The sequence below is a fragment of the Anomaloglossus baeobatrachus genome, chromosome 2, assembly GCF_048569485.1.
Source record: "Anomaloglossus baeobatrachus isolate aAnoBae1 chromosome 2, aAnoBae1.hap1, whole genome shotgun sequence".
In the NCBI taxonomy this organism is placed as follows: domain Eukaryota; kingdom Metazoa; phylum Chordata; class Amphibia; order Anura; family Aromobatidae; genus Anomaloglossus; species Anomaloglossus baeobatrachus.
The window spans coordinates 701,524,707-701,668,885 of record NC_134354.1 but is presented as its reverse complement, the minus strand read 5'-3'; the positions used below and the strand labels follow the sequence as shown (position 1 = coordinate 701,668,885).

At 48.2% G+C, this 144,179-nt stretch overlaps 1 protein-coding gene across 2 annotated transcripts; it reads left to right on the top strand.

Annotated features, from left to right (window-relative positions):
• The first annotated feature begins 55,620 nt into the window (after window positions 1–55,620).
• On the top strand, window positions 55,621–128,408 carry RCBTB1 (RCC1 and BTB domain containing protein 1). Of its 2 annotated transcripts, XM_075334561.1 has the most exons (12): window positions 55,621–55,755; window positions 59,241–59,408; window positions 74,092–74,242; window positions 77,372–77,532; window positions 78,904–79,062; window positions 80,658–80,765; window positions 90,716–90,855; window positions 91,390–91,580; window positions 96,765–96,891; window positions 109,071–109,222; window positions 109,886–110,016; window positions 126,942–128,408. In XM_075334561.1, exons 2-12 carry the CDS (start codon window positions 59,283–59,285, stop codon window positions 127,080–127,082), a joined length of 1,587 nt encoding a protein of 528 aa, XP_075190676.1. In that variant the 5' UTR covers window positions 55,621–55,755; window positions 59,241–59,282; the 3' UTR covers window positions 127,083–128,408. The 2 variants fall into 2 exon arrangements, with proteins under 2 accessions (XP_075190676.1, XP_075190677.1); XM_075334562.1 differs by lacking the exon at window positions 80,658–80,765.
• Window positions 128,409–144,179: the final 15,771 nt, after the last annotated feature.

Sequence of the window (144,179 nt, the reverse complement as noted above, 5' to 3'; positions counted from 1 at the left end):
TCCCAGAAGGAGGGCTGGTAGAGGGAGGGAAGAAGTGTCAGTGCAGTTGAGAAGTTGAAGTTCAGCAGTGACAGTGAGAGGTCACGCTGTGGAGCAGGGCTCCTGTACCCGTCCCAGGTGCCAGACGTTGGCCTGGCCAGAAGGAGCTGGAACCCTGGTCGCAGGGAGTATTGACAGGGAGCACGGTGCTACTGCAGAGAGCGGGCCGGCAGCCTTGTGCTACAACCGGGCAGGGACCAGGGAACGATGGGGAAAGCGGACCCTAGGCTGGGAAGTAGCTTCACGCAGCCCAGTAATTCACCTAACGGGAAAGGAATCTTCAGGAACCGGTCCCCACCCGCTCCAGAATCGGGGCACTAGCGCAATGAGGGGGATAGGACTTCACACAACCGTACAGAAAATCCCAAGCGTGAACCCTGAGATCAAGCTCACCCTGCTAGTGTACCGCCCTGAGAGGCACCCGGCCGCTTCCTCCGCTTGCTCGGGCCGAGCCGCTCGAGGTCCGGGCTCGGGTTGTTGGTGGCACGAGCGCCTCCGGACCGGGGGCCACGTCACTCTTGTTAACGGTGAGACGGTGGGGGGAGTGGTGTGGTGATCGTGTAACGGGTCGTGACGCCACCCACGGGTCGTGGTGACGGGAGGCGCACCACCGCTGCGGCTGAAGTGATGGCGGGCTTGTCCGGGATCGGTGTTGCGGCTACAGCCGAGATGTTAGCCCCTCCGTGGGTAGGGGCGGTGTGTCCCGGGGCCCGGTGGGGGACTGAGAGGGTTTGACGCTGTTGTCGGGGGGCAGGGCGCCGTGCCGCGGTGTAGCGAGTCGTGCCCGGATGGCACTGGTGTACTCCCGATTAATTCACACTGAGTCACTGGTAAACCAAAGTTCGGGTTGGGTCGGTTCCCGTGGCCAGCTGCTGATGTCCCCCTGCGGGGTTGATGGTGGCCCCTTTTCGTGTGCACCTCTAGATGTTGTGTTTCGGCTCCCCCTGCCTGAGCAGTGGTAGCCCGCTCCCCGGCGTTGAGCTGCCGGAGGAGCCCTCTGTTGCCCACAGGCGCTGGCCCGTCGGGTGTTTGGCCCTTGTCGGTGGCGCTCACCCAGTCTCGGTGGGCTTTTGCCTTCTTTCGGGACTTTGGTTGTGGATGAACCCATGAGGTCCGGCCAGCAATCAGTCAATTTGCCTATACTCAGTGGCTTCTAAGCTAGGGCGGGGTCTGAGTACCCCCCTTTTGGTGCTCCGGTACACGTTTGACTCTCCGGTTCGGGACCGGCGGGCTCCAACCCAGACCCGGTCCGTACGGTTCCGCCGGTTGCTGTACCGGTACTCCTGCAGACGGCCACCACCGTCTGCCTGCCTGACGTTTTCCAAGGGGCCCAGGCTCCTACCCGGGTCCCTGACAGCTGCTCCACTACCACTCACTGTCAACTCAAAAACTCTTCTTTTTGAACTTCCTGCCCCAGGACAGTAGTCTCCTCGGTGGGCGTGTCTTTCCGCCCACCTGGTGTGCTCTACTCGCCCTGAGGGAGGCATCAGGTCTCCCTTTCGGGTGACATGTGTGTGACCTCACCGGGGGTGGGGGTGTGTGTGTATGTGGCTGATGTAAGTACCTGTGACCCCTGGGGTCCAGGGCGTCACACTAGACACGCAGATAAGCAGGACCTGAAACACTTCAAGTGTAAGGGATCCACACATAGGACACACAGTGCCAAGGGACAAGGCTTCAGGTCAACAGGCAACACCAAAAGGACATGGACCCAGCGTGCCCGTCCAAGGACCACAGAGTGCTCAAGAGTTTGGTTTACCTGGTGTCAGCGTCAGTGACTTTGGACTGTGTGAGTACATGTTACCCCCCTTGCACCCGACTGGTTCCCCACGCCATCTATCACCGGACCCTGGGACACCACTCCCCTGCCCATGGAGGGGTTAACAACTTCAGCTGCCACACACCAGCATCCCCAGGCTCCTCAATACCGGCAGCGGTGGTCACCCAGATGGAGGGCTGGTAGAGGGAGGGCAGAAGTGTCAGTGCAGTTGAGAAGTTGAAGTTCAGCAGTGACAGTGAGAGGTCACGCTGTGGAGCAGGGCTCCTGTACCCGTCCCAGGTGCCAGACGTTGGCCTGGCCAGAAGGAGCTGGAACCCTGGTCGCAGGGAAGAGTGACAGGGAGCACGGTGCCACTGCAGAGAGCGGGCCGGCAGCCTTGTGCTACAACCGGGCAGGGACCAGGGCACGACAGGGAAAGCAGACCCTAGGCTGGGAAGTAGCTTCACACAGCCCAGTAATTCACCTGACGGGAATGGAATCTTCAGGAACCGTTCTCCACCCGCTCCAGAATCGGAGTACTAGCGCAACGAGGGGGATAGGACTTCCCACAACCGTCCAGAAAATCCCAAGCGTGAACCCTGAGAGCAAGCTCACCCTGCTAGCCACGCAGGTGAGCGGGACCCAAAATGCTTCAAGTGTAAGGGATCCACACATAGGACACACAGTGCCAAGAGACAAAGCTTCAGGTCAACAGACAACACCAAGAGGACACGGACCCAGCGTGCCCGTCCAAGGACCACAGAGTTCTCAAGAGTTTGGTTTACCTGGTGTCAGCGTCAGTGACTTTGGACTGTGTGAGTACACGTTACCCCCTTTTCACCTGACCGGTTCCCCACGCCATCCATCTCCGGACCCCGGGACACCACTCCCCTGCCCACGGAGGGGTTAACAACTTCAGCTGCCACACACCAGCGTCCCCAGGCTCCTCAAAACCGGCAGCGGTGGTCCCTCACGTTACCACACACCGTGGGGGGCGTCACGAACATTATCCCTAAACCACCAACAATCCCCCCCTTTATTTCCGAGGGTGAGCGCAACGCCGCCTCGGATCCGGAGACCCCTCGAGCCACTGCGGATCCGGGTCCGAGCAGCGCGACGGCTGTCGCGGGGGCGGCACACTTATACATTATTCTCTAATTTGATCACCAGTATATATCCTGGGGATACAGTGGGAGTTTTACATGTACACATATTGTGTGTTGCTTTACTTGTTTTAAGTTGTAACGTTGATCCGTATCTACTCCAAAGTCCATGATGTAATTTCATGTACATGTCATGTACTAGCAGTTCCTGTTTTTCTATATTATTATTATTACCTTCTTAAAGAAAATTGTCATGTACAATTAAAGCTTCCTACATCCTACTATAAAAAGGTGTGGATAAAACACAGCTGTGCACCACTCCCTCCCCGCACGTGACACAATCACTCTGAAGGAATTCCTGCAATATCAGTCCACTGACACAGCATACTATAGCCGGTCAGGAATGCTTAGAATAAGTTTACAAAGAGTGATGCTTCTTTATGTACACTACCCCTTCCCAACATATTGATTATCTGTTTTCTCCTCTGCTTCTTCCAAGAGCCATCATTTTTTTATTTCCGCATCTAAGCAGCCATATGAGGGCTTGTTTTTTAAGGGACGAGATACAGTTTTGAATGACACCATTCTTATTACCATTCAAAATAGCAAACTCCAAGTACAGTGTAATTACACAAAAATATGCAATTACGCAATTTTTTTGAGTTTTGTTTTTACAACATTCATTGCGCAGTAAAATTGACCTGGAAATATGATGTTCAAGGTCAATAAAATTACAGCAATAACAAATGTGAGGAAATTTATATAAAAATTAATTTTCATTTGCGTCACCATTTTCCAAGACCTGTAACGTTTTCATTTTTAAGTCTATTAACCCCTTAGTGACGGAGCTAATTTTCACCTTAATGACCAGACCAAATTTTGCAATTCTGACCAGTGTCACTTCATGAGGTTATAACTCTGGAACGCTTCAACGGATCCTGTTGATTTTGAGATTGTTTTTTCGTCACATATTGGACTTCATGATAGTACCAAATTTAGGACAATATTTTTTGCGTTTATTTATGAAAAAAATTGAATTTTGGCAAAAATTTTGAAAATTTTGCAATTTTCAACTTTTGAATTTTTATACCGTTAAACCAGAGATTTCTGTGACACAAAATAGTTAATAAATAACATTTCCCACATGTCTACTTTACATAAGCACAATTTTGGAAACAAAATTTTTTTTTGTTAGGAAGTTAGAAGAGTTCAAAGTTTATCAACGATTTCTCATTTTTACATCAAAATTTACAAAACTATTTTTTTAGGGACCACATCATATTTGAAGTGACTTCGATAGGCCTAGATGACAGAAAATACCCAAAAGTGACACCATTCTAAAAACTGCACCCCCGAAAGTACTCAAAACCACATTCAAGAAGTTTATTAACCCTTCAGGTGCTTCACATGAACAAAAGCAATGTGGAATGAAAAAAAGCAAAAATTTAATTTTACCTAAAAATGTTGCTCTAACCCAAATTTATTCACTTTTAGAAGAAATAACACAACAAAATAGACCACAAAACTTGTTCCCCACTTTGTTATGAACGCACTGATACCCCACATGTGGTCAGAAACCTCTGTTTGGACAAATGGGAGGGCTCGGAACAGAAGGAGCAATATTTGAATTTGGGAAAGCAAATTTGGCTGAAATAGATTGCGGGCACCATGTTGCATTTACAGGTCCGCTAAGGTACCTAAACAGAAGAAACCCCTCACAAGTGATGCCATTTTAGAAACTAGACCCCTCAAGGCTTCTATCTAGGGGTATAGTGAGCATTTTGGATCCACAGGTACTTCACAGATTTTGTTAACGTTACGTTGTCATATTGAAAATTTTAATAATTTTCTCAAAAATGTTGCTTTAGCATCAATTTTCTCACTTTTTCAAGAGGTAATTCCAAAAATTTGGCCTCAATGTTTGTTACCCACTTTTTTATGAGCGCGGTGATACTTCACTTGTGGTCTGAAACCTTTGTTTGGACAAATGGTAGGGCTTGGAACGGAAGGAACAATATTTGAGTTTTGGAAAGGAAATTTGGCTGAAAAAGATTGCGGGCACCATGTCGCATTTGGAGGTCCCCTAAGGTACCTAAACAGCAGAGACCCCACAAAAGTGACCCCATTTTGGAAACTAGGCCCCTCAAGGAATTTATCTAGATGTTTGGTGAGTACCCTGAACCCCCAGGTGCTTCACAGAATTTTATAACGTTGAGCCATGAAAATAAAAAAATAAAATTTTACCACAAAATTGTTATTTCAACCAGGTAGCTTTTTTTTTCACAAGGGTAACAGGAAAAAAATCACCATGAAATTTATTGTGCAATTTCTCCTGAGTTTGGCGATACCTTATATGTGGTGGAAATCAACTGTTTGGGCGCATGACAGGGCTCGGAAGGGAAGGAGCGTCATTTGACTGCAAAATTGGCTGGAATCAATAGCGGACGCTATGTTGCATTAGGAGAGCCCCTGAGGTGTCTATACAGTGAAGCTCCCCAACATGTGGCCCCATTTTGGAAAATAGACCCCTGAAGGAATTTATCTAGCTGTTTGGTGAGTACCCTGAACCCTCAGGTGCTTCACAGAAGTTTATAATGTTGAGCTGTGAAAATAAAAAAATACATTTTTACCACAAAATTGTTACTTCAACCAGGTAGCTTTTTTTTTTTACAAGTGTAAAAGGAAAAAATTCAGCATAAGATTTATTGTGCAATTTCTCCTCAGTATGCTGATACCTTATGTGTGATGAAAATCAACTGTTTGGGTGCACAGCAGGGCTCGGAAGGGAAGGAGCGCCATATGACTGCACAATTGGCTGGAATCATTAGCGGACGCTATGTTGCATTTGGAAAGCCCCTAAGGTGCCTAAACAGTGGAGGTCCCCCACAAGTGACCCCATTCTGGAAACAAGACACCTCAAGGCTTTTATCTAGGTGTATATTGAGCAGTTTGAATCCAAGAGTACTTCACAGAATTTGATAAGCTTAGGTTGCCATATTGAAAATTTTCATTTTTTTCACAAAAATGTTGCTTTAGCATCATATTTCTTACTTTTTCAAGAGGCAACAACAAACCGTGGACCCCACAGATTGTTATCCAATGTCTTATGAGCACAGGGATACCCCACATGTGGCCAAAAACCTCTGTTTGGATAAATGGGAGGGCTTGGAATGGAAGGAGCACCATTTGAATGCTGGAAAAGTTGAAATAAATTGCGGGCACCATGTCACTTTAGCAGGGCCCCTTGGGTACCTATACAGCAGAAACCCCCCACAAGTGACCCCATTTTGGAAACTGGATTTTATTCAGGAGTATAGTAAGCATTTTGAATCCACAGGTACTTCACAAAAATGTTGCTGTAGCAACAAATTTCTCACTTTTAGGCTATGTGGCCATGATCCAGCGACACGGCGTCTAGTACACAGTGTCAGCCTTCCTGCAGAGATGTGAGTGTTGCCCACGGGAGAACGCAGCTGCCCATGCCCACGATTTGGGTTCAGGCTGCTGTGGAGCTCTATGCTACCTGCAGAGAACACTCTTGTCTCCACAGCATAAATTGACATGCTAAGGCTCGGGAAGCTGCACCACAGGTCGGTTTATGCTGCGGAGAAAAGAAGCACAGTGGGCATAGGATTTCTAAAAATCCTTCCACTGTGCTTCTACTGCACAATGCAACGTTATGGACGCAGGGAAAACACTCTGCGCCCAAAACGCTGCAAACCCCGATTGTGGGCACATAGCCTAAAATGCTACAATGGATGAATGGATAGATGTCAAACATAAATATAACGTCCCACCCCCCTGCATATTCTAAGCTGGCGCCCTTTAGTGCCTTTCATGTGGCACTAAAGGGTGCCTAGCATTGTATTTAGCCCCCCCAAAAAGTAATAATTAAAATAAACGACGTGGGGTCCCCCCTATTTTTGATAGCCAGCTAGGGTAAAGCAGACAGCTGTAGCATGCAAACCACAGCTGACAGCTTCACCTTGGCTGGTGATCAATTTGGAGGGCTCCCAAGGCGTTTTTTTAAAAAAAAAAAAAACAAAAAACAAACGTGGGGTCCCCCCCAAATTAGATCACCAGCCAAGGTGAAGCGGATAGCTGGGGTCTGGTATTCTCAGGGTGGGAAGAGCCATGGTTATTGGACTCTTCCCAGCCTAAAAATAGCAGGCCGCAGCCGCCCCAGAAGTGGCGCATCCATTAGATGCGCCAATCCTGGCGCTTCGCTCCAGCTCATCCCGCGCCCTGGTGCGGTGGCAAACGGGGTAATATACGGGGTTGATACCAGCTGTAATGTCACCTGGCATCAAGCCCTGGGGTTAGTGATGTCACGGCATCTAAACAGATACCCGACATCACTAACCCAGTCAGTAATAGAAAAAAATAAACACAAAAAAAAATTTATTTGAAAAAAAAACTCCCCGAAACATTCCTTTTTCACCAATTTATTGAAAATAAATACATTTCGGTCGCTTTAATCCATTTTGGAGGTCCCTCTGCGACTCTGGACCTTCTAGAATATGGGGGGCACGTTCAGGGAACGTATCCCCCATTTTCTGGAAGAGCAAGCTCTCCATGAGCAGTGTGGGTGCAGTAATCTGAGAATACTGCACTCACACTGCCCCGGTCCAACCTAGGGCAGAGTAACCTGCAGTAACCTCATTCCAGAATATGAGGGGCACGCTCACAGAACGTACCCCCCCATTTTCTAGAACAGCAGGCTCTCCATGTGAGGAGTGTGGCTGCAGATTACTGCACTCACTCTCCCCCGGTCCACAGCGCAGCAGTGAGGTCAGCGTCCCTGCTTACAAGGATCCAGCTGACAGCCGCTGTCTGCGCATGCGCCGCCAGCTTTCTAGGAGGCGGAGTGATTGCGGGGACGGAGCAGCAGCCAGGTAACGGGGCTGACCGGGGGCTGACCGGGGGACCTGGGGACGACTTTTCTGCCGCATGTGACGTGTCACATGCGGCAGAAAGAGCAGGATGAATGCGGCTGCGCTGTGCGCTGCGCGCCACAATCTTGCATGCTCCGGAGGGAGGAAGGGGGGCGGCTCTGGGGAACCGGAGGGGGCTCCGGTGGACCGGAGGAGGGGTCAGGGGGAGGACATTTCCCTGCGATCTGAAATGTTTGATCATTTCAGATCGGAGGGAAATGAATGCAGAGCCAGCGGCGGCTGCAGTTTTCTGTGCGCTTCGGCACCATTTTGACTGCTCCGGAGGGGGGGTAGGGGGGGTAGGGGTGGTGGGGGGACTCTCCGGTACTGGGGGCCTTGGGGTCACTAGAGGATTATATTTCTTTATCATCTGACATGTTTGATCATGTCAGATGAGAAAGAAATCAGCATTATTTGCCATTTTTTTTTTATGTGTACGTCGGTATACGGTGTATACCGGCGATCACATTATCGGGGTCCAAAAAAAACACCCCGATTCATAATCTTGGGGGTCTCAGCTAGCTGAAGGTAGCTGAAACCCCCGAGATTTTTCGTCACTGGGGGACGCTACAAGCTTTTTCCGGCCTGACATCTCAAGACGTCGGAACAGAATAAGTACCCTGTTTTTCCGACGTCTTGAGACGTTAGGCCGTCGCTATGGGGTTAAACCTTGTGAGGGCTTATTTTAGTGTGGTGAGCTGACGTTTCAGTTGATAATATTTTCGGGTAGATACCACATTTTGATCACTTCTTATTGCATTTTTTTTGTAGAGTTACAGAGAAGCAATTCTGGTGTTTAGATTTCTCTTTACACTGTTTACCAATTGGGTTAATTCATTTTATATTTTAATAAATCAGACTTGTCCAGATGTAGTGACACCAAAGAAGCTTATTTTTTAAAAATCTTATTTCTTTATTTGTATTGGAAATGGGGGGGATTCAGATTTGTATATATTGTAAGATGGCCACTGGTGAAATCCTGGAGGGGAGATATGTTTCACTGAGGTTGTCAGCTTCAGTGATGCAAAGCCAAGAATTTGCTCCAGCATCTTAGATGCTGGAAGGGTTAATTGGCCATGATAACGGCCGGGTTTGTGAATAGTTAAAGAGTTGGGTGGGACGGCTGTTCACATATCTCCATCCTAGGGTGTAGACCAGGAGGTAAAATGAAGGTCTGTTGATTCACTCAGTGTCTGTGTATGGAGGTGAGCAGTCCTCCAGAACTGTGTACACACGGAAGGAGCTAAACCTTTTTCTTAAGCAGACAGACCCCGTAGTTGCATGGACTGTTATTAGACTGTTAAGAGCTGTTTGTTTTCTTCAGGCTGGACCAGTTGTGTTATTTTGTTTTATTTTTTTTTGTCATAGTTTATGAAGTGTTAATAAACCAGTTTAAGATTTAAATGGAAACTTAAGCAACAAAATGAGCCAAATCCTTACAATTGGTGGAGAATGCAGGCAAGATTCCCAGTGCACACATGTAACTGCTGGAGACAAGCTGCATGTCCTGGGTGAAGGTGACTATGAGTCTGGAAGCACGGTTGGACCAAATGGAGGAGTTATTCAAGCAACTGGTACACGCTAATGTGACGCCCTGGTCTAGCCAGGTAGTCACAGACATAACACCACACACACACCCTTCCCTGGATAGTTACACCAGTCAACCAAAATCCTTGTTGCCTCCCTCCAGGGTCTGATGTTCACACCAGGTGGGGAGGAGCCAGGCGGTTGGCCCCACCCACCGAGAAGTTCACAGGCCTGGAGGCGGAAAAAAGCAGGAGATTGAGTTTGGAGTTGGAAGTGAAAGGACAGAAACTGCTAGTGTCTGGGTAGGAGCGCAGGCACTGTCAGCAACGTCGGCAGACGGTGGTGGCCGTCTGCAGGAGTTTGTGGATCTCTGCGGAACCGTAGGACCGGGGTCGGGCGGTGGCCCGCTGGTACTGAACCGGGGAGCGGAGTGAAGCTAAGCACAAAGGCAGGGCCATCGGACCCCGACTAGGCTTGGAGCCGCCGACAACGGTCAAATCCGAAAGTGACCAGAACCCCAGGGGTTTCCTAACACCCAAGACCCGACAGAAGGCAACAGTCCACACCGTGAGGATACACAGCCACCGCCACAGGCTAGAGATCCAAGGGCCAGCGCCTGCAGGCAAAACGGGCTCCTTCGGTACCTATACGCCGGGGAGCGGACTACCGTTGGGAAACCATCGGAGTCAACACATTCTACACAGGTGCAGGGAAAGGTGCAGGGACCCGTCCATCTAGCCGTTTGGTTTACCAGAGACTCTGTGTGACTTTAATCTGAATAGTGAGTACACCAGTGCCATCCGGCACCGCGCCGCGCTGCCCCTGCAACCCTGCACCCCAAGTATCCTGCCTCCCCGTATCGCCTCCGGGCCCCGGGATCACCAACCCCTACCCACGGAGGGGGAACCAACATCCTAGCTGCTCCCTGCCATCGCTCCCGGGATCCCCGTCATCAGCAGCGGTGGTGCCCATTATCACCACGACCCGTGGGTGTCGTCACGAACTATCTCCCCAAACAAACCACCCCCTTTTCACTCATGGGTGAGAAGCACTGCTCGAGTCCCCGGATCCGGCCCACCGCTCAAGCCACCGAGCAGCAGAAGCCCCGGACCCGAGCGTAGCAAGCGCGGCCCCTCCGCCCGCGACACTAATATATAGCAACAAGCTCATCTACAGCAGCAAGCCATGCAACAGCAAATGGGAATAAATAAATTGCTGATTCAACAGGTCCAGTAGCAGAGGCAGCAACAACAAGCCTAGCAGCAGCAACAGCAGGCGCTTCATTAGCAAGTGGATCTTCCAGCAGAGGCAGTCCATGGCAGGGCAACCACCGTACTCCCGAGTCTTAAGCGAAGACTCGTATGTCTGGAAGGCAGTAAGGAGAGCCATACAAAAAATGACCCCAGTGGATGATGTTGAAGCATTTTTGACTGTGTTTGAAAGGGTCGCATATCTAACTGGGAGCCACAAAAGGCTTATTATGATCTGGCCTTGCAGGATGCCAAAGAATATAATAAGTTAAAAACTGAAATAAGTGTTATTATATTGGGAAAGAAAAAAAAAAATTCTCTCATCGGGTGACAGAATTTTTTTTTTCTTTTTCTTTCTCATTGCATACTGGTGGAGGTTATCTCTCCCCCTTTTTTGGATCCTGAGGTTATTTTGGAGACAAGATATTGCCCTTTTTTGTTATTATATTGGGGGTAAAACAGGGTTTCAGAAGGTGTTTTCCCATTAGTGGATATCCCCTTCAAGGCCAGACAGCAGCTACTATGACCCTAATTTATCAAGACTGGGGTTGTTCATGCAGAGCTTGATTATGGGGTGTGCTTGAGTCAGAGATGCTGTATTCATTAAAGGGGGTTACCTGGTCTAAATTCACAAGTCTACAGTCACTCTGTGTCACTGAGGACGTATGAATCCTCACATCGCATGCACTGTGTTGTGTGAGGATTTGCTGGTTTCAGATCTGGGAACAGCAGTCACTTGTCTGCGATCATGCGATACGCATACTCCCTGCCAGAATTTAACTAGATGGGTGGGGCCTCGCGCAATACAAGTGTATTGAGTGAGGCTGCGTCCCTCTAGTCGAAATATGGCCATGAGTAGTTGACGCGCCCACTGAGGTCTGGGGGGTTACTCGTCACCGGGCTGGGGCAGGGGGTTGGGGTGTCACAGCGGCCAGGCCCGGTTCCGTGACCCCGGCGGTGTCAATAAAGGATGGAGGGGCTTTTAACAGAGGAGAATAGAGTTTGTAGTCGTGACGTCACCTGTGGTTTGCGGCTAACATAGGAGCCGCCACTGCGGGAGGTATCCTCTGGGGCAGATGGTAGTGCAGCTCAGTTGGTACAGCTCTCCACAGGCAGATCTCAGGCCCCATAGATGTTGGGAGTGGTAGTCTCCTGCTGCCGCGCAGCTAAGACGAGGCGTATGGTGCGGGAAGGATTGGACGACACAGGGGATGCAATCAAAGTTCTTTACTCACTGTAGTATCACCTCTTCTGGAGCGCCGGTCTCCGCTGTCATGGGCTCCAGACGATCCCGGATAGTTCAGAGGTCAGAGCTGGTGCTTCTTTCTGTGCGTCCTTCCTACTTGCACTGTGATGTATGAGTCCCTGCAGCTTGAAGCTAAGCTGGGACCATGGTCCTTCTATTGGCTCCGGTCCTGTCCCGTATGGCAGGCAGCGCGAGTCCGTTACTGGTGCCGCTCTTTTGTCACGACTCCTGGCTCTAGTATGCTGCTGTGCCCCGGGCACTTTGTGTGGGCTAGAAGACTTGAAATCCTCTGCCCAACAGATTCTGCATGTGGGACTTTCAGTACCCACACAGTCTAGGGCTCCGCACCCTGCTCTTTGCACTCGGTCCTTAGGGAGCTATGGCGCAGCTCTCTCCCCAGCGACCATCTTCCTCCATTTCCGTGCCTGTCTGTGTGTTTGTCGCCTTACTCCCCCTTTTATTATGCTCCACCCCCCCGGGTTGCTGTATTGGTGGGCAGGAGGTCCCATATCTCGCGATGGCCACCCTTAGCGCCCTACCCTAACCCAGTCCCAGTGGGAGGGTGACTAACTGTGTGTTGTGTGGATTGTGGTGTTTACCGGCAATGACTTCTTCCGTACCCGGCATGAATACTGCACCTCAGCCGAGGTGCAGTACCCTGTGGAGACTGAAGCCACACTGGCATATCACATACTCTCAGCCACAGGACTGCCATTCCCAGCTCTAAAATCAGAGAATCCTCACAGAGCACAGTGAACAGAGCGCAATGTGAGGATTCATATGTCTACAGTCACAGACAGAGACATAGAAGGACTGCAGACATATGGATTTACACTGGACAACGCCTTTAGGAGGCAAACGCCTCTTATAGAATCCTGGGATGTCTTACAAGTGCTGTGTGTGAACTGGAGTGAGATTTCTGGCATTACATATGATGCAGCTCATCGTGCATTAGGCAAAATGTGGCGTCTTACTCCTGTTCCAAGTCAACATCACCCCCTTTGGTTAATGTAGATGAAACCTGAGTGAAAATGACAAAAGTCACAATGTTTTTACACGATCTCCAGTTGTGCAATCATTTTGTGACTTATTTCTGATATTAAAACACTTTGATGGATTGGTACCTATGTGTATCTGTGCCGCCCCCGTTCCAGCAGCATGCCGCTGCTCAGGTCCGGACCTTCCGGTGGGTGGCTCGAGGGTCTCCGGACCCGGGGGATCCCACGGACACTCCAAATGAAAAGCGTCGGGGGGTGGTGGATGTATATGTATGGGCTGGGCCGTACTAGGTTCATGACGCCACCCACGGTATGTGGTGATATTGGACACCACCGCTGCAGTTACGGGGCACCAGGGGGAGATGTTGTGCAGCAAGTTGTTAACCCCTCCGTGAGCAGGGATGATGGCCCCGGGACCCGTTGGGGTTGGTGGTGCAGGGAGATGGGCGACCGCAGGGTACTGGTGTACTCACTATTAAGAAAACACACGAGTCTCTGGTAAACCAAGGTGATGGTGGTCGGTGCCCGCAGCAGGCTGCGTTCTCGTTCCCCCACCCGGTTGGTGGTCTCTGTCTTTCTCCTGCACCTTTTTTAGAACAGTGGACCGCCTGAGCTTGCAACTTCAGCAGTCCGCTCCCTGCTGGATGTGGCCTAATGAGCCCTTGCCCGCAGACGCTGGCCCGTGGGATCTCTGAGCCCTGGTGGTGGCCTGTTATCCCCCTCGGTGGGCTGTTGCCTTCAACCGGGACTTTGGGTGGGACAGGACCTCTAGAACTGGCCACAATCAGTTAATTAACCAGTTCCAGTCGCTTCTGGACCTAGCTTCAGGGTCTGAGCACCCTCCTGTGTGCTCCGGTTTCCGAGTCGGTTTCCCGGGTTGGTACCGGCAGGCCACTACCCTGTCCCGGTCCACCTCAGTTCCACCGAGCCGTCTTCCCGGCTCCTGCAGACGGAGACCGCCATCTGCCTCCTAGCCAAAGGCACCAGGGCTCCTACCCTGGTACCTGTCAGTTTTCCTTCAGGTCTCAGACACAGGCCTGACCTCCACTCTCCTTGAACTCTACAACTTATCTGAACTGAACTGTTACTTTCCCGCCCCGGGCTGTCTAAACTCCTTGGTGGGCATCTTCCAACCGCCTGGTTCCGCCCCCTGGTGTGTCTATCAAGCACTAAGGGGGGTGACTAGGGTTTTTAAGGTTGGCTGATGTCACCTGTGAGGGAAGGGTGTTGTGTGGGGCCCTATTTGTGACTACCTGGCCCAGCCAGGGCGTCACCTATCTATACTCTAATGTCTCCAAATATTGTTTCATTAAATTACATACAATTCAAGATTTCTTAAAATTGTATAAAACATATAAGCATACACACCCATACATACATTATACAGTATACATGTACACAGCACACATATGCTGGACAACAAATGCCCATTACAGAAACATCATACAGTCACACATCATACATGTACTTAGTACACACATGCTGTATAACAAATGCTCACACACACACCCAACAGATACCTCACATACAGATAACACACACTCTTCTGTGCTGTAGGGAGACTGATGACTACATGCGCAACTCCTCAGCTTCTCCAATTCACAGCAGCACTGTCCCAGCACTTTCCCACCCTCTCCTTCTCTGCCAGGACTGCTGACCGGTGCAGGAGGAGCTGTCACCATGTGGACTGGAGCTGCTTCTCCATCATTCCCTTGGAGCACACAAGTAGTGAGGCTGATCTTGCAGCTTGGTTGCTGGCTCTCCCTCCTTCCCTTCAGAGATGCGCCATGCAAGAGTACTAGAACAATGGCAAATCAGCTCTTCTATTAGTCTGATGTGATGGTATTCATTGGCCAGTACTCTTCTTCTGCATGTCACACCCCTTTGTTGAATTGCTGAACCCAAAGCAGAAAAGTGGCTACAAAAGTTATGATTTTATAAAAAGTGTCCCATTCCCCACCCAACCCAGCATGCAGTGGTACTATGAGCGGGGAACCCCTTATCCTGCTTACATAGGAACACTGCTGCAGGCAACTTATTGCCCATCCCTGTAGTCAGAAAGAGCTCAGCATAAGATGACTAAAGGTCCCGTCACACACAACGAGATCGCTAACGAGGTCGTTGTTGCGTCACTGTTCTGTGACGCAGTAACAATCTTGCCAGCGATCCCGTTATGTGTGACATCTACCAGCGCTCAGGCCCCTGCTGTGAGATCGCTAGTCGTTGCCGATGGGTCCGGACCATTTTCTTCAAAGGTGATGTCCTGCTGGGCAGGACACATCGCTGTGTTTGACACCTAACAATGACCTCCTATACAGGTCTCTCATCGGTATACAGGTCGCTCATCGTTTCTGCATCTTTGGTAAGGTCTGACTGTGTGACATCTCACCAGCGACCTCCCAGCGACTTACCAGCGATCCTTATCAGGTCACATCATTTTTGGGATCGTTGGTAAGTCGTTAAATGTGACGAGGGTTTAAGGGTGGCGACCATCATACTAGGTTTGGTGCACAAGACGGAGAATAAGGAGGCAGGCCAAGCGGCCCATTGGACCAGCAGCCCATTGGGAATCTGCCCAGTCAGATATGAGACATACAGGTATGATTTTTTTCAGCAGTCTATTACCTGTATGCCCATATTAATAGTTTAGGGCAAATGTGGTGACAAATTTCCTTTAAGAGGAAAAATAAAGTACATTCTTCAAAGTCCAAATATTAATCTAATCTTGGATGATTTTCTGTTTCAAGCCCTCAATCAGCTTGTATGGTTGTTGTACAGTCTATATGTTAGTAAAGAGGGCAATACCATTGCACCTTGGCTTTTTGTAACTCCCTTGTCAATTGTGAACTTTACCCGGACTAACAGACGTGATGTTTCTTCAAGGCTCGTCACCCTTAGTCACTCCCAAACACAAATGTATGAGTGATAAATATATTTGACACTTGAACATTCTCATAAGCACTTGAAGGACGTGAGTACATAGAATATATCTAGGGCATTAGATAATTCTGAAATACTCAACTGTACAGCACAAATAAAGAGTGTCATAGAGTTACATGCTACACCCTCACCAACAGAAAATACACACAGCTGTCAGCCTGTAGTCCTCCACCGTCATATACTTCTATAGCTCAAGATAGAGATAGATGGAATATTTAGTTTTAATATTTAGATATACTTTTTCCAGCACGCCCAATAACAATACTTCCAATAAAAATACTTCCATGCTCATTTAATGCATGAGAAACACTCTTATCTATTGGTTATTTCTGACATTGCTACTTATTCCTGGGCTGCAATGGATAAAGTGGAGACCTCTTTTGATATTCTTGAATAACCCCTTTATATTCCCAACATTGGTTGCACTATTATACGGAGAATTAAAAACACTAAATTTATACCTGATAATGTAAGAGGTCATCCTTCATTTAACTCATTAAAAACCTACGGTGTACAGTTTTGTCATAGGTGTCACAATTCCACCATTCACCATCACCATTCACCGTTCAGATCAATGCTTGATACATCCTCAAGTAAGCAAGCCAGTGGAAAACGCCTACGTTTGGGTGATTGTTAAGGTGGTCACTCAGACTTCCAGGTACCTTTTCACTCCTCTCATTAAGTATTGCTAAAAATGGAACTTCTTTTCCTGAACCAGTTGTTATCAGCATTGGCTTATATTGGCTGTGGATCTGCAGCCAAATTCATTGATTCAGGACTGGTTTTCAAATAAGCATTAGGAACAGTTAGGTTCGAAGGACCCATTAAACTCTTTGCCATTGACAGGACACCATTACTCCAGAATCTTCTTCAGCTGGTAACGGTGGAGTTCACACTTAGGCTATTTGCCCACAGGATAATGTACCCACGGATTTTGCCGCGGAAAACCTGCGGATTTATCTGATTTTCTAGATAAATCTGCAGGTTCTAGCAAGTACAGACACTCCCCATGTTATCCTATGGGATTTAGGGAGTGCTGTATCAATGGTGCAGTATGTGCGGCTGCGGAATATGCTGCGGATGTCCCGCAGCCACACGTAACTATCTGCGGAATTCCCGCTCCTCCACTATGGAGATACAGGGCGGGAATTTTGCACGAAATTGGCACTGTTTCCGCAGGTTTACCACAACAACTCCGCAGAAATATCGCAGCAATGGATAGCTGCGAAGTCCAGGGAGCAGCTGCGGTAAAACTGCATACAAACCTTCGGAAAAGTCCGCGTGTACGTTGTCCCGTGGGCACATTGCCTTAAGGCTGCTTTACACGCAGCGACATCGCTAGCAATGTCACTGGTGAAAGCACCCGCCCCCGTCGGTTGTGCGTCACGGGCAAATCGCTGACCGTGGTGCACAACATCGCTAGGACCCGTCACACGGACTTACCTGCCTAGTGACGTCGCTGTGGCCAGCGAACCACCTCCTTTCTAAGGGGGCGGTTCGTGCGCCGTCACAGCGACATCACACGGCAGCCGTCCAATAGAAGCGGAGGGGCGGAGAGCAGCCGAAAGAAAGTGACGCCCACCTCATTGCCGGAGGACGTAGGTAAGGTGTTGTTCCTCGTTCCTGGGGTGTCACACGTAGCGATGTGTGCTGCCTCAGGAACGACGAACAACCTGCGTACTGCAACACCAACGATATTTGGGATTAGAACGACGTGTCAACGATCAATGATTAGGTGACTAATTTTGATCGTTAGCGGTCGTTCGTACGTTTCACATGCAACGACATCGCTAACGAGGCCGGAAGTGCGTCACGAATTCCGTGACCCCAACGACATCTCGTTAGCGCTGTCGTTGCGTGTAAAGCGGCCTTTAGATTGGAATTTTTAACTCTGAGTCCATCTCCTGCTTTGTTTTGAATAATTTACCTGCAAGGTTGATACTTCTATGATTGCTTAATAATCCTGTTATCAATTGGTGTCAGAAGAATATTGTTAAGTGAATCACCAATTGTCATACGAAATTACTTAATTCTTAATTCTGTACAAATTTGCTTTGCTAGCCTGGAGGGTCTCCTGAAGTAACTGAAAGACTTCGAAGATGTGTTCTTGAAAAAAGAAGCAGAGATATTACCTCCCCATCATCCTTATGACTGTGCTATCAATTTTATTCCTAATGCTAAATGACTGAAAGCTCACCTGTACAATTTGTGAGGATCTTAATGTGCCGCCATGAAGGTACATGTAAATTAAAGTTTACAGAAGGGTCATATCTGTCCTTCCTCCTTGCCTGTAGCTGCTGGGATTTTCTTTGTTAAAAAGAAAGATGGAGGTCTTTGTCCTTGCTTCAATTTCCATGAATTAAACAAAATTACGGTTAAGAATAGTTACCCACTTCTATTCATTCCGGACCTTTTTAATTAGCTTCTTGGGGCTCAATGGTTTTCTAAACTAGACCTTAGAGGAGTTTATAATTTTATATGCATTCAGAACGGTGATGACAGGAAAATGGCACTTTTAACGTCTGAAGACCCTTTTGAAAATCTTGTCATGAATTTTTGGTTAACCAATGCACCAGCAATATTTCAAAAATTTAAAATGGCATCTTTTCCGATTGTATTAGAGGGTTCATTGATGATCTATTATTTTTTTTTGCCCAATCTGGATTCACACTATTAATATATCCACTTTGTTTTACAAAAGGTTAGAGACAATTCTTTGTTTACTAAATTAGAGAACGTACTTTTTCTGTTCAGGAAATTTTGTTTTAAGGGTTCATTGTATCAGCTGACAGGTTTAGGATGGATCCTGGAAAGGTGCAGGCCCTAATTGATTGGGTAACCTTATGACCTGAAAGTGTTACATTTTCTTTGATTCACGAATTGCTATAGAAAATTTATTAGAGGTTTTTCTCAGATTATTAAACCTCCTACTGATCTCACATGTAAGTAGATGGATCTTAAAGTTTGCTTGCTGGATGCGGTTGGGGCCTTTAATAAATTATAAGTGTTTCATGTCCACAACAGTTTTAATGCAATCCGATCTGCAGAAACCGTTCATTGAGGATGTGGATGCCTCTGAGGTCGGGGTGGGGACTGTATTATCCAAAACTCAGACTAACTTGTGGCCATAAAAAAACTGAGCTGTAACAAATGTTCAATAAACATGCAACATTACAAGCATGTGAATTGCAGCCTCAAGACTAGAAAAAAACCAAGGAGAAAAATTGTAGGAAAAATACCCTGACTATAAATAAATAAATTGCAAGTGCTTAATAACAGGGTACTTAGTATATACATTTTTGCAAAAAGGTAAGAAGCTGTCTCACCTCGTCACGGTGTACACATCTGAGACAGTCCCTAACCTACTAAAGTTAAAAACATATTCTGTACCTGACTTGTGTCATGTCCAAACTTCAATATGAATGGTAAAGTGGTCAGCTGGGTCCCAGATTAAATACACAGCAAAAAGTGAGAAGCAGGTAATTGTTCAGCCTCAGTATCAGGAGGGCTGCACCCCCAACTTGCATTAATTGATTAATTCATTAATTAATTTTTAATTGAGGAGTGCAATGGGGGCAGGTCTTTGTGGGTCAGGTCCTCGGCGTTTATTCCTCCTCCGGTGTCTTCCTCGCTTGCCCCCTTTTCTTTATTTGAATATCACGCTGTGCCATAATTGCTATTATTGGTGACGCGTGCGCATTGCCACAGTGATTCTGTTTTCATTAAAATGGCATTGAAGTCCACGCATGCGCATACCACGATCTTTGGTGCCATTTTATTGAAGAAACTGCGGTGAAGACTATGAGCGTCAGGGGCAGGTGTGCAGATATATATTAGAAAAAAAAATCTGCGCATACTTTTGGGTGTTTTTTTCTTTTCACTTACTGGGTCAGTAAAGGGGTGTCTGATAGACACCTCTCTATTACTAACATCAGGGCTTGATTCCAGCAGTGTTTTTGGGCAATTCACAGCTGACATGAACCGCATAAAACATTACCCCAACTGGCACCGCACCAGGGAAATTGGGAAGAGCCAAGGTGATGTACCAGAATTGGAGCATCTAATGCAGGGGTCAGGAACCTTTTTGGCTAAGAGAGCCGTAAACGCCACATATTTTGAAATATAATTCCGCGAGAGCCGTACAATATGTTTAAAGGGCCATTGACAGATCAATCGCTCCAATGTTCACTTAGTACAGCAAGGAATGCTCCTCCCTGCTGTATAAAGCCACAACTGGACTGAAACAATGGTAATTAGCAGTAAAAAAATCAAATAAATAACTTACATTGTGAACTTGCGATGCATGACATCAGTCCAGCAGTCTGGCTTCTTCTTTTTCCTGCGCATGACTGGAAGCTGGCATTCTTCCCACCTGATGTTGAGAGAATGCCAGCTTTGAGGCATTCGCAGAAGAAAGAAGCTGGAATATTGGACATGTCACACAACGCATTGTCAGTTATGTCAATTATCTATTTTATTATTTTACAGCGAATTATTGTTTAGGTCCAGCGGTGGCTTAGTGCAGCAGAGAGGAACACTCCTTTGTGTACTAAGTGACCGCTGGAGCAATTGTATCTGTCAGTGGCCCAGACACCCTGCTTCCCATACAGCCTGCACCCCCCATATCACACACACACACTGCTCCCCATACAGCCTGCACCCCCCATATCCCACACACACACTGCTCCCCATACAGCCTGCACCCCCCAGATCTCACACACTACACCCCCATATGTCACATACCCTGCTTCCCATACAGCCTGCACCCCCCATATCACACACACACACTGCTCCCCATACAGCCTGCACCCCCCATATCACACACACACACACTGCTCCCCATACAGCCTGCACCCCCCATATCCCACACACTACACCCCCATATGTCGCATACCCTGCTCCCCATACAGCCTGCACCCCCATATCACACACACTACACCCCCATATCTCACACACCCTGCTTCCCATACAGCGTACACCCCCATATCTCTCACACCCTGCTTCCCATACAGCCTGCACCCCCCATATCTCACACACACACACACACACACACACACACTGCTCCCCATACGGCCTGCACCCCCCATATCCCACACACACACACACACACTGCTTCCCATACAGCCTGCACCCCCCAGGTCTCACACACTACACCCCCATATGTCACATACCCTGCTTCCCATACAGCCTGCACCCCCCATATCACACACAATACACCCCCATATCTCACACACCCTGCTCACATATCTCACCCTGCCTGTACCCCAACTTACCCCTCTCAAACACTCTGCACCCCTTCACATGCTTCTGTCACAGTCTGCAGCTCTCATATGCCCCTCACCCTGCAGCCCCCCTCACCCTCATGTCCCCTCTTTTCTTATTACCAGTCATGTGTCCAAATCTCCTTCAGGATTCAGTTCTCTTGCTTTCTGCCCGGCATCCTGTGTCTCCTCCCACACAGTCACATGGGCGTGACATCATCGCAGGTCCTGCAGGATGGAGATTCCGTCTGCTGTGCAGGTCAGGAGCACTCCTGCAGCTCAGACATGGCTGGTGGCCTCTCCAGGTCAGGGGCCCCTCTACTGACACTGGGCTCCCCTGACTCACAGTTCGGCCACTACACAGCGGCACTACACATAGACGCAGAGCGGCGGCCGGGCCCCTATGTATACTAGTGCCGCTGTGTAGTGGCCGGCCTGTGAGTCAGGGGAGCCCAGTGTCAGTAGAGGGGCGGCTCACTTCTCGTTCCCCCGCTGATCCGGTCTCCTCGGCGCATCGTCCATTGCTGTCGCTCGCTGACCTCTCAGCAGGCGCGCAGTGATGACGTCACCGCGCTCGCTGCAGAGCTGTCAGAAGAACGCCGACAGTCACAGCGGGGAGAATGATAAGAGAGAGCGCCGCTCACTCTCTCATCATTGCTCTCAATTGTGCTGGCGCCGGCCCTGATCCTTCCCATAGACAGGTAGGAGCCCTGTCTGCGAGCCAGATACGGACATCAAAAGAGCCATATCTGGCTCGCGAGCCATAGGTTCCCGACCCCTGATCTAATGTTATGTGCCACTTTTGGGGTGGCTGCGGGCTGGTATTTTTAGAATGAATAACCATGGACTTTCCAAGCTTGATAATATCAGCTCAAAGTTGTCTGCTTTACCTTTGCTGGTTATCAAACATTGGGGGAACTCCATGTCGGTTTCTCATTTATATAATTAATCATAAAAAGTTGTTGAATAAGCTGCAAAGAGTGCAGATTTATTATAGGTCAGGTTTGTCTGTCTATATCTATATATATCTATATATATATATATATATATATATACAGTGCTGGCCAAAAGTATTGGCACCCCTGCAATTCTGTCAGATAATACTCAGTTTCTTCTTGAAAATGATTGCAATCACAAATTATTTGGTATTATTATCTTCATTTAATTTGTCTTCAATGAAAAATAAAAAATAATAATTTGTCATAAAGCCAAATTGGATATAATTCTACACCAAACATAAAAAAGGGGGTGGACAAAAGTATTGGCACTGTTTGAAAAATCATGTGATGCTTCTGTAATTTGTGTAATTAACAGCACCTGTAACTTACCTGTGGCACCTAACAGGTGTTGGCAATAACTAAATCACACTTGCAGCCTGTTGACATGGATTAAAGTTGACTCAACCTCTGTCCTGTGTCCTTGTGTGTACCACATGAGCATGGAGAAAAGAAAAGACCAAAGAACTGTCTGAGGACTTGAGAATCCAAATTGTGAGGAAGCATGAGCAATCTCAAGGCTACAAGTCCATTTCCAAAGACCTGAAAGTTCCTGTGTCTACGGTGTGCAGTGTCATCAAGAAGTTTAAAGCCCATGGCACTGTGGCTAACCTCCCTAGATGTGGAAGGAAAAGAAAAATTGACATGAGATTTCAACGCAAGATAGTTGGGATGGTGGATAAAGAACCTCGACTAACATAAAAACAAGTTCAAGCTGCCCTGCAGTCCGAGGGTACAACAGTGTCAACCCGTACTATCCGTCGGCGTCTCAATGAAAAGGGACTGTATGGTAGGATACCCAGGAAGACCCCGCATCTTACCCCGAAACATAAAAAAGCCAGGCTGGAGTTTGCCAAAACTTACATGAGAAAGCCTAAAATGTTTTGGAAGAATGTTCTCTGGTCAGATGAGACAAAAGTAGAGCTTTTTGGGAAAAGCCATCAACATGGAGTTTGCAGGAAAAAAAAAGAGGCATTCAAAGAAAAGAACACGGTCCCTACAGTCAAATATGGCGGAGGTTCCCTGATGTTTTGGGGTTGCTTTGCTGCCTCTGGCACTGGACTGCTTGACCGTGTGCATGGCATTATGAAGTCTGAAGACTACCAACAAATTTTCCAGCATAATGTAGGGCCCAGTGTGAGAAAGCTGGGTCTCCTTCAGAGGTCATGGGTCTTCCAGCAGGACAATGACCCAAAACACACTTCAAAAAGCACTAGAAAATGGTTTGATAGAAAGAATTGGAGACTACTAAAGTGGCCAGCAATGAGTCCAGACCTGAATCCCATAGAACACCTGTGGAGAGATCTCAAAATGGCAGTTTGGAGAAGGCACCCTTCAAATCTCAGGGACCTGGAGCAGTTTGCCAAAGAAGAATGGTCTAAAATTTCAGCAGAGCATTGTAAGAAACTCATTGATGGTTACTGGAAGCGGTTGTTCGCAGTTATTTTGGCTAAATGTTGTGCAACCAAGTATTAGGCTAAGGGTGCCAATATTTTTGTCTGGCCCATTTTTGGATTTTTGTGTGAAATGATCAATGATTTGATTTTTGTTTTATTCTCTTTTGGGTTTTTTCATTGCAAGCAAAATAAATTAAAATAATAATACCAAAGAATTTGTGATTGCAATAATTTTCAAGAAGAAACTGAGTATTATCTGACAGAATTGCAGGGGTGCCAATACTTTTGGCCAGCACTGTATATATATATATATATATATATATATATATATATATATATATATATATATGTATATATATATATATATATATATATATATATATGTATGTGTATATATATATATATATATATATATCTTTATTATCTATCTCTATATAAAAAAAACACAAGCAAAAAAACGCAGTAAATCCACAATTATTTTGTTACCTGCATTTTTATAGTGTTTTTGACAGTCAGCCATTGAAGTCAGAGGGGGAAAAAACACTTCAAAAACACAAAGAATTGCCATGCTGCAGATTATTTTCTGCACCAAATCGGAAGGAAAAAATACTCAACATGTGCACTGCACTTCAGGATTCTCACTGACTTTGCTGGCATCAGGATAACCCTTTAGGTTTTGTGAGAAATCTACACTCAAAAAATACGTAAAAAAGTGGCAAAAACCTGTCATCCACTCTAAAAAAAACCCCAGCTCAAATCCATCTTGCTCAGACAAGCTGGACAGTTAACTCACTTTCGTATCATGTGAAACAGTCTATTATGCCCTATGTAAAGAGAAAGGTGGAGGAAGAGGACCGAGCAGGAAGAAGAAACAGGCTGAGGGACACACAGAACCAGCTTGATTCACATCTAGACAAGCGCACTACAATACTTTGATCTGTCCTGCTCAGGGCAGATCAAAGTGCGCCTGCGCAAGACCTCAATACCGGCGAGTGTGCATGACGTAGGATGCGTCATGCACCCAGGCTTCAGAACAAGGAGGACAAGGATGGCCAAAAGAGGAGGCGCCGGTACCGGAGAACAGATACCCATTTGACCCATCTGCACCGCACTGCCCCTTAGGTGAGTATTATAAAGTGGGGTTTTTTACGTTCTACACAATGGTCTGGCCTCTTATATACAGCATGTTAGAATGCTGTCTATAAGAGCCCACTGGTGGTGGCCACAGCTTATAGTCACCAAATCTGGTCACAGGTTCCCTTTAAGAGCTACCCCTTGCAGAGGCATGAAATGGTCAGAATTTATGTTATTCTTCATGTACACACATAGGACAGTTTATTCTGAAAAGTTATTTGAACGGTTATTCTCTAAAAATATATTTGCACTGTCTGACAATGGATCACCATCTGAGGCTTTTCCTGGCCAACTTCACACTCCATGATATAAAGATCATGAGTAAATACTAGTGCCATGGCGCCATCTTTTGTCCGTATAACAAAACTGCAGCACTTCAAAAACAAGTCAACAGTCTTCACCAAGGAACAAGACCACCACTAGGAATTTCAGGGCCCCATACTGGCAACATTTTTGGGCCCCCTTGAGACTCCACCCAGGCTCCACCCCAGTTCTGCCTCCACCCCTCAAACCTTCCACACTCTCACCACCATTCTTGGAAAAATACATGTGTGTGTGTGTGCGTGTGCGTGTGTGTGTGTGTTCATGTATATATGTATGTATGTATGTATATATAAATGTACAAATACATATACACACACACACACACACACACACACACACAGTCATGGTCAAAAGTGTTAGCATCCTTGAAGTTGTTCTAGAAAATGAAGCATTTCCCTTAGAAAATTAATAATACACCCCCTACACCTCCTCTCACCATAATATAACCTCTACACCGCCCCTCTCCATAATATCTCTCCCACACTGCCCCTATGTATAATATTCCCCCACCACACACACTGCCCCTCAGTGTACCCCTACACGATGCCCTGTGTATAATATCCCCACATACAATGCCCCTCTGTATAATATTCCTCACACACTGCCCCATGTATAATATCCCCACACACACACTACCCCTCAGTAGAATATACCCACACAATTCCCCTGTGTATAATATTCACACACACTGTGCCTCTGCATAATATCCCCCCATACACTGCTCATCTATATAATATCCCCCCACACAATGCCTCTCTGCATAATATCCACACACACACTGCTCCTCTGTATAATATCCCCCCACACACACTGCTCCTCCGTATAATATCCCCACACACTGCTCTTCAGTAAAATATCCCACACACACACTGCTCCTCAGTATAATATCCCCCCACACACTGTTTCTCTGTATAATATCCCACACACACACAATGCCTCTCTGCATAATATCCCCACACACACTGCTCCTCTGTATAATATCCCCACACACACACTTCTCCGTATAATATCCCCACACACACTGCTCCTCCGTATAATATCCCCCCCACACACACACTGATCTTCAGTATAATATCTCCCCACACACAATGCTCCTCAGTATGATATCTCCCCACACACTGCTCCTTTGTATAACATCCTCCCCACACACTTATCCTCTGTATAATATTCTCCCCAAACACACTACTCCTCTGTATAATATCCCCACACACACACACACTGCTAATCTGTATAATATCCACACACATACACTGCTCCTCTGTAAATCCACACACACACACTACCCATCTGTATAATTTCCCACAAACACCGCTCCTCTGTGTAACATCCCCCACACACACTGCCCCTCTGTATAATATCTCCCACACTGCAACTCAGTATATCCTCACACACACAATGACCCTCTTTGTAATATCCCTCATGTACGCTGTCCCTTTGTACACTATCCCCACACAAGCTGCCCCTCTTTATATATATATTCTCACACACACTGCTCTTCTGTATATCGCCCCACACACTACCCCTCTGTATACTATCCCCCCACACACATTGCCTCTCTGTATAATATCCTCCTTGGATATATGTCCACATCCTGGTATATATGTCTGCATACTGGACCCTTCCTGGTATGTATGTCCCCATCCTGGTTTATTGTCTCCTTCCTAGCATAAATGTCCTCCTCCAGGTATATATGTCCCCATCCAGGGACCCTCCTAGTATATATGTCCCCATCCCAGTTTATTTGTCCTTATCTTGGTATATATGTCCCATCCTCGGCACCTCCTGGTATGTATGTATATCCCACTCCTGGGCACATTCTGGTTTCTGTCCCCTTCCTGGTATATATGTCCTCCTCATGGTATATATGTTCTCATCCTGGTTTATTTTGTCCCCTTCCTAGTATATATAGCCCCTACTGATGTATATATATCCCACTCCTGAGAACATTCTGGTATATATGCCCCCATACTGTTTTTTGTCTCCTTCCTGGTATATATCTCCTTCTTCTTGTATATAGTTCCCTTTCCTCGGCCTCTCCTCGTATATTTGTCAGTGGGTGCCCCCACCACCCGGGGCTGCAGTCAACAGGCGCCCCCACCACCTGGGGCTGCAGTCAGCGGGTGCCCCCATCACCCGGGGCTTTAGTTAGCTGGTGCACCCACCACACGGGGCTGCAGTCAGCTGGCGCACCCACCACCCAGGGCTGCAGTTAGCTGGCACACCTACCCCCCGGCGCTGCAATTAGCTGTCGCACCTACCCCCAGGGCTGCAGTCAGCTGGCCCACCCACAACTCGGGTCTGCAGTCAGAGGGCGCACCCACCACCCGGCGTAAGTCAGCGGGTGCACCCACCACCCGGGGCTGCAATCAGTTGGCGCACCCTGCACCCGGGGCTGCAGTCAGCTGGCGCACCCACCACCTGGGGTCACTCAGCGGGCACACCCTGCACCCGGGGCTGCAGTCAGCTGGCGCACCCACCACCCGGGGTCAGTCAGCGGGCATCCACCACCCGGGGCTGCACTCAGCGGGTGCCCCCCGCCACCCAGAGCTGGAACCAGTGGCCCCCACCACCGAAGGCTGGAGTCAGCGGGCGCCCCCACAACCCGGGGCTGGAGTCAGCGGGCACCCACCACCCGGGGCTGGAGTCAGTGGGCACCCACCATCCGGGGCTGCACTCAGCAGGTGCCCCCACCACTTGGGGCTGCAGCCAGCGGCCCCCCACCACCCTGGGCTGGAGTCAGCAGGTGCCCCCACCACCTGGGGCTGCACTCAGCGGGCACCCCCACCACCCAGGCTGGAGTCAGCAGGCGCCCCCACCACCCTGGGCTGCACTCAGCGGGTGCGCCACCACCCGGCTTGGACCCAGCGGCCCCCCACCACCCAGGGCTGGAGTTAGCGGTCCCCCACCACCTGGGGTTGGAGTCAGCGGGACCCCCACCACCCCCGGCGATCTTCAGCTGATAGAGCGCCTACCTCTCCCCACTAGATACCACATCTTTGCCAGCTCCGCGTTGCCCACAGCACTGTTATGAGGTGCAGAGTGATGATCTCATCACGCTGTGCCTCGGGATGATGCGCCACCTCCCTGCTCTGCTCCACTCACAGTGCCTCCTACCACATGGCTAATTTGCAAGCGATGCCCTAGAAGGGCTTCGCATGCACCTTAGTCATGTGCAGTAATGGCTGAAGCGACACCGCCGGGCCCCTCTGCTGCGGCTGTGACTGGGGCTCAGTGAAGATGGTGGACCTGGCTGGCCAGGGGCTACATAACGCTAATTAACCTGGGCCTGGCTGGGCCCCCCTCTCTTCAACGGGCCCAGTACACAAGTCACAGTAGTAATGCCCTGATGGTGGCCCTGCCAAGGAATATAGAATAAGTTTACTGCAATAGATGTTCAATGATTCCTCCAAGACATTTTTATCGATCTTTCGGTTATGGAATACATAACTCTTAATAAGAGAATTTATTTGCCCTCACTACGGAAAATCATTAATGGCTAAAATGTCTACATTTAAGCAAAGTGATACACAATAGCAAGGTTTCTAGATTACAAAAAGGGGATAATAGTTGACAAAAAAGTTGAGGGACAGGTAGGTAATGCTGTAAAATAAAATAAGCAATACTAACCTATAGCTCCTCCTCCCTTCCCTGACGGTCTTATTTACAGGGCTGCAGCGATGGCGTCTTACATGTGACCGCAGCAGCCAACTACTGGTCTCAACTGTCTTGTGCTATCAACCTCAACATTACCATTGAGCTCAGTCATTGGCTGCAGTGGTCAGATGGTATACAGAAAATGTAACTGCTACTGCCCTGCCGGCAATGACTGTCAGCATTGGAATAGCTTCCATGGGAACATATTGTTTGTTTGTTTGTTTTTTCTAACCATTTCCCGACATGATCCAGACAGGTCAGATGCCAGTTGTGTTATACAGTTGGCATCTGCCTGTAACAACAGAATTCAGAGCTAGTTCTGTCTGCTGCTGTTAATCTCTGGATGTAACATTAAAGTACAGCATATTTCCATCACAAACCACTTGCCCTGCCAGGCGATTGTAAATAAGTGGCACAGGGGGCGCTATAGTTGTGGTCAGGGTGCTGTGCGACCCCCAGGAACCTGCTACAGACAAATAACCAGACCCGTGAACGTTTGGGCTTCGTCCGCTTACTTGCCACTTCGGGGCAAATGCGCCTCCTCTTTCTTCTGCAGTTTTGGTACAAACAGGAGGTGGCACAGGCAGTTTCTCTTTTACTATTACTTTCAGTTTCGTTTCTCTTTCTCAGTTAAGAAATAATGAGTATAATAAAGAGTCTGAACTGGGTGCAAAAAACCTAAAAAATATCTACACTATATGGAGAGAAGGTATGCACACCAGTGACTATGTAAGGGGAATATATGAAAATATGAGGCAGGAAATAGATGGGAAGGAGGTGACGTGAGGTCAGCAGCACCGCGCTTGCGCAGAACGAAGGACGCCAAGGGGGAAAACGCGGTCCCGCGATTATGGGCGGTTGCTTGGTAATAAACATCACAGCACCGCCCATAATCTAAAGCCTGCGCACACGTCACCAGTGGTAACACTGGGCACAGTGCTCATCCACGAGAGATAGGCACTGGGCATGCGCAGGGACCTGTGGAGCACTGGGCGGCGTCCACAGCTATGGAAATCAGCGATGGGGGACGGCCTAAAGCGGCAGGAGGCAGACTAATGGCCATCAGGCAGCCCGCCCCCGTGTCACATTTACAGAATCTGAATACATAAAGGTACCACTTTATAAACTCTTTATTTTCGTCAGAAAGGGGGCACAATAATAACAGGGACCTTTCTAGAATGCAGCCCAGGAGCTGCAGAGGGGGAATCTTTTAGGTTTTGGGCGAAATTTCTGCTGACAGTTTCCCTTTAAGAAATAATGTCTGGAACACCAATTCTGAGTCTGAACTGGGTGCAAAAAACCTAAAAAAATCTACACTATATGGAGAGAATGCATGCACACCAGTGACTATGTAAGGGGATTATATGAAAAGCAGAAACTGTTGTTGTGTGAATACTGACATGAAAAATCCAATAGCTATATGTAAGAATGAAAATATGAAAATGGAACCTGCATTACTGCCATGAACATATGAATAAAGAGAAATTTAGCTATTGAATTGATCAATGCAATAGAGCCCCAACACTACGCCAAAGTATTTCTCTATGTTAGGGTCCCTAGCTAGTGTATGTCCTCTCATGCAGTTTCTCTTCCTGACAGTCTTGGTTCTCTCAGGCTGTACTCCGTTAAAAGTTGTCTATTCTCACTCCATCACACACTGATAGTTTCAGTCGCTCTAGTCCTGGTGCCTGATGGGTTCTGCAAATCTCCGTCGCCCAGCAGGCAGTTGAAAACTAACCTGCTCATAGGGGGATCAGTCCACCGACTACACCACGCACCCTGTCCCTTAGGCAGCCATCTCTTCACTCTCGAACCTCCCCTCTCTCCCAGGGACCTCGTTCCCCAGACTCCTCCGAGGGGTAAAACCCATATTTAATCCCTGGTGCACTTGCTGTGACAATGCAGCCAAGAAACCTGACTGTAGTGCCCCTGAGTGTCGGGTGCCACAGGGTACTACATCTAACCCCAGATTCCTGGAAGATCAGTGCCGGTAAACACCACAACACACACAAATCCACACCCTTTTCCTCAGACTGGGCAACAGGCTAGAGATGGAACTGATGGATGGCCATCTATTGGTTGGGACTCATCCAATTCACTAGTCAGAAACCTGGGAGGAGGAGGGGATAGTCAGTGGAGTGATGGGAGACGGACATCTTGTCAGACAGAATTCAGATGTGAAGTCGGTTAGACGTGAAGTCAGTAAAGGCTGCTTTACACACAACAATATCGCTAGCGATCTCGTTAGCGATGTGACACGCCCAGATCGTTGTTACAATTTGCCGAGATTGGTCATAGGTCGTTTTGTAGCGGTCACACGTACACATCTCACAAACGACGCTACATCGTTCAGAGATATATTGTTTGACCAAGGCGGTCGTGTGGATGTTGTTCGTCATTGGCAGGGTGTCAACAGTAGCAATATGTCTGCTGCGTTCCAAACGACAAACAATATTTTGAAACTGAACGACGTGTCAACGATCAACGATTTTCAACCTATTTGCGATAGTTCGGAGTCGCACATAGGTGTCACATGCTATGACGTCGCTAACGATGACGGAAGTGCGTCACGAAAACCGTGACCCCGACAACATATCGTCAGATAAATTGTAGCGTGTAAAGCGGCCTTAAGACGTCAAGTCAAAAGTCAGTACACAGACGGAGAATGTAAAGTGACTGACTGAGTAAAAAGGAGTACAGTTGCCAGGGAGAGTACGGTGCGAGTACTCACTGGATTGAGCACCGGCGGTGTACAGAGTCCTAGTTCAGGAGGACGCTACAAGCTCACCTGATAAAATCTGCCCGGGAGAGGACCATCCAGAACCTCACCGACGTTAGTGTCCGGGGCACAGCAGCAAAGAGGTAATCTGGGAACGGGGACAGGTGTCCGACCAAGAGAGGTTCAAGCTGCCTGCCATACAGAAAAAGACTGTGACACAGGAGGGGACCCCAAACGCTTCAGACCACGGGGACTTACCAACTACAGATGGGTGCATGGAAGTAAAGCTCAACAGATCACTACACCGGCACTGAAACAAAGGAAATACCGGATTGGTAGAGACCAGCAACTGCCGGGTTGCAGCCACTCCAAACCAGTGAGTAAATCACAAGTTAAACCGCAGCCCCTGTGTTGCCTGAATTCTTGTTACACGTCTGCATCAACAGACCACAAGCTGCATTATCCTCCCCTGGGGCCTGGCTCTACTTGTGGAGAGCCATACTATCCAAGCTGCTCAATACCACCAGCCCAAGCAGTGAGAGACTTTGCAGCGGCGACTTTACCCATATAGCTGCATACTGCAAGTGGCGTCACGAAAAACACTTTATTTTTCCATTGTACAAATCCCCTTTTTAAGCGACCCCCAGGGTCATGGAATCGGGCAACTGCCACCTGTGATATGTCCCAGTGAGTACAAGGCCCGGGACAGAGTACCCCAAAGCCCTGCGGTGCGTCACGACCATACTGCATTTCACCAGCACTACCATCTACCAACTTTTCATCCTGCTATCTGTGAACCCTCTGCTTCTAAACATTTCTTTTACAAGGCATATAGTATACATTACGTCCGATCCCATGCTATACCCTTTTCCGGCCAATTACAACTATTAGGAACATTGCTGTTGGTGTAATGCAATGCAAGGGATCGCCTGATCACAGCTTCAAGTCCCCTGAGGGGACTATTAAATCGATTAAAAAAAAAAAGTTTTAAAACATATTAACCCCTTCACGACCGGCTGATCTTGCACCTTCCCTTTTTTTTCGCCATTCTTCTACTGAGAGACGTAACTTTTTTATTTTTCAGTCAATATGGTCCTGTGACCCTGTACTACTATGACAACCACCGGAAGTCACGTGATCACGTCACGTGACTTCCGTTATTGGGTGGTAAGTAAACATTTACCGTGATCGCGATTATAATGGCGTTGTCACTTATTGACAGCATCAGTTAAAGGGTTAAACGGCACGGGTGGATAACAATTCCGCTCGTGCCTAGCAGGCACACGTCAGCTATACAAATCAGCTGAGAAGTGCACCAATCTTCCTCTGCTGCTGGAAACAACAGTGGGAGATTAACCCTATGACCGCTAGGACGTAATTTTACCGCCAGCGGTCATTAAGGGGTTAAAGAAATAAAAAACCCACAAAAGTTCAGATCACCCCCTTTGCCCATGAAAATAAAACAATTAAAAAAAACACACATTCAGAAATATCCGATCTATCAAAATATAAAATAAATGAATTTGATCAGTAAACATTGTAACGATAAAAAATCAAAATGCCAAAATTACGTTTATTGGTCGCTGCAACACTGTAATAAAATGCAATAAAAGGAGATCAAAACATTGCATCTAACCCAAAATTGGTATCTGCGTACTCCAGCTGACCTGGGGAATCATTTTGTCAGGTCTGTTTTTCCATATATTGAACATGGTAAATAAAAATCCCAAAAAACAGTGTGGAATTGTAATTTCACCCTACTTGGAATTTTTTTTCCGTTATCCAGTACAATCTGTAGCAGACAGTATGCTGTCATTCAAAAGCACAACTCGGCCCACAAAAAATGAAGCCCTCTTATGGCTAAAAAAAATATAACAGTTATGGCTCTTGAAAGAGGGGGGTGAAAAAACTAAGACGAAGAACGGAAAATCGTTCAAGGGAGAACAGGCTGTAACCATCATTTTAATTTTTATTTCATTAATCAAAAGTGCACATGAAAATAAGCAACTTATATATTATCAGACACATCTGCTTCTTTCTCTGACAGAATTGATCAGTCATTATCACAATTCTCAATTCTGAGGTAGTCTGTATTCAGTGATGACTTTCCCATTACTGAGATAGGAGATTGCAGTTGGTGCTCATGAGATTCTATGATGATGGGAGGAGGGAGGAGCTAGAGGCAGAGGCGGGAGCTCAAGGCAGAGGCCAAGGCATGAACTAGAGGCAGAATGAGGAGCTACAGGAAGAGGGAGGTGCTAGATGCAGAGCTCCACCCCCTCCTTCTTCTATCTACATAGAGTCTCATCATTAATAACTGCTATCTCCTATCTCAGTAATGGGAAAGTCTTCACTGAATAAAGATTAATTCTGGTAGAGAAAGAAACAAATTTGTCTTATAAGATATATTACAAGGTTGTTTATTTATGACAAAATGGGGCCATTACAAAATCTGAGAAGTCTATTCCAGAGATTCACCAGACCTCTGATCCTACATGGATATTGGGACAATAAAACTCTCACACCACTAATCAAAGCTAATTAAGGATTTACTTTCTAAGCTCAGTGTTTGTTTATTTAAATGTCTTTTATTATGCCATCCCTCTGCTCTGTTTGTGCATATAATATAATTGTGTTTCTTCAGATATTTTGTCATACCATGCCTGATGAAGGGACCTGAGATGTCTCGAAAGCTTGCTTTATAACATCACTTTATTTTATGTTAGTTAGCCATTAAAAGGTATCACAAGATTATAATTTTGTTCCTCTCACTGAGAACATTCAATAATTTTTCAAATGGCTAACACGGTACCAAAACCTTTTCACTTGTAACAATAAACACTAGTGACATGCATGCCTGGCCTCACACTGCCTGCACCATGTGTTACAGAGGATGCGGTATGTTATGAATCATGAGCTGTACCAAGCCTTCACCATACTTTTTTCTTTCCATCATTCTGGTAGAGTTTGATCTTGGTTTCATCTATCCAAAGAATGTTCTTCCAGTACTGGGTTGGGTTTTTAATTTTTTTTTTTAGCAAAGTCCAATCTAGCCTCGTTATTCTTGAGGCTTACGAGTGGCTTGCACCGTACAGTGAACCCTCTATATTTTCTTTCATGCCGTGTTCTCTTTATGGTAGATTTGGTGGATATTGATACGCCTACATCCTGGAGAGAGTTGTTCACTTAGTTGGATGTTGTGAAACGGTTTCTCTTCACCATGGTAATTATTCTGCGATCATCCACCACTGTCGTCTTCCATGGGCGTCCAGGTCTTTTTGCATTGTTGACGTCACCTGTGCTTACTTTCTGTCTCAGGATTGCACCAAACTGTAGATTTAGCCACCCCTAATATTGTAGCAATTTCTCAGATTTTTTTTTCTGTTTACGCAGATGAAGGATGGCTAGTTTCACCTGCATGGAGAGCTCCTCTGACGCATGTTTGCTTCTCAGCAGAAACTTCAAAATGTAAGCACCACACCTTGAATCAACTCCAGGCCTTTTATGTGCATAATTAAGAATGAAATAAAGGAATTGTCGACATCTGCCAATCAAACAGCCTTTGGCCGGTGTCACAAGCTACGATATATCGGGCGATATGTCGTCGGGGTCACGGATTCCGTGACGCACATCTGGCATCGTTAGACATATCGTAGCGTGTGACAGCTACGAACGACTGTGAACGAGCAAAAATACTCACCTTATCGTTGCTCGTTGACACATCGTTCATTTTCAAAGTGTCGGTCCTCCTTCTGTGATCCGGTTGTTCATCGTTCCCGAGGCAGCACACATCGCTTCGTGTGACACCCCGGGAATGATGAACTTCAGCTGACCTGCGGCCGCCGGCAATGCGGAAGGAAGGAGGTGGGCGGGATGTTACGTCCCGCTCATCTCCGCCCCTCCGCTTCTATTGGCCGGCCGGTGTGATGTTGCTGTGACGCCGAACATCCCTCCCCCTTCAGGAAGAGGATGTTCACCGCCCACAGAGAGGTCATCCGGGAGGTAAGTGCGTGTGACAGGGGGTTAACGACTTTGTGCGCCACGGGCAACTAATTGCCCGTGACGCACAAACGACGGGGGGCGGGTACGATCGCTCGTGCGATCGCACGATAGATCGTCCCGTGTGACGCCGGCCTTTGGGTCACTTGTCCAATTACTTTTGGGCCCTTTAAAACCATGGTGGCACATATATAGAGCTGAAACTCCTTGACCCTTCAGCAGATTTTAATGTGGATAGCCTCAAATGAAAGCTAAAAGTCAGGACTTTATGTCCATGTCCATTATATACCTATAACTTGAATATATTTCAGTAAACAGGTAAAAAAAAAAATTGTGTCAGTGTCCAAATATACATGGACCTAACTGTAGCTAATCAGGAGACCTACACTACATTTCTAATTTACGTTATTTGCTGATATTATTATTACACCTACAACATATTTGGTTAGGATCTTGGAGTTGGAAATACCCCTTTAAGTAAATATTTTTAAAACATTTGTCATAATAAACTTTTGTTCATTGACTCTTTGTAAAAGTAAACTACATCAATCATTGCACATAATATTTATATCTACATCCATGCTGCCTACTTCTTAGATACCTTACAACTATACCAAGATTTGTCACTTCAAATTGTTTTGTTTGTTTTTTTTTGCAACATTGGGATATATCCACAAAGGATGTACCGTATTTTTCAGACTATAAGACGCACCGGACCATAAGATGCACCCTGGTTTTAGAGGAGGAAAATAGGAAAATAACATTTTAAGCAAAAAATGTGGTCATGACACACTGTTATAGGGCGAGGATCTGCTGCTGACACAGGGTAACACTGTTATAGGGGTAATGTCCCCAAATTCTTTACTAAGGTACCCCATCCTGGTAATGATCCTTCTACCTTGTACAGTATATGTCCCTCATCCTGGTATAGCCCACATCCTGCTATATAGCGTCATCCTGGCATATGGCTGCATACTGCTATATACCCCATCCTGGCATATGGCCCCATCCTGCTATATAACCCATCCTAGCATATGGCCCCATCCTGCTATATACCCCCATCCTGCTATATACCTCCATCCTGCTATATACCCCCATCCTGCTCATATACTCTCATCCTGCTCATAATATACCCCCATCCTGCTCATAATATACCCCCATCCTGCTCAGAATATGCCCTCATCCTGCTATATACCCCCATCCTGGTATATGGCCTGCATCCTGTGGCACATAAAAAAATAAACGTTCATACTCACCTCACCTCACTCCCTGCAGCATCGCTCCTCCTCCCATCTGTGTTAGCAGCAGCGCCGCTGAGTGGAGCCGGTCACGATCCCTGCAGCATCGCGATGTCCTCCTGTCTGTGCCCGTGGCAGTTGCGTGTGGACACGTGCGCACAGCGATGACGTCATCGCTGTGCGCACCGCTAGTCTCCACACAGCTGCCGCCGGCACAGACAGGAGGACATTGCGGTGCTGCAGGGATCGTGGCCGGTGAGTGTACTGATTCACTGCCTCCTGCGCTGATGATGATGCGCGGGGGGCAGTGAATACAGCTGCACATGATCACTCCAGGCTGTAGTTGCCAGGGGTGATCACGCGGGGCGGCTGTTTATCTCTCGCCCATCATCCCGCCCACCTGTCAGCGCCAGCTTCAGCGCTGAGAGATGATGGGCAGGATGATGGCCGTGCATATTAAATGAGCGGGTCCACGTGGTCATGGCAGGCGCTGCTAGAGCCTGCTTGTGCCGCCGATGACCCGCTCCACCACAGCTCCCTCATTCCCCGCAGCCTACATTCAGACTATAACATTTGGGGGGAAAAAAGTGATTCTTTTAGTCCGAAAAATACAGTAATTGACCAGAAAATGTTGGTATTTTCCGACCAAAGTCCAGCTGGAAATTCACAAAAGTAATTTGGATTTTGGTGCTAATTTTAGAGATTTTTGCAGCTTTACCTGCCATATTAAAAAAGAAAAAAGAGAAAACAAACAAAAACATTATACGTTACTTATCTCCAGGCAATCATGTGTCACCCCTTCCCTGATCCCCTGTTTATCTCCTGGTAATATGTGAACACGTGATTGATCACTTTCCACCTGCTAATATCTACAATAGTTGTCTGGCACTGGGAGGGTCAGTTCTGATATAGCCCTGGTATGTGTAGAGCATGGGTCCCCAATTCCAGTCCTCAAGGGCCGCCAACAGTGCACGTTTTTAGGATTTCCTTAGTATTGCACATGTGATAATTTAATCACCTGCACAGTTGATGATTCCAACACCCATGCAATGCTAAGGAAATCCTGAAAACATGCACTGTTGGCGGCCCTCGAGGACTGGAGTTGGGGAACCCTGGTGTAGAGCTTGCTCCACATGCTGGGACCTGGGCTGGCCTTTATCCACAATTGCCTCTTTTGCAACATGGAAGCGGCTATATACAGGTTACAGGTATGTGTGCTCCATTATGGTTCTACTTTTAATTTTATCTAGGAGGCCGCATGGCACATGAAATATATAATATAGAGTAGGACCCCCGTATTGAGATTTGCATTGACGTTGGCAGGGGTGGCTCAAAGAATTGATCAATTATTTGCTAAAAAATTCTTTTTTTTATTGTAGTAAAGTTGGAATAAATCTATGAATATGCATTTGTTATATGATGCATGCCATTTTCAGATCATGTTGCCTCCTTTTTCTCTGTTATGGCTGTAGTTATTCTACCTTTTTCTGGTGGCTGACCACCACCATGCAATGCACGCCTGATCTTGGTTTGCAATGTATTCCTCCTGTTGGTAGCTGTTCACATTCATTGCCTCAACCTTTCCACAGGCATCACTAATTAAGCACCATACTTGGATCTGGTCTGCCTTTATCAATGGCTGCTGTCTGGCACTGGGAGGGTTAATTCTGATATAGTCCTGGTATGTGTAGAGCTTGCTCCACATGCTGGGACCTGGGCTGGCCTTTATCCACAATTGCCTCTTTTGCAACATGGAAGCGACTGTATACAGGTTACAGGTATGTGTGCTCCATTATGGTTCTGCTTTTAATTTTATCTAGGAGGCTGCATGGCACATGAAATACATAATATTGAGTAGGGCCCCCCTATTGAGATTTGCCGTGACGTTGGCAGGGGTGGCTCAAAGAATTGATCAATTATTTGCTAAAAATCTCATTTTTTTTTATTATAGTACAGTTGGAATAAATCTGTGACTTTGCACTTTTTATATGATGCATGCCAATTTCAGATTGTGCTGGCTCCTTTTTCAATGGTTGTGTGTTTAAAGAATGAACCATCATTGGAGCCAACTGAGTAAAGAGCGGAGGGGGATAAGGGGAGTGTCTTAGGATAGGAAAGTGATGTATAGTTTTTGGTTTTTTTTTAGTTTTACACTTTTATCTGCATGTGTGGATGTTAATGCAGATTCTCACTAAAATCTGTAATGCTAGTTAGTATCTGTTTGCAGATTTTGACTTCTCATTGAAGTTAATAGGAAATTATGCAACAAACCCTTGCTCTTTCTATGGTGAAAATAGCATTCTGAAGATTTTAAACTGTCAATTATTTGCACACCGCGGGGATATCATTTATTCAAATGGCATTCATTTTGCTGAACTGTACTCTGGGGCAGATTTTCCATCCACAAATCTGTAGCTTCTAACAATTTTGAATGCGTTTCCGGACGAAACAAGGTCAGAGCTTACAAATATTGAGCAATTTAGGATATTAGGCTCACAATACACATTAAAATAAAGTCAGTCGAGCCCTCCAATAATGGAGGAGAGAAAGATCCGGCCAATTGGATTTTGAGGCCGGGGCCACATGGGGATCTACTGCGATCCTGGCATGATACTCGGCTCACACTGGCATCACAGCCGGAGCAGTGTCATTGCTACTGAGGTCCAATCATGCGATCGGACCTCAGCTGCGGGGATCGGGCCGGCGCTGAGGAGGGGAGGGAGGGATTTATCTCCCTCTCTCCTCCGTTGCCGGCTATTGCCAGTCTCGCCCTGCACTCGCATTACACCGGTGTACTGCGAGTGCAGCGCGATGTTTCTCTCGCCCCATAGACTTCAATGGGTGCGAGAGAAACAAGGATCACATTACAATCGCAGCATGCACTGTTTTCTCTGTCCAAATAGGACTGAGAAAATAATGAAGAAACAACAAAAAGCCAGCACCAAATGTGCACTTCAGCACTAAACATTCCAAACTGTACTTATTATAAAAAATTTTGAGATTTTTGGCAAAAAATTGCAATTTCTTGAGCTGCCTCGCCACGTCACGGCAAATCTCATTTGAGGCAGTCCTACACTAAAATATTTTTATAAAATGTGCCATACGGCCTCACATATGAATAGTAGAACTGCTCTTAGCAGCACTCACCTGGTCTATTTCAATCCCGTACCCATGACTGAGTCATGGCTGTGGGCGGGACAGGTCCAAGCAAATGCTGCATGAAGTAAATAGCCTGTGGACAAGGCCTGATGACTTAATGTGAACAGTCACCAACCGCCAAAATCTAGACAGATGGAATACATCCCAAATTGGGGTGCATAGCAAGGTGGAGGTCAACCACCGACCAATTCAATGAAGAAAAAACAAAAAGCCAGCACCAAATGTGCACTTCAGCACTTTTTAGTGCTGGCTTTTTGTTTTTTCTTCATTGTAGGACTGCCTCAAATGAGATTTGCCGTGACGTGGCGAGGCAGCTCAAGAAATTGCAATTTTTTGCCAAAAATCTCAAAAATTTTTTATAATAAGTACAGTTTGGAATTGTTAGTGCTGAAGTGCACATTTAGTGCTGGCTTTTTGTTTTTTCTTCATTGTAGGACTGCCTCAAATTAGATTTGCCGTGACGTGGCGAGACAGCTCAAGAAATTGCAATTTTTTGCCAAAAATCTCAAAATTTTTTTATAATAAGTACAGTTTGGAATTGTTAGTGCTGAAGTGCACATTTAGTGCTGGCTTTTTGTTTTTTCTTCATTGAATTGGTCGGTGGTTGACCTCCACCTTGCTATGCACCCCAATTTGGGATGTATTCCATCTGTCTAGATTTTGGCGGTTGGTGACTGTTCACATTAAGTCATCAGGCCTTGTCCACAGGCTATTTACTTCATGCAGCATTTGCTTGGACCTGTCCCGCCCACAGCAATGACTCAGTCATGGGTACGGGATTGAAATAGACCAGGTGAGTGCTGCTAAGAGCAGTTCTACTATTCATATGTGAGGCCGTATGGCACATTTTATAAAAATATTTTAGTGTAGAACTGCCTCAAATGAGATTTGCCGTGACGTGGCGAGGCAGCTCAAGAAATTGCAATTTTTTGCCAAAAATCTCAAAAATTTTTTATAATAAGTACAGTTTGGAATTGTTAGTGCTGAAGTGCACATTTAGTGCTGGCATTTTGTTTTTTCTTCATTGAGAAAATAATGTCTCATGGGTGCTGGGACGTAGGCTAATATTGGTCCGAGTGGAATGTGATAAAACATCGCATTCCACTCTCTCCAATTTTCATGCCGTGTGGCTTAGGCCTCAATGGCTAAATATTTTGCTTTCTTGGAGATGAGCCACCAGCATTGAGCATAAAGTCATCATTCTACCAGCAATGGTTCCTTTATCATATACAATAACAATTTATATAATATAATGCTGATCACGTCTGTCACGGTAACTATGGGGACTAGTGCTCTTCTGGGACCCACTACGGTGTCACAGACAAATGTCGCCGATAGAGGGGAATAAGGACACACACCAGCAGCTCTAGCTACAAAGAAGGGAATTTTGTTTACTTACCGTAAATTCCTTTTCTTCTAGCTCCTATTGGGAGACCCAGACAATTGGGTGTATAGCTTCTGCCTCTGGAGGCCACACAAAGTAATTACACTTTAAAAAGTGTAACCCCTCCCCTCTGCTATACACCCTCCCGTGCATCACGGGCCCCTCAGTTTTGGTGCCAAAGCAGGAAGGAGGAACTTTATAAATTGGTCTAAGGTAAATTCAATCTGAAGGATGTTCGGAGAACTGAACCATTAACCAAAGAACAATTCAACATGAACAACATGTGTACACAAAAGAACAACAGCCCGAAGGGAACAGGGGCGGGTGCTGGGTCTCCCAATAGGAGCTAGAAGAAAAGGAATTTACGGTAAGTAAACAAAATTCCCTTCTTCTTTGTCGCTCCATTGGGAGACCCAGACAATTGGGATGTCCAAAAGCAATCCCTGGGTGGGTAACAGAATACCTCGATAAAAAGAGCCGGAAACCGGCCCCCTCTTACAGGTGGGCAATTGCCGCCTGAAGGACTCGCCTACCTAGGCTAGCCTCTGCCGAAGCATAGGCATGCACCTGATAGTGTTTTGTGAAGGTGTGCAGACTCGACCAGGTAGCCGCCTGACACACCTGCTGAGCCGTAGCCTGGTGCCGCAAAGCCCAGGACGCGCCTACGGCCCTGGTAGAATGGGCTTTAAGCCCTGAAGGAATCTGAAGCCCCGATGAACAGTAGGCTTCAAGAATCGGTTCCTTGATCCACCTAGCCAAGGTTGACTTGGAAGCCTGAGACCCCTTACGCTGGCCAGCGACAAGGACAAAGAGCGCATCCGAACGGCGCAGGGGCGCCGTGCGAGAAATGTAGATTCTGAGTGCTCTCACGAGGTCTAACAAGTGCAAATCCTTTTCACATTGGTGAACTGGATGAGGGCAAAAAGAAGGCAAGGAGATATCCTGATTGAGATGAAAAGGGGATACCACCTTGGGGAGAAATTCCGGGACCGGACGCAGGACCACCTTATCCTGGTGAAAGACCAGGAAGGGGACTTTGCATGACAGCGCTGCTAGCTCAGACACTCTCCTAAGTGAAGTGACTGCCACTAGGAAGGCCACTTTCTGTGAAAGGCGAGATAGAGAGATCTCCCGCATCGGCTCGAAAGGTGGCTTCTGGAGAGCTGTCAGCACCTTGTTAAGATCCCAGGGTTCTAGCGGATGCTTGTAAGGTGGGACTATGTGGCAAACTCCCTGCAGGAACGTGCGGACCTGCGAGAGTCTGGCTAGACGCTTTTGAAAAAACACTGAAAGCGCCGACACTTGTCCCTTGAGAGAGGCAAGAGACAAACCCTTGTCCAATCCTGATTGAAGAAAGGAAAGAAAAGTGGGCAATGCAAACGGCCAGGGAGCAAAACCCCTATCCGAGCACCAGGCTAAGAAGATCTTCCAAGTCCTGTGGTAGATCTTGGCGGACGTTGATTTCCTGGCCTGTCTCATGGTGGCAATGACATCTTGAGATAACCCTGATGACGCTAGGAGCCAAGACTCAATGGCCACACAGTCAGGTTGAGGGCCGCAGAATTCAGATGGAAAAATGGCCCTTGAGACAGCAAGTCTGGTCGGTCTGGGAGTGCCCACGGTTGCCCCACCGTGAGGTGCCACAGATCCGGGTACCACGACCTTCTCGGCCAGTCTGGAGCGACGAGGATGGCGCGCCTGCAGTCGGACCTGATCTTGCGTAACACTCTGGGCAGAAGTGCCAGAGGGGGAAATACATAGGGTAGTCGAAACTGCGACCAGTCCTGAACTAACGCATCTGCCGCCAGCGCCCTGTGATCCTGAGACCGTGCCATGAATGCCGGGACTTTGTTGTTGTGCCGAGACGCCATTAGATCGACGTCCGGCGTTCCCCAGTGGCAACAGATCTCTTGAAACACGTCCGGGTGAAGAGACCATTCCCCTGCGTCCATGCCCTGGCGACTGAGAAAGTCTGCTTCCCAGTTTTCTACGCCCGGGATGTGAACTGCGGAGATGGTGGAGGCTGTGGCTTCCGCCCACATCAGAATCCGCCGAACCTCTTGGAATGCTTGACGACTGCGTGTGCCGCCTTGGTGGTTGATGTATGCGACCGCCGTGGCGTTGTCTGATTGTATTCGGATCTGTCTGCCCTCCAGCCACCGCTGGAACGCCTGTAGGGCTAGATACACTGCCCTTATTTCCAGAACATTGATCTGCAGGGCGGACTCCGTCGGAGTCCAGGTTCCCTGAGCCCTGTGGTGGAGGAAGACCGCTCCCCACCCTGACAGGCTCGCGTCTGTCGTGACCACAGCCCAGGATGGGGGCAGGAAGGATTTTCCCTTCGACAAAGAAGTGGGAAGAAGCCACCACTGAAGGGAGGTTTTGGCTGCTCTTGACAGGGAAACGTTCCTGCCGAGGGACGTCGACCTCTTGTCCCATTTGCGGAGAATGTCCCACTGAAGTGGACGCAGATGAAACTGCGCAAAGGGAACTGCTTCCATTGCTGCCACCATCTTCCCTAGGAAGTGCATAAGGCGTCTCAAAGAGTGTGACTGGCCCCGAAGAAGAGATTGGACCCCTGTTTGTAGTGAACGCTGTTTGTCCAGCGGAAGCTTCACTATCGCTGACAGAGTATGAAACTCCATCCCGAGGTAAGTCAGGGATTGGGTCGGTGTCAATTTTGACTTTGGGAAATTGATGATCCACCCGAACCTCTGGAGAGTCTCCAGGGCAATGGTCAGGCTGTGCTGGCAAGCCACCCAGGAGGGTGCCTTGACTAGGAGATCGTCTAAGTAAGGGATCACCAAGTGGCCCTGAGAGTGTAGGACCGCCACCACTGTTGCCATGATCTTGGTGAAGACCCGTGGGGCTGTCACCAAGCCGAAAGGCAGTGCCACGAACTGAAGGTGTTCGTCCCCAATGGCGAAACGCAGGAAGCGTTGATGTTCGGGTGCGATCGGCACATGGAGATAAGCATCCTTGATGTCTATTGATGCTAGGAAGTCTCCTTGTGACATTGAGGCGATGACCGAGCGGAGAGATTCCATCCGAAACCTTCTGGTGATGACATGCTTGTTGAGCAGTTTGAGGTCTAGAACAGGACGGAAAGATCCGTCCTTTTTTGGCACCACGAACAAGTTGGAGTAGAAGCCGTGACCATGTTCCTGAGGGGGAACGGGAATCACCACTCCTTCTGCCTTCAGAGCATTCACCGCCTGAAAAAGTGCAGCGGCTCGCTCTGGGGGCGGAGATGTTGTGAAGAAACGAGTTGGAGGACGAGAGCTGAACTCTATCCTGTAACCGTGAGACAGAATGTCTCTCACCCATCGGTCTTGGACATGTGGCCACCAGGCGTCGCAAAAGCGGGAGAGCCTGCCACCGACCGAGGATGCGGTTTGGGGAGGCCGAGAGTCATGAAGAGGCCGCCTTGGTGGCGGTGCCTCCGGCGGTCTTTTTAGGCCGTGACTTAGACCGCCATGCAGAAGGGTTCCTCTGGCCCTTCCCCGACCTGTTTGACGTGGAGGAATGTGACTTGGCCGAAGGCCGAAAGGACTGAAACCTCGATTGAAACTTTCGGTGTTGAGGTTTGTTTTGTTTAGACTGGGGTAAGGACGAATCCTTTCCCTTGGATTGTTTAATAATTTCGTCCAATTGCTCGCCAAACAAACGGTCGCCAGAAAATGGCAAACCGGTTAAGAATTTCTTGGAGGCAGAGTCTGCCTTCCATTCACGTAGCCACATGGCTCTGCGGACTGCCACCGAATTGGCGGATGCTACCGCTGAACGGCTCACCGAGTCCAGGACGGCGTTCATGGCGTAGGACGAAAAAGCCGACGCCTGAGAAGTCAGAGACACAACCTGCGGAGTAGCGGTGCGTGTGACCGCAGAAATCTCAGACAGACAAGCTGAGATAGCTTGGAGCGCCCACACTGCCGCGAATGCCGGAGCAAAAGATGCTCCTATGGCTTCATAGATGGATTTCATCATGAGCCCTATCTGCCTGTCAGTGGCATCCTTGAGCGATGAGCCATCTGCCACTGAAACCACAGATCTGGCCGCCAGCCTAGAGACTGGAGGATCCACTTTTGGACACTGAGCCCAACCCTTCACTACTTCCGGGGGGAAGGGATAACGTGTGTCATTAAGGCGCTTAGTAAAGCGCTTGTCCGGGTATGCTCTGTGCTTCTGGACAGCATCCCTGAAATTAGAGTGATCGACAAAGGCACTCCGTGTACGTTTGGGAAACCGAAACTGGTGTTTCTCCTGCTGTGAAGCCGCCTCCTCTACAGTTGGAGTTGGAGGAGAAATTTCTAGCACCTGGTTGATGGACGCTATAAGGTCATTTACTATGGCGTCCCCTTCAGGTGTATCTAGATTGAGAGCACCGTCAGGGTCTGAGCCCTGAGCTGCGCCTTCCTCTTCATCCTCTAGAGAGTCCTCATGCTGAGACCCTGAGCAGCGTGATGAAGTGGAGGAAGGTCCCCAGCGAGCCTGCTTCACCGGTCTGGGACTGCGGTCCGAGTCGGAGTCCTCACCGTGGGACCTATGTGTCACCTCAGGAGCAGATTGCTGCGCCAACTGATGGTGACCTGGGGACGAAGAACGCACAGTTCCCTGCATCTGTGTTGTTGGTCTGGACTGCAAGGCTTCTAGTATCTTAGCAGACCATTTGTCCATAGATTGAGCCATGGACTGTGAAAGCGACTCAGACAGTTTGTCAGCCAAAACTGCAAACTCTGTCCCTGTCACCTGGACAGTGGGAACCGGTGTCTCTACCTGAGCCGGGGGTCCCACCAGTGCCTGAGGCTCCGGCTGAGTGAGTGTCACAGGGGCCGAGCATTGCACACAATGAGGGTAGGTGGACCTGCAGGTAGCATAGCCGCACATGAGGTACAGGTTGCAAAATAAGCCTGTGCCTTGGTACCCTTGCTCTTTGCGGACGACATGTTGTTGTCCTCCAAGAGATAAGTAAGGGATCACCGTGATCACTGAGGGATATATAAATAGCCTCAGGTTAACAGTACAGCCGAACCTGTATACACAAACGATATATATATATATACAGTTCGGCACTCTGGGGGGTCCAGCACCGGCAGACCGGTGTGGCTTACCAACCGCTCTGTGTGGCCACCAGATTCCCTGCCCCGGGTCTCCCTCAGCTGCAGCCAGAAGTTCTCCACCACAGAATGTGCTGAAAAAATGGCTGACGGCGTTCTCAGAGGAGGAGGGAGGCGTGGGCGTAGTCACAAAAGTGCGGGAATCTGGTGCCCCAGCGTGAGTAGTGAGGGGGGCGGAGGACAGCTCAGTGTACTCCAGCCCTCACTGTCGGTGTCATACTGACCGTCCCGCCCTTTTCCCTGACTGGCAGGCCTGGGGGCGGGAGAATACTATACTAGGCCGCAAAAGCCGGGGACTAAAGTTAAAACCGCGGCCGGCCGGCAGTGCACGGTCGGCGCGGTAGTCCCGGATCCATACCCACGCCGCAGTCGCTGCAGCGTCTGGGCCCAAGGTGCTTTATGCGCCGTCCCAACGGGGACACAGAGTACCTGTGGATGCAGGGCCATGTCCCTGACGATACTCCGTCTCCTGTCCGGCAGATTCCCCCAGGGGCTGCGGAGGGAGACCGGTCCCAGTGTCTGGATGACCGGATAGGATCACACTTCCCCAGAGCCCCTAAGGGATGGGGAAGGAAAGCGGCATGTGGCTCCTGCCTGTGTACCCGCAATGGGTACCTCAACCTTAACAACACCGCCGACCTGAGTGGGGTGAGAAGGGAGCATGCCGGGGGCCCCATAGGGGCCCTCTTTTCTTCCATCCGATAAAGTCAGCAGCTGCTGCTGACTAAAAACGTGGAGCTTGCGTGAATGTGTGCCTCCTTCAACACAAAGCAAAAAACAGAGGGGCCCGTGATGCACGGGACGGTGTATAGCAGAGGGGAGGGGTTACACTTTTTAAAGTGTAATTACTTTGTGTGGCCTCCAGAGGCAGAAGCTATACACCCAATTGTCTGGGTCTCCCAATGGAGCGACAAAGAAATTCCCCTTTATTTTCAATGAAATATTGGATTCTTATAGTGCAAATTTTGGGGCATAATAAAGAGATAATATGCAAAATATAAGCATCCTATTGGTTGTATTCAAAACATAAGAAATAAAATAAGCATTTCATTGGTTAAAATTTCAGTCTATTAATATTATTATTATTATTATTATTTATATAGCTCTATTGATTCCATAGGGCCCTGACCTAAACCCAACTGAGCATCTCTGGAGACACCTAAAAATGGCTGTCCACCAACGTTCACCCTCCAACCTGACAGAACTGGAGAGGATCCCCAGTCCAGGTGTGAAAAACTTGTTGCATCATGCCCAAGAAGCCCCATGGCTGTACTAGCAAAAAATGGTGCTTCTACACAATACTGAGCAAAGGGTCTGAATACTTATGACCATGTGATATTTCCATTTTTCTTGTTTAATTAATTTGTAAAAATTTCTACATTTCGGGGGGGGGGGGGGGGTGTTTCTGACAAGATGGGGTGCAGAGTGTACATTAATGAGGAAAAAAATGAACTTTTTTTAATTCACCAAAAGGCTGCAATGAAACAGAGAGTGAAATATTTAAAAGGATCTGAATACTTTCCGTACCCACTGTAGATCAAAAAAGATCCCACACACAAAGTCCCACGGGTTCAATAGCTAGTCAAAGTATAATGACACAAGTTAGTTTGGGCACAATGACAACTTGGCATTGTGCTTTTTTCACATTTAATAGAGATGTATGTCACATTTCTAAAAGTTTATTATAATATGTTCTCTGCAAATATTATTTTCTTCCATAAACAGAGATTGAATGTGCGTCCTGCCAGGTCTATGGGATCTGTTCCATTAAACGTGTGATCACTAGAGGAAACAGGATGTTGAAGCGCCGCATCCTGTATGTTCTGCACAGAAAACAATCACAATGAACATCTCCTGACATCCCTGACTTGTCTATAAAGTGTGGTGCACAAACATAGGATCAGGCAGAACCTACCAATAAAATACATAAAAATCTACAAACCCCACACAAAAGATGATAAAAGAGTACGTCAATGGCATTAACCCCTTCCCAACATGACAAGTTAACATTTTTGCCTCCCTTTCTTACGAAGAGCCATAATTTTTTTTTTTTTGTGTTGACGTAGCCATATGAAGGCTTATTTTTTTGTGGAATGAGTTGCATTTTAGAATGACACCATTCATTATATCATGTAATGTACAGGCAAACATAAAAATAAAAAAAAAAATTACATTGTGGCAAGACTGTAAAAAAAAAGCGGAATTCCACAGATTTTTGGGTTTTGTTTTTACAGTGTTCTTTCTATAGTAAAAATAACCTGGCAATAAGAATCTCAAGGTCAGCACAATTACAGTGATACCAAACAGACAGTTTTCATTTAAGTCGTGAAAAAATGTTGAGGAAATTCATAAAACAAAATTTTGTTTGTTCAACAGAATACAAGCCATCTTGTGCTTATAGAAACCATCTTGTCTTATAACTGAATGATGTAATAGGGCTCAGCTAACACTGATGGGTGCGAAGTTTCACATTTCTACACACACGGCTCTTATTGGTGCATAGTTATTTCTTTGTTTGGAATACTATATAAACTGGTCACATGATATACCGTATTTTTCGGACTATAAGGCCCCTTTCACACGTCAGTGATTCTGGGACGTTTGTGCTTTTTTTAAAACGTACCAGAATCACTGACATACGCAGACCCAATATAATGAATGGGTCTGCTCACATGTCAGTGATTTTTCACTGCACATGTCTCCATGCGGCGTACCCGCGTGTCCGTGATTGCCGCACGGAGACATGTCCATTTTTTTCTGGCATCACTGATGTTCCACGGACCACGCAGTGGTGTGGTCCGTGAAACACGTGCCAGAAAAAAACGTGCTTTTAAAGTAAAAATCATTTTACTCACCCGGCGTCCAGCGATGTCCTCTGCAGCCCATTCTCCCTGCTGCTTCTGAGCCGGCTCATTATTGTCGCGCATATTCATTATGCGCGACACAGCCGACCCGGAAGCAGCTGCTGCGGGGGTCACCGCCGGCCGGATACTGCACCGCGGGAGCGATCAGCACCAAGGACAGCGGGAACGGGCACAGATGAGTTGTTTTCTAAGTGCAATCACGGGCCACGGAGAACGGAGCCCGGATTGCACTTAGACAACCCACGTGTGGAGTGAATCATGGCACACGCAGGGACATGTGCGTGTTTTACACGCCAGTGAAAAACGTCACTGTTTTTCACTGACGTGTGAAACGGGCCTAAGACGCACTTTTTTCCCCCCCAAATGTTGGGGGAAAGTGTGGGGGGTGCGTCCTATAGTCTGAATGTAGGGCTGCAGGGAATGAGGGTGCTGCGGTGGAGCGGGTCATCGGGGGCACGAGCAGGCTGTAGCAGCCTTCCGTGACCATGTTGACCCGCTCATTTAATATGCACGCCCATCATCTCTCAGTGCTGAAGCCGGCGCTGACAGGTGGGCGGGATGATGGGCGGGGATGCGCGGATAGTAAATAGCCTACCCGCATGATCACCCCTAGCAACTACAGCCTGGAGTGATCATGTGCGGCTGTATTCACTGCCCCCCCGCGCATCATCATCAGCGTGGGGTGCAGTGAATCAGTATAACTCACCGGCCACGATCCCTGCAGCACTGCAATGTCCTCCTGTCTGCCGGCGGCGGCTGTGTGTGGAGACTAGCAGTGTGCACAGCAATGACGTCATCGCTGTGCGCACGTGTCCACACGCAGCCGCCGCCGGCACAGACAGGAGGACATCGCGATGCTGCAGGGAGGGTGGCCGGATGCACACTCCAGTGCTGCTGCCGGCACTGACGGGAGGAGGAGCGATGCTGCAGGGATCGTTGCCAGCTCCACACTCCAGCGCTGCTGCTGACACAGACGGAGGAGGAGCGATGCTGCAGGGAGTGAGGTAAGGTGATTATGAACATTTATTTTTTTTTATGTGCCACAGGATGCGGGCCGTATACCAGGATGGGGGTGTATAGCAAGATGGGGGCATATAGCAGGATGGAGGTATACTATGAGCAGGAGGGGGGGTATATGAGCAGGATGGGAGGTATATGAGCAGGATGGGGGTATATTATGAGCAGGATGGGGGTATATGAGCAGGATGGGGGTATATATCAGGATAGGGGCATATAGCAGGATGGGGCCATATGCCAGGATGGGGTATATAGCAGGATGCGGCCATATGCCAGTATATAGCAGGATGCGGCTATATGCCAGGATGACAGTATATAGCAGGATGGGGGCAAAACCAGGATGAGGGACATATACTGTATATACAAGGCAGGAGAATCCTTACCAGGCTGGGGGTACCTTAGTAGAGAATTTGGGGACATTACCCCCATAACAGTGTCAGCAGCAGATCCTCGCCCCATAACTGTGTGTCATAACCACATTTTTTGCTTAAAATTTTATTTTCCTATTTTCCTTCTCTAGAACCAGGGTGCGTCTTATAGTCCGAAAAATACGGTAATAAAAGCAGAAACCTTCAGTACACCACAAAGCGTGTGTGCTGCATTGATTTCCCAAGCGCTTGTAAAACAAATATTATTAATTTGGAGTTCCAATGGCATAGGCGTGTATTCCGCTCACACATGTGATACATACATACTGTGTACTATTTTAGACTCTAGTATATAAGAAGGACATACAGTTGAAACCAGAAGTTTACATACACTAGCTAAAAAGACACATATGCATGTTTTTCTCACTATCTGACAGAAAATCAGAATACACCTTTGCCGTTTTAGGTCAATTAGGAACCAAAATTATTCATAATGCGTGAATAATGAGAGAAAATATTTTAAGGCATTTTTATTACTTTTTGCAAAGTCAAAGGTTTACATAAACAGCTCTGGCAAAAATTAGGAGACCACCGCAAATTTTCAGTGTTTCTGATTTTTCTTGTTATAGGTATATTTTTGAGTGGAATGTAAATTGTTCTTTTATTCTAAAAACTACTGACAACGTCTCCGAATTTCCAATCAGTAAATTTTGGATTTATTTTCTGAAAATGAGAAATGGTCAAATTGACAAAAAAAATGTATTTCTTTCAGAACTCAAATAATGCAAAGAAAAGAAGTTCATAATCATTTAAAAACAACAATACTCATAATGTTTTAATTCAGGAAGAGTTCAGAAATCAATATACTGTGGAATAACCATGATATTTAATCACAGCTTTCATGCGTCTTGGCTGCTTTCCACCAGTCTGTCACACTGCGTTTGGGTGACCTTATGCCACTCCTGGTGCAAAAATGTAAGCAGTTCTTCTTTGTTTGATGGATTGTGACTATCCATCTTCCTCTTGATTACATTCCAGAGGTTTTCAATGGGGTTCAGCTCTGAACATTGGGCTTTTCATGACAGGGTTTTGATGTAGTGGTCCTTCATCCACACATTGATTGATCTAGCTGTGTGGCATGGCGCATTGTCCTGCTGGAAAAAAACAGTCCTCAGAGTTGGGGAACATTGCCTGTGCAGAAGGAAGCAACTGTTTTTCCAGTATAACATTGTATGCGACTTGATTCATATGTCCTTCGCTAAGTTTACTGTATTTCATTAGTATTTGGTACAATTGCTCTTAAACTATATGACTTGGGTTAAACGTTTTGGATATCCTTCCACAAGCTTCTCACAATATTTGGTAGGAATTAGGGCCAATTCCTCCTGAAAAAACTAGTGTAACTGAGCCATGTTTGTAGGTCGCCTCCCTTGCACCGACCTTTTCAGCTTTGCCCATAAATTTTCAATAGGATTGAGATCAGGGGTTTGTGATGGCCACTCCAAGACATTGACTTTGTTATCCTTAAAGTGAACCAGTCACCAGATTTTTCCCTTATGACCTGTGGCCACAACCAGTGAGCCCTTATATACAGCACTCCAGAATGCTGTATACAAGAGCCCAGGCTACTCTGCAGAACGTAAAAACACTTTTGATACTCACCAAGGGTGGGGGGGGGCAGTCCGGTCCGATGAGTGTCACCGATTTCCAGTCCAGCGCCTCCTCTCTGCTGCGATCGACTTCCTCCTTCAGAGCCCTCTGTGGATGACACGTCCTACGTCATTCACACAGCCTACCAATGCAGACTGGTGCAGGCGCACTGATCTGCCCAGCTGAGGGCAGATCACATTATTGTAGTACGCATGCTGTCTTTGACCTAACGTCGCAGCTGTGCATTACAGTACTTTCATCTGCCCTCAGCAGGAAAGATCAACGTAGGACGTCTCATGCACATGGGCCAGCGAAGGAGGACAGCCATTGCACCAGAAAGGAGGCACCAGACCTTAGAGCAGCGACACCCATCGGAAAGTGTTTTTTTTAGGTTCTGCTGAGCTCACTGGTGGTGGCTGAAGCTTATAGCCGCCAAATGTAGTGACAGGTTCCCTATAAGCCACTTAACGACCTAAGACATATGCATGTCCTAAGATCGCCTCCCAACGGTTAGGCTGCTTCCACACTTGCGTTGACCGGCATCCGTTGCTATCCGCTGCCTTGAGGCATTATGGTAACCGTTGCAGGAAACAGTTTTATTCCTCATAGACTTCTATTAGCTACGGATAGCAACGGATGGCCTTGCGTTGCATCCATCAGCCGACGCTGCATTGCATCTGCCTGGCGGATGGAACGCTGCATGTAACGTTTTTCTGTGCTCGGCGGAGTGTAAAAAAAACGCAACCTGCAGGATTCCGTCGGCATCCATTGTTTTTATGAATGCCTATGGTGACGGATTCCATTAGAATCTGTCATTTGACGGATCCCGTTAACGCATCTGTCTTTACACAACTGCGCATGCCCAGATGTGTAAAGTCAAGAAAAAAAAAATAAACTAATGCATTGCGTTATTTTGTACAAGCCGTAGCATCCGTTGTGCCACTATATGCAATGCATCCGTCACACAACGCGATGCAACGGATGCCGTTCAACGCAAGTGTGAAAGCAGCCTTACTGACGGCTACTGCAGCGAACCCCACATATTTGCTGATCTGATCAACAGACATGTGTGGCTAACAGGCGCAGGTGGCTCTTTGATCCACCCATGCCTGTTAACCCCTTAGATCGTGCTGTCAAATTCTGACAATGAGATCTAATGCCTCTAGTGGGGATCACGCCATTCCCCGTTATCAGCAGCGCCAGTGGGTTGGCATGGAAGTGTGGTGGTTAGATGAGGACCCCTTTCGCTGCCATGACGTTTTTCCTGTGACTGCCAGAACTCAAAGTAAAACAGCATTTCTTGTATGGGATGCTGACTCATGTCTCTGATCAGCGCAAGCGATCGGACAGTCCCTTGGAGGGGGTGGGGGGCGGGGTGGGGGACTAAAAATAAATTTAAAAAAAAAAAGTAAAAGAAAGTTTTAAAAAACTATAAAAACCCTAAAAGTTCAAATCACCCCCCTTTTGCCCCATTAAAAAATCCGCTTCCACTCTCAACATTTAACCCCTTAGGTCTCGCTGCCAAAGTCTGGCAGCGAGATCTATATGCGCACGGCCATGATTTTTACTTACTGCCGCCCCCACCGGAAGTCACGTGCGTGATCACGTGACTTTCGGTGGTTGCCATCGTAGCACAGGGTCATGTGATGACGCCTGCAGCTATGAAGTTTCACTTTCGTTTTCCCTCGGCCGAGAGCAGAGAGAAACAGGAAGTGACTGAATCTGCTGTTTACAGCTGTATAGCTGTGATCAGCAGATAGATAAGAGCGATCGGCTTGCTGATCGCTATAGCCCCCTAGGGGAACTAGTAAAATTAAAAAAAAAAAAGTTTTAAAAAAATAAAAAAAAAACCTAAAAGTTCAAATTACCCCCCTTTCCCTCCATTGAAAATTAAAGGGTTAAAAAATAAATAAATATACAGTTTTGGTATCGCCGCGTTCAGAAATGCCCGATCTATCAAAATATAAAATCAATTAATCTGATTGGTAAACGGCGTAGTGGCAAAAAAATTCCAAACGCCAAAATTACGTTTTTTGGTCGCCTCAAGTTTTACGCAAAATGCAATAATAGGCGATCAAAACATAGCATCTGCGCAAAAATGGTACCATTAGAAATGACAGCCCGAGACGCAAAAAATAAGCAGTCACTGAGCCATAGATACAGAAAAATGAGAACGCTACGTGTTTTGGAAAATGGCGCAAAACGTGCGCCACTTTTATTGGACAAGCTTGTGATTTTTTTTAACCCCTTAGATAAAAGTAAACCTATACATGTTTGGTGTCTACAAACTCGCACCGACCTCAGGCATCATACCCACACATCAGTTTTACCATATAGTGAACACCGTGAATAAAACATCCCAAAAACTATTGTGCCACCACACTTTTTTTTGCAGTTTTTCCACACTTGGAATTTTTTTTGCTGTTTTCCAGTACACCATATGGTAAAACTTATGGTTTAATTTAAAAGTACAACTCGTCCCGCAAAAAACAAGCCCTCATATGGCAAGATTGACGGAAAAATAAAAAAGTTACAGCTCTCGGAAGGGAAGCAAAAAACAAAACGGAAAGTGCCCCCGGGGCTGAAGGGGTTAAATTACGTACGCAGCCAAGAGTGGCATTATCAGAAAATAGGATACTTTTTTTTAGGCAGCAGCACGAGAGAGAGATGAGAAACTGAAAGGCCAAAGAAAAAAAAAAAAAAAAAAGTTAAAGACTATTTGTGAATTTACACGTCTGGGCACGGCCAGAAACAAAAAAAAAATCCGTTGCCTGATTCCTTCATTTGACGGAGGACAATGGATCCGGTGCCCATAGGCTTCCATGAAAGAAAAAAAAAAAAATATACGGACGGCGCCTTTTTTCACCGGTCCCAAAAAACATTCCTTTGAACGCTGCTTCCATCAGCGACAGACGATTTTTGCCAGATCTGTCGTACGATGGATGAAACATGAGGCCATGCATCGCAAGCCGGCGCTAATAGAAGTCTGAGGAAAAAGAAAAAAAAAACAAAAAAAAAAAACACGCATCAGGCACCGGATCAGTTTTTTTTCCCCAATTTGCCAGATTGTGCCTGATGGCAAAAAACTGATGTGTGAAAGAGACCTCATACCCGCTGGCCTACTCCCTGCTGTACCCGGGGTCCCACCTTCACAAGAGACCGTCAAGCAGAACTAGCATTTTTTACATCGCAGAAGCAGCAAGGTCTGTAAGGCCAGAATCCCTACCTACAGGCCTCTAATGCACTATCCCTACTCCACAGGCTTGTCCATGTCTATTTCCGCCCCACAACTCAGCATCACTTCTACTATGAAGCGGAAACAACTTCATACTGCTAAGTGGAACCATTCCACTAGCGCTCTCCTCCCCGCCAGAGAGCGGACACATGCACTATTGCACTTATATATCCGGAGGCGGGAACAGCGCTACCAATCAGAACCCTCCAGAGAACAAGAACCAATCATCTATCGTTATTTAATCTGCGTTGTTCTTGCCTCCTTTTTTTTCTCTCCAGTGATAAAGTCTTGACACCACGTGACATGGCTTTTGCCCCGCCCCGCCCGGTATTCGTTTGGCGACGTAACCTGCACCGACACCCGCCGCACTCCCGGCAGCCGGTCAGACGTGCGGTCTCCCCGGAGGTGAAGCTCGCACCGGAGCCGGCCTCCGAGCCGGACAAGGTATAAGCGCGTCTGCGTCCCCTGTATATGTGCAGTGTCAGCTGCTGCTGCGGGACAGCACACTAGCCGGGAATGCGGAGACTCGCACACTGCGGGTGTGTGGCGCTGTTCCTGGGTCGGTCCTGCTGTTACCCCTCCTCCTGTCAGTGTCAGTGCAGCGGTTCTCGTGGGGGAGGGGGCTTGAGGCTGGCGGGACTGTCAATGAGACGGGTCTGTAGGGTCATAATACACACAGTGGACTGGTGCCGCCCAGTTGACGATTTATACTTTTCCAGGAGGAAGAACTGAGTTTAAAGGGAACCACCCAGCAGGCTTTTGCCCTATAATCTAGAGGCAGCGCCATACCGGTGCTAGGAGGCTGATCACATGACCCCTTGGGCTGATAAGTCCGAGGCTTCTAAGTTGCAGAATAATCTTTGTTGAAACATCCGAAAATGTCACTTGTGCCATGTCTGAGCATCGGGCCGGGCTTTGTGGGTCGGGTCTCTAGTTCTGCTTCCTCCCCTCAATTTAAATGTCTCCCCTCTGTCGCTGCATTTTGTGCTATTGCCTGCGCATTACTAGTTTTCAAGTTTTTCTCCAACTTTTCAATAAAATGGCATTGGAATCAGCGCATGCATTTACTGCGATCTCCAGCGCCATCTTACTGGAGATGACGGAGCGGCGGCAGCACATTTTCCGATGTCTGGACAAAGATTATTCTGCAGTCAAGACTCGGATTTATCAACCAAAGGTAATCAGCCTCCTAGCACCGGTATGGCACTGCCTCTAATTATAAGGGAAAAACCTGCTGGTTCGTTCCCTTTCAATTAAAGATCCACCAGACTAGTTTCATGGTTAAAGCTCAGGTCTTCAGTAGAGTTGATTGAACCCGCCAAAAACCGGGACCGGCGGATCACTGCCAGATTTTAGAGTCCGATCCGCTCCAGAATCCGGTGCCCATATAAGTCAATGGGGACCAGAAGCCAGAGATTAAAAACGTTTGTGGAGGGAATAGGGGGTAGGAGCGAGCGCGGCATACTCAGTCTGTGTCATGGTGCTAAGCCCTTCCGAAGCTAACAATTCAATATTCACTACTTTGCCCGCCCACCGGAGCGTGTAATTGGTTGCAGTTAGACGCGCTCCCACCCTGAGTGGCAGTGTCAGTTGACTGCAACCAATCACAGGCAGGACGGTCGGTGGGCGGGGAATGCAGTGTATCACTCGCAAGTGTGACTGGCTTTTTTTTTTTTTTTATTCTATATTTAAATAAATTTTAAAAAAGTGTGGTTCCTCCTAATTTTCATCCCCAGCCACAATGTCGGCTGGGGCTGGTATTCTCAGCCTGCAGCCGCCCGGTATTGCCGCATCTATTAGATGTGACAATCCCGGTGCGTTACCGGCTCCTCCTGTTGGCCTGATGCAGTGCCAATCTGGGTAATAAGGGGTTAATAACAGCACACAGCTGCTACTAAGCCCTAGGTTTGTGATGGCACAGGCATCTGAGATACCTGTATCACACTAACCTGTAAATGAATGTAAATAAGCATAAACTCAAAGAAAACTCCTTTATTTGGAATAAAGTACAAAAACACACCCTCCTTCACCACTTTATGAACCCCCAACACCCTACAGCTCCGTCGTAATCCACACGAGGTCCCACAACGATACATCCAGCTCTGCTACATCTCACAGCTAGAAGCCATAGAGAAGACTGCCGGCTATAAGTGTAGCCTATTACTGAGCTGCGATGACTGCAGCAGACATTGTCACAGGCTGGGGGCGTGTCTGTCTGCATCCAATCACAGGCGGCAGGACAGCCGGTGGGCGGGGAAAGCAGTGCAAGTATTTGCAGGTCAGTATCGTGAACGTGCATGTGTTTCAGAAACGCATGCACGCTCCTGTCAGAAGTGCGTGGCTGTGCTGTGATGTCAGACTCACGGCAGTCCCTCGCAAGTGTGACTACGGCCTAAGAAAAATCGCACGCAGTTTTTTTTGTGTAAAAAAAATAATTTAAAAAACAGCCGTGCGGTTCCACCCCAATTTTTATCCCTAGTCATAACGCTGGCAGGGGGCTTGTATTCGCAGCCGCGCAGTATTGCCGCATCTATTAGATGAGACAATCCCGGCACGACACCGGCTCTTCTCGATTGCACTGGAGCAGGGGTAATAAGGGATAACTAGCAGCGCACAGCTGCTACTAAGCTCCAGGTTAGTGATGGCACAGGCGTCTGAGATACCTGCATTACCCTAACCTGTAAATGAAAGTTAATAAACACAGAGAAAAAAATCCTTTATTTGGAATAAAGTACGAAATGCACACCCTCCTTCACCTCTTTATTAACCCACAACACCCTGCAACTCTGGCGTAATCCACACGAGGTCCCATGATGACACATTCATCTCTGCTACATGTCACAGCTAACAGCCATAGAGAAGACTGCCAGCTCTGAGTGTAGCCTATAACTGAGCCGCGATGACTGTAGGCAGATACTGTCACAGGCTGAGGGCGCATCAGCTTGCAACCAATCACAGATGAGAGGATGGCCAGTGGGCGGGGAAAACACTGAAAGCTGTTGGTATGTGATGCACAGTACAGGAAGTGAATGCGCGACCTGGAAGCAGTGTGCCGCCATGACAGTCTCTGTAAAGCCGGGGCCACACTGGGACTAATGCGATCCTCGCATGACACTCGGCTCGCACTGGCAGCACAGCGGGAGCAGAGTGTCATGCGAGTGTCCCTGCGACTGAGGTCCAATCATGTGATCGGACCTCAGCTGCGGGGGACGGGCCAGTGCTAGTGAGGTGTGGGCTGGCATGGAGGAGAAGGATGGATTTATCTCCCTCTCTCCTCCGAAGTCTGCTATTGCCATTCTCGCACTGCACTTGCAGTACACCGGTGTACCACGAGTGCAGTGCAATCTTTCTCTCTCCCCATAGACTTGAATGGGTGCGAGAGAAAGTCTCGCATTTACAGTCGCAGCATGCTGCGATTGTTTTCTCGGTCCAATTGGGGCCGAGAAAATAATCGCTCGTGTGCTGACACATAGGCTAATATTGGTCCGAGTGGAATGCGATGTTTTATCACATTCCACTCTCTGATTTCCATGCCGTGTGGCATAGGCCTAAGTATGAAACGCACTTATTTTTTTTTTCTTTTGCTTTTACTTTAATTGCCGAATCCGGATCATGCACCTGGAATCCCACGCCCGGGTCCGGCACCCAGAGAGCGTTGGATCCGCTCAGCCCTAGTCACCAGGTTTCTAGTTGGAAATCTGGTAACTTCTATTACGGCTTCTATAAGTTGCAGTTTAAACAGGGTCTGACAGGGACCCTGACATATGGTATCAGGGTCTGCTAGTAGTGTCTGGATATGGAGCCGTTGCGCTTTGCAGTCAGTGCTGAAACGCCGCTCTACGTTCACTTCTATGGAAGATCTGAAAATGCTGCATGTTAGGCACCTAGCACAATACTTGGCTTTAATTGAAGTTTTCTTTGCTTTGTAGCTGTTCAGATTACCTATAACTGATGTGAAACACTATCAGACCATGGTGGATTTTGGGAAGTGGCCGTTATTCACTTTATTATCACCCCTGGAGGTGGCATCCATCCGACAAGCCTGTGTGTTTGGTACTTGTGCAAATGAAGTCATCTACACCACTGACAATGATGAAGTAAGTGTTTGGGGGAAGGGGGGGGGGTCAGGGTTTTTTTTTTTTTTTTCTTGTTTTTTGCTTTTACAAATTATGGCTGCTTTGCCTCTCGCCCTCTTTAAAGGTATTGTTCAGAATCTGTTCCTATGATGCAAATGTGAATGATGCGTCTACAGGCGGGCGCTGCATGGATGCTGCATACAGTTGCACTTCTCACTGCTTATTGTAATGGACTAATACACCCACTGGCTGGTACTGACTAGTAAACTACACAGCTGGCTGATCTGTGCCTGTTGCCTGGGTTTCTATGGACAGCTCCTTTTTAAGGGTACATGCACACGATCAGGACTCACAGCGTCCTGACTTGCGGGGTCGTGAGTCTTCTCCGCAGGAAACCGCAGCTGTCCGTGCCCACGATCAGTGTTTGTGGTGCTGCGGCCTCTCGCTTGTGTTCTCCCTATTGAGGGACACTTCCGATGCAGCAAACAATTGACATTCTGCGGTTCGGAAAGTCGCACCACAAGTCAGTGTATGATGCAAGAAAAACAAGCACAGTGGGCATGGTATTTTTAGAAATCCCATCCACTATGCTTGTACTGTACACCTAGGCACCGAGATATAGAACAAAAAATTCTAAAGAAAACCGATTTAGTCAAAAGGTATAACAAATTTTATTATTAAAATGACAGCCAACTGGCAGAGAACCTAAAAAACAGAGGCATCACATGTATAAATATTGAGAAGGTAGGGACAGGTATCCATGCACAGGTATTGAGATACTAGAACTGATGGTTGTATTAAAGCAAAAATTCAGATATACAATACCATAACAAATTGACACAGTTGTTCACAGTAATGTCTATGGTATATATAGTCACTAACCATTAGGTATCTATTTAATAAAAAAAGGGGGGATTGTGGAAACATATATTGCTAGCCATAGAGGGTGTCAGAAGCAAAACCATATGTATAGTTATCAGCATTCACATTAGTATGTGCAGTAATGATGGCTGTGGTATGCTTATGTAAATAAATGTTATGAAGGTGTACATACACACAGCTCAGAAAAATCATTAATATGGCCTGTTGTGCAAAGGTAACTGTGGCAAATATATATGAATCAACCTAAATAGAGACATGGTTATAAAGAAAAGGTTTTTTTACCTGGACACGAGAAGACCTGGGCTCACATGTGACGCCAACCCAGACACGCACGTTTCGGCGTCACCTTCGTCATGTGACGCCGTCACATGACGAAGGTGACGCCGAAACGTGCGTGTCTGGGTTGGCGTCACATGTGAGCCCAGGTCTTCTTGTGTCCAGGTAAAAAAACCTTTTCTTTATAACCATGTCTCTATTTAGGTTGATTCATATATATTTGCCACAGTTACCTTTGCACAACAGGCCATATTAATGATTTTTCTGAGCTGTGTGTATGTACACCTTCATAACATTTATTTACATAAGCATACCACAGCCATCATTACTGCACATACTAATGTGAATGCTGATAACTATACATATGGTTTTGCTTCTGACACCCTCTATGGCTAGCAATATATGTTTCCACAATCCCCCCTTTTTTTATTAAATAGATACCTAATGGTTAGTGACTATATATACCATAGACATTACTGTGAACAACTGTGTCAATTTGTTATGGTATTGTATATCTGAATTTTTGCTTTAATACAACCATCAGTTCTAGTATCTCAATACCTGTGCATGGATACCTGTCCCTACCTTCTCAATATTTATACATGTGATGCCTCTGTTTTTTAGGTTCTCTGCCAGTTGGCTGTCATTTTAATAATAAAATTTGTTATACCTTTTGACTAAATCGGTTTTCTTTAGAATTTTTTGTTCTATATCTCGGTGCCTAGTTATTGCTACCATAGGTCAGCTACATCCATAAGACCCACACACTATTCTTTTGAACATATACTAATTATTTTACACCATATACCTCTTAGTGTTGTGCATGGTCACATTTTTTTCTGTGATCAATTTCTGTTTGTACTGTACACCGCAGCATTAGACGCAGCTGAAGCATGCTGCTTCCAAAACGCTGTGAACACTGATCTTGGGCACGCACCCGAAGGCTATGCACCGACGGGAAAAAATGCCTGCGGATTTTCGGGATTTTCCAGACAAATCCGCAGGTATACCAAAGTACAGACACTCCCCATGCTATCCTTAGGACTTTAACCCATTCAGCCCCCGGGCACTTTCCGTTTTTGCGTTTTTGTTTTTTGCTCCCCTTCTTCCGAGAGGCGTAACTTTTTTATTTTTCCATCAATCTTGCCATATTGGGGCTTGTTTTTTGCGGGACGAGTTGTACTTTTAAATGAAACCATAAGTTTTACCATATAGTGTACTGGAAAATGGCAAAAAAATTCCAAGTGCGGAAAAATTGCAAAAAAAGTGGGATTGTACAATAGTTTTTGGGATATTTTATTCACCGTGTTCACTATATGGTAAAACTGATGTGTGGGTATGATGCCTCAGGTCGGTGCGAGTTTGTAGACACCAAACATGTATAGGTTTACTTGTATCTAAGGGGTTAAAAAAAATTCACAAGCTTGTCCAAAAAACGTGGCGCACGTTTTGCGCCATTTTCCAAAACCCGTAGCGTTCTCATTTTTCAGGATCTGAGGCTCAGTGATGGCTTATTTTTTGCGTCTCGACCTGACGTTCTTAACGGTACCATTTTTGCGCAGATGCTACGTTTTGATCGCCTGTTATTGCATTTTGCGCAAAATTTGCGGCGACCAAAAAACGTAATTTTGGCGTTTGGAATTTTTTTGCCGCTATGCCGTTTACTGATCAGATTCATTGATTTTATATTTTGATCGGGCATTTCTGAACGTGGCGATACCAAATATGTGTGTATTTTTTATTTTTTTAACCCTTTAATTTTCAATGGGGTGAAAGGGGGGTGATTTGAACTTTTAGGTTTTTTTATTTTTTTTTAATTTTTTAAAACTTTTTTTTTACTTTTTTTTTTTTTTTATTTTACTAGTCCCTCTAGGGGGCTATTGCGATCAGCAATCCGATCGCTTTGCACTATCTGCAGATTTCAGCTACAGAGCTGAGAACTGCAGATTTGCTGCTTCACTTTCAATGCCGGCTGTATTCCGGCATTGAGGAAGTGACTCATGTTAGCTACAGGCGTCATCACATGACCCTGTGCTACCATGGCAACCGGCGAAAGTCACGTGATCATGTCACGTGACTTCCGGTGGGGGCGGGGTAAGTCACTGTCATGGCGGCGCCCATATACATATCGCTGCCAAGACTTTGGCAGCGAAATGTAAGGGGTTAATGGCCGCGGGTGGAAGCGATTCCACCCGCGGCTAGCAGGCACACATCAGCTGTTGATAACAGCTGATATGTGCGCCGATCGCCGCCGCCTGCCGGCGGCAGGGGGCGGGGCTTACCGGCACACGATCCATGACGTCTCTAGTACGTCATGGGTCGTTAAGGGGTTAAGGAGTGTTGTATCAATGCTGCGGATTTTGCACCTGCAGGAAATGCTGCAGATTTCCCGCAGCCGCATGTAACTGCATGTCAATTATTCCTGCGGATTTTTCCGTGCTGATCTCTATACTTACCTTTCTTGATTGAAGACACCGGAGACTCTTCGTTCGGTGTAGAAGACTGTGACGAAGCCAGGAGCGGACTGGAAGAGGTGAGCGGGGCCTGCACGGGCTGCGGTCATGCGACAGCCGGAGCTCGTCCAGGCCCTGCCATCTTCTCCAGTATCCGGCTGGAAACCAAGTAGCTTTGCGATACAGGTAAGTATGAACTCACCGATCACTCCAGCACTTGTCTGCTCCACCCCCCCCCACCCCCCGTCACGGTCCCCTTGTGCTACCCTCTCCATACTGCTTCTTCACATTTTTTTTTTCTCATCACATACGGTCTCCTCACTGCCTTCGTACTCAGGCCCCCCCCACACTCCCCATACAGTATCCATATACATTTTTCCCCTCGCTCACCATACTGTGTCCGCACCCCATCCTACCCAGTTGCTCCTCATACCAGTCCTCAAATTTTCCCCCTCGCTCTTTATTTTATGTTCTCAAAATTTCTATCCATGGTTTGTTCCCCATACTATCAGTATACATTCCCCTTGCTCCCTGTATTGTTGTTCGCTTTCTGTGTTTTCGCTTTGTTTTCACTGCACTTTTGTGAAGAACCTGAAGGGTTAATACACTTCTTGAATGTGATTTTGAGGGGTGCAGATTTTAGAATGGTGACACTCTTGGGTAATTTAGTGTAGTTGTAAATGTTTTTGGATGAAATTTCCCTTTCCACTGAACTCCTCATTGAACGATCGATCAGAGCTACAGTGCTGATTTTTTCAAAACTGCATCTAGCCAGTAAGTGACCCAGAGCTAGAATCCTGCTCTCCGCCTCCATTTTATACTGCTCTCAGATTGAGAAACCTAAACCTGGTGACAGATTCCCTTTTAACTGGCTTATTAAGGTATAAGTGTTGCGGTATTTCTGCCTCTACAAATTTTTATTGCTATCTAGGTCTTCCAGAATGGCTTTACTAGGTTATCCACTTGCTATAAAAACAGCTCTAATTATACATGAAGTGTAGACAATACACTGTTAATTAGAGGGATTATATAACCTGGATGCAGGCTTGTAAAAATCTTTTACTGGTGGATTTTCTCACCTACCTTTCTGCAGTGATTAGGCCTTGGTACTTCTGGATGGTTTCTGCAGGGTTCCCTGCTTTGCAATCTATGAATTTGAATACAGAAGGGGGGAAAAAAAACCAAAATCTGCAATCTTACACCAACCAATGTACTTCATATTACACTCCAGCCCCTTTAAGTCTATTGTTGCTCAGTAACTGCAGAAATTGTACAGGTCATGTTCTCGGACTACATACGGTAACTTTCTTTTTCGCTCCTAATTGGGAGACCCAGACAGTGGGTGTATAGCTACTGCCTCTGGAGGCCGCACAAAGAACTACACTTAAAAGTGTAAGGCCCCTCCCCTTCTGGCTATACACCCTCCCGTAGGAGTACGGATTCCTCAGTTTTATTATTATTATTATTATTATTATTTATTTATAGAGCACCATTAATTCCATGGTGCTGTACATGAGAAGGGGGTTACATACAAAATACGTATACAAGTTACAGTAGACAGACTAGTACAGAGGGAAGAGGGCCCTACCCTTGCGGGCTTACATTCTATAGGATTATGGAGAGGAGACAATAGGTGGGGTGTAGGTCAGGCGGCAGCTCTGCACGGTGGTCGGGCGGCAGCTCCGCACGGTGGTCGGGCGGCAGCTCCGCACGGTGGTCGGGCGGCAGCTCCGCACGGTGGTCGGGCGGCAGCTCCGCACGGTGGTCGGGCGGCAGCTCCGCACGGTGGTCGGGCGGCAGCTCCGCACGGTGGTCGGGCGGCAGCTCCGCACGGTGGTCGGGCGGCAGCGAGTTCATTGTAGATTGTAGGCATTTCGGAACAGGTGCGTTTTCAGGTTCCGTTTGAAGTTTGCAAGGGTAGGGGATAGTCTGACGTGTTGAGGCAGCGAGTTCCAGGAGACTGGGGATGCTCGGGAGAAGTCTTGGAGTCGGTTGTGTGAGGAGCGAATGAGAGAGGAGGAGAGGAGGAGATCTTGGGAGGACCGGAGGTGACGTGTTGGAGTGTAGTGGGAGAGTAGTTCGGAGATGTACGGAGGGGAAAGATTATGCACAGCTTTGTAGGTCAGTGTTAGAAGTTTGAATTGGATACGGTGGAAGATTGGAAGCCAGTGGAGGGACATGCAGAGAGGAGAAGCGGGGTGGTATTGAGGAGAGAGGTGGATAAGTCGGGCAGCAGAGTTAAGGATGGACTGGAGAGGGGCAAGCGTGTTGGCAGGGAGGCCACAGAGGAGGATGTTACAGTAGTCGAGGCGGGAGATTATGAGGGCATGCACTAGCATTTTAGTTGATTGCAAATTGAGGAAAGGGCGGATTCTGGAAATATTTTTGAGTTGAAGACGGCAGGAGGTGGTGAGGGATTGGATGTGTGGTATGAAGGATAAGGCAGAGTCAAAGGTCACTCCGAGGCAGCGAACTTTGGGTACTGGCGAGAGCGTGGTGTTATTTATTGTAATAGATAGATCAGGTGGAGAGTGTAGGTGAGACGGAGGAAAGATGATTAGTTCAGTTTTGGCCACATTGAGCTTTAGGAAGCGAGAGGAGAAGAAGGAGGATATAGCAGATAGACATTTCGGGATTTTGGACAGCAGAGATGTGACATCTGGGCCAGAGAGGTAGATCTGGGTGTCGTCGGCATATAGGTGGTATTGGAAGCCATGGGACTTTATGAGTTGTCCCAGGCCAAATGTGTAGATAGAGAAAAGTAGGGGTCCTAGGACAGAGCCTTGAGGGACGCCAACAGAGAGATGGTGGGATGAAGAGGTTGTGTGGGAGTGGGAGACACTAAAAGTGCGATTTGAGAGGTATGAAGAGATCCAAGAGAGGGCAAGATCTCTGACACCAAGGGAAGAGAGGGTCTGTAATAGGAGGGAGTGGTCAACGGTATCGAAGGCTGAGGACAGGTCTAGGAGTAGGAGTATAGAGAAGTGCTTGTTCGCTTTGGCAGTAAGCAAGTCATTTGTGATTTTAGTCAGGGCAGTTTCGGTGGAGTGATGTGGACGGAAGCCGGACTGTAGGTTGTCAAAGAGAGCGTTAGAGGAGAGGTGGGAGGAAAGTTCAGCATGGACATGCTGTTCCAGGAGTTTTGAGGCAAGTGGGAGTAGTGATATGGGGCGGTAGCTGGTAGTAGAGGTTGGATCGAGGGAAGGTTTCTTTAGGATAGGTGTGACTGTTGCATGTTTAAAGGCAGAGGGGAAGGTTCCAGTCGTTAAAGATAGGTTGAAGAGATGGGTTAAAGCTGGAATAAGGATGGTGGTGAGGTTGGGAAGGAGGTGGGATGGCATGGGGTCAAGTGCGCAGGTGGTGAGGTGCGCTTTTGAGAGCAGACGTGCAAGCTCTCCTTCGGTGATGGTGGGGAGGAAGTTTATGGGGGAGGGGCAGTGGTCAGCTACATGAAGGGGTTGTGGTGGCTGAGCAGAGAAGACTTGCCTTATTAGGTCGATTTTTTCTTGGAAATAGGTGGCAAAGTCTTCTGCAGAAATGAGGGAGGTTGGAGGGGGCAGTGGTGGGCGAAGGAGGGAGTTGAAAGTGTTGAATAACTGTTTGGGGTTGTGTGTTAGAGAGGATATGAGGTTTCTGAAGTAATCGTGTTTAGTGGAGGTGAGGACTGAACGAAATGTGTGAATTGCATTTTTGAATGTGGTGAAGTCTTCCTGGGAGTGCGTTTTCTTCCACCGCCGCTCTGCAGCCCTAGACCTTTGCCTAAGTTTTTTAGTGAGGCTGTTGTGCCAGGGCTGTCTATTGATTCGTCTCACTCTGCCATGCACAAGGGGAGCGACTGAATCAATGGCTGATGTGAGGGTGGTGTTGTAGAAAGTGGTGGCGCTGTCTGTGTCGTGGAGGGACGATATGGAGGACAGTGGGAGGATAGAGTCGGCGAGGGTGTGCATGTTGAGGTGTGCAAGGTTTCTGCGGGGATGTGCTAGGTGCTGGACAGGGGGGGTAGGTGAGGAGGACAGGGCTGAAAAGGTCAGAAGATGGTGGTCAGATAGGGGGAGGGGGGAAGTTGTGAAGTCAGAAAGGGGACAGAGGCGGGTGAAGATGAGGTCTAGTGTGTTTCCATCTTTGTGGGTGGCAGAGGTGGACCACTGAGTTAAGCCAAAAGACGAAGCAAGGGAGAGGAGTTTGGAAGCAGCTTGTTGGCGAGTGTCAGTGGGGATGTTGAAGTCACCCATGATGATGGTGGGAATGTCAGCAGAGAGAAAGTGTAGAAGCCAGGCAGAGAAGTGGTCGAGGAAGGCAGTGGTGGCGCCCGGGGGTCTGTATATGACAGCCACTTGGAGGTTGGAGGGAGAATAGATTCGGACAGAGTGCACTTCAAAGGAAGGCAGGTCGAGGGAGGGTAGAGGTGGGATTGTGGTGAAGTTGTAGTTGTTAGAAAGAAGGAGGCCCACTCCTCCACCTTGTCTATTGCCAGGGCGAGGAGTGTGGGAGAAGTGCAGGCCACCGTAGCATAGTGCAGCTGGGGAGGCAGAGTTGGATGGTGTCAGCCATGTTTCGGTGATGCCTAGAAAGGATAGATTGCTGGAGGTAAAGAGATCATGAATGATGTGCAGTTTATTACACACTGAGCGGGCATTCCAGAGCGCTCCTGAGAGAGGGGGCGGCAGAGTGGGTGAGAGGGGAATAGTTTTTATGTTGGATAGATTGCGGTAGTTACTATTATGTGGAGAGTGGTGGGTGGGTGATAAAGAGGGGTGTACCATCCATGGGGGGCCAGGATTGGGGGCTATGTCACCAGCAGTGAGAAGGAGTAGAGAAAGGGAGAGCAGGTGGGAGAAGGAGAGTGAACGGCATGGTCTGCGCGATATTAGGAGCGATCTGAGGTTCAGGAGTAGGTCAGCAGATGAGGACAGATGAGAAGGCAGGAGGGAGGGGGAGATGAATATTTGCTTAGAGGGTGCTGGGGTGTGGGGATAGCGAAGGAGAGTGAGGAGGAGAGGGGCAAAGACTGTGAGGGCATAGGTGAACATGGTGGGAGTAGTGTGGTAAGTATATGATTTAACAAGTAAGTTGTGTCAGTGGGAAACTTGGTTAGAAAGAGCTGAAGTTTACCTTCTGGTCATGTCTGGTTCATTTCTGGTATATTTCTGACACTTATGAGGCAGTTTTAGCTTTGTGCGAAGGAGGTCACACACGCACGCATAGCTCCATTGTTTTTAGTCAGCAGCAGCTGCTGACTATGTCGGATGGAAGAAAAGAGGGCCCATACAGGGCTCCCAGCATGCTCCCTTCTCACCCCACTGTATGTCGGAGGTGTTTGTAAGGTTGAGGTACCCATTGCGGGTACGGCGGCAGGAGCCCACATGCTGATTCCTTCCCCATCCCTTTTTACAGGGCTCTGGGTGAAGTGGGATTTACTGGTCTCCAGGCACTGAGACCGTGCTCCATCTACAGCCCCTGGAGAAGATGCTGGATGGAGCGGAGTACATCAGGGACATGGCCCTGCTTCCTCAAGGTACTCTGTGTCCCCGTGCATTTGGCGCTCACACCGCAGCATGCTGGGTGTTGTAGTGCGCCGGGGGACATCAGCGCTACGGCGCTTGTGCCATGGCCTCATTCAGCTTTGCTGAAGCAGGCACACTTCTGGGAATCGGTCGCGCCGGCCGCTGGGACTGCGGCGCGGCTGGCACTTGTGGTGCGCCGGGGACTTCAGCGCGGCCCGCGCTTTTACGGCGGCCGCGCTGATAACTCGAGTCCCCGGCTTTTGCGGCCTGCTTCCGTTCGTTCCCGCCCCCAGACCTGCCAGTCAGGAGAGGGGCGGGACGCTGGCCAGTGCATCAGCGCCGAGGGCTGGAGTCGTTTTTACATACTCCAGCCCTCACAATCGGCACAGAGGGGACACTGTTTCCCGCACTTTTGTTTGGAAACTCCCACGGACCGCCCCTCTCCACAGACGCCGGCAGCCATTCCTGCTGACACTCTGAGCTGCAGAGGGGAGCCGGGGAGACCCAGACAAGGAATTCTGCGCCTCTTACCCGCTATTCAGCGGGCGGTAAGCAGCCCTCAGGGCTCACCCCCTCTTGTGCCAGTAGTATTCTTAGTATTTTGTTTCTACAAATACTTGGTATTACATAGCGCTGGTCGCCCTTTGGCTATAGACTCTCTCACATTGCAGAGAGCCAGCAGCATGTCGTCCGTAAAACGCAAGGGTGCCAAGGCACAGACATTATATGCTTCCTGCACCGCATGTGGGACTTTTCTACCGGCAGGCTCCACGGACCCCCATTGTGTGCAGTGCTCGGCCCCTGCGGCGCTTGCACAGTCGGGACCTCTGCTGGACGTGACCCAGGGTGTACCACCTGTGAATGCTGTCCAGGTGACAGGAACTGAGTTTGCAGCTTTTGCTGACAGAATGTCTCTCACTATGTCACAAATTCTTGACACATTGCGAGCTAGGCCTGTACTTCAGGCCACGGACACTGTGCAATCATTGCCCCCTGGTCCCCCTCAGCTGAATCAAGCTCCGGGACGGGCATATACACCTCAGGGTGAAGACTCTGACTCGGACGATGGCCCCGGGCAGCCTAAGCGGGCTCGCTATGACGGGCCTTCACATTCATCTCAATGGTCAGGATCCCAGCGAGATGAATCTATGGGTGATGAGGCGGACGTAACTGATCAGGATTCTGATCCTGGGACCGCTCTCAATCTAGATACACCATATGGTGACGCCATAGTTAATGATCTTATATTTAACATCAATAAGATGTTAAATATTTCCCCACCAGCTCCTCTTGTAGAGGAGTCAGCTTCGCAGCACGAGAGAATCCATTTCAGATACCCTAAGCGTACATTAAGCACTTTTCTGGACCACGCTGACTTTAGAGACGCAATCCAGAAACCCCACGCTTATCCTGAAAGGCGTTTTCCTAAACGGCTTAAAGATACACGCTACCCTTTTCCCCCTGAGGTGGTCAAGGGTTGGACCCAGTGTCCAAAAGTGGATCCTCCAATTTCCAGGCTTGCAGCTAGATCCTTGGTTGCAGTTGAAGATGGAGCGGCACTTAAAGATGCCACTGACAGGCAGATGGAGCTCTGGCTGAAATCCATCTATGAAGCGATTGGAGCGTCATTAGCGCCTTCTTTTGCGGCCGTATGGGCACTCCAAGCTATCTCAGCCGGGCTTGCGCGAGTCGACTCAGTCACACGTGCATTTGCCCCGCAGGTAGCACCATTGACCTCGCAAATGGCGGCATTCGCGTCGTACGCGATTAATGCTGTTCTTGACGCTACAAGCCGCACGGCAGTGGCGTCAGCCAACTCCGTTGTTTTGCGTAGGGCCCTGTGGTTGAGACATTGGAAAGCAGATTCTCATTCCAAGAAGTGCTTAACCAATTTGCCTTTTTCTCGTGACCGATTGTTTGGAGAGCGTTTGGATGAAATCATCAAACACTCCAAGGGTAAGGACTCATCCTTACCGCAACACAGACAAAACAAACCCCAACAGAGGAAGGGTCAGTCTGGTTATCGGTCCTTTCGAGGACCGGGCAGGTCCCAATTCGCCTCGTCAAAAAAGACTCAAAAAGACCAGAGACGCTCAGATTCTTGGAGGTCTCAGTCACGCCCAAAAAGGACAGCCGGAGGAACCGTTGCCAAGACGGCGTCCTCCTGACTTGCGGTCTCCGATTCCCACACCCGCGGTCGGTGGGAGGCTTTCCCACTTTGGCGACATTTGGCTGTCACGCGTCAAAGACCGTTGGGTGAGGGATATTCTGTCTCACGGGTACAGGATAGAGTTCAGTTCTCGTCCGCCAACTCGTTTCTTCAGAACTTCTCCACCACCAGACCGAGCCGATGCTCTGTTGCAGGCGGTGGCCGCTCTAAAGGCGGAAGGAGTGGTGACCTCCGTCCCTCTTCAGGAACAAGGTCACGGTTTTTACTCCAATCTGTTTGTGGTCCCAAAAAAGGACGGATCGTATCGACCCGTCCTGGATCTAAAGTTGCTCAACAGACACGTAAAAGTCAGGAGGTTCCGGATGGAATCCCTACGCTCCGTCATAGCCTCAATGTCTCAAGGAGATTTTCTAGCATCAATAGATATCAAAGATGCGTATCTCCACGTGCCGATTGCACCAGAGCATCAGCGTTTCCTACGCTTCGTCATACACGACGAACACCTACAGTTCGTAGCGTTACCTTTCGGTCTGGCAACAGCCCCCCGGGTCTTCACCAAAGTCATGGCAGCAGTAGTAGCTGTTCTGCACTCGCAGGGTCACTCGGTCATCCCGTATCTAGACGACCTGCTTATAAAGGCACCCTCTCAAGAGGCATGCCAACACAGTCTGAAGGTGGCACTAGACACTCTCCAGAGTTTCGGGTGGATTATCAACTTTCCAAAGTCTCATCTAACCCCGACCCAATCTCTGACTTATCTTGGCATGGAGTTTCATACTCTCTCAGCGATAGTGAGGCTTCCACTGGACAAGCAGTGCTCGCTACGGACTGGAGTGCAATCTCTCCTTCAGAGCCAGTCGCACTCACTGAGGCGCCTCATGCATTTCCTAGGAAAGATGGTAGCAGCAATGGAGGCAGTCCCGTTCGCGCAGTTTCATCTGCGCCCTCTACAATGGGACATTCTACGCCAATGGGATGGGAAATCGACGTCCCTCGACAGGACTGTCTCCCTCTCTCAGACTGCCAAGGACTCTCTGCGTTGGTGGCTTCTCCCCACCTCATTGTCACAGGGAAAGTCGTTCCTTCCCCCGTCCTGGGCAGTGGTCACGACGGATGCGAGCCTATCAGGGTGGGGAGCGGTGTTTCTCCACCACAGGGCTCAGGGTACGTGGACTCAGGAAGAGTCCACCCTGCAGATCAATGTTCTGGAAATCAGAGCAATCTATCTTGCCCTGCGAGCCTTCCAACAATGGCTGGAAGGCAAGCAGATTCGGATTCAGTCGGACAATTCCACGGCGGTGGCGTACATCAACCACCAAGGGGGAACACGCAGTCGCCAAGCTTTTCAAGAAGTCCAGCGGATTTTGACGTGGGTGGAAAGCAGAGCGTCCACCATATCCGCAGTTCACATCCCAGGCGTGGAAAACTGGGAAGCAGACTTTCTCAGTCGCCAGGGCATGGACGCAGGAGAATGGTCCCTTCACCCGGACGTGTTTCAGCAGATCTGTTGCCGCTGGGGGACGCCGGACGTCGATCTGATGGCGTCACGGCACAACAACAAGGTCCCAGTTTTCATGGCACGGTCTCACGATCACCGAGCGCTGGCGGCAGACGCCTTGGTTCAGGATTGGTCGCAATTCCGACTCCCCTATGTGTTCCCACCTCTAGCATTGTTACCCAGAGTTCTCCGGAAAATCAGGTCTGACTGCCATCGAGCCATACTCGTCGCTCCAGATTGGCCAAGAAGGTCGTGGTACCCGGATCTGTGGCATCTCACGGTAGGCCAACCGTGGACACTACCAGACCGTCCAGATTTGCTGTCTCAAGGGCCGTTTTTCCATCTGAATTCTGCGGCCCTGAACCTGAATGTGTGGCCATTGAGTCCTGGATCCTAGCGGCCTCAGGTTTATCTCATGAAGTTGTTGCCACAATGAGACAGGCTAGAAAACCATCCTCAGCTAAGATCTATCACAGGACGTGGAAGATATTCTTAGCGTGGTGCTTGGCTCAAGGGTTTTCTCCCTGGCCATTTGCATTGCCAATTTTTCTTTCCTTCCTGCAGTCTGGGTTGGAAAAAGGTTTGTCGCTTAGCTCGCTTAAGGGTCAAGTCTCCGCGCTATCCGTATTCTTTCAGAAGCGCTTGGCACGGCTTTCTAAAGTACGCACGTTTCTCCAAGGAGTTTGTCATATCGTCCCTCCTTACAGACGGCCATTGGAACCCTGGGATCTGAACAAGGTTCTCATTGCTCTCCAGAAGCCGCCTTTCGAGCCTTTGAAAGAGGTTCCCCTTTCTCGGCTTTCACAAAAGGTAGTTTTTCTTGTGGCGGTCACGTCTCTTCGAAGAGTGTCCGAGCTAGCGGCATTATCTTGCAAATCTCCCTTCCTGGTGTTTCACCAAGACAAGGTAGTACTGCGTCCAATTCCAGAGTTTTCTCCCAAGGTGGTTTCTTCCTTTCATCTCAATCAGGATATCACTTTGCCATCTTTGTGTCCGCATCCAGTTCACCAATTTGAAAAGGGTTTACATCTGTTGGACCTGGTGAGAGCACTCAGGATTTACATTTCTCGCACGGCGTCTCTACGCCGTTCTGATGCGCTCTTTGTCCTAGTCGCTGGTCAGCATAAGGGAACGCAAGCTTCCAAATCCACCCTGGCGCGGTGGATCAAGGAACCAATTCTTCACACATACCGTTCTGCTGGGCTTCCGATCCCATCTGGACTGAAGGCCCATTCTACCAGAGCCGTGGGTGCGTCCTGGGCATTGCGGCATCAGGCTACGGCTCAGCAAGTGTGCCAGGCGGCTACCTGGTCGAGTCTGCACACGTTTACCAAACACTATCAAGTGCATACCTACGCTTCGGCAGATGCCAGCCTAGGTAGACAGGTCCTTCAGGCGGCGGTGGCCCACCTGTAGGAAGAGGCTGTCTGACAGCCCGTTCATGTGGTATCTTTTTACCCACCCAGGGACTGCTTTTGGACGTCCCACTGTCTGGGTCTCCCAATTAGGAGCGAAAAAGAAGAAGGGAATTTTGTTTACTTACCGTAAATTCCTTTTCTTCTAGCTCCAATTGGGAGACCCAGCACCCGCCCTATTTGTTCTTAGGGTTTCGTTTTTCGGGTGCACATGTTGTTCATGTTGTTTCTTAAGTTCTCCGATCTTGTTATCGGATTGAATTTGTTTTTGAAACTGTTATTGGCTTTCCTCCTTCTTGCTTTGGTACTAAAACTGAGGAATCCGTACTCCTACGGGAGGGTGTATAGCCAGAAGGGGAGGGGCCTTACACTTTTAAGTGTAGTTCTTTGTGCGGCCTCCAGAGGCAGTAGCTATACACCCACTGTCTGGGTCTCCCAATTGGAGCTAGAAGAAAAGGAATTTACGGTAAGTAAACAAAATTCCCTTCTTTTAATCTTGTTTCCAGGTATTTGCGTTTGGGCAGAATTGCAGTAATTGTCTGGGAACTGGTGACAACCAAAGTACGATGACTCCAAGAAGACTTGATATCCTTTGTGGCAAGAAAATAACTGGCATTAGTTATGGCAGCGGCCCCCATGTACTGGTCTGCACTGAAGGTATGTGGTAATCATTTAATAGCTCACCTACCGCTCCCCCACTCATACTGTGTAGGTACGGGAGGTTTCTCAAGGACCTGCTGGCCCCTGGCCCTGGTGGAGCTGTGGGAGATTTTGATGGTTAGGCCTAAGACACACGGCATGAAAATCTGAGCGAGTGGAATGTGATAAAACATCGCATTCCACTCGGACCAATATTACTGTCAGCACCCATGAGCGGTTTACTCAGCCCTAATCGGACCGAGAAAGCAATCGCAGCATGCTGCAGGTGTAATGTGATCCCCTTTCTCTCGCACCCATTCAAGTCTATGGGACAAGAGAAAAATCGCACTGCACTCGCAGTACACCGGTCTACCGCGAGTGCAGGGCGAGAATGGCAATAGCCAGCTACGGAGGAGAGAGGCAGATAAATGTGCCGGCCCTCCCCTCCTCAGTGCCGGCCCGCCCCCCGCAGCTGTGGTCTGATCGCATGATCGGACCTCAGTCGCAGTGACACTCGCATGACACTCGGCTCCTGTTGTGCTGCCAGCGTGAGCCGAGTGTCATGCGAGGATTGCAATAGTCCCCCGTGTGGTCCCGGCCTTATGCATATGGCAGCCGCCTCATCCAGTGTTTACTTATGGTCACCAGAAGAGGTGGATGTAGCTGCTGTGGCATGGTGTGGCTTTTTTTTTTTTTTTTTGCCAGCACACTTCTGCATTTCAGAAAGTAGTCAACCACTTTGTCAAACTCAGAGGGTTAAAATTAAGAACTTTGACAGTCACAGGCCAACCTTGATTTTTTTTTTTTTTTGTTTTTTTTACAATGGGAGGTAGTGTTTCCTGATCAATGACTATGAACTTTTTATACAAAGCAAAGTTGTTGTTCCACAAGCAAAGTACATTTTAATTAATAGATCTTAAGAGTCAGATCACATGAGTCGGGCACTGGGTGCTTCCTCACAGGGGTCAACCTAGAAACCATGGGGCCCCATTACAGAAGTCGCAATTAAGTCCTACTCAACCCCCCCCTTCACTAAAAAGAGATACATTAATATTCGGTGGGGGTCACAGAAGAGCATGTCTCACAACTTTGTAGCTTTGTAATTTGGGAGGAAAATTAGGGGTCCGTCTTAAAATCGGAATATAGCTTACCGGGAGGTGAATTGGCAGAGTGCTGTCTGTGCAGGTGCCTGTCGGTGCATGCGGGTAGCCGGCTGCTTCTGTCCCGGCGGCCTCTCTGCGGGTGGCCGGGCGGCCTGCTAGCTGACACTGTGCGAGGGCGGCTGGGTAGCTGTGCGGACTGCGGTGGCTGTGTGGCGGGTGTCCTAGTCTGTCCGCGGTCCAGCTTCAAATGATGGCGCCGGGAGTCAGCACGTACGCAGGTGGAGCTCTTGGATGAGCGCTCCATCTGCGCATGCACCGCTCCGGGCACCATTTCTTTGAAGCACGGACCGCGGACAGACTGGGACACTTTCCGCACTGGCCTGCTCTACCACACAATCACCGCAGCTTCCGCTGCCACCACTGACCCGCCACCTTTGTCCCCGCTCCACCACTGCTGCCACCCCTCCATCAAGTAAGACATTTGAGTATAAGACGGACCCCCTTTTATTTTATTTTTTTTAACCTTTTGTTTATCTCTAAATTTAGGGTGCGTCTTATAATCCGTTGCGTCTTAAAATACAGTACCTTTCCTACTTTCCTCCTATTGACGTCTCTGGATTGCCCTTATATTGGCTCCATAGTTTGTTGCCATCAAAAGTGCCCCTGAAACACAGTAGGATACTCTACAGTACCCTCCATACACACTGAGATAACCATACTGTACTCCCCCCTACGCTGAAATGTCAGACGCCGAGTCCCTCTCTTTCATCAGGTCTGTCAACTCTATCTGCACTAATGATGCTAATAGAAGAAATCCAAGACTGGGCTGTGAGAGCGGTGGTCGCAAAATATCACCTTTTTATGGGGCAGAATTTGACATACAGTGGAACCTTGGATTAAGAGTAACTTGGTTTTAGAGCGTTTTGCAAGACTAGCAAAGCTTTTTAAAAAAAAAATGTAACTTGGTTTCAGAGCAATGATTTGCAAATCCCACCGTGTACACTTCCAGTTCCGTCCTTTCACCGCGCTCTGACCCGCTCTGGAGGTAACTTTCTGTCCATATGTAATGTTTACTGTATACCATTGTACAATACAGTATATACTATATAGCATTTCTATCAATTTGCATTTGTGGATACAGTATTGTACTCTTTCGGCTAACCAGTGCAGCACATTGCTTCTACCGTACCTTCTGCACACCAACAATTCTATTATAAGCTAATGTGCAGTTTAATTTGTTTTATTTTGGTGTACTGTAGTAATTTTATATGAATACAGTACATTATATTGTATTACTGTAATAATTTGTATACAGTAAATATTTTTGGGTTGTGGAACGAATTGTCTGTATTTCAATTATTTCTATGGGAAAATTTGCTTTGATATAAGAGTAATTTGGTTAAAGAGCGCACTCCCTGAACCAGTTATGCTCGGAATCAAAGGTTCCACTGCATATGCTTAGCTGGATTATCATAACTACTCCTGTTGAAAAGCCGCTGCAGTACTATTCATAATAAAACTAACAGACATTGGATGGGATGGTAGCAGGGAAGTACTTGGAGCTTTGTTATTCTGTAATACCTGGGCCTCCAACCGTACATGAGCTCTCTGCTGCACCCTGGACTGAAACCGAAAAAGAAAACTTACTTGCCTGTTGACTCTGTCAAAGTCTACACAGATAAGGAAGCTGCATACATTTGAATGTTTAGCGTTAACACTTTTTTAACATTTTAATATGGATATTGGATATACAAAAACATCACAAAGAATATGTAAACCTTTTAATAGTCCGGATTGCTGAATTCTAGAACTTACAATCACTGCAATATCTACCCTCCCCAAAATATTTACAGCAGTTCCACCTTTCAATTTCAGCAACACACGTAATCCCCAAAGTAGCACTTGCCTCCTTCCATGTTCCCATTAGTAATCTGTGCAAACCTCTCGGTAGATGTGCTTCTTACCTTTTTTGTCTGGTGCATTGTCCTGTTCTGTGCAGCTGTTAGTAATATTTTTGTGTCTTGTTTTGTTTTTTTTTCTCTAGATGGAGAGCTTTATGCTTGGGGGCACAATGGGTACAACCAGCTTGGGAATGGTAACACTGTCCAAGGTACCGTCCCTATCCAGATCTGTGTTGAACTGAAGAAAGTGATGCAAGTGGCTTGTGGCTCCCATCACTCAATGGTGTTAACATCAGAAGGAGAGGTAATGTCATGTAAACCATGGACTAAATACCAAAGATATTTCTACACAAATCGCTGTAATGTTCTGAGCAAAGTTCACACAATTTGTTTACAACTTAGGCTGCTTTCACACTACGTTTTTTTAACATGCGTCATGAACGTTTTTTGCTGTAAAAGCGGATCCTGCTTTTACAGCAAAAAAACCGCATGTGTTATTTTGCAGGATCCTGTCACTTTAAGTTTATGGGCGGGCATTGGAGTCATGTAATCGGGAGTCAGTGGAACTGAACGTGATAGACTGGGAGCCGGCATCTGACAGCTGCAGAGGCTCGTAACCAAGGTAAACATCGGATAACTTGCTTGGATACCCGATAGTTACGTTGGTTACGAGCATCCGCAGGTGCTAGGAACCGGGCTCCCTGCACACGTATCCAACGTAAACATCGGGTAACTAAGAAGCGCTTTGCTTGGTTACCCGATATTTATCTTGGTTACGAGTGTCCGCAGCTCTCAGGCGGGGGAGAGGTGAGAGAGGCAGAGAGGGAGGGGGAGAGGGACTGATCACCAGAGGCTAGTTTCTGGGCATGCTCCGTAGAGCAAGCAGGATCCTGTCTATCAGCATGTCAGCGGTCACATGCGTTTGCATGTAGTATAGTCAGGATCCAGCACTTTGCAGTATTTTGATGCAGCTCAAAAACCGTACAAGTAGCGTTTTTGAAAAATGTTAAACTGCAACTAGCTGGATTCTCACTATAAAGCATGCAAACGCATGTGAACGCAGGTTGGCGCGAGTCCATTGCAAATGCATTAAAATGAAAACACATTTGCACTGGATCCGTTTTTGTGTTAAAAAAAAGTTCATGACGGATGTTAAAAAAACGTAGTGTGAAAGCCGCCTTAGCTTCTTATTGATATAGTGATGTAAACACTTTAACAAAATCAGACCACCCATCTGGTGTGTATAGTGGTCCTCCCAGCTTTCCCCCAACAGATTTCAGAGATGAGGATCAGGTAATTGGAGTTTTAATGGCTGCGCTTTTGCAGCCGAGCTCTTCTTTTTGGCCTTAGTTCTCTCCCTACTCCCCAATCGTGCGTTTGCCTGATGGTTATCTACCATTTGAGTGCAGCATGATATTGGGGCAGAGACCCTGCTTTTAGTGATGTCATTTACTTTTCTGGTTGCTACACTTTTTATATAATCACGGTTTTATCATCAAAACTACAGCAAGTGGCTCAATAAGTGACACATCAGTGGAATAAGGGTCTTTGTCTCTCCAATATGCTGCTTTTAGATTATAGGGCAGATTCTGGCACAGCCAGCTTAGTAAATCTCCCCCTACTGTGTAGTGCAGTGTGCATGATCTTTCTGTGGTTCGTCTTTTTCACCACTTAGGTGTTTGCCTGGGGATACAATAACTGTGGACAAATTGGTTCTGGCACCACAGCAAACCAGCCAACCCCTCGCAGAGTGTGTGCTCAGCTACAAACCAAGGTGGTCATTGCCATAGCTGCTGGACCAACATGTTCTATGGCCATAACAGACAATGGACAGGTGAGGATAGTTAGGTTTGTATCAATATCTATAAAGGCAATACTGCACATTTTCTATATTGCGATTTCCAATGTGAATAAGAGGGGACTCTAATAGGCTTGAAAAAATGTTTAAGTAGAACCTAAACTTTGCCACTGGCCTATTAAAGTCCCCATTTATTTGCAAGTACTTAAAAGTGCTTTTTTTTTTTTTTTTTTTTTTTTTTTTTTTTCTATTGCAATATTTGGAGAAATGCTTTAAGGGACCTTGCACCCATTTGTGATTGTGTCGCTGTTCCAATTTCAATTATATATTTCCAATGTTGAAATTTTGCACTAATACCTTTAAATATCTGGGACTTTCAAGTGAGCGCTTTTCACATTGAAAGTGGATCAGTCCAAAGATTTCACCATGCAAACTGCCACAATTATTAAATAAATCTCTTATACAGAATGAGGCTAGTGTGCTTTAAAGGGAACCTGTCACCGGATGTTTATAATACTTGCCTAACGGTCGGCACGGAGCAAATGGGTTGATGGGCGTCTCCGTTCTCTGGGTCCGGCGCCGCCTCTTTCGGCCATCTTCGTTCTCCTTCTGAAACTAGTGTGGATGTCGCGTTCTACGTCTACACTAGCCGGCATTGAGGTCCTGCGCAGGTGCACTTTGATCTGCAGGGCAGAAGGAGGACGAAGATGGCTGAAAGAGGAGGCGCGGGACCCCAGAGAACAGACACTCATCCGACCCATCTGCTCCGCGCCAACCGTTGGGTATTATAAACATCCGGTGACAGGTTCCCTTTAAGTCATTGGCAGAAAGCGGTTTTGTTTTTGTTTTTGTTTTTTTTTAGGTTTTTTTTAAATTGGATTTGAGCTGTCCAATTAAAGAGTAAGAAATATCAGTCTTGGTGTATTTAGTGTCCTCCCATCTATCTTGACTGTGCAGTAGAAGCTGCAGCTTGTACTGAGCAAAGTGAGATCTCAGCAGGGAGGAGGGACCCTTTAGGCCTTCATCTCTTTAGGCCTTAAAGGGGTTGTTCACTACTAGTTTAACCCCTTCTGATTCCACTTGTTAAAATAAGACCCTTTGCTCTCCTCCCATTATGGTGCTGTCTGTAATTATGGCTAAGGACACAAATGACATTGTGACGTCACGTGAGTGCTGGGTTCTCACCACGTTCGGACCAAATGAGTTAATCAACAAGAAGTAACGCTGCGCCTGCTGCTCCCAGTTGATTGCTCATTTGGTCTGAAGGCGTGTCAATAGGACTCAGCAGTGATGTGCACGGTTTATAGCAGTATGGTGTTTTGTCCCCAATTTTTTTGGGGGTGTTTTCACCTCTTTCTCAAACCTTACTCTGGTGATAGTAAGCAATTTACTTTCCAGAGAATTGGTGAAAAGGTTAATGGAAAGGAATATAAAGCCGAAATATCAGGTGTAAGTGGAGAACACAGTGCAGCACCTTTATAATTTGTCTCGTAAGTCACTGTAAAGCTAGTCATAATAAATGGCCATTATCACCTGTCCAGAAATGGTCCATGTCACGCTTAGGATGAAATATGCTGTCAGATACATTAACAAGTGTTGGTTGTTTTTTTGGTTTTGCATTTTCTCTCCAGGTTTATGGCTGGGGTTATAATGGTACTGGTCAGCTTGGCGTTGGGGGTACAGGAAACCAACTAATTCCCTGTAAAGTGGTGTTTGTTCAGCAAGTGTGTATAGTTCAGGTGAGAATACTTCTTGTTAAATAGCTTGTGGGTTATTAGTGAAGTTTGAGATTTCCCTTCAATACTTGTTAAATAAGCCAGCATTCTCCATCCAGTGCGGTCCTCCGCTGCTCCCATGATTGTGTACAGGCTTCAGCCATGATGTCACATCTCCGGTGCTGCAGCCAATGATTGGGCTCAGCGGTAGTTTTACCCATTTGAGATATCCCCCTTAAACTTACAACTGGAATACCCCTTTAACACCTATTTGTGGACTTGGTGGTAACACATAGATTGGTGGGGGATTTACTGCTGAAAGTTTACACCAATTAAGAAACATTACTAGCAAATAGTTTGCCTAATTAGTGATTTCTCTTACCTCATGTGCAGGGCATTACAAGCAGCCTAACCTCTTCACGACACATGACCTACTGCGTACGTCATGGATTGTGTGAGATTAATCCCCGCCGCCTGCCATGGGCAGTCTGTGGCGATCCATGCACATATCAGCGGATTTCAACAGCTGACATGTGTGCCTGCCAGGCTTATTAACCTATTACATCACGCTGTCAAATTCTGAGAGTGAGCTGTATCAGCGCGCTGCCATAAGCAAAACTTACCCACCCCCATCAGAAGTCATGTGACGTGATCATATGACTTTTCGGTGGTTGCCATGGTAGCACAGGGTCATGTAATGGTCATGTCACTTTCTCTCCCTGCTGGCAGAGGGCAGTGTGTGAGAGGAAAGCAGCTTTTCTCCAGATCTCAGATGTGTAGCTGTGATCTGGAGAAATAAAAGAGCGATCAGACTGCTGATCATTATACTCCCCTAGGGGGACTAGTAAACCAAAAAAGTTTTCTTTGTCGCTCCATTGGGAGACCCAGACAATTGGGTGTATAGCTACTGCCTCCGGAGGCCACACAAAGTATTACACTTTAAAAAGTGTAACCCCTCCCCTCTGCCTATACACCCCCCCCGTGCATCACGGGCTCCTCAGTTTTTATGCTTTGTGTTGAAGGAGGCACACATTCACTCATGCTCCCATTTTAGTCAGCAGCAGCTGCTGATTATATCGGATGGAAGAAAAGAGGGCCCATAACAGGGCCCCCGGCATGCTCCCTTCTCACCCCACTGAGTCGGCGGTGTTGTTAAGGTTGAGGTACCCATTGCGGGTACATAGGCTGGAGCCACATGCCGTTTTCCTTCCCCATCCCTTAGAGGCTCTGGGAGAAGTGGGATCCTATCCGGTCATCCAGGCACTGGGACCGGGCTCCCTCCGCAGCCCCTGTGGGATTCTGACGGACAGGAGACTGAGTATCATCAGGGACAGGGCCCTGCATCTACAGGTACTCTGTGTCCCCTTGGGGACGGTGCATGGAGCACTTTGGCCTCAGACGCTGCAGCGACTGCGGTGTTGGTATGAGACCGGGACTACCGCGCCGACCGCGCCTGCTTGCCGGCCGCGGTTTTAACTTTAGTCCCCGGCTTTTGCGGCCTAGTGCCTTAAACTCCCGCCCCCGGGCCTGCCAGTCAGGGGTAAGGGCGGGACGGTCGGTCTGACGCAGACAGTGAGGGCTGGAGCACACTTGGCTGTCCTCCTCCCCCCTCACTAATCACTCGGTGGCACCAGATTCCCGCACTTTTTTAGTTACGCCCACGGCTCCCTCCTCCCCTGTGAACGCCGACAGCCATGTTTTAAGCACATTCTGCCGGTGGAGGACTTCTGGCTGCAGCCCTGGAAGGCCAGAGGCAGGGAATCTGGTGGCCACACACCGCTTGAGCGGTCGGTGCTGGTCCCCCTAGAGTGCCGAACTGTGTGTGTATGTATATATGTATATATGTATATATGTATATATGTATATATGTATATATGTATATATGTATATATATATATATATATATATATATATATATATATATATATATATATATATATAATATATATATATATATTATATTATATTATATTATATTATATTATATTATATTATATTATATTATATTATATTATATTATATTATATTATATTATATTATATTATATTATATTATATTATATTATATTATATTATATTATATTATATTATATATTATATTATATTATATATTATATATTATATTATATATTATATTATATTATATATTATATTATATTATATTATATTATATATTATATATTATATTATATTATATTATATATTATATATTATATTATATATTATATATTATATTATATTATATTATATTATATTATATTATATTATATTATATTATATTATATTATATTATATTATATTATATTATATTATATTATATTATATTATATTATATTATATTATATTATATTATATTATATTATATTATATTATATTATATTATATTATATTATATTATATTATATTATATTATATTATATTATATTATATTATTTTTTTTCTCGGTTCAGCTGTACTGTTAGCTTGTGGCTATATATCCCTCAGGAATCACTCTCCTGGGAGACAACAGCATGTCGTTCACAAGGAGCAAGTGTGCCAAGACACAGGGTTATTTTGCAACCTGTACCTCTTGTGCGGCTATGCTACCTGCAGGTTCCACCTACCCTCACTGTGAGCAATGCTCGGGCCCGGTGGCACTCGCTCAGCCGGAGCCTGGGGCTCTGGTGGTACCCTCGGCCCAGGTAGAATCGCCGGCTTTCCCTGTCCAGGTGGCAGGGACAGAGTTTGCAGTTTTAGCTGAGAAACTCTCTGAGTCACTGTCACAATCCATGGCTCAGTCTATGGACAAATGGTCTGCTAAGATACTAGAAGCCTTGCAGTCCAGACCGGCCCTTACACAGGCCCTGGGCACTGCGGGATTGCCCCCAGGCTCCTCTCGGTCTGCGACGAAGCGTGCTCCTGGGGTGCCTCTAGTTATTACGTGGAGGACTCCGGCACGGACCGCAGTCCCAGACCGGCTAAGCGGGCTCGCTTAGAATCTTCCCCGACTTAATCACGCTGTTCGGGGTCTCAGCTTGAGGACTCTCTAGAGGATGAGGCGGAGGTCGCAGCCCAGGACTCTGATCCTGACGTTGCTCTCAATCTTGATACACCTGAAGGGGACGCCATAGTAAATGACCTTATAGCGTCCATCAACCAGGTGCTAGATCTTTCTCCCCCAACTCCACCTATAGAAGAGTCGGCCTCACAGCAGGAGAAGCACCAGTTTAGGTTTCCCAAACGTACTCGGAGTGCTTTCTTCGATCACTCTAACTTCAGGATGCTGTCCAGAAGCACAGGGCTTTTCCGGACAAGCACTTTACTAAACGCCTTAATGACACACGTTACCCCTTCCCCTCTGACGTAGTTAAGGGTTGGGTTCAATGTCCCAAGGTGGATCCTCCAGTCTCTAGACTGGCGGCTAGATCCGTAGTATCAGTGGCAGATGGTTCATCGCTCAAGGATGCCACTGACAGGCAAATAGAGCTCATGATGAAATCCATCTATGAAGCCATAGGCGCGTTCTTTGCCCCAGCCTTTGCAGCAGTGTGGGCACTCCAGGCTATCTCAACTTGTCTGTCTGAGATTAATGCGGTCACCCGTACCTCTGCTCCGCAAGTAGCGTCGTTGACTTCTCAGGCGTCGGTATTTTCATCCTACGCCATGAATGCTGTCCTGGACTCGACTAGCCGTACAGCGGTAGCATCCGCCAATTCGGTGGCAGTCAGCAGGGCCATATGGCTACGCGAATGGAAGGCAGACTCTGCTTCCAAGAAGTTCTTGACCGGTTTGCCTTTTTCTGGCGACCGATTGTTGAGCGAGCAATTGGATCCAAGGGAAAGGACTCGTCCTTACCCAAGCCAAAACCAAAGAGACCTCAGCAACGAAAAATTCAAGCGAGGTTTCGGTCCTTTCGGCCTCAGCCAGATCCCAATCCTCCTCGTCAAACAGGCCACAGAAGAGCCAGAGAAACTTTTGCATGTCGGTCTAAGTCATGTCCAAAGACAGCCGGAGGCACCGGCTCCAAGGCGGCCTCCTCATGACTTTCGGCCTCCCCAAGCCGCATCCTTGGTCGGTGGCAGGCTCTCCCGCTTTTGCGTCGCCTGGTGGCCACATGTCCAAGACCGATGGGTGAGAGACTTCTGTCTCACGGTTACAGGATAGAGTTCAGCTCTCGTCCTCCGACTCGTTTCTTTCAGAACATCTCCGCCCCCCGAGCGAGCCGATGCACTTTCAGGCGGTGGACACTCTGAAGACAGAAGGAGTTGTGATCCCAGTTCCCCTTCAGGAACGTGGTCGCGATTTTTACTCCAACCTGTTCGTGGTGCCAAAAAAAGGACGGTTCATTCCGTCCCGTTTTGGACCTCAAATTGCTCAACAGACATGTGAGAACCAGGCGGTTTCGCATGGAATCCCTCCGCTCTGTCATCGCTTCGATGTCTCAAGGAGACTTCCTAGCATCAATCGACATCAGGGATGCCTATCTCCATGTGCCGATCGCTCCAGAGCATCAACGCTTCCTGCGTTTCGCCATTGGACGAACACCTTCAGTTGTGGCACTGCCTTTCGGCCTGGCGACAGCCCCACGGGTTTTCACCAAGGTCAAGGCATCCGTTGTGGCAGTCCTACACTCTCAGGGCCACTCGGTGATCCCGTACTTAGACGATCTCCTAGTCAAGGCACCCTCCCGGGTGGCATGTCAACACAGTCTGACCGTTGCTCTGGAGACTCTCCAGAGATTCGGGGGGATCAGCAATTTCCCAAAGTCAAAATGGAATCCGACCCAATCACTGAATTGCCTCGGGATGGAGTTTCATACTCTCTCAGCGATAGTCAAGCTACCGCTGGACAAACAGCGTTCGCTGCAAACAGGGGTGCAATCTCTCCTTCGGGCCCAGTCACACCCCTTGAGGCGCCTCATGCACTTCCTGGGGAAGATGGTGGCAGCAATGGAGGCAGTTCCCTTTGCGCAGTTTCATCTGCGTCCACTCCAATGGGACATTCTCCGCAAATGGGACAAGAGGTCTGCATCCTTAGACAGGAACGTCTCTCTTTCTCTGGCAGCCAAGACCTCTCTTCAGTGGTGGCTTCTTCCCTCTTCTCTGTCGAAGGGAAAATCTTTCCTGCCCCCATCCTGGGCTGTGGTCTCGACGGACGCGAGTCTGTCAGGGTGGGGAGCGGTTTTTCTCCACCACAAGGCTCAGGGAACCTGGACTCCGACAGAGTCCTCCCTTCAGATCAATGGTCTGGAGATAAGGGCAGTGTATCTAGCCCTAAAGGCGTTCCTCTGGCAATTCTGCCCAGAGGTTGCGCAAGATCAGGTCCGGCTGCCGCCACGCCATCCTCGTCGCTCCAGACTGGCCGAGGAGGTCGTGGTTCCCGGACCTGTGGCACCTCACGGTGGGTCAACCGTGGGCGCTCCCAGGCAGACCAGACTTGCTGTCTCAAGGGCCATTTTTCCATCTGAATTCTGCGGCCCTCAACCTGACTGTGTGGCCATTGAGTCCCGGCTCCTAGCGTCCTCAGGGTTATCTCAAGAGGTCATTACCACTATGAGACAGGGCAGGAAACCAACGTCAGCCAAGATCTATCACAGGACTGGTGCCCTGATAAGGGGTTTACCCCCCGGCCGTTTGCCTTACCCACGTTTCATTCCTTCCTTCAATCCGGAAGGGACAAGGGTTTGTCTCTCGGCTCTCTCAAGGGACAAGTATCGGCGCTTTCCGTGTTTTTTTCAAAAGCGTCTAGCCAGGTTTCCGCAGGTCCGCACGTTCCTGCAGGGAGTTTGCCACATAGTCACACCTTACAAGCGGCCGCTGGAACCCTGGGATCTCAACAGGGTTCTACGGGCTCTTCAGAAGACCACCTTTGAGCCGCTGCGGGATGTCTCTCTATCACGTCTTTCGCAGAAGGTGGCATTTCTAGTGGCAGTTACATCACTCCAAAGAGTGTCGGAGCTTGCAGCGTTGTCATGCAAAGCCCCCTTCCTGGTATTTCACCAGGATAAGGTGGTTCTGCGTCCGGTCCCGGACTTTCTCCCTAAGGTGGTGTCCCCTTTTCATCTCAATCAGGAGATCTCCTTACCTTCTTTTTGCCCTCATCCAATTCACCAATGTGAAAAGGATTTGCACTTGTTAGATCTTGTGAGAGCACTCCGGATCTACGTGTCTCGCACGGCGCCACTGCGCCATTCTGATGCGCTCTTTGTTCTTGTCGCTGGCCAGCGTAAGGGGTCGCAGGCTTCCAAGTCAACCTTGGCTAGGTGGATCAAGGAACCAATTGTTGAAGCCTACCGTTCTTCAGGGCTTCCGATTCCTTCAGGGCTGAAAGCCCATTCTACCAGAGCCGTAGGGGCGTCTTGGGCATTGAGACACTGGGCTACGGCTCAGCAGGTGTGTCAGGCGGCTATCTGGTCTAGTCTGCACACTTTCACGAAACACTATCGGGTGCATACCTATGCTTCGGCGGATGCCAGTCTAGGTAGGCGAGTCCTTCAGGCGGCGGTTTCCCACCTGTAAGAGGAGGGCCGTTGTTGGCTTTTTTTATCGGGGTATTCTTTTACTCACCCAGGGACTGCTTTTGGACGTCCCAATTGTCTGGGTCTCCCAATGGAGCGACAAAGAAGGGGGGAATTTTGTTTACTTACCGTAAATTCCTTTTCTTTTAGCTCCTATTGGGAGACCCAGCACCCGCCCCTGTTCCCTTCGGGCTGTTTATTTTTTTGTGTACACATGTTGTTCATGTTGAATTGTTCTTTTGGTTCATGGTTTCAGTTCTCCGAACATCCTTCGGATTGAATTTACCTTAGACCAATTTATAAGTTTCCTCCTTCCTGCTTTTGCACCAAAACTGAGGAGCCCGTGATGCACGGGGGGGTGTATAGGCAGAGGGGAGGGGTTACACTTTTTAAAGTGTAATACTTTGTGTGGCCTCCGGAGGCAGTAGCTATACACCCAATTGTCTGGGTCTCCCAATAGGAGCTAGAAGAAAAGGAATTTACGGTAAGTAAACAAAATTCCCTTCTTTAAAAATTAAACCTAAGTTCAAATCACCCCCCATTTGGCACAATAAAAATTAAAATACACATTTGGTATCGCTGCATTCAGAAATGCCCAATCTATCAAAATATAAAATCAGTTAATCCAATCAGTAAACAGCGTAGCGGCAAAAAAATTCCAAATGTCAAAATGAAGTTTTTGGGTTTTTTTTGTTTTTTGTTTTTTTGGTCTCAAAGTTTGCGCAAAATGCAATAACAGACGATCTAAACGTAGCATCTGCGCACAAATGGCACCATTAAAAACGTCAGCTCAAGACACACAAAATAAGCGGTCACTGAGCCATAGATCCCCAAAAATAACGCTAGGAGTTTCTGAATATGGCGCAAAAAGTGCGCTACTTTGTTTGGACAAATGTGTGAATTTTTTTAACCCCTTAGATAAAAGTAAACCTATACATTTTTGTCTACAAACTTGTACCGACCTGAGGCATCACACCAACACATCAGTTTTATCATATAGTGAACATGGTGAGTAAAATATCCCAAAAACTATTGCACTTTTTTTTTTTTGCAGTTTTTCCGCACTTGAATTTTTGCTGTTTTCCAGTACATTATATGGTAAAAATTATGGTTTCATTTAAAAGTACAACTCAATCCGCAAAAAACAAGCCCTTTTTATGGCAAGATTGACGAAAAATAAAAAAAGTTACAGCTCTTGGAAGAAGGGGAGCAAAAAACCCTAGAAAAAACGAAAAACACCTGTGGGTGAAGGCGTTAAGTATCCATGGTTACAACTACTAGGAACAGTTACTGTATGTCGTTGTAACCATGGATACCCAAGCTACTGTAATGCCCTGCATAATGATGTCAATAAAAAAACAAACCAAAGAAAAAACAGCTCAGGGTGCAAAAACAAGCCATCAGTTACATAACTTATATTTATATGGATTGTATCTAGTGGTGACAAAAGCTACATTTAATTTTTATCGTAAAAATGTTTAATTTTAATTAACCACTATAATATAAAACTATGCATGTTAGAGAATGTGTCTTCAGGATCATGCATATGTTGAACTAAAGGTATGTCCGTAACTGTGCTGTTACTCTGACATTAGATGCCTTCAGTGAAGAAACTGTAGTCTGGTTCTTGTTAAACTATCACTAGAAATTGTTTTCGTGCATTGCGTGGAACAGTGGGAAAATCCTGGTGACAGATTCCCTTTAAGGGAATCTGTCAGGTACAATATGCAGCCAGAACTACGAGCAGTTCTGGGTGTATATTGCTAATCCCTGCCTAACCGTTCCTGTATATACTAGCATAGATAGAGGGATCTTTAGAAAAAGGATTTCTAAAGATCTTTTACCGTATGCTAATGATCGCAGACACTAGTCCCCTGCCAATCGCTACCATTAGCATGTTGGTACGCCCCTGTGGGTGTGCTATCATGCTAATGAATACACGTCATGGGTCATGCACACTGAGCTAAAATTCCCCGTCGGACGCAATAGCGGCGGAGAGGTGAGTGAGATTATCCTGTGATGCTGCATTTTCATTAGCATGATAGCACACACACAGGGGCATGCTAACATGCTAATGGGGCCGACTGGCTGGGGATATAACGCCCACGGGACTAGTTCCCTCGCTCATTGGCATACGGTAAAAGATCTTTAGAAATACTTTTTCTAAAGATCTCTTTATCTATACTAGTGTATAGATTACTTTTTTTTTTTTTATTTTACTAGTCCCCCTAGGGGGCTATTGCGATCAGCAATCCGATCGCTTTGCACAATCTGCAGATCTCAGCTACAGAGCTGAGAACTGCAGATTTGCTGCTTCACTTTCAATGCCGGCTGTATTCCGGCATTGAGAGGAAGTGACTCATGTTAGCTACAGGCGTCATCACATGACCCTGTGCTACCATGGCAACCGCCGAAAGTCACGTGATCATGTCACGTGACTTCCGGCGGGGGCGGGGTAAGTCACTGTCATGGCGGCGCCCATATACATATCGCTGCCAAGACTTTGGCAGCGAAATGTAAGGGGTTAATGGGCGCGGGTGGAAGCGATTCCACCCGCGGCTAGCAGGCACACATATCAGCTGTTGATAACAGCTGATATGTGCGCCGATCGCCGCCGGCGGCAGGGGGCGGGGCTTACCGGAACACGAACACGATCCATGACGTATCTAGTACGTCATGGGTTGTTAAGGGGTTAAAGAGAACCTGTCACCTAGAATGTGTTCTGACCCATCAGCAGACGCATGTGTGCCCTAATTACACCTCCCTACCCATCCTTGTGCTGTAAAATTTTATAATGTGAAAGTAATAAAAAACGTTTTATTACCTTCATTCTTCATATGTAAATAGCAGGGAATGTGGTCACAGGGGCGGCGCCTTGCCCTATGGACGTCTACATATTTCCGTGGTATCATGCCCCTGTGGGCGTGATACTATGGAGACGTCCCCGTCGCTCATTCTATCCTGTGCGCATTGCAGCAGGCTTCTTTTCCGGGTGTTCAATCGCCGGCTTCAGACGCGCACTGCGCGTCTGAGACTGACAAGGAGAACTCTGAAGAGAAGCCTGCCGCAATGCTCGCAGAATGAGCGACTGGGACGTCTCTCCATGGTATCACGTGCACAGGGGCATGATACCACAGAAATATGCAGAAGTCCATAGGGCAAGGCGCCGCCCCTGTGACCACATTCCCTGCTATTTACATACGAAATATGAAGGGAATAAAATGTTTTTTTTATTACTTTCATATTATACAATTTTACAGCACAGGGATGGGTAGGGAGGTGTAATTAGGGCACACATGCGTCTGGTGATAGGTCAGAACGCATATTGGTGACAGGTTCCCTTTAAATTATAGATTGGAAACTGGCAGTTCTTAGGTTATTTTTTTTTGTTTTTTGTTTTTTTTTTAGTGGTTTTTTTTTTGTGCTTCTAGATTTAAAAGGGCTCTTTCTGCTTTTGTAAAGTTGTCCATATTTTCCAGATTGCTTGTGGCTATAGCCATACTATGGGGCTGACTGATCAAGGCTATCTCTACTCCTGGGGCGCGAACACGAATGGCCAACTTGGAATTGGCAACAAAAGCAACCAGCTTTCTCCAGTTAGAGTGGAGACCAGTGAAAGGTATAGTATACTGGTGTGCGTGTTCTTTTGCTTCGAGCATAGGAAAACCACACCTTTTTTAAAGATTTGTCACCGGGTCAAAAGGGGATAATTTCTTCCCTTGTTATTCACACCGCTTCGCTGAGAATTCCTTTTTTTGTATTTCCCATATTCTTCCAGAGATTTGGGCCTATAATGTGATGCTTATATAATGTTTTACTCCTCTTGGAGTCAGCACAAAACCACTGTTCAAACCAAGCACAGGTGTTGTGTAAACCTGGCGTGGCCAAGACGTTTAGTGCATCCATCTGTCCTCCTGTTCCTTGAATGACAGCTCTGGACCTACAGGAGCCGGAGCAGAGATGGATGGTGCACTGCATTGCTCTGCCTCATAAAGGGGGCACCTGTGCTTGGTTAGTACCGTCATTTTCTGCTTATAGGCTCCCTTTATAATTACATAATTGAAATAACTTTACTAATACTGTACATTACATTCTTATTCTGCTATTCAGACTTTGATATAACCACTGACAGACCTGTGCATTGTTTTTGCAGAATAGTGGAGATTGCAGCTTGTCACTCATCTCATACTTCTGCTGCCAAATCACAAAGTGGACAAGTTTACATGTGGGGCCCTTGTCGGGGCCAGATTATTCTCGCCCCTCATCTCACAAACTTTATTTGTACAGATGATGTCTTTGCTTGTTTTTCAAACCCACCAGTTATGTGGCACGTGCTTTCTGTAGGTAAGTCATGGCTGCTCCGAAGGCTAGACCTGAGACTCAATAGCACTTTGTACATGTACAGATAGTGGCTGGTGGTTGGTTCATAGAGCATTATTTAAATGCAATTATTTATTATAATGATGGCTGCACCATACATGACAAACATTTAATTTATTTTTTTTACTTTTGTATCCTATTTTTATTTCCTCATAACTTGTAACGAGCAGGACTCGCTCCTCTTGTAATTGTTCCAGTGTTACAGAAAATGCATTCGAGTATGTCACCTCTGATTGCAAAGTGTGGTGGAATATGTCGGCACCATTAGAAATAAAATTATTTATTAAAACTTTTTCCTACCAATTCAGGCAGCTAGATAATTTTTCTTAAGCTAGTGAGCTCTTCATTTGTCGGATTTTGTTAAAACTGAATTCACTGTTAGTGTGCACATAGCCTAAATAACGTTTTTCCACTTCTCAAAAACACTGCGTTTTTGGCTGCAACAAACGCGCCCAAGGCAAAAAGTGGTAAAAACGCGTGCATTTTTGGCTGCGTTATGCTGCGTTTCTTTGTCGCTCTATTGGGAGACCCAGACAATTGGGTGTATAGGCTATGCCTCCGGAGGCCGCACAAAGTATTACACTCAAAAGTGTTAAGCCCCTCCCCTTCTGCCTATACACCCCCCGTGCTCCCACGGGCTCCTCAGTTTTTTGCTTTGTGCGAAGGTCAGACACGCACAGCACAGCTCCACAAATTAGTCAGCAGCAGCTGCTGACTGTGTCGGTTGGAAGAAAAGTGGGCCCATATAGGGCCCCCAGCATGCTCCCTTCTCACCCCACTCTTGTCGGCGGTGTTGTTAAGGTTGAGGTATCCATTGCGGGTACGGAGGCTGGAGCCCACATGCTGCTTTCCTTCCCCATCCCCCTCAGGGCTCTGGGTGAAGTGGGATCCTATCGGTCTCCAGGCACTGAGACCGTGCTTCATCCACAACTCCTGTGGAGCCTGCTGGATAGGAGCCGGGTACCGTTCAGGGACATGGCCCTGCTACGTGAAGGTACTCTGTATCCCTGTGGGGACCGCGCACGGCAACACCTCAGCTTTGCTGGGTGTGCTAGTGCACCGGGGGACCGGGTTAAACTGTGCCATTACACACTCAGCGTCGCTGAGTGTGTTTATATGTAGGGGCTACCGCGCTAACCGCCGCTGCCATGGGAAACTGCGGCGCAGCTGGGACTTGTAGTTCGCCGGGGACTTCGGCGTTGGCCGCGCTTTTACGGCGGCCACGCTTATACTCGAGTCCCCGGCTTGGCTTGCGGCCTAGTTTCCCTTTCTCCCGCCCTCAGCCCTGACAGGCAGGGGAAGGGCGGGACGCTGCACGGAAGAGCAGCACTGAGGGCTGGAGTATGATTTCCATACTCCACCCCCCCTCACTGTGCACAGTGTGAGCACCTCGGCTACGCCCACGGCTCCCTCCTCTCGTCAGGACGCCGCAGCCATTTCCTGTCAGCTCCTACGACGCTGCAGAGAGGGACAAACCCTGAGAGACCCAGACACGGTCTCTGGTGGCCTCATAACCGCTTTAGGCGGCTGGTAAGCAGCACCTGTGGTGCTACCCTCATGGTGCTGTAGTGTACTGATACATTATTTGTTTTTAGTATATATTTTACACTGTATGAGCACAGTTCATTCTGGCTATATACCCTAGTGTGTTACTCAGGGAAAACAATAGCATGGCGCCCACAAAAGGCAGGGGTGCCAAAAACACAGGCTTATTATGCTGCCTGCGTCGCTTGTACGACCCAGCTGCCGGCAGGTTCCATTGACCCTCATTGTGTGCAATGTTCGGCCCCTGTGTCACTTCTTCAGCCAGGGCCTCTGCTAAGAGGGGCCCAGGGGGAGCCACCTGTTGACACTGTCCTAGTGACGGGGACGGAGTTTGCAAAACTCTGAGACTATGGCTAAGATACTAGAAGCCTTGCAGTCCAGGCCGGTATCTCAGCAAAGGGACTCTGTTGAATCATTGTTCCCTGGCCCCCCTCAGTTGGACCAACAATGTCCTCCCGGGGTATCTCATACATCCCAGGCTGAGGGTTCTGACTTAGACCCCAGCCCCAGACCGACTAAGCGGGCTCGCTTAGAATTTCCCTCGACATCATATTGTTCAGGGTCTCAGCGGGGGGAATCTCTGGTTGATAATGCGGAGACAGCTGATCAGGATTCTGATCCTGAGGGCGCTCTCAATCTTAATACTCCAGACGGGGACGCCATACTGAACAATCTTATTGCGTCCATCGATCAAATGCTGGATATTTCTCCATCAGCTCCGGCGGAGGAGTCAGCTTCTCTTACACAGAGTATGTTTCTAGACCACTCTGATTTCAGAGAGGCAGTCCAGAATCATCATGCTTGTCCAGATAAGCGTTTTTTCTAAGCGCCTTAAGGATACACGTTATCCTTTTCCCCCTGACGTGGTTAAAGGTTGGACTCAGTGTCCCAAAGTGGATCCTCCAATCTCCAGACTGGCGGCTAGATCCATACTTGCAGTGGACGAGGGGGCCTCGCTCAAGGATGCCACTGACAGGCAGATGGAGCTCTGGTTGAAATCCATCTATGAAGCTATCGGAGCTTCTTTTGCCCCACCATTCGCAGCTGTATGGGCGCTACAAGCTTTCTCAGCAGGTCAAGCACAAATTGAAGCAGCCACATGCACGGCCGCGCCACAAGTGGCATCCATTACCACCCAGACCTCGGCAATTGCGTCTTACGCTATTATTGCTGTCCTGGACTCTGCGAGCCGTACGGCGGTCGCGGCCGCCAATTCGGTGGTACTCCGCAGGGCCTTGTGGCTACGGGAATGGAAGGCAGATTCTGCTTCCAAAAAAGCGCTTAACCAGTTTGCCAATTTCTGGCGACAGGCTGTTTGGCGAGCGTCTGGATGAAATCATCAACAATCCAAGGGAAAGGATACATCCTTACCCCAGTCCAAACAGGACATACCCCAACGGAGGAGAGGGCAGTCGAGGTTTCGGCCCTTTCAGGGCGCGGGCAGGTCCCAATTCTCCTCGTCCAAAAGGTCTCAGAAAGTACAAAGGAACTCTGATGCATGGCGGTCTAAGTCACGTCCTTAAAAGGCCACCGGAGGCGCCGCTAACAAAGCGGCTTCCTCATGACTTTCGACCTCCTCTAGTAGCATCCTCGGTCGGTGGCAGGCTTTCCCGCTTTTGCGACACCTGGCTGCCACAAATAAAAGACCGCTGGGTGAGAGACATTCTGTCTCACGGTTACAAGATAGAGTTCACCTCTCGTCCCCCGACTCGATTCTTCAGGTCATCCCCGCCTCACTAGCGAGCCGAGGCTCTTCTGCAGGCGCTGCGCACGCTGAAGGCAGAAGGAGTGGTGATCCCGGTTCCTCTTCAGCAACTGAGCCACGGTTTTTACTCCAACTTGTTTGTGGTCCCAAAGGAGGACGGGTCTTTCCGCCCGGTCCTGGACCTGAAACTGCTCAACAAACATGTAAAAAACCAGACGGTTCCGGATGGAATCCCTCCGCTCCGTCATCGCCTCAATGTCCCAAGGAGATTTCCTTGCGTCGATCAATATCAAAGATGCTTATCTCCACGTACCGATTGCTCCAGAGCACCAGCGCTTCTGGCGCTTCGCCATAGGAAATGAACACCTGCAATTCGTGGCACGGCCGTTCGGCCTGGCAACAGCTCCACGGGTTTTTACCAAGGTTATGGCGACTGTAGTAGCGGTCCTCCACTCTCAGGGTCACTTGGTGATCCCGTACTTGGATACTGATCAAGGGCCCATTCTACCAGAGCCGTGGGCGCGTCCTGGGCTTTGAGGCACCAGGCTGCGGCTCAGCAGGTGTCAGGCGGCTACCTGGTCGAGCCTGCACACTTTCACGAAACACTATCAGGTGCATACCTATGCTTCGGCGGATGCCAGCCTAGGTAGACGAGTCCTTCAGGCGGCGGTTGCCCACCTGTAGGAAAGGGCCGTTTTACGGCTCTCTTACGAGGTATTATTTTACCCACCCAGGGACTGCTTTTGGACGTCCCAATTGTCTGGGTCTCCCAATAGAGCGACAAAGAAGGGAATTTTGTTTACTTACCGTAAATTCCTTTTCTTCTAGCTCTAATTGGGAGAACCAGCACCCGCCCCTGTTTTTTTGTGTACACATGTTGTTCATGTTGAATGGTTTCAGTTCTCCGATATTCCTTCGGATTGAAGTTACTTTAAACCAGTTTATAATTCTTTTTCCTCCTTCTTGCTTTTGCACCAAAACTGAGGAGCCCGTGGGAGCACGGGGGGTGTATAGGTAGAAGGGGAGGGGCTTAACACTTTTGAGTGTAATACTTTGTGCGGCCTCCGGAGGCATAGCCTATACACCCAATTGTCTGGGTCTCCCAATTAGAGCTAGAAGAAAAGGAATTTACGGTAAGTAAACAAAATTCCCTTCTTTTGATCTCTGCGTTTTGCTGCTTTTTTCCAATGCATTGCATGGGTGGAAAACGCACAAACTCAGGAAAGGATTGACATGTCGTTTTTTTTTTTTTTTTTTTAATTTTTGCTCAATTGCAGCTAAAAAAAAAAGCTGTGTGCAGACAGCAGAAATGTTAAGTCATAGACTTTGCTGGGGAAGGAAAGTCATGCAGTTTTGAGCCGAAAAACGCTCAGTGCGCACATAGCCTTAAGGTACCGTCACACATAACAAGATCGCTAGCGAGATCGCAGCTGAGTCACGGTTTCCGTGACGCAGTAGCGATCCCGTTACCGATCTTATGTGTGACACCTACCAGCGATCAGGCCCCTGCTGTGAGATCTCTAGTCGTTGCAGAATGGTCCAGGCCATTTTCTTCAAAGGTGATGTCCTGCTGGGCAAGACCCATCGCTGTGTTTGACACTGTGTGACAGGGTCATAGTGACTGCTGAGATCGTTATACAGGTCGCTACTGCGACCTGTATCGTTGGTAAGATCTGACTGTGTGACATCTCACCTGCGACCTCCCAGCGACTTACCTGCGATCCCTATCAGGTAGCATCGTTTTTGGGATCGTTGGTAAGTCGTTGTGTGTGACTGGGTCTTTACATTCCCCTGTTCTCAGATAAGGCTGGTCATTTACATGGCAGAAGGGCCATTGCTGTGATCATTAGATTTTCTGTTTTGATAAGATATTTACTTTTGGCTCCTTGTTAATCTAGAACCTGAAGACTTTCTAACAGTTGCCGAGTCACTGAAAAGGGAGTTTGATAGTGAAGAAACGGCAGACTTAAAATTCCGTTTGGAAGGAAAAGATATTCATGTCCATAAAGCAGTCTTAAAAATAAGGTAATGTTTTTATAGATCTAACATTAAGACTTTTGTGAAGTCAAGGCTCTGTGTGGCCCTCAGGTTCTTCCACAACTACCCCTTCCCCAACCATTCCTTTATGGACTGTGTGGTGAGGCACAGTCCTCCTGGACCACAACCAAACCTTCCCCCAAATTGTTCCCACAGTCAGAAGCTAAAACTGTCTATGTATTTATGCTGAAGCATTCAATTTCTTTGTCGCTCCATTGGGAGACCCAGACAATTGGGTGTATAGCTTCTGCCTCCGGAGGCCACACAAAGTATTACACTTTAAAAAGTGTAACCCCTCCCCTCTGCCTATACACCCTCCCGTGCATCACGGGCTCCTCAGTTTTTATGCTTTGTGTTGAAGGAGGCACACATTCACTCAAGCTCCACATTTTAGTCAGCAGCAGCTGCTGATTATATCGGATGGAAGAAAAGAGGGCCCCAGGGCCCCCGGCATATTCCCTTCTCACCCCACTAAGTCGGCGGTGCTGTTAAGGTTGAGGTACCCATTGCGGGTACAAAGGCTGGAGCCACATGCCGTTTTCCTTCCCCATCCCTTAGAGGCTCTGGGAGAAGTGGGATCCTAACCGGTCATCCAGGCACTGGGACCGGGCTCCCTCCACAGCCCCTGGGGGAATCTGACGGACAGGAGACTGAATATCATCAGGGACAGGCCCTGCATCATAAAGGTACTCTGTGTCCCCTTGGGGACGGTGCATGGAGCACTTGGTCTCAGACGCAGCAGCGGCTGCTGTTTTTGTGTCACGATCGGGACTACCGCGCCGACCGCGCCTGCTTGCCGGCCGCGGTATTAAATTTAGTCCCCGGCTTTTGCGGCCTAGTGCATTAAACTCCCGCCCCCGGGCCTGCCAGTCAGGGGTAAGGGCGGGATGGTCGGCCTGACGCCGACTGTGAGGGCTGGAGCATACTTTAGTGTCCTCCTCCCCCCTCACTCATCACTCTGGGGCACCAGATTACCGCACTTTATTGATCACGCCCACGGCTCCCTCCTCCCCTTAGAACGCCGGCAGCCATGTTTTAATCACATTCTGCCGGTGGAGGACTTCTGGCTGCAGCTCTGGGAGACCCAAGGCAGGGGATTTGGTAGACACACACCGCTCTGGGCGGTCGGTAAGCCACACCGGTCACACGGTGCTGGTTCCCCTAGGGTGCCGAACTGTATATATATTTATTATATTTGTATACATTTTCTAGGTTCGGCCGCAGTGTTTAGCCTTTGGCTATATACCCTCAGTGATTACTCTCCTAGGAGAGAACAGCATGTCGGTCACAAGGAGCAAGGGTGCCAAGACACAGGGTTATTTTGCAACCTGTACCTCTTGTGCGGCTATGCTACCTGCAGGTTCCACCTACCCTCACTGTGAGCAATGCTCGGGCCCTGTGGCACTCGCTCAGCCGGAGCCTCGGGCACTGGTGGGACCCTCGGCCCAGGTAGAACCGCCGGCCTCCCCTGTCCAGGCGGCAGGGACAGAGTTTGCAGTTTTAGCTGAGAAACTCTGAGTCACTTTCACAATCCATGGCTCAGTCTATGGACAAATGGTCTGCAGTCCAGACCGGCCCTTACACAGGCCCCGGGCACTGCGGGGTCATCGTCCCCAGGCCCCTCTCGGTCTGCGCCGCAGCATGCTCCTGGGGTGGGCCCTAGATATCACGTGGAGGACTCCGGCACGGACCGCAGTCCCAGACCAGCTAAGCAGGCTCGCTGGGAATCTTCCCCGACTTCATCACTCTGTTCGGGGTCTCAGCTTGAGGACTCTCTGGAGGATGAGGCAGAGGTCGCAGCCCAGGGCTCTGACCCTGACGTTGCTCTCAATCTTGATACACCTGAAGGGGACGCCATAGTAAATGACCTTATAGCGTCAATCAACCAGGTGCTAGATCTATCTCCCCCGCCTCTACCTGTGGAGGAGTCAGCTTCACAGCAGGAGAAACACCAGTTTAGGTTTCCCAAACGTACACTGAGTGCTTTTTTCGATCACTCTAACTTCAGAGATGCTGTCCAGAAGCACAGAGCTTTTCCGGACACGCGCTTTTCTAAGCGCCTTAATGACACACGTTACCCCTTCCCCTCTGACGTAGTCAAGGGTTGGGCTCAATGTCCCAAGGTGGATCCTCCAGTCTCTAGACTGGCGGCTAGATCCGTAGTAGCAGTGGCTGACGGTTCATCGCTCAAGGATGCCACTGACAGGCAGATAGAGCTCCTAATGAAATCCATCTTTGAAGCCACAGGCGCGTCTTTCGCCCCGGCCTTTGCAGCCGTGTGGGCACTCCAAGCTATCTCAGCTTGTCTGCCTGAGATTAATGCGGTCACACGTACCTCTGCTCCGCAAGTAGCGTCTTTGACTTCTCAGGCGTCGGCTTTTTCGTCGAACGCAGTCCTGGACTCTGCTAGCCGTACAGCGGTAGCATCCGCCAATTCGGTGGCAGTCCGCAGGGCCATGTGGCTGCGCGAATGGAAGGCAGACTCTGCTTCCAAGAAGTTCTTGACCGGTTTGCCTTTTTCTGGCGACCGATTGTTTGGCGAGCAATTGGATGAAATTATTAAGCAATCTAAGGGAAAGGACTCGTCCTTACCCCAATCCAAGCCAAAAAGACCTCAGCAACGGAAAATTCAGGCGAGGTTTCGGTCCTTTCGGCCCTCAGCCAGATCCCAATCATCCTCGTCCAACAGGCCACAGAAGAGCTAGAGGAACTCTTCTGCATGGCGGTCTAAGTCACGTCCTCCAAAGACCGCTGGAGGCACAGTCTCCAAGGCGGCCTCCTCATGACTTTCGGCCTCCACAAACCGCATCCTCGGTCGGTGGCAGTCTCTCCCGCTTTGGCGACGCCTGGTGGCCACATGTCCAAGACCGATGGGTGAGAGACATTCTGTCTCACGGTTACAGGATAGAGTTCTGCTCTCGTCCTCCGACTCGTTTCTTCAGAACATCTCCGCCCCCCGAGCGAGCCGATGCACTTGCTCAGGCGGTGGACACTCTGAAGACAGAAGGAGTTGTGATCCCCGTTCCCCTTCAGGAACGGGGTCGCGGTTTTTACTCCAACCTGTTCGCGGTGCCAAAAAAGGACGGATCATTCCGTCCCGTTTTGGACCTCAAATTGCTCAACAGACATGTGAAAACCAGACGGTTTCGCATGGAATCCCTCCGCTCTGTCATCGCCTCGATGTCACAAGGAGACTTCCTAGCATCAATCGACATCAGGGATGCCTATCTCCATGTGCCGATCGCACCAGAGCATCAACGCTTCATGCGTTTCGCCATTGGGGACGAACACCTTCAGTTTGTGGCACTGCCTTTCGGCCTGGCGACAACCCCACGGGTCTTCACCAAGGTCATGGCATCCGTTGTGGCAGTCCTGCACTCTCAGGGCCACTCGGTGATCCCTTACTTAGACGATCTCCTGGTCAAGGCACCCTCCCGGGTGGCATGTCAACACAGCCTGGCCGTTGCTCTGGAGACTTTCCAGAGGTTCGGGTGGATCATCAATTTCCCAAAGTCAAAATTGACTCCGGCCCAATCACTGACTTACCTCGGGATGGAGTTTCATACTCTCTCAGCGATAGTCAAGCTTCCGCTGGACAAACAGCGTTCGCGGCAAGCTGGGGTGCACTCTCTACTTCGGGCCCAGTCACACCCCTTGAGGCGCCTCATGCACTTCCGGGGGAAGATGGTGGCAGCGATGGAGGCAGTCCCCTTTGCGCAGTTTCATCTGCGTCCACTCCATTGGGACATTCTCCGCAAATGGGACAGGAGGTCGACGTCCCTAGACAGGAACGTCTCCCTTTCTCTGGCAGCCAAAACCTCTCTTCAGTGGTGGCTTCTTCCCACTTCTCTGTCGAAGGGAAAATCCTTCCTGCCCCCATCCTGGGCTGTGGTCACGACGGACGCGAGTCTGTCAGGGTGGGGAGCGGTTTTTCTCCACCACAGGGCTCAGGGAACCTGGACTCCGACAGAGTCCTCCCTTCAGATCAATGTTCTGGAGATAAGGGCAGTGTACCTAGCCCTAAAGGCGTTCCATCGGTGGCTGGAGGGCAGGCAGATCCGCATACAGTCGGACAACGCCACGGCGGTCGTGTACATAAACCACCAGGGCGGCACGCGCAGCCGCCAAGCCTTCCAAGAAGTTCGGCGGATTCTGCTGTGGGCGGAGGCAACAGCCTCCACCATCTCCGCAGTTCACATCCCGGGCGTAGAAAACTGGGAAGCAGACTAGGATCTGTGGCACCTCACGGTGGGTCAACCGTGGGCACTCCCAGACCGACCAGACTTGCTGTCTCAAGGGCCATTTTTCCATCTGAATTCTGCGGCCCTCAACCTGACTGTGTGGCCATTGAGTCCTGGCTACTAGCGTCCTCAGGCTTATCTCAAGATGTCATTGCCACTATGAGACAGGCCAGGAAACCAACGTCCGCCAAGATCTATCATAGGACTTGGAGGATCTTCTTATCCTGGTGCTCTGATCAGGGTTTTACCCCCTGGCCGTTTGCCTTACCCACTTTTCTGTCTTTCCTTCAATCCGGAATGGACAAGGGGTTGTCTCTCGGCTCTCTCAAGGGACAAGTATCGGCACTATCCGTATTTTTTCAAAAGCGTCTAGCCAGGCTTCCGCAAGTCCGCACGTTCCTGCAGGGAGTTTGCCACATAGTCCCACCTTACAAGAGGCCGCTGGAACCATGGGATCTTAACAGAGTGCTAAAGGCTCTTCAGAAACCACCTTTCTTCAGCGCTCTATTGGGAGACCCAGACGATTGGGGTATAGCTACTGCCCTCCGGAGGCCACACAAAGCACTACACTAAAAAGTGCAAGGCCCCTCCCCTTCTGGCTATACCCCCCCGTGGTATCACGGGTTCTCCAGTTTTCAAGCTTTGTGCGAAGGAGGTCAGACATCCACGCATAGCTCCACAGATTTTAGTCAGCAGTAGCTGCTGACTATTTCGGATGGAAGAAAAGAGGGCCCATATAGGGCCCCCAGCATGCTCCCTTCTCACCCGTGGATGGTGTTGTAAGGTTGAGGTACCTATTGCTGGTACAGGGGCTGGAGCCCCACATGCTGTTTTCCTTCCACATCCCCTTGTAGGGCTCTGTGGAAGTGGGATCCTGCCGGCCTCTAAGCTCTGACGCCGGGCTCCATCCACAGACCCATAGCACCTGATGGATACGGAGCAGGAGTACAATCAGGGACAAGGCCCTGCATCATACAGGTACTCTGTGTCCCCGGCAGGCACAGACACACTCCGGGCTGGCTGGGTGTTGTAGTGCGCCGGGGACCGTAACGTTGGAGTTAGTGTTCCTACAGTTTACTGGGGGACTTTGTGTTGTGGGAACGCAGCGCCACCCCCACTGGACCGGGCGGCGCTGCTGTGACTTGTGGTGCGCCGGGGACACGCCGACCGCGCTTTTACGGCGGCGGCGTTTATAAATCCAGTCCCCGGCTTTTGCGGCCTAGCTCCGCTTCGTTCCCGCCCCCACCCTGTCAATCAGGGTAGGGGAGAGACGCTGTTTCGCAGCAGCGACGAGGGCTGGAGCCTGATTTACATGCTCCAGCCCTCTCACTAGGCACAGAGGGAAGCAGGCTTCCCGCTCTTAGCCAGGAACGCCCAGGGCCCGCCCCCCCTCCTCTCCCAGGACGCCGGCAGCCATTACATGCAGTCTGGCTGGAGGAAGGACGCAAGGCTCTGGGAGACCTGGACTAGGGGGCTTTTGGAGAACACACACCCGCTCTTAAGCGGGCGGTAAGCGGCATTTCAGCTGGCCCCTCTAGTGCCTCAGTGTGTATTGGTGTACTGTGTCACCAGATATAGATATTTAGTTATTTCTTGCACTGTGAGGTCGCTTCCTGGCTAGACCCCAGATCGCTCTGAGGAGGCAGCAACATGTCATCCACAAAACGCAAGGCTGCCAAGGCTAGGGCTGTGTACACTGCGTGTGCTGCATGTGGGGCTGCTCTACCAGCAGGTTCCAAAGACCCCCATTGTGTGCAATGCTCAGATCCGGTGCTGCTTCGCCAGCCGGAGTCCGGAGGGGTAGTGACCCAGGCTGAGACGCTTGTAAGTCCTGTCCCGGTGTCAGGGACAGACTTTGCAGTTTTTGCTGATGGAATGTCTGTGACTATGGCAAAGATCCTTGAAACTTTGCAATCCATGTCTGGGGCTCAGTCTATGGACACGGCGAGGTCTCTGTCCTCTAATCCCCCTCAGTTGGAATTAGTCCAGACTGCAAGGGGGTCCCCGGCTTCCCAGGCTGAGTATTATGACTCAGATGATAGCCCCAGCCACCCTAAGCGAGCTCGCTGGGAAAGACCCTCAACGTCATCACACTGCTCAGGGTCTCAGCGCAATCAGTCGCCCTGTGATGCGTCTGAAGAGAGTGATCAGGAGTCTTATCCTGGAACCCCTCTCAATCTGGATACCCCGGATGGGGACGCCATGGTAAACGATCTTATCTCAGCCATCAATAGACTGTTGGATATTTCTCCCCCAGCTCCTTCTGCAGAGGAGGCAGCTGCAGAGCAGGAGAAGTTTCGTTTCCTCTATCCCAAGCGTAAATTGAGTGCTTTCTTGGATCACTCTGACTTCAGAGAATCAATCCAGAAACACGACGCTCATCCAGAAAGGCGTTTCTCTAAACGTTCTAAGGATACACGTTTTCCTTTCCCCCCTGATGTGGTCAAGCGCTGGACCCAGTGTCCAAAAGTAGACCCCCCGATTTCCAAACTTGCAGCTAGATCCATAGTTGCAGTGGAGGATGGCGCTTCACTTAAGGATGCCAATGACAGACAGATGGACCTTTGGTTAAAATCTGTCTATGAAGCTATCGGCGCGTCGTTTGCTCCAGCATTCGCAGCCGTATGGGCACTCCAAGCTATTTCAGCTGGTTTAGCAAAAGTGGATGCTATCATACATCCAGCGGCGCCGCAAGTGGCGTCCCTTACCTCGCAGATGTCTGCGTTTGCGTCTTACGCTATCAATGCGGTCCTAGAATCTACCAGCCGCACCTCAATGGCGTCCGCCAATTCGGTAGTTTTGCGCAGAGCCTTGTGGTTAAAGGACTGGAAAGCAGATGCTGGTTCCAAAAAATGTTTAACCAGCTTGCCTTTATCTAGAGATAGACTGTTTGGCGAGCCATTGGCTGACATCATTAAACAGTCCAAGGGTAAAGACTCTTCCTTACCCCAGCCCAGATCAAGCAAACCTCAGCAGAAAAAATGGCAGCAGAGGTTTCAGTCCTTTCGAGGTTCGGGCAAGACACAATTCTCCTCGTCCAAAGGGACTCAGAGGACGCAAAGAGTCTCAGATTCCTGGCGGGCTCACGCACGCCCCAAGAAAGCAAATGGAGGAACCGCTTCCAAAGCGGCTACCTCATGACTTCCAGCCCCCCCCCTCCGCATCTCCGGTTGGGGGCAGGCTCTCCCGCTTTTCCGACATTTGGACGTCACAGGTCAAAGACCGGTGGGTGACAAACATTTTGTCTCGCGGGTACAGAATCGAGTTCAGTTCTCGTCCTCCAGCTCGGTTCTTCAGAACCTCCCCACATCCAGACCGAGCAGATGCCCTGCTGCAGGCGGTGGACTCCCTAAGAGCAGAAGGAGTAGTGGTTCCTGTACCGCCTCAGGAACAAGGGCGAGGGTTTTACTCCAATCTCTTTGTGGTTCCAAAAAAGGACGGCTCGTTCCGTCCTGTTCTGGATCTAAAGCTGCTCAACAAACATGTGCACGCCAGACGGTTCCGGATGGAAACCCTCCGCTCTGTCGTTGCCTCAATGTCTCAAGGAGACTTCCTTGCCTCAATAGACATCAAAGATGCTTATCTCCACGTGCCAATTGCTACAGAACATCAACGTTTTCTACGTTTTGTGATAGGAAACGACCATCTTCAGTTCGTAGCTCTGCCATTCGGTCTGGCGACAGCCCCCCGGGTCTTCACCAAGGTCATGGCGGCGGTGGTAGCAGTCTTGCACTCTCAGGGACACTCGGTGATCCCTTACCTAGACGATCTACTTGTCAAGGCACCCTCTCAAGAGGCATGCCAACTCAGTCTACATGCTACGCTGGAGACTCTACAGACGTTCGGATGGATCATCAACTTTCCAAAGTCGAATCTGTCTCCGTCACAGTCGCTAACGTATCTTGGCATGGAGTTTCATACTCGAGCAGCGAGAGTGAAGCTTCCGCTGAACAAGCAGCGGTCCCTACAGACAGGGGTGCAATCCCTCCTTCAAGGCCAGTCGCACCCCTTACGGCGCCTCATGCACTTCCTCGGGAAGATGGTGGCAGCCATGGAAGCAGTTCCCTTTGCGCAGTTTCATCTGCGCCCACTTCAATGGGACATTCTCCGCCAATGGGACGGGAAGTCAACGTCCCTGGACAGGAAAGTCTCTTTCCCAGACGGCCAAGGACTCTCTACAATGGTGGCTCCTTCCCACCTCATTGTCTCAGGGAAGATCCTTCCTGCCCCCATCCTGGGCAGTGGTCACGACAGATGCGAGTCTGTCAGGGTGGGGAGCAGTGTTTCTCCACCACAGGGCCCAGGGGACGTGGACTCCGCAGGAGTCCACCCTTCAGATCAATGTTCTGGAAATCAGGGCAGTGTATCTTGCCCTACTGGCCTTCCAACAGTGGCTGGAAGGAAAGCAGATCCGAATCCAGTCGGACAACTCCACAGCGGTGGCATACATCAATCACCAAGGAGGGACGCGCAGTCGGCAAGCATTCCAAGAAGTCCGGCGCATTCTAATGTGGGTGGAGGACACAGCCTCCACCATATCCGCGGTTCACATCCCAGGCGTAGAAAATTGGGAAGCAGACTTCCTCAGTCGCCAGGGCATGGACGCAGGGGAGTGGTCCCTTCACCCGGACGTGTTTCAGGAAATCTGTCGCCGATGGGGAGTGCCGGACGTCGACCTAATGGCGTCCCGGCACAACAACAAGGTCCCGGCATTCATGGCGAGGTCGCGCGATCAAAGAGCTCTGGCGGCAGACGCATTAGTTCAAGATTGGTCGCAGTTCCGGCTCCCATACGTCTTCCCACCTCTGGCACTCTTGCCCAGAGTGTTACGCAAGATCAGATCCGATTGCAGCCGCGTCATACTCGTCGCCCCAGACTGGCCGAGGAGATCGTGGTATCCGGATCTGTGGCATCTCACGGTCGGTCGACCGTGGTCACTGCCAGACCGACCAGACTTACTGTCCCAAGGGCCGTTTTTCCATCAGAATTCTGCGGCCCTGAACCTGACTGTGTGGCCATTGAGTCCTGGATCCTAGCGTCCGCAGGATTATCTCAAGGAGTCGTAGCCACAATGAGACAAGCTAGGAAGTCAACGTCTGCTAAGATCTACCACAGAACGTGGAAGATTTTCTTATCCTGGTGCTCTGCACAGAGAGTATCCCCTTGGCCATTTGCATTGCCTACCTTTCTTTCCTTCCTGCAATCGGGGTTGGAAAAGGGCTTGTCGCTCAGCTCCCTTAAAGGGCAAGTCTCGGCACTATCCGTGTTTTTTCAGAAGCGTCTAGCACGTCTTCCTAAGGTGCGCACGTTCCTGCAGGGGGTCTGTCATATTGTGCCCCCGTACAGGCGGCCGTTAGATCCATGGGATCTGAACAGGGTACTAGTTGCTCTCCAGAAGCCGCCTTTCGAGCCTCTGAAGGAAGTTTCATTTTCTCGCCTGTCACAGAAAGTGGCGTTTCTTGTTGCGATCACATCGCTTCGGCGAGTGTCGGAGCTGGCAGCTCTGTCATCCAAGGCTCCCTTCCTGGTGTTCCACCAGGACAAGGTAGTGCTGCGCCCCATTCTGGAGTTTCTCCCTAAGGTCGTATCCTCGTTTCATCTTAATCAGGATATATCCTTGCCTTCCTTTTGTCCTCATCCGGTTCACCGGTATGAAAAGGACTTACGTTTGCTAGATCTGGTGAGAGCACTCAGAATCTACATTTCCCGCACGGCGCCCATGCGCCGTTCCGATGCACTTTTTGTCCTTGTCGCTGGTCCGCGCAAGGGGTTGCAGGCTTCTAAAGCCACCCTGGCTCGATGGATCAAAGAACCTATTCTAGAGGCTTACCGTTCTGCGGGGCTTCCGGTTCCTTCAGGGCTAAAAGCCCACTCAACCAGAGCCGTGGGTGCGTCCTGGGCATTACGACACCAGGCTTCGGCTCAACAAGTGTGCCAGGCAGCTACCTGGTCGAGTCTGCACACTTTCACCAAGCATTATCAGGTGCATACCTATGCTTCGGCGGATGCCAGCTTAGGTAGAAGAGTCCTGCAGGCGGCAGTGACACCCCCGTAGGGGAGGGCTGTTTTGCAGCTCTAACATGAGGTATCTCTTTACCCACCCAGGGACAGCTTTTGGACGTCCCAATCGTCTGGGTCTCCCAATAGAGCGCTGAAGAAGGGAATTTTGTTACTTACCGTAAATTCCTTTTCTTCTAGCTCTTATTGGGAGACCCAGCACCCGCCCTGTTGTCCTTCGGGATTTTTTTGTTGTTTGCGGGTACACATGTTGTTCATGTTGAACGGTTTTTCAGTTCTCCGACGTTATTCGGAGTTAATTTGTTTAAACCAGTTATTGGCTTCCTCCTTCTTGCTTTGGCACTAAAACTGGAGAACCCGTGATACCACGGGGGGGTATAGCCAGAAGGGGAGGGGCCTTGCACTTTTTAGTGTAGTGCTTTGTGTGGCCTCCGGAGGGCAGTAGCTATACCCCAATCGTCTGGGTCTCCCAATAAGAGCTAGAAGAAAAGGAATTTACGGTAAGTAACAAAATTCCCTTCTTCAAGCCACTGTGGGATGTCTCCCTTTCACGTCTTTCACAGAAGGTGGTCTTTCTAGTGGCAGTCACATCGCTCCGTAGAGTGTCGGAGTTGGCAGCGCTGTCATGCAAAGCCCCCTTCCTGGTTTTTCACCAGGATAAGGTGGTTCTGCGTCCGGTCCCGGAATTTCTCCCTAAGGTGGTATCCCCTTTTCATCTCAATCAGGATATCTCCTTACCTTCTTTTTGTCCTCATCCAGTTCACCAATGTGAAAAGGAGTTGCATTTGTTAGATCTAGTGAGAGCACTCTGGCTCTACATTTCTCGCACGGCGCCCCTGCGCCGTTCTGATGCGCTCTTTGTCCTTGTCGCTGGCCAGCGTAAGGGGTCGCAGGCTTCCAAGTCAACCTTGGCTCGGTGGATCAAGGAACCGATTCTTGAAGCCTACCGTTCTTCTGGGCTTCCAATTCCTGCAGGGCTGAAAGCCCATTCTACCAGAGCCGTGGGTGCATCCTGGGCATTGCGGCACCAGGCTTCGGCTCAGCAGGTGTGTCAGGCGGCTACCTGGTCGAGTCTGCACACTTTCACGAAACACTATCAGGTGCATACCTATGCTTCGGCAGATGCCAGCCTAGGTAGGCGAGTCCTTCAGGCGGCGGTTGCCCACCTGTAAGAGGGAGCCGTTGTCGGCTCTTTTTATTGGGGTATTCTTTTACCCACCCAGGGACTGCTTTTGGACGTCCCAATTGTCTGGGTCTCCCAATGGAGCGACAAAGAAGAAGGGAATTTTGTTTACTTACCGTAAATTCCTTTTCTTCTAGCTCCTATTGGGAGACCCAGCACCCGCCCCTGTTCCCTTCGGGCTGTTGTTCTTTTGTGTACACATGTTGTTCATGTTGAATTGTTCTTTTGGTTCATGGTTTCAGTTCTCCGAACATCCTTCGGATTGAATTTACCCCAGACCAATTTATAAGTTTCCTCCTTCCTGCTTTTGCACCAAAACTGAGGAGCCTGTGATGCATGGGAGGGTGTATAGGCAGAGGGGAGGGGTTACACTTTTTAAAGTGTAATACTTTGTGTGGCCTCCGGAGGCAGAAGCTATACACCCAATTGTCTGGGTCTCCCAATAGGAGCTAGAAGAAAAGGAATTTACGGTAAGTAAACAAAATTCCCTTCTTTGCGTCATTGGAATTAAGGATACAGTTAACCCCTAAAACATAGCCCTAAAGCATCATCCCACCCCAATCACACTTCCCAGATATCACAATATGGTCAGGTACTGGTCTCCTTGCAATGTTGTGTGGATGATGGCTTTTATTTCTATGCCTGAGACTGGTTCATTAAACAGTTAGTGCCTTCTTTATAAGCTTACTGCGGATTGTTCCATGACTTTGCTGTTCTCTTTACAGGTGTGAACACTTCCGCTCAATGTTCCAATCTCACTGGAATGAAAACTCCAAAGAGGTCATAGAAATTAACCAGTTTTCCTATCCAGTATACTATGCCTTCTTACAGTACTTGTATACAGATACAGTGGATCTGCCGCCAGAAGATGCTATAGGTATAAATGGGTTAGAGTACTGATCAGGCACATTTACTGCCCTTCGTCGAGCCTTGTGGGGTGATCAGCGGTGCCTTTGCCATCGCATGCTGCATGTAGCCAAACACTTTTGCATCAGCCGGGGTGAATAAGTGACATGGTTCCATTAATAAAATGGATTAGAACAGAAAGTGTAGTCAGTGATTTGTCCATAGCCTCCAATTTGTAAAATCTAAAGGGGAGCATCATCAATGATGTTGCATTTACAAATACCCGCTATAGGACTAATCCAAGATTCCTGGCACTTATGCATGTATCTGTAGAAATAACGATCCACTCCAGGTGTGGCAGTGAGAGTTGCCATACAAACCCTTTATACATAGCAAAACATCATTGATGGGTCATCAATCAGGCTTTGTCAGTTTGGCAAAAACTGCACTGCAGCCTGCGCTATTTTTGATGGGAGGTGTGTGAACATGGCCTTAAAGTTACAGACCATGCTAAAGTCTACCAAGACTCAAACTTCCCAAATATCGCTAAAATCTGTCAAAATCTAGCATAATTTTGATAATTGGGCAGGATAAAATGTTGGATAAAATGCTACCTGCACTAGTGCAATCTTTTGCAGATTTTGAGCACGTATTTAGTTAATTGTGTTCATACATTTCTGCTTTTTACATCCAGGACTACTAGATCTCGCAACATCCTACTGTGAAAACAGATTAAAGAAATTGTGTCAGCATATTATCAAAAGAGGGATAACTGTGGAAAACGCCTTTCTATTACACTCTGCTGCAGTCCGGTATGAGGCAAAGGTAAGTCCTCCAGTAATCTGTATACACTTGTCACCAGAAAGCGGGGAGGTGGGGGGAGGGGGGGGTAGTGTCTAAACTGTGTATAAGAATTGCGACCAGTCTTGGGTTTTGTGCTGTGGATGAGGTTATTTAAGGGATTTTCTACAGGATTATGAAAACATGCCTGCAAAACTAGTATCACACAAAAATATAAAATAGATATAATACATTATATCTATCTACTGTGTGTGTGTGTGTGTGTGTGTGTGTGTGTGTGTGTGTGTGTGTGTGTGTGTGTGTGTGTGTGTTTTTGCAATAACAAACTTACAACATACAAGCAAAATCTGCACAATTCCCAGCAGACAAGAGCAAGAACCATATTACATCAGTCCCGCCCAGGCCTTGCCCCAGAGATACCACCGAGCATCACCTTATGACCAGTTAAGATGTGATGGACATTGGGCAGTTACATGATTGTCAGGAAAGTTTTATAAAGCCTCGATTATGGAGATAACCACACCCAGCACATTACACGTCTACATCTCCTAAGTTAAAGGGAACCTGTCAGCAGGTTTTCTCTGTCGTTTCATTGGGGGACACAGGACCATGGGTTATGCTGCTGTCACTAGGAGGCTGACACTAAGTAAACAGAAAAAGTTAGCTCCTCCCCAGCAGTATAACCCCTGAGCCGGGCTCAATCAGTTTTTTGCTTAGTGTCGTAGGAGGCTGATGTGGGCCGACTGGGCCCACTTCAGCCACTTGATTTTTTGCGTAATTTTTTTCATTTTTTCTCGGCGACGCTCGTCGCTCTCATCTGTGGTAATTTTCTTTTTCTGCAGGTATCTTTTCTCTACCTCAGCTCTCGCAGCCCGTGTGGGTACCACTCCCCTGGGTCGCAGAGGCTTGAGTCGTCGGGCCCTCTCCCCCGTCCAATTCCACGGTACCACTCCCCGGGTGGCACGCGGGGCTGAACTTTCCTGGGCACCCCTATTCACCCTGCGGTACCACCCCAAAGGGTCGCAAGGGGCATACAGCAGGGACTGGACCTCCGCAGCGCATCTAGAGTTTTTGGATGGGGCCCGCAACGCTGCTACATTTAGGGGCTTCCACCCCAATGGCGTCCAACTCCCCGCCTTCTTCAGCCTGCTTCCTGGTGCCCGCAGCCATTCCTTCGCTGAGCGGAGCACACAGGAGCATGTGCAGAGTCTCAGCCTGCACACTGGACAGCGCGCCGCGGATCAGGTAGGACCCCTACCTTCTCCCCCCTCGGACGGGGTACGCCGGCGCTGCCCCTGTACCTTTTAACAGCTTCGCCACCTGAGGTCGGCTTCGCCGGCACTGCCTCTGCCCGCAACGGCACCTCGGCTCGGCCACTGTCCTCGGTCCCCCAGGGTCCTCGGCGTGCCCAGGCCGCATCCCGCACAGCGCGCCGAGGATCCTCTCCGCCGCCGCCTGCGGTCGGGTCCGCCGGCGCGGCCTCTGCCCGCGACGGTACCTCTGCTTAGGCCCCGTCCTCGGCGTGCCCAGGCCGCATCCCGCACAGCGCGCCGAGGATCCTCTCCGCCGCCGCCTGCGGTCGGGTCCGCCGGCGCGGCCTCTGCCCGCGACGGTACCTCTGCTTGGGCCCCGTCCTCGGCGGGCCCAGGCCGCGTCCCGCACGGCGCGCCGAGGATCCTCTCCGCCGCCGCCTGCGGTCGGGTCCGCCGGCGCAGCCTCTGCCCGCGACGGTACCTCTGCTTAGGCTCGTCCTCGGCGTGCCCAGGCCGCATCCCGCACAGCGCGCCGAGGATCCTCTCCGCCGCCGCCTGCGGCCGGGTCCGCCCGCGCGGCCTCTGTCCGCCCTGGCACCTTCAAAATTTAGCCCCCGGCTTCGGCCCTGTCCTCGGCGTCCCCAGGCCCGCCTCCCGCACGGCGCTATTGGACGCCGGCCTCTCCGTTCCCGCCCTCCGCCGTGCTCCAGGCATCACTTGGGGGGTGGGGGATATTTTTTTTTTTTTTCCCGCTCACAGCGTCCATTTTAAATAAAGAAAGAAGAAAAAAAAAAAAGAGAATGGGAGTTTATTCCAGACTACTAGTCTGGATTTACTGAGGCCTCAGCATCACCTTTTTCCGGGGGAGAAAATAAAACACACTTTTCTTTAGTGGATATTTTTTATTTTAGGTCGATTTTTATTAAAAATTTTACATACATGAGTTTTTTTTTTTTACACCTTAACTCCTACAGTACTTTCGGGCACTTGTTTTGCTTCACCTTTTTTATATCGCGCTCCCAGCTCGAGATTTTAGTTTAGTCCCCTCCGGCGGGTTAATGCCCTGTCTCAGGCCATAGATCCCCTCGCCGCCGTCCCTCGGCTTCGCGCGCATGCGCTGCGTCCCCGGCCAATACTCGGTTCTACCTTCCATAGGTCTAGCGCAATCCCCTCGGGGAGGTGAGTCTCGTACCAGGGACCTTTCCTATGCTAGAAGCGGACCCGACAGGTCTCGTCTTTTGTGGCCCCCCCTGTTTTCCACCTTATTCCCCAGGTCCAGACTGCCTTTTCTCCGGCAGTCTTCCGACCTCTCGGGTGATGGCCCAGGCTTTCCACCTCTGCTGGACTCCGAGCAGGACCTGGATGTTTTGGCGCATGTCTAAAGGCCTGCTGGAATTGGTGAGTCAGGCCGTAAGGCTACGGACAGCCCCCTTATCTCCATGCACGCAGGTCCCCCTTAAGTCATTTGGAGCGGACCCTTGATGTTCTCAGACGACATCCAGAGCTCGCTGAGTTACCGCGTGCTCACAGTCAACTGCCATACACGACGTTTACCAGCGGTAAGTCTTATCATCGTCTTTATTCCCTTCTCCAAAAAGGGGTCTCGGTGAGAATGGGCATGCCACACTGGAGTCGCTGAGTGATCACAGACAACAACCAGACACGGCGTTTACCTGCGGTAAGTCGTGTTATTGTCATTATCATTCCCCCAGAGGGCTCTGGAGAGAGGGGGCATGGCACCTTGCAGACAGGAAGGTGGGGGCCCCTGCGGGTTTTCAGTGGACATCCAGTTCGCCGTGTGACTGCGTGAGCACGGATATTCCCCGGACACAATTTTTACCAGCGGTAAGTCCCTTATATTGTCTTAACCCTTCTCGTAGAGGGCTCCGTGATGAAGGGGCACGCTACCCTGTACTTGACCCGCCTGGGTTCCTCCTGGCTTCTCGTCCCCATCGTGACGCTCCGCAGGGACTCCACGGACACTCTACGCAGCGGTCCGCGCTCCACCTATGCCGATCCAGGACTGGTTATCAGCTTCAGTGAGTACCCTCTCTTTACAAAATCTGGTGTCTGCCCGCTACACGGCCTGAGCCTCTAACATCAGGGTACCTACCCGTCGAGAGCTCTGACTCGGGATCAGGAACGCAGATTCGACATCTAGGAAGTCGCTGACTTCCTTTCCGGCTCTCGGGATCGCCCTTTCGGAGATAGGCGAGTCCAGTTTATCCCCTAGGCTACGTCAGGGTAGACTGGCTACGTAAGGGAAGGGTACATCCCTTTCCCGGCATCGGCCCTGATGCACCAGGACTCGTTCCCTCACGTTAGGTTCGTCAGGGAACCTTTATCCCTACAACAGCCATCTCCGCCTTGCGTGGCTGCTGACCGTCCCAGCTTTCTAAGAGTGCTTGCAGGGATCACGATCCCTACGCATCCTCAGGCTCTCTCTGCCCAGGAACGACCGGGAGACCCAGAGTCTCCCTTCAAGGACCCTCGCCTTGAGGTTTAGACCATCATCATCATTTTTCGCTACTAGGGTAGCTGAGCTACAGGAAGGAGTCCTCCCAGACCCGGCCCGGTCCATCACTCCTCAGGCACGGTATTCGAGCCGTTCAAGGGTTGCTACTCCTCACGCAGGAGCAGTTTCCCTCCTGGCACAGGGTCCTGCGGCTCTTTGCCTCCCGCTCCCGTTTTTTCCCTTCGGTTTTTTGCTATGCGAGTCCTCGACAGCCTGTGGCGGTGTTAGCGATGGTGCACATACCAGATTTCATCCCGGACTCTCCAACGGAACACACTGAAGAACGGGGACAGGAAGGTTCCGTCTTCGAGGGTGACCGGCCAATTTCCTCCTAGAGGACCAATCTTCGCAACCATCCCTGGGAAGATTCCCTTTCCTCCTCTAGAGCTTATTATCAACCGTCACCAGCCTCCCGTACTAGGGTATGCTACCCCACCATTCCTCGGCACGGTCCCGAGGGACACCCCTAGAGTGTCGTCTCCCCTTCAGCATTCCGGACTCAGAGCCATTCGGTTAGCCCGGTTACAATTTCTTCTCTGGGTTGTATTGTCCAGTCAGGTTCCAGTCGGACCATGCCACAGCAGTGATGTGCATCATCCACCAGGAAGACGCAGGGAGCGTCATGGCAAGAGAAGAGGCCAAGAGGTTCTTGCTCTGGGACGGGCTCTTTCATTCGCTAATCTCGGCAGCGCATCCCGAGCGTGGACGTTTGGACGGCCGATTTCCGCGGTAGGATAGGTCTCGCGTAGGTAAAGGGCTCCAACAGGGATATCAACAGCCAGATCTCTGGCGAAGGAAGACCTCCAGACGTGACTTTTTGGCCTTCCGATCCAACTCTCAAGTCAATGGTGCGTCGAGTACGCCACCTGCTCTGGACTAGAGGACGACGCCCAAGACCGGTCGTGTAGCCTGTTCAGGCTCTCGTGCATCTTTCCGCTGCTTTCCATGATCTCGAGGGTTCTCAAGAGGGACCTAGGCAGGCGATAGCTCGGGAGTGGCCCAGGCGAGCATAGTTTCGCATAACTTACTCATCTCCTCGCGGATGCCCCGTGGCTCCTTCCAGACCGCCAGATTCTTCCGTGTCGGGGCCCCTCTAGTCTACCAGGACTCAGGAGTCCCAGGTTCCATGGCCTCACCAGTGGATCCCGGGTGCTGGCTCGGTCAGGTCTGTGAACAAGATGATGACAGACATTGAGGAGGGCCTGGAATCCAGTTCCCTCGAAGATTTATTTCCACGTGGAAAGAGCTCCCCCGGTGGTGTGAGGACCGCATCTTCAGAGACTTTTCACTTTCCGTCAATCAGGGCCTTCGCTCAGAGAAACGTCCATCTGGCTCGGCGTTTTTCATCGTTCACTAGAAAAGTGGGACCATAATCCACTGATGAGTTGGCTCAAGGTACCCCTTTTTCCCTGCTCCCACCTGTTTTGATAGGTGGGCTCCTCGTGGCCATCTGGTTGTTATAGACGGCATCAGGGCGGACAGCCCTCTCGTAGTCTTTTCTCCCCCTTTTTCCGCTCCGCCAGCAGGATAAGGGGGGGGCTCCAGCCAGAACCCTTCGTTTCTGTCCGAGACACCTCGGCTTTCCTTCCAGAAGAGGACTTTAGGTTTCGTTTTTGTCGGTTCTAGGCTCCCCTCTCAGCCTGAAAGAGGCATAGTTCGTTCTAGGGCTGGTACGAGCCCTCAGTCTTTCGTGTCGGCAGGACACCATTTTTTTGTCGGTTACACCGACTGTCAGTCCATCCTCCCGCCCTTTCCCAAGAAGCATAGGCCGGCGCAAAGGGCCTGAATATCACATGGATCCTTTCCTCCATATGTGAAGACTATCGCATGAAGGTCGGACTTCCGCCGCGGTCTACCGAGCAAGGGGCACCCTTGAACGATTGGGCTCCGGACGTCGGTCAACCAGGTCCTCTGGTCCACCACCCGATCTAGTCGGCGTACCTTTGCTAGTTTCTAACAGGTTCTCACTCAAGCTTCGGCAGAGGCCAGTCTTGGTGTAAGGTTTGCGGGTGGCAGTGGCACACCTGTAACAACGTAGGCGCTTGTAGGTCCGGGTCAGCCCGGCAAGGGGAAGCGGCTTCCTTCCTTTCTCCGGTGATGGTTTTCTTCCCACCCAGGGACTGCTTTTGGACGTCCCATGGTCCTGTGTCCCCCAATGAAACGACAGAGAAAGTAGGATTTTTGTGTACTCACCGTAAAATCTTTCTCTTAGTCTTCATTGGGGGACACAGCACCCACCCTGCTTGTGCTTTTCGTTATATATGACATGCCTGTTTCCCCAGTGCCCATATTCCCAGGTCACTGGTCACACGACTGTTCGTCATAGTTTTTTACCTTGTTTTTATCCAGGATTGTTTGGCTCTCCTCCTACAGCTTGTGCACTAAACTGATTGAGCCCGCCTCCGGCTCAGGGGTTATACTGCTGGGGAGGAGCTAACTTTTCCTGTTTACTTAGTGTCAGCCTCCTAGTGACAGCAGCATAACCCATGGTCCTGTGTCCCCCAATGAAGACTAAGAGAAAGATTTTACGGTGAGTACACAAAAATCCTACTTTTGCTACCTCATCTGAGAGCAGTATAATTTAATAAGACACTGAATTCAAAGATGTATCTCCCATCCTTTCGGGACCCTCCTGACATGATCACGGGGGCGCGATGGTAGTCATAGCAACCCATGGTCATGATTACTTCTGGGTTTGCTTGCTATGGTAGCCTGTTAGACCATGCCAGTAGCATCGTCTTAAAAGGCTCATCTCGGTGTAACACCAAACGTTTATGTAAAATGTCCCCAATAAAGGCTTCAACTCAATCCACAAAGTCTCTACTTGGGTCCATTATCTGTCAATGAAAATATAGGGGCTTCCACGTTACAGGTAGCACAAAGGCTCTAGAAAAGCGGTCTGGCGCCCCCCAAAAAAAGGAATCTAGCAAAACCGGTGCTTTAAATGATGCCCCCCTTCTGAGGCCCACAGTATGCATGTACTAAATTTTGTGTCTGCACATTTGGCATTCTTGTAGTGATTAGAGCCAGCTTAACTTATGGGATGCATGTCTTCAGAAGCTTGAGCTAGGCTCAATTTATGGGCACTACACTGAAGTGGGCACTAGAATGTCAGACTTGCAATCTTCACTCAGTAAAATCCATTGCTGTTTTTCTGGAAAACGCACATGCAGTCAATCGTCACTACACCTATAGATAGATTCTTCATCCGCTCCTGTACGCTGGCCTGGCCTTCCTCCCCAGTCACCGCCATTTCATTTGTCTGGCATGGGTGCAGTAGCAACTGAAGTATTTCCTGAACTCTTTACTAAGATGGAGTCTGCGCCTGCGCATAGCGTAATCTCCAGCACAATCTAAGTGAAGAGTTCAGGAAATACTTCTAGTTGCTACTGCGCACATGCCAGACATTAACAAAATGGCAGCGACAGGGGGAGACAGGCCAACATACAGGGATGGATGAAGAACGCAAGACTCTACCCATTTCTGGAAATTTGCAATGATTACTGAAAAATCTTTAATCAATCAACTTAATAGCTGATTGATTATCATTATGGCACTGGCTTTACTTTGTACATGAAAATTCTGATTGTCGGTTCCCTTTGACAAAAGAAATTTATTTATTTTTTTTTGACCTTGCAGATTAGCCATTCTGTGTCGGTGTGCCCTAATCGCTGGTACTGTACTGTAGACAAGGCAGTGATGAGTACAGTTATTGATTACGGCTGAGCTGCTGTAGTGTCAGTGCTTAGTATGTAAATTGCTTAGTATGTAAATTAAGGGGAATGACTAGTGGCCATGAGCCCACTCATTTGCATATAAAATTTTAGCTTTAATTTGGCTGCCCACAAAAAACTACATGTCTGATTAGTGCCATGATTTTGGCACATGAGTGTTCTCCATCTGCTATCCGTCATAATACACTGAAGAGGAACTTTATGCTCACCTGTCTCGGTCGCTGCTGTCCGTGGTGCTGATGTCTTCCGCTCTGCGGTCTCCAGCCCTGCTGACTGCCCAATGCTGCTTCTGGTCTAAGGTGCAGTGAATATGCGATAAGCATAATGAGCGGGGGTCGGAAGCAAGTGACAGCAGCGGCAGAGACAGCAGGGCTGGAGAAGGTTGAGTGTAGAAATTAATTTTATTTCACAGAAACGTGGTTTTCTCCGGCGCGTGTCACACGGATCACATCCGTGCGGTCTGTGTGACACCCGTGCTGCAGGAGATAAACTGACATGTCTACGTGTGGCTCACACAGACACATGTATGCTCCACATGGACACACGGTCCATGTATTGATTTTAATGGGGCTACGTGTGTCAGTATCTCCGGTACGTGTGAAAACTGATATCACACGTACTGGAGACTTGGCTGTGTGAAGGGGGCCTAAATGTGAGCATGACTTTACCATTCACATCTGTGATTGTGAAGTTAGAACAAAACTATTAAATATTTTATCTATCCCTGTTTGTGCACATGGAATATTAAGTGGGTCACCTTCAGCGAAACCCCATAGCCGAATTCCACAGTGATATCTACACCAATAACGGATATGATGCAGATAACAAATCTACAGTGACAGTTTTTTATTTTAGTTGCAGATATTCTTTGCAGAATGTCCTATAAGACTTCCTAACTAGAGATGAGCAAACCTCTAAAGGCTCGAGTTCGGTTCATCGAACGGAGGGCTGGTTCGGCGAACGTTCGAACCGTTCGACGAATCTTTCGAACCCCATTGAAAACAATGGCAGGCAAACACAAACACATAGAAAACACCTTCAAAGGTGTCCAAAAGGTGACAGACAACTCACAAGACACCACAAACACATGGGAAAGTGACAAGGACATATACTTATGCGAAAACAAAACAGCTGGACGAGTAAAAAGAGACCCAGATATAGGCATGTCATGCCCTTCTAAAATCATGTAAAACACAGCAAGGGAACTTCAAGCAGAGTCTCCCTTTTTTCCGAAAATTGGGCCAAACACACCACTTCAGTGGCATTACTTGTGCCCCAGTTGCAAACTGGATGTGTTGATTTGCATCAAGCACATTCAAAATTATGCCAGCCTTAACTGTCCCCAAGATGACACAGGGATAGGTAGCAAAGTCTTTGCTGAACCATGACTTGTTCATCTTGGCTCATTTTTAAAAACACCGCAAGGGGATTCCAAGCAGAGTCTCCCTTTTTTCCAAAAATTGTGCCACACACACCCCTTCAGTGGCAGAACTTGTACCCCAGTTGTACACTTCACAGGTAGATTTGCATCAAGCACAATCGAAATCCACAAGCCTTTACTCTCCCCAGGATGACACCGGGGTAGCAAAACGGAATAGGATAACTGAAGTGAGCACTAATATATATATATTATGAGTGCAAGCCAAAAAATACATACTATATCAGGATAAGGCTGCACATCAAACTTAGATAATGGTATAATGCCTCAAGCATATGGAAAAATATTGGAATATGCAATGAAAAATGCTACTTGCTAATTTGAACATGTGAATAATGAATTGCATACCTGCCATGAACATTAGGAAAAAGGAGATATTTAGCAATCGCATTGATCAATGTAACTGAGCCCCAAGACCTCGTCAAGGTATATCTCTATATTGGGGTCCCTAGCTCTGTGACCCTAACTGTGTCATCTCATTGCAATTAAAAACTGCTGTGGGTGGAGAGGGGTAACCAAGGACTTTCTTATATAGGAGATGGAAAAAACATGGCCGAAAGGGGCGGAGCTATGAATGTGAACACAGCTCCGCCACTTTCGGCCATGTTTTTTCCATCTCCTATATAAGAAAGTCCTTCGTTACCCCTCTCCACCCACATCAGTTTTTAATTGCAATGAGATGACACACGGGGTCACAGAGCTAGGGACCCCAATATAGAGATATACCTTGACGAGGTCTTGGGGCTCAGTTACATTGATCAATGCGATTGCTAAATATCTCCTTTTTCCTAATGTTCATGGCAGGTATGCAATTCATTATTCACATGTTCAAATTAGCAAGTAGCATTTTTCATTGTATATTCCAATATTTTTCCATATGCTTGAGGCATTATACCATTACCGGGGTAGCAAAGTCCTTGCTGATCCATGACTTGTTCATCTTGATGAACGTTAGTCTGTCCACATTGTCACTGGACAGATGCGTGCGCTTATCTGTCAGCACACACCCAGCAGCACTGAAGACACGTTCAGAGACAACGCTGGCAGCTGGACACGACAAAATCTCCAAGGCGTAAGTGGCGAACTCAGGCCATTTTTCAAGATTTGAAGCCCAAAATGAGCAAGGCTCCAGTTGCACAGTTATGGCATCGATGTTCATTTGGAGATACTCCTGTATCATCCTCTCCAGCCGTTGACTGTCAGACTTGTTGTCTCTGGTGGCCTTGCAAAGGATGGTCTAAAAAAATTATGAAACGATTCAATAAAATTGCTGTTACCACCAGATACGGTGCTGCTGGTACGGTTTGACTGTTGATGACGAGACAGTCCCATGTTTGTCAAGTTACAACTGGGAGATTCACTCTGTGCACCACTTGTGTTTGGTGGAAAAGCCGAGCTAAGATTGCATAACAGCTTCTGCTGATACTCCTGCATACGAGCGTCCCTTTCTATGGCTGGAATTATTTTGCCAAATTTGGACTTGTAGTGGGGATCTAATAGTGTGACAACCCAGTAGTCATAATTACTTCTAATTCTGACAATCCGAGGGTCATGTTGTAGGTAGTGCAGCAAGAAGGCGCTCATGTGTCTTGCGCATCCCTGCGGACCAAGTCCTTGCTGTGTTTGTGGCGGCGAGGTGATAACAGTGCTTCCTTCCTCTGACCTCTCCCCCCAACCGCGAACAACCGAAATTTGACCAAGCTTTCCCTCATCTGCTGAGTCTTCCATGCCCATCGCCAGTTTGTCCTCAGTTTTTCCTGGGCTCCTGCACCTTCCTCAACAGTTTGGCTGCTACTATGCGCCCTTGTTAATCCCTCTCCCACCGTCCCATGCTTGCCGCCTTGGTGATGCTGAACGTCTGGACCTTGCAGATCTTGGTAGCCCTTCCGCATATGAATCCTCCTGTAGTTCCTCCCCTTCCTGTTGTCCCACCCCCTGACTCCGAATAGTGTTTAGTGTGCTCCAGCATGAAAATGACTGGAATTGTCATTCTGATAATGGCATTGTCAGCGCTAAACATATTCGTCGCCATGTCGAAACTGTGCAGAAGGGTGCATAGGTCCTTGATCTGAGACCACTCCAGCAGCGTGATCTGCCCCACTTCTGCATCTCGTTGGCCCAGGCTATACAACATAACGTATTGCACCAGGGCTTGGCGGTGCTGCCACAGTCGCTGTAACATGTGGAGAGTCTAATTCCAACGTGTCGGCACATCGCATTTCAGGCGATGAACCGGCAGGCCGAAGACCTCTGGAGCGATGCAAGTCGGTCAGCTGCACCGGTTGAACGGCGGAAGTAAGCAGAGAGTGACCGTGCCATGTGCAGAAGCCCATCTAGGCCGGGATAGTGGGTTAAAACTTGCTGGACAACAAGGTTCAACACATGAGCCATACAAGGCACGTGTCACCTTGCCCCGACAAAGGGCCGCACCCAGGTTTGCAGCATTGTCGCACACTGCCTTCCCTGGCTGCAGGTTGAGTGGAGACAACCATTTACTAAACCCTATCTCCAGAGCTAACCATAACTCCTCCGCTGTGTGACTCTTATTTCTCAGACATTTCAACATAAAGACCGCCTGATGCTGTGGAGCTCTGCTGCCAGCATAGTAAGGAGGTGTGCGGGATTCCTTGTGCGCAGTTACAACTCGGGTGGCCTGACCACACAGGCTTTGGGCGGAGGTGGAGGACCCAGACGAGGTTGAGGAGGCAGAAGCAGTGGAGGAACTTCGACATACAGAGGATTGACGCACAAGTCGTGGGGACGAAAAGACTTGTACAGCAGACCCTTCTCCATCTCTCACCATAGTTACCCAGTGCCCAGTCAGCGACATGTAATGCCCCTGTCCATGCTTACTGGTCCAAGTATCGGTGGTGAAATGCACCCGTTCACACAGAGTTTCTCAAGGAAGCGGTGATCTTGTGTGCGACATGCTGGTGTAGCGCAGGCACACCTTTCTTGGAAAAGTAGTGGTGACTGGGCATCTGGTACTTTGGCACTGCGACTGACATAAGGTCTCGAAAATCCTCTGTGTCCACCAGGCGGAAAGGCACCATTTCGGTAGCCAAGAGCTTAGTGTGAAAGTCAACCTCTTAGCTTTGTCATGGCTCGGAGGAAATGGCCTTTTATTTGTCCACATCTGAGGGACTGAGATCTGGCTGCTGTGTGAAGACTGTGTTGAGTAGGGTGTCCCTGGAAAACTGCTGGTCTGTGAGGAAAGTACAGGCGGAGACATGATGTTGCCTTCATTCAAAGTTGGTGCTCTCTATGTCTGAGAGCTCTACACCAGCACTTGTTTCCCCTTCCAAAACAACTGGCAACCTGCTAAGCAAACTGCTTGTTGTGGTTAGAGGTGGAAGGTCTGCATGGAAAAACGTGTAACAGCTTTCCCCACAGTCAGAGGATGAAGAGCGCGCGAATGCACTTGAAGGGGCAGACGGTGGTTGGCCCGCTCCACTAGGCCGCATTGTAGCACAGAGAGCTTCCCACTAGGACTTATGCTTGTTATTCATGTGACGATTCATGGAAGAAGTTGTCAAACTAGTGCGGTTTTAGCGACAAATCTTACAGATCACATGATTTGGGAGATCCTTTGCAATGTCAAAGGACCAGGCTAGGCAAGGCTTAGAGCCCATACGACCTGTATAGCCACCACCACTTGTGCTCAGAGGCAGAGTTGTGGCTGAGGATGCAGTTGTAGAACTTCATCATCAACCGTTGTTTGCACTCCCCTCGCCCTCAGACCTAACCTCTATCTGCCCTGACTGAATAGTTACATTGTCATTCCAATCAGGTATCTGCGTCTCATCGTCATCAGTATGTTCCTCATTGTCTCAACCAACGGGTGTTAGTTTGGGAATGAGGGTCTACATTATGCTAAGAAACTTGGTCATCAGGGCCTTAATCTGACTCACAAAGCTTCTGGGCATCACTGCAGATTATTTCCTGGTCTGTACTCACTGTAGCTTGGGAGCAGACCTCTGATTCCCAGCCTATAGTGTGACTGAACAGCTCTGCAGACTCTCCCATCTCTGTTACAACATACTCTGCAAGGCGGGTGGAGACTTGAGAGCTGGGAGAAATAAAGTGTGATTGGGGTGACAACTCAGAGGACTGTTTCTGGATGTTGAGGTGGAGGAGAGGCCGCTTGTTGGAGCACTTGAGATCCATTCAAGCATGTGTTTTTTTTTGTTTTTTTTTTTTGTGCATAATCTACCTTTGTTACAGTTGTTCGGTTCCGTAAAAAAGGGAGCACATCCGATTTGTCCACGGAAAGTAGTAGACATATAACTTTTGATGGAAGATGGCCTTTTTTCAGCAGATGTTACTGTAGCTTTCCCACCTACCCCACGGACACTTTTTTTTTTTTTTTTTTTTTTTTTTTTCTTTTCCAACACGCCTGTTCCGCTTTCCACCAGCATCTTTCCTTTTGCCACTCATTTTGTTTGCGACAAGATTGGACAAATAAAATGTCGTAGCAAAATGGAGAGGTGGTGTAGATTGCAGAGGTGGTCTAGCTTTGACAGCTGAAGAACAAACACTGGCTATCCCAGACAATTTTAGTATTCCCCTAACAGTGTCAGCACTGTTTGCAATTAGAATTGCGTAGGAAAACTGGACAGGTGTGTAGAATGTACAGGTGCTGTACCTTGCTTGGCAGCAAAGGAACACTAAAGGGGGCTTTACACGATAGCGATATCGCTAGCAATTTCTAGCGATAGCGACCGTGTAAGTACCCGCCCCCGTCGCGCATGCCATTGTTTGTGATCGCTGCCGTAGCGACCATTATCGCTACGCAGCGTCACACATACTTACCTGGTCGGCGGCGTCGCTGTGACTGCCGAACAATCCCTCCTTCAAGGGGGAGGGACGTTCGGCGTCACCGCAACGTCACTAAGCGGCCGGCAAATCAAAGCAGAGGGGCGGAGATGAGCAGGACGTAACATCCCGCCCACCTCCTTCCTTCCTCATTGGGGCCGGCGGCAGGTAAGGAGACGTTCCTCGCTCATGCGGTGTCACACATAGCGATGTGTGCTGCTGCATGAGCGATGAACCACAACGCTAAACAACCCTTACCGATTTTTGACTTTGGGACGACCTCTCCATGGTGAACGATTTTCACCATTTTTGAGGTCGCCTAAGGTCGCTGGTAAGTATTACACGCTGCGATATCGTTAATGACGCCAGATGTGCGTCACTAACAACTTGACCCCGGCGACCAAACATTAACGATATTGTAGCGTGTAAAGCCCCCTTTAGGTAGTATCCCAGACAATTTTAGTATGCCCATGTTTGCAATTAGAATTGCGTAGCAAAAATGGACAGGTGTGTAGCATGCCCAGGTGCTGTGGGTAACTGGACAGCAAAGGAACACTAACTTAGTATTCCAGACACTTTTAGTATGCCACAAAGTGTCAGCACTGTGTGCAATTAAAATTGCATGGCAAAAATGGGCAGGTGGGTAGAATGCACAGGTGCTGTGGGGAACTGGACAGTAAAGGAAGCCTCACTTTCTATCCCTGCCAATGAAAAAATGCACCAAGGAATTGCCTGAGCTGATGTAGCCAGACGCTGTTATATAAAGCCCTTCAGTGTTGGCACGGACCTGCCTAGCAACTATGTCTATGAACGCCTGTAATGCAGCCCTGAAAAGGGCTGAAATAACTAGTAGTCCCTAATCCCTAAAGCACTGTGTAGATTGCACTGTATGTCTATAGCGCACACAGCAGCAGCGGAGCGGTGACTGTCCCCCACCTGCAGCAGACAGATAATGGCGGCGATGGGGAAAATGGCCATGTCTTATAAGGCAAGGACATGACATGCACAGCCTATGACACATGCCCTTGCTTGTCTGGCAAAAATCCACTTTGCGCTGTGTGTCTGTGATTTACAGACAGCCTGGCCCGCCCCACTGTACGCGTGGTTAGGAAAAAAAGGCGATCGGCATTCTCTCAGCAGCAGCATTGATCTAAACCCTGTCCCCCCCCCCCCCCCCCCCCGCACACTATACACTGAATTTTGATAATAGCGTGATTCACAGTGACTCACACTATGACAGTGAAAAGCCAGCTAGTACCTAGCTAGGCTTTTTGTTGATCGAACTGTTCTCGAACGTAACTCAAACAGCCGAACTTTTAGCAAATCGTTCGAGTTCATCGAATGACTTGAACACCCCCCCCCCTAAAATCACTCGAACATGAAATTGGCAAACCTCGAACATCGGAACATCACTCATCTCTATTCCTAACATCTCATACTCAACCTTACTACTGTAATTTACAGTGGATTATCTGGTTTGCACATCTGCTTAGATTTCTGTAGGTCTCATGTTGTGAAACTGTTTATGGGATCTCTGGCATGATCACTTTTGCTTTAAAGGGGTTGTCCAGGTTGGGACATGTCTGCAGTTATTTTATGACTGCAGATTATTTAAAGGGAACCTGTCACCAGGTTTTTCCCCTTATGAAATGTGGTCCCCACCAGTAAGCCCTTATATACACCATTCTAGAATACTGTATATATGAGCCTAGGCAGCTTTGTAAAACGTAAAAAACATCTTTATTATACTCAAGGTCCTGTCCGATGGGTGTCATTGTTTGGGGGTCCTAACTAAAAAATGTATGTCTGGTGCACCAATGGTGTGAACAAGTTGCAAGACTCAAAAACATAACTATACAATAGGATGAAGAGTTGCACACAAGTCAAAATGTATAGGGGAATGACTAAAAGCAAAACTGCTATGGGAATACTAGACTGAAATACAATGAACTATCTGAAAAAGTGAAAACATGAAAAATGGAATATGCATAACTGCTATGAATAGGAATATTGTATAAGAGATGGTTAGCCATTGTATTGATCAATGCAAAAGAGCCCCAAAACAAACGCCAAGGTAATCTCTATTTTTGGGGTCCCTAGCCTATGTAACCTCACCTGCAGTTAAAAAAAAAAAAAAAAAACTTGCACTGTATGGGAAGAAAAGGACCAAGCTATATATGTGAAGTAACACAAATTGCTGTGGGTGGGGCAGGGTTCTCAGACAAAGTGCATACTAACTAAAGAATGTATGTCTGGAACACCAATGCAACATGGTGCAAGACTCAAAAACAATTCATTATGTTTTTCAGTCTAGTTTTGCTTTTCAGCATTCCCATATACATTATGACTTGTGTGCAACTCTTTATCCTATTGTGCTGTTTGGGGGTCCGGCGCCTCCTCTACTGCAATAGCCATCTTCCTTCCTATTTCTGTGGATGACGCATTCTAAATCATCCACACAGGCCGGCATTGTTGTCCTGGTTAGGTGCACTTTGATCTCACCGGCAGAGGGCAGATCATATTATTGTAGTGCGCATGCGCAATCTGTCTCTGACCTTTACGTGTGGCTGTGCAATACAGTAATTTGATCTACACTCAGCAGGACAGATCAAAGTGCGCCTGAACAGGACTGCAATGCCAGCCAGTGTGGTTGACGTAGGACCAGTCATCCACAGAGGGCTGGGAAGGACAGGGATCGCAGCAGAGGAGGCACCGGTCCCACAAGCAGCGACCACTATGAGACCAGATTGACCCCTAGATGAGTATAATAAAGGTGTGTTTTTTTTTTTTTTTTTAACAATGCAAAGCGGCCTGGGCTCTTATTTACAGTATTCTAGAATGCTGTATATAAGGGCTTACTGGTGGTGGCTACAGCTCATAAGGGAAATACCTGGTGACAGGTTCCCTTTAATCATTTTATGGTATTAAAGCAGGTGATTTGCACACTTACAGCCTGGTGCTGACTACATGCATTTGGCTTCTCTCAAAAGTAGAATAAGAGAATTTAATGAATAGTTGGAACCTGACAGTAGGAATGCAGATCGCATACACGGTCATGTGACACCCGCAATACTGGTCAGTTATGTTACCGAGGCTCTGCAATCTGCACACACTAGTCTCTGCTCCCGCACAGTCCCTTGTTAAAGTTTAAACTGAAATGAATTCTAAATGTTTTTTGTTTTTTGTTTTTTTAGGATTTAGAAGATTTCTGCTTCAAATTTTGCGTTAATCATCTAACAGGAGTAACACAGACTATGGCATTTTGGCAAATGGATGGCATGCTGCTTAAAGACTTTATTATGAAGGCTGGACAATGTGGAGGATTTAAGAACTGACATTGGTTCTGTGTGTATGCCATATTTGTGTATTTTTAATTAAAAATTGGGCATTAATTTAACCATATCCAAGGCAAAATAATTAAGTAGCACTAGTATGTTAACTATTTAAATGAAGGATCAGACTAAAACTTGCATTTCAGGAATTTATTTTTTTTTTGTTTACCTTTGCTTCCTGTAGAGAAATATAGAAATGTAGAAATATATAATGGACATTTTTGTTACCTGCTGTTGTGGCACAGGCCGCACATGTGATGTGGTCTTTGTTCAGGTCTTCGATCTGACCGGGAGCTGGTGTTAGTTCAGTCCTCCATGGCAGCTGTATCAGGGCAGTTTTTGTTTTTATTTTATTTTTTTCTTTGGCAACCCTCCATCTGGAATCCTGGGTGCCTCCTCCATGTAAACCCCCAAGACTTGACCTTACATGGCATTCAGTGAACCCTGCCCAGGTCCAGCCGGCCTATGCCAAGGAGCCGGACTGGATGCCAGACCATTGTAGGCCGTATCTTTTTGCTCCATTTTTAGTTCTGACAATCTTTTGTATGGAGACAGTATTTTATCTTCTAACTTTAATACTTTATTTGCACTTAAACTGTCCATACAACATAGCAAATCTTAAAAAGCCACTATAGAGGAGCCTTCATTGCATTATATGGCATTATTTTACATATGAAAGCTAGGCTCAAAGAGCTCAAGAAATCTGTCCTCAGCATGAAAAGCTTTTATAGCCAGTATTTGGAGCAGTCAAACCTATTGGAAATTGTCATTTAGGTTTCCTTTCAATTCCTCTGCACAATTTTAGATTTGTAATGGTTTGTGTTTTTATGTTTGTAGTGTGTTGCACCCATTAAGGCATACTTTAAGAATGTGCCTTTGGCAGACAGTACGCCTCTGCTGCCTTGTACAATAATCAGTTATTTGTATAATTACTGTATATTCTTTTTTAATAAAGCATTATTCTTGGTTATATTAATCCAAATTTACAATCCTATATAGATGGATAAATGAAGGCAATATAAGAATTTATATTTGTAGGATTTAATAAATAAAAAATGTTTGGGGGTATGCGAGACCTCAAAATTCCCTGCATTCTCATGCCAAATAATGACAGAAAACGGGTAAGACTATACAGTGGATATAAAGTCTACACACCCCTGTTTAAAATGCCATGTTTTGTCATGTAAAAAAAAATCAAAATCCTAAATTCAGAACTTTTTCAACCTTTTTTTTATGTCACCAATAAAATGGTCAAATTTGTACAATTAACTGAAATTATTTTGAGGGGGAAAATAAAAATGTTACACCCTATTTTAGTTTTAAGTGTGAATACTCTGTGATGTGACTGGTCAGAATTAGGCTATGTTCGCACAGTGCGTTTTTCGCGGCGTTTTTCGGGTGCGTTTTTGGCCTCAAAACTGCAGGACTTTGCTTCCCCAGCAAAGTCTGAGTTTTCATTTTTGCTGTCCGCACACATCTGTTTTTTTTTACCTGCGTTTTTGAGTTAAAAAAAAAAAAATGGACATGTCAGTCTTTCCTGCGTTTTTCTGCGTTTTCCGCCCATGCAATGCATTTGAAAAACGCAGCAAAACGCAGAGATCAAAAACGCAGCCAAAAACGCACCAAATCGCGGCAAAAACACATGCGTTTTTTGATGCGTTTTTTCGACGCAGTTGCGTTTTTGTGCTTTTTTAGCGGCCAAAAACGCAGCGTCAAAAAGACGCAGTGTGCGCACATAGCCTTAGACTATCCTATATAAACTCATATTAAAGCGTCGTCCGTACACAGCTGCTATCATGTAGAGTGATTCTGATTAGTAGTGGGTGGACTTTCAGATAACCGGATCTGCTTGGAATTGATCCTGGATCTCTGGTTGGATGCTGGTACCAATATAAGTCGATGGGGGACCAGAATCTGGCGCTGAAAAATAGAAGGATTGGAGCAAGCGCACTAGACTTAAGAGTCTCCAGCGTGGCTGTAACTTCTTCCCGGCCGCTCATTCTGTTTCCGGGGCCACGCATTATCACTCATGCATCTGCACTGCTTTTTCTGCCCACTGGCAGTCCCCATGTCTGATTGGTTGCAGCCAGACAGTGCTCCCAGCCTGTGTGACAGTGTCTGACTGCAACCACTTCCACACCCTGTCTGCGGGTCACTGTAGATTGGAGTAAAAATAAATAACTAAAAATAGTGTTTGTAGGGTCCCCCCATATTATACCTAGCCTCGAGCTGTGTGCTTATCTTGACTGTGTATTAAAATTAGAGGAATTGCTTGCGGTGGCTTTTTACTGGGGAAACCCATGATTATGTCAGATCTGGGTGTTTGTGGTGAAAGAGGGTGTGGTTTTGTTTGTTTTGTTTTTTTTATTTCAAATAAAGGATTTTTTTAGTATTAGTGTTTATTTACTTACAGATTAGTAATGGGGCGTTGTTCATAGATGCTTCCAATTACCAATCTAGGGCTTAATGGCAGCTGTGAGCTGTTATTAACCCCCTTATAATACCTCAATGGTCACAACACCAGGGCAGTTGGGAAGAGCTGGGCAAAGTTCTGGTACTGTTGCATTTAATGAATGTGTTAATCCTGGGTGCCTGCAGCCTATTTTTAGGCTGGGGCCCAATAACCATGGGCCTTCCTAGCCTGAGAATAACAGCACCCCAACTATCAGGCTTTATCATGGCTGGTTATCATGCATGTGGGGTTTTTTTTTACTTTTTTTTTTTATTTTTTTTTTTTTTAACAAAAAAAACCCAAAACATGGCATTTGAGTAACTCATTACATTGCGAGTTTTCCCCCATTGATTTGCATTTCACACTATTCGGAACAATTATGAGTATTATAACAAATACTGTCTAAGTACAGAGAGTATGAATAGTTAGGTACTTGTTCAACTCGAACAGCCAAGATAAGTGTGTGGCTTTGGGATGTATCCTGTAGCTGTATGCTTTCTGTGCTGAGTATCAATTCAGTGGGACTGACTATTTTTTATCAATTTTATTTTTACACTACAATATAGCACTGCAGACAGGGTCTGTGGTTGCAGTGAGACACACTGTCACACAGGCTGAGGGCTCATCTGACTATAACCAATCACAAACCTGGGGACTGCTGGTGGGCAGGGGAAGCAGTGCATATGAATGAGCACCTGTGAAGTAGTTATAGCCACAATGGAGGCTCAGTAGGTATAAAGCGCTTGCTTTATTTTATTTTTGTGGTCTCTGGATCATTATCTGGAGTTCCCTGAGAATTCTGGGTCAGGCATTCAGGTACATTTGAAACTGCACGAATCTGGAGTTTTATAGTCTGGGTCTGTCCATCACTACTTTCTATAAATTTCCTTGTCATGATCAATTAGATGATTTAGCAGGCGACTTTCAATTAGAACCAAAGACTAATGGTTCTGGTGATGAAACCGAGAGAAACCCTAAGTTAGGGTAACAGCTCATTGATAAGTATCCCAGTTTCAATAATAGAGGAATTTTTAGCCTAATAACTGGTAGAGCCAAAGACAGGTGCATAATACATCCTTGTTATGTCTCCCATAGGTATTATTTTTGTTTTTCTAACCGAAATATCTCTATTCCAATGAAGCACTTTCCAGATACAGTATATTCTTATTGCATCATGTACAGGATAGTGCTATCATATAAACCTTATTCATATGAGGCTTCTTCCAATTGTCTTATCGCTTCATACCTGGTCTAAATGTAGCATACTGGACGCAAGCTTATGCTGCTAGCCAGAAAACTGATGAGTACAATATATTTAGAAAAGTAAACCTATAACCAAGAGAAACCTTATTCACCTGTGCTAGTTAATGTAAACAAACCCAAAAACTAGATTAACTTAATAGTACCTCTTTATTTCTGGGAGGCACTGTACATATGTATATTTCTATTGCATCATGCCCAGGTAATAACATCAGGTATACCTCTCAAAATGCACACTGCAGATGTCCTCTTGTTAATCCTATAATTGCACCATGCTTTGTTTGCAAACAGCTACTGCACAAAGAAAATTCTATTGCATTCACCAGTTCATATTTCTTTCTTTTTCGCTCCTAATTGGGAGACCCAGACAATTGGGTGTATAGCTACTGCCTCCGGAGGCCGCACAAAGTACTACACTTAAAAGTGTAAGGCCCCTCCCCTTCTGGCTATACACCCCCCCCGTGGGAGCACGGGTCCCTCAGTTTTTGCTTTGTGCGAAGGAGGTCAGACACGCACGCATAGCTCCACTATTTAGTCAGCAGCAGCTGCTGACTATGTCGGATGGAAGAAAAGAGGGCCCATACAGGGCCCCCAGCATGCTCCCTTCTCACCCCACTTTCTGTCGGTGGTGCTTGTTAAGGTTGAGGTACCCATTGCGGGTACGGAGGCTGGAGCCCACATGCTGATTCCTTCCCCATCCCCATTAGGGCTCTGGGCGAAGTGGGATTTTACCGGTCTCCAGGCACTGAGACCGTGCTCCATCCGCAGCCCCTGGAGAAGCCGCTGGATATGGAGCTGAGTATCGTCAGGGACATGGCCCTGCTCCGTCAAGGTACTCTGTGTCCCCGTGCATACGCGCGCACACCGCAGCATTGCTGGGTGTGTTAGTGCGCCGGGGACAACAGCGCTGCTGCGCTTGTGCCATTTCCTCACTTCAGCTTAGCTGAGTGGGTAGACTCAGGGAGAACGGTCGCGCCGGCCGCTGGGACTTGTGGTGCGCCGGGGACTTCCGCACTGACCGTGCATATATCACGGCCGCGCTTATTACTACAGTCCCCGGCTTTTGCGGCCTAGTTCGTTCGTTCCCGCCTCCGCACCTGCCAGTCAGGAGGAGGGCGGGACGCTGTACAGAGCATCAGCGCTGAGGGCTGGAGTCTTTTTTACATACTCCAGCCCTCACACCAGGCACAGTAGGACGCAGTTTCCCGCACTTTGTTTGTGGCACGCCCACGGTCCGCCCCTCTTCACAGAACGCCGGCAGCCATTCCTGCCTGCACGCTGAGCTGCAGAGGGGAGACGGGGAGACCCAGACACGGGATTCTACGGCCTCATACCCGCTGTTCAGCGGGCGGTAAGCAGCCCTCAAGGGCTCACCCCCACTTGTGCCGTTTGTATACTGAGTATTTTGTGTTTGCAAATACTTTGTACTGTACGGTCGCTGGTGATTCTCGGCTATATACCCTCCTAGATTACAAGGAGGCAACAGCATGTCGTCCGCAAAACGCAAGGGTGCCAAGGCACAGACATTATATGCTGCCTGTACCGCATGTGGGGCTGCTCTACCGGCAGGTTCCACTGACCCCCATTGTGTGCAGTGCTCGGCCCCTGTGCAACTTGCACAGCCGGGGCCTCTGCTGGACGTGACCCAGAGTGTACCACCTGTGAATGCTGTCCAGGTGACAGGAACGGAGTTTGCAGCTTTTGCTGACAGATTGTCTATGACCATGTCAAAGATTCTTGAAACATTGCAGTCTAGACCAGTAACTCAGACCATGGACACTGTGGCATCATTGCTCCCTGGTCCCCCTCAGCTGGAACACTTCCAAGCTCTGGGGGTGTCACATGCACCCCAGGGTGACGATTCTGACTCAGACAACAGTCCCAGACAACCTAAGCGGGCTCGTTATGAGGGGCCCTCAACTTCGTCTCACTGGTCAGGATCCCAGCGGGACGAATCTATGGGTGATGAGGCGGATGTAACTGATCAAGATTCTGATCCTGGGACCGCTCTCAATCTGGATACACCGGATGGTGACGCCATAGTGAATGATCTTATAGCGTCCATCAATAGGATGTTAGATATTTCCCCGCCAGCTCCTCCTGCGGAGGAGGCAGCTTCACAGCAGGAGAAATTCCATTTCAGATATCCCAAGCGTAAATTAAGCACTTTTCTGGACCACTCTGACTTTAGAGATGCAATCCAGAAACGCCACGCTTATCCTGAGAAGCGGTTTTCTAAACGGCTTAAAGATACACGCTATCCTTTTCCCCCTGACGTGGTCAAGGGTTGGACCCAGTGTCCCAAGGTGGACCCTCCAATCTCCAGGCTTGCAGCTAGATCTTTAGTTGCAGTAGAAGATGGAGCGGCACTTAAAGATGCCACTGACAGGCAGATGGAGCTCTGGCTGAAATCCATCTATGAAGCTATTGGAGCGTCGTTGGCGCCAGCTTTTGCAGCCGTATGGGCACTCCAAGCCATTTCAGCTGGGCTTATACAAGTCGACTCGGTCACACGTACATCTGCCCCGCAGGTGGCACCATTGACCTCTCAAATGTCTGCATTCGCGTCTTACGCGATTAATGCTGTCCTGGACTCTACGAGCCGTACGGCGGTGGCGTCAGCCAACTCCGTGGTTTTGCGCAGAGCCCTGTGGTTGAGAGAATGGAAGGCAGATTCTGCTTCCAAGAAGTGCTTAACCAGTTTGCCTTTTTCTCGTGACGGATTGTTTGGGGAGCGTTTGGATGAAATCATTAAACACTCCAAGGGTAAGGACTCATCCTTACCTCAACACAGACAAAACAAGCCCCAACAAAGGAGGGGTCAGTCTGGTTTTCGGTCCTTTCGAGGCTCAGGCAGGTCCCAATTCTCCTCGTCCAAAAGGACTCAAAAGGATCAGAGAGGCTCAGATTCTTGGCGGACTCAGTCACGCCCAAAAAAGACAGCAGGAAGAACCGTTACCAAGACGGCTTCCTCATGACTTTCAGCCTCCTCTCTCCGCATCCTCGGTCGGTGGCAGGCTCTCCCGCTTTGGCGACATTTGGCTGTCACAGGTCAAAGACCGTTGGGTGAGGGACATTCTGTCTCACGGGTACAGGATAGAGTTCAGCTCTCGTCCTCCAACTCGTTTCTTCAGAACTTCCCCACTGCCCGACCGAGCCGATGCTCTGCTGCAGGCGGTGGCCGCTCTAAAGGCGGAAGGAGTGGTGACTTCCGTTCCTCTTCAGGAACAAGGTCACGGTTTTTACTCCAATCTGTTTGTGGTGCCAAAGAAGGACGGGTCCTTTCGGCCCGTCCTGGATCTAAAGTTGCTCAACAAACACGTAAATACCAGGAGGTTCCGGATGGAATCTCTACGCTCCGTCATAGCCTCAATGTCTCAAGGAGATTTCTTAGCATCAATAGACATCAAAGATGCTTATCTTCACGTGCCGATTGCGCCAGAGCATCAGCGTTTTCTACGCTTCGTTATAGAAAGCGAACACCTGCAGTTCGTAGCGTTACCTTTCGGGCTGGCAACAGCCCCTCGGGTCTTCACCAAGGTCATGGCAGCAGTAGTAGCTGTCCTGCACTCGCAGGGTCACTCCGTGATCCCGTATTTGGACGATCTACTTATAAAGGCACCCTCTCAAGAGGCATGCCAATACAGTCTGGACGTGGCACTGAAGACTCTCCAGAGTTTCGGGTGGATTATCAACTTTTCAAAGTCAAATCTAACCCCGACCCAATCACTAACATATCTTGGCATGGAGTTTCATACTCTCTCAGCGATAGTGAAGCTTCCACTGGACAAGCAGTGCTCTCTGCAGACAGGGGTGCAATCTCTCCTGCAGAACCAGTCCCACTCCTTGAGGCGCCTCATGCATTTCCTAGGGAAGATGGTGGCAGCAATGGAAGCAGTCGCTTTCGCGCAGTTTCATCTGCGCCCTCTACAATGGGACATTCTCCGCCAATGGGACGGGAAGTCGACGTCCCTCGACAGGGATGTCTCCCTCTCTCAGGCAGCCAAGGACTCTCTCCGATGGTGGCTTCTTCCCACCTCATTGTCAAAAGGAAAGTCGTTCCTACCCCCATCCTGGGCGGTGGTCACGACAGATGCGAGCCTATCAGGGTGGGGAGCAGTGTTTCTTCACCACAGGGCTCAGGGTACGTGGACTCAGAGAGAGTCCACCCTTCAGATCAATGTTCTGGAAATCAGAGCAGTCTATCTTGCTCTGCGAGCCTTCCAACAGTGGCTGGAGGGCAAGCAGATCCGGATTCAGTCGGACAATTCCACAGCGGTGGCGTACATCAACCACCAAGGGGGAACACGCAGTCGGGACCTGATGGCGTCACGGCACAACAACAAGGTCCCGGTTTTCATGGCACGATCTCACGATCACCGAGCTCTGGCGGCAGACGCCTTAGTTCAGGATTGGTCGCAGTTCCGACTACCTTATGTGTTCCCACCTCTGGCATTGTTGCCCAGAGTGCTCCGCAAAATCAGGTCCGACTGCCGTTGCGCCATTCTCGTCGCTCCAGACTGGCCAAGGAGGTCGTGGTACCCGGATCTGTGGCATCTCACGGTAGGACAACCGTGGGCGCTACCAGGCCGTCCAGACTTGCTGTCTCAAGGGCCGTTTTTCCATCTGAATTCTGCGGCCCTGAACCTGACTGTGTGGCCATTGAGTCCTGGATCCTAGGGACCTCAGGTTTATCTCATGATGTTGTTGCCACCATGAGACAGGCTAGGAAACCATCCTCCGCCAAGATCTACCACAGACCGTGGAAGATATTCTTATCTTGGTGCTCTGCTCAGGGAGTTTCTCCCTGGCCATTTGCATTGCCTATTTTTCTTTCCTTCCTGCAGTCTGGGTTGGAAAAAGGTTTGTCGCTTAGCTCCCTTAAAGGACAAGTCTCTGCGCTATCCGTATTCTTTCAGAAGCGCCTGGCGCGACTTCCTAAGGTACGCACGTTCCTGCAAGGGGTTTGTCATATCGTTCCCCCTTACAAGCGGCCATTGGAACCCTGGGATCTGAACAAGGTTCTAATTGCTCTCCAGAAGCCACCTTTCGAGCCTATGAAGGAGATTTCCTTTTCTCGGCTTTCACAGAAAGTGGCTTTTCTGGTGGCGGTCACGTCTCTTCGGAGAGTGTCAGAGCTGGCGGCGTTATCTTGCAAATCTCCCTTCCTGGTGTTTCACCAAGACAAGGTAGTACTGCGTCCAATTCCAGAGTTTCTTCCCAAGGTGGTATCTTCCTTTCATCTCAATCAGGATATCACTTTACCATCTTTGTGTCCGCATCCAGTTCACCAATTTGAAAAGGGTTTGCATCTGTTGGACCTGGTGAGAGCACTCAGGATCTACATTTCCCGCACGGCGCCTCTGCGCCGTTCGGATGCACTCTTTATCCTGGTCGCTGGTCAGCATAAAGGGTCGCAAGCTTCCAAATCCACCCTTGCGCGGTGGATCAAGGAACCAATTCTTCACGCCTACCGTTCTGCTGGGCTTCCGACTCCTTCTGGACTGAAGGCCCATTCTACCAGAGCCGTGGGTGCGTCCTGGGCATTACGGCATCAGGCTACGGCTCAGCAGGTGTGCCAGGCGGCTACCTGGTCGAGTCTGCACACTTTTACCAAGCATTATCAGGTGCATACCTACGCTTCGGCGGATGCCAGCCTAGGTAGACAAGTCCTGCAGGCGGCGGTGGCCCACCTGTAAGAAAGGGCTGCCTGACAGCCCGATCACGAGGTATTCTTTTACCCACCCAGGGACTGCTTTTGGACGTCCCAATTGTCTGGGTCTCCCAATTAGGAGCGAAAAAGAAGAAGGGAATTTTGTTTACTTACCGTAAATTCCTTTTCTTCTAGCTCCAATTGGGAGACCCAGCACCCGCCCTGTTTTTTCTTAGGGTATTTGTTTTTCGGGTGCACATGTTGTTCATGTTGATAAGTTACGTTCTCCGATATTGTTTATCGGATTGAATTTGTTTTTGAAACAGTTATTGGCTTTCCTCCTTCTTGCTTTTGCACTAAAACTGAGGGACCCGTGCTCCCACGGGGGGGGTGTATAGCCAGAAGGGGAGGGGCCTTACACTTTTAAGTGTAGTACTTTGTGCGGCCTCCGGAGGCAGTAGCTATACACCCAATTGTCTGGGTCTCCCAATTGGAGCTAGAAGAAAAGGAATTTACGGTAAGTAAACAAAATTCCCTTCTTTTGTATTATCTGTCCTGTATTAGAACAGAACGCTACTCCTGTAAGCTGAAGTGCACTATGTTCATAGACTGAGCTTCACAGTACTGATAGACAACCAAAACAAACCGTGAAACCAATCCAGGGGCCTTTTTAAGGCTGGCTTCACACTTGCATTGCACTCGTGCGAGTTAATCGCGAGAAATTCTCGCATTGCACGCGGACCAATGTTAATCAATGAGGCAGCTCCCATCTGCTATTTTTTTTCTCAGTCCGATTCGGACTGAGAAAAAGATCACAGCATGCTGCATTTTGGTGAGTTTCTCGCACGAGTCTCTTCACTGCAAGTCTATGGGTGCGTGAAAAAAAAAAACGGATGTCACACGGACAGTGCACACACCCCATCCTAGTGACATCTGTTTTTCTCAATACATTTCACGCATGTAGCAGAGAACACTGTAAATGCTCCTGTACATAACAGTACATGAATAGCAGCTGCCGAGGGTAAAAACTGATTGCACACTGACAGCATACGGATGGAAAGTGAACTAAAAATCGTCCAACTTTCTGGCATGAGAATCGGACCGATTTGACACGCACAAGTGTGATTCCAGCCTAAAGCAAAGTGGAATATTTTAAAATGGCCGAGTCAAGCACCAGATCTCAACCCTATAGAGCTGTATTTTACATACGTAAAGCTGGTTTCACATCAGCGGTATTCTGCCGGTTCCGGCACAAATGCAATACAGTTCACAGGCATTGCGGCAAGCTCCGGTCACATAACCGCATGTGACCGGAGCTTGCCACGATGCTAGTGAACTGTATTGAACTGTAGTGCATTTGTGCCGGATCCGGCAGAATACCGCTGATGTGAAACCAGCCTAAGGCAGAAAGACCCACAAACAAGCAATAACTGACGTTAGCTGCACCAAAAGCCTCACAAAAGAGGAAACCCAGCGTTTGGTGACATCCACACTTCAAGCGGTAGTGATGGGTGGATATGAACTGTAAAAGTCTGGGCACAGTTTCAAAGTTACTTAAGAGCCGGACCCGAGATGCCGTGTGTTGATCCAGATCCAGTAACTCTGGAAATAAAGGAAAAATAAACAAAATAAGAATGAAGCAAGCTCTACATACTTACTGAATCACTGGTGCCACTGTACACTGCTACCGCAGCCGCTCATTCACTGCCAGGGCTGCTTATTGGCTTCATGCATATGCACGGCTTTCCCCCTCCTCTCTAGTTATCATACTCACCCATGATAAAGCCCGACAGCTGGGTTTGGTATTCTCAGGCTGGGGAGATCAATGCTTATTGGCCCAACCACCAGCCTAAAAATAGCAGCCTACAGCTACCCAGAATTGTCACATCCATGAAATGCGACAATCCCAGCACTTTGCCACCGCACAAGGGCAATTGGGAAAAGCCAGGTAATCGGGATAATAAGGCCTTAATAACAGCCCACAGCTGCCACTAAGCCCTAGATTAGTAATAAGTAATGGGGGGTCTCACAGACCCTCCCTATCTGTAAGTGAAAGTAAATAAACACTAACACTAAAAAATAAAATATTAAAACACCCTCTTTCATCACTTTATTAACCCTCAAAACACCACTGCAGGTCTGACGTAATCCACACAAGGTCCCATGATGGTTCCAGCTTTGCTACATATCTGAAGTCACAGAGCGCGATCAGGGAACATGACCGCATGCTGCAGACTTCAGCCAGAGACTTAGCCCTGCCATCAGCGGTGACATCACTCAGGTTATTTACAGTCACTGTTGAAGGTTCCCATAATTCTCCACCTGTGAGCGCAGGTAACCTGACCTGAGGTCACCTCAGTAAAAGTGACCTCCTCTAGGGTGAGACCTGTTTTTCCCGGTAAAAGTGGGTTTTTTTGCCAAGAGATGTAGATTTGGTGCTGAAATTTTTACAGCATATTCCTGCACCCATTCTACACCTTGGGAACAAAAAAATCTCGTCACTACCACATCATACAGTATGTGTTTCGTTTTGCTTTTTTTTGCCATGAGGTGTAGATTGGGTGCAGGAATATGGTGTAAAAATTTCATCACCAAATCTACATTCCTTGACCCTAAAATGGAAAAAAAAATTGACGTAATTTCGATGCAGTTGTCTCCCTCCCAGGAGTTGCAAATTTTGTGCTAAAATGTCTGCACCAGATTTCAGCACCAAATGTGCCCCTCCAGGCAGAAAAAGGGGTTTTTCTGCCCGGAAATGCAAGTCTCACCTGAGCTGAGGTCACTGCCTTTACTGAGGTCAGGTTACCTGCGCTCACAGGTGGAGGACCATGGGAACCACCAGCTGTAACAGCAAATATTCTGAGATGTTACCGCTGATCGCAGGGCTCACTCTCTGACTGAAGTCCACAGCGGGCGGTCATGTTCCATGATCGCGGTCTGTGACTTCAGATATGTAGCAGAGCTGGAATAGTCATGGGACCTTGTGTGGATTACTTCGGACCTGCATAGGTGTTTTGAGGGTTAATAAAGTAATGAAAAAGGGTGTTTTTTTAATATTTAATTTCAAAGGATTTTTTTGGTGTTTGTGTTTACTTTATTTACTATTTTATGGCTTAGTGGCAGCTGTGAGCTGTTATTAATCCCTTATTACCCCGATTGCCACCACACCAGGGCAATCGGGAAGAGTTTGGTAAAGTGCTGGGATTGTCGCTGCTAATGGATGCAGCAATCCTGGGCGGCTGCTATTTTTAGGCTGGGGGGTTGGCCCAATAAGCATGGGTTTCCTTAGGCTGAGAATACCAGCCCCCAGCTGTTAGACTTTATCATGGGTTGATATCAAAAGTAAGGGACCATACGCTGTTTTTTTTTTTTTTTTAATTCTTTAAATTAAGATAACGCTGCATATGGTTCCTCTTATTTTGATACATAGCCAAGATAAGCACACGGCTGGGGGTTGCAGCCTGTAGCCGTATGCTTTATCTTTGCTGGGTATCATATGGGGGAACCCTACGCCATATACTTTATGTATTTTTACTGTACAAAATAGACCCGCATACAGCACCTGTGATTGGTTACAGGCAGACGCTGTCCCACATGGGGTGGCGCGTGTCTGCCTGCAACCAATCACAGATGCCGGTGGGCGGTTGGCTACAGTCCTATGGATCTTAGATTTCTGAATAATATGTGGAATTGTCACAGGAACATCAAGCTGCTTGGAGATGGTCTTATAACCTTTTACCTTTAACATTCTTGTTTATAATTTTCTTTCTAATCTCCTGAGACAACTCTTTCCTTTGCTTCCGCTGGTCCATGTTGAGTATGGTACACACCATGTCACCAAACAGCACAGTGAGTATTTGTAGCCCTTTATACAGGCCCACTGACTGATTACAAGATTGTAGACACCTGTGATGCTAATTAGTAGACATACCTTGATTAACATGTCCCTTTTGTCACATTATTTTCAGGAATACCATCATTTCTTTCAAGGCCTGTTTTATGAGTTGTTTTTGTTTTTTTTTTAATTCTGTGGAAGCATGGTTGAAAAGCAATGTCTGACTTTCATTTGTTCATTTTCATAGATTTCTAACTTATTACTTTTGTCAGATTCAAGTTATTTCTGTGACCATTGTGGATTTTTCTTTCATTAAATGAGGAGTACCAACAATTTTGACCATATGTGTAGCTGTCTTGTTACACTGACTGAAACCTGTCCTAGAATGTTAATCTACGTGCATGTGAGCATATGCAGCAGAAGTTCCATCACTGTGACCTGGAGACACCTATACCATGTGCTGTCATTTAGAAAGGCATGGTGGATAGCGGTGTCAGTAGCCTCCACTTAGTTGAGCATAGTATTGTAGCGTGGCACAAGGTAGTACCGTAGTACTGGGTGAGGTGTTGATTCCTGACGCTCCGGCATGCTATGTGAAATACGAGGTCCTGGCTGGGTGTGTGTGGACTTGTGGCATGTGAGTGTGGCGCCCTGGACAAGCCAGGGGCCACAGAGAACAACACCCACACGCCCGGTCAGGCACACCGAAGTCAGACACAAACCCTTGTTGCCTTCCTCATGGGGCTGATGTCCACACCAGGGGGGTGGCCCCGCCCACTGAGGAGTTCACAGTCCTGGAGGAGGGAAAAGCAGACATTAGTTTTGGAGGTGAAAGTGGTAGTGGAGCAACTAACTGACAGCGTCCGGGTGTGTGGCCCGGGCGGTACAGCAAGGTTGGCAGACGGTGGTGACCGTCTGCAGGAGTGGCCTATCGGAGTTTACCGTAAGGACCGTGGACGGGTGGTGGCCCGGCGGTACCGGACCGGTACACAACGAGAAGTCAGCACCATCCGGCAGGGGCTTGCGGACCCCGGCAAGGCTAGGAGTCGCCATGAATTTGCCAAATCCGTTAGCGAAGGGAACCTCCTGGGTTTCCCAGGAGCCAAGTCCCGACAGAAGGCAACCGTCCAACCGAGAGAGGGAAACACAGTCACCGCCAAGGCTAAAGTTCCCAGGGCCAGAGCCTGCGGGCAAAAGGGGCTCCTCCAGCCCATATCCAAGCTGGGGAGCGGGTTACCGGTGGGAACCCATTGGAACCGTTTACAGTACACAGGTGCAGGGAAAGGCAGTCACTATCAAGCTGCCGGGAGAAACAACACCGCAGCCGTCTGTGGGACCCGTCCATCCAGCCGTGTGTTTTACCGAGAACTGTGTCCTCATCATTGGCTGAGTGAGTACCACCGTGCCGTGCGGCACAGCGCTGCCCCCACGACCTTGCACCTCACCAGGCCCCGTAACCCGCCTGCCATCCATCCCTACCCCATCACCGGGCCCCGGGACAACCAACCCCCTACCCACGGAGGGGAGAACTAACATCAAAGCTGCTCCCTGTCACCGCTCCCGGGATCCCCGTCCAGAGCAGCGGTGGTGTCACCAACTTCACCACAACCGTGGGTGGCGTCACGGACAATAACCAAATCCCCACAATCAAATCCCCTTTTCACTCACAGGCAAGGAACGCCGCTCGAGTCTCCGGGATCCGGCCCACCGCTAGAGCCACCACCGAGCAGCCGCAGCAGCGGCCGGACCCGAGCAGTGGGAGAGCGCAGCGTCCCCTCCTCCGCCCACGACATGAGCAGTACGCCTGCCCTTGTTGGTCACATGGTGTCGATGGTTTTGGCTGGCCAGGACTAGTTGATGACTTGTACCAACAAAGTTTACCCCTTAATGACTGCGGGCCGTACTGATACATCCTAAGTGGTCAGTGTAATCACCTGCAGCTGCTGTGGGCAGCTGCCTATGATCGGCACACATGTCAGCTGATATGTGTTCTTTGCAGTCACAAGTGGATCCGCAATCCACCTGCGCCTGTTAACCCCTTAAATCGCAATGTCAAAATGTTACATTGCGATTTAAATCCCTGCCACGGCAAATCTTCACTTACCTGGCTCCATCGTCGGGGCAGTGATGTGATCACTATCAGCCGATGGTTGCCATGGTAGCACAGGGTCATGTGATGACTCCTGTAGCTATCATAACTCCCTTCCTGTTTCACCCAGCCGAGGGCTGCCAGCATCAAGAGGTGAGTATTTCTGATCACAGCTGTGTAGCTATGATCAACAGAAATGAATGAGCGATCAGACTGCTGATCCTTATAGCCCCCTAGGGGGACTAGTAAAATAAAATAAAAAAATAAAAAGTTTTTAAAATTAAAAAGTAAACTAAATTCAAATCACACCCCATTCACCCCTTTGAAAATTAAAGGGTTAAAAAATATACACACATTTGGTATTGCCGCATTCAGAAATGCCCGATATATCAAAATATAAAGCCAATTAATCTGATCTGTAAATGGCGCAGCGGCAAAAGAATTCCAAACGCCAAAACTACGTTTTTTGGTCACCACATATTTTGCACAAAATGCAATAACAGGCGATCAAAACGTAGCATCTGCGCAATAATGGTACAGTTAAAAATGTTAGCGCGAGAAGCAAAAAATAAGCCATCGGTGAGACATGGATCCCGAAAAATAAGAATGCAGTAAGGGGAGAAAAATAGCGTACGCACAAAACAGCACTCAACCCACCAATAAATATAAAAGGATATAAATTTTATTGAAAGTGTAACATTAAAATCTCTTAAAACCACAAGAAAGGGTCCATCAAATAGCTAAAGAACCACAGAAATGACACTAATACACTGCAAGAATAAAAAAAAATAATCAATAGGAGACAATATAAGTAATCACTGAGATATAAATACATAACCCAGATATGGTCCTTATTATGCAAGTAAGAAGGATGTCAGTAAATCCAATAACCTAAATATGAGACCCTTGGAAATACAAATGAACACAGGAAAAATGGACAATAATAAAAAATCCAAAGTCCCCCCCCAAGGGCTGTCAAGAAGTCCCTATATAAATACAGTGGTCCCATCAATAGTGTTACCAAATAGATAGCAGAGCAAATAAACACATGGCAAGATGGTTCCTAATCACCCAGCTGCTATCTATGTGGTAACACTATTGATGGGACCACTGTATTTATACAGGGACTTCTTGTGAGCCCTTAGTGGGACTTTGGATTTTTTATTATTGTCCATTTTTCCTGTGTTTATTTGTATTTCCAAGGGTCTCATACTTAGGTTATTGGATTTACTGGATTTATTGGATTTTTTATTCTTGTTTGCTGTGTATTATGGTGTCATTTCGGTGGTTCTTTAGCTATTTGATGGATCCTTTCTTGCGGTTTTCAGTGATTTCAATGTTACACTTTCAATAAAATTTATATCCTTTTATATTTATTGGTGGGTTGAGTGCAGTTCTGTGCCTACGCTTTTTTTCTCCCCTTAATGACTTCTGCTTTGTAGACATCATGCACCCTCGCTTTGTCTATTTTTCTTGCTTTACCTATTATTGTATTTGCTGTGCATTACTACCATGTTTATTCATTAGAAAAATGAGAATTCTACGAGTCGTGGAAAATGGTGCAAAAAGTGTGTGTATAAAAAATGAAAAAAATCCCAAAATAAATAGCAAAGAGAATGAAAAACAATATATACATAAATACATACATTTATGTAAAAACAAAAAAAAAGTACACATTTGGTATTGCCACATCTGGAAAGACAGGCTCTATAAATCTGTCACACTAGTTAACCTTTTTTTAGTAAAACACTGTAAAAAAAAAATAAAAAAGCATAGCAAAAACTATCTTTTCATCATAGGAGCTGACAAAA

Coding starts and splice junctions, on each gene's coding strand:
- RCBTB1 (XM_075334561.1), top strand. CDS start 59,283: ATGGTGGATTTTGGGAAGTGGCCGTTATTCACTTTATTATCACCCCTG. Junction 79,063..80,657: donor CCATAACAGACAATGGACAG/GTGAGGATAGTT, acceptor TTTTCTCTCCAG/GTTTATGGCTGGGGTTATAA. Junction 110,017..126,941: donor CAGTCCGGTATGAGGCAAAG/GTAAGTCCTCCA, acceptor TTGTTTTTTTAG/GATTTAGAAGATTTCTGCTT.